This window comes from Panthera leo, chromosome C2 (genome assembly GCF_018350215.1).
Source record: "Panthera leo isolate Ple1 chromosome C2, P.leo_Ple1_pat1.1, whole genome shotgun sequence".
NCBI classification, from domain to species: domain Eukaryota; kingdom Metazoa; phylum Chordata; class Mammalia; order Carnivora; family Felidae; genus Panthera; species Panthera leo.
The window spans coordinates 99,561,627-99,705,805 of record NC_056687.1 but is presented as its reverse complement, the minus strand read 5'-3'; the positions used below and the strand labels follow the sequence as shown (position 1 = coordinate 99,705,805).

General features: G+C 35.5%; 1 protein-coding gene across 1 annotated transcript; it reads right to left on the bottom strand.

The window, feature by feature from the left end:
• Nucleotides 1-38,265: 38,265 nt before the first annotated feature.
• Nucleotides 38,266-102,829, bottom strand: BCHE (butyrylcholinesterase). Its single transcript, XM_042903362.1, has 4 exons — nucleotides 102,732-102,829; nucleotides 95,189-96,713; nucleotides 45,151-45,317; nucleotides 38,266-38,654 (listed from the first exon to the last, which is right to left on the bottom strand). The coding sequence occupies exons 1-4, from the start codon at nucleotides 102,778-102,780 to the stop codon at nucleotides 38,530-38,532; spliced, it is 1,866 nt and encodes a 621-aa protein (XP_042759296.1). The 5' UTR covers nucleotides 102,781-102,829; the 3' UTR covers nucleotides 38,266-38,529.
• Nucleotides 102,830-144,179: the final 41,350 nt, after the last annotated feature.

Below are 144,179 nucleotides of genomic sequence, written 5' to 3'. Positions count from 1 at the left end.
AAGAACTAATCCTGCTGAACAACTTACAACTCATACATTTCCTGCTACATGTATAATCTTATATAATCATTTTAAGATACTTGGAAGGTAGGCATTAAACTGAGGGAACACACGACTGGAGACAAGGCATTTCTTTGACATTATATGACCGCTAAGTGGTGAGCACAATGTTCAAATCCAAGTGTCTGTCTGGTTTCACACTTGATTTCATTGTTACTGGATTTGTCTTTATTTCAAGAAGAATTTGAGCTATTTGTAGTGGAAGTTAGATGTAATTTAGACAAAAGAAAATTTATTTCATTTTATAAAATATCTTCTAGTAGCATTCAGGTATCATCAGAAATTCTTTAGGAAAATAAAATGATATGTATTGGAAATACATGACATACATATCCATAGACCTCGTAGTAAATGCAACAGAAATTAAGAAAGTTGCAAATGATATTTTTAGAAGCGCACTTCAGATTCCTGAAGACTAGAAAGTGGTTGTCATAACACACTTATTGGAAAGGCATTACATGATGACAAGTACAGGAACAGAAAATTGGTTAGCTTAACATAAATTATAGAAGAAACTATATTAGAAAACCAAGTACAGAGAATAAATACTCACAAAAACATGCCACATTCTAAAGAAACAAAATTGCTTCAGTATTGCTTCAATAACTTATTGTGGTTATTCATTTTAAGACACAGCTTTTGATCACTTGTGAAGTATACACTGACATTTATATTTATACTAGTTTTCTACCTCTAAAACCATGCATTTATTTCCAATACAGCAAATATCGTAATGATTCAAAATCAGAAGTGTATATAGATATCAATACTGATCTTCAAATTAAATACATTAGTATGACTTTGTGCTTGGTCTTCTCACAAATATGTTTGGCCATCCAATTATCTTACAGGGAAATGCAAGATGCATAGGTTAAATATTGCTGTACATACAACCACCCCAAATTCAATGACCTAACATATAAATTACTTATTTTCATGCCTTCGTGGATTTTCAGAGTTTGTTGATACAGGCTATGCTCTGCTTAAAACTGTCAGCCTGGTTACGCTTAGCTAGGATAGGTCTACTTTAGGTGAATTCATCTTGGGGTCTAGGTTGTGGAGGTAACAGCTCCAGGTGTGCTGGATAATTTTAGGTAAACCTGACTGGGCCACAGGGTACCCAGATATTTGGTCAATATTATTATGGGTGTGTCTGTGAGGATGTTTTCAGATAAGATCAATATTTGAATTGACTAGCTAAAGCAAATTGTCTTCCCTAATGTGAATGATTTTCATCCAATCAGCCGGAGGTCTGAACAAAAATATCACTGGTAGATCAGCAGAAACTCCTCTTCCTGACTGCCTTGAGCTGAGTCTTAGCTCTTTTCCTGTCTTTGGATTCTAACTGAAACATTGTCTCTTCTTGAATCTCAGGGCTGCAGGCTTCCTGATTGTAGATCTCAGGATTTCTCAGCCTTTATAATCATATGAGCCTATATATATATATATATATATATATATATATATATATATATATATATATTCTATATATCCATCCCCCTATTGGTTGTGTTTCTCTGTAGAGCCCTTATTAATATACCTGGGAGATCTCTTATCAAGAAAACATAAATTTTCTTAAGGTCTCACCTCAGAACTGGCTCACTGCTACTTTCATCTGGATTCTATTAGCCAGAACAATCACATGTCTAAGCCTGAAGTCAGAGGGGAGAAAAGGACACCATGTTCATTATGTGGTCATGGCAAGGTATTTAGCACCCTCGGCAGATTCTAGGCCAAGGGTGGCTGATGGCTCACCAAGACAGAAGAAATGACCTGGAGACAACAATCAAGACATAGATTTACTCGGGGAACTTCTGTACAGTCAGTCCAGGAGCAGCAGACTGGACAAAGCATCCACTGCTGGGGTCTACATGCAGCAAGCTTTTATAGTGTAGCAACTAGCCTAGCAACTATCTGTAATCTTTTCCCTCCTTGCATGACAAGTGTTCTAAGGAGATCAAGGCCTGCCATTTGGACATTCTTTATTACAAAGGACATGCTCTGGGTTGGCAACCCTGGAGTCTCTGACCTTGAATGCTGAACAACATGTTACTCTACATATCCTGCTTGATTGGAATATAGAGGGAGGATGAGATCTGTATATTCTCAAGATAGTGATTAACACGGGCATTCAGGGTTTGACTGCACAAACCAGCCACGCGCCACATATCATACACAAGGGTAAAGATTTGGGGCCATTTATTCATTATACTTCGGTAGAAGTAACATGAGAATCCTCATGAGCTTTGATTTAATATCTTTTTGTTAGTTACTTTGCTAATGAAGATAATAAAACTGATCACCTGTGGAGTACATTTTCTTTACATAAAATTTAAGGATCAGACATACAATTTAGGAAATTACATTGTAAATGTCATTTCTCTCCAGGATTAGAAGCCATTCTAAAAATTGCTCTGATAAAGATATAACTGTAAAATTAAGAGATATTAGCTGCTTTAGAGAATTAGAATCCCTTACATTTGGTTTTGGTTTTAGTAGATATAGTCATTAGACCTGGAGAATTAAATTTTGCACTAACGTTCACTCACTCCAAAACCCTCAAATATACATGAAGGAAAAGCTCCAATATGAAAGGTAAAGACAATGAGAGAGAGAAAGCAGGAGAGAGAGAGAGACATTGAAAAGGCAAATTTTTTTTAAAATTATAGCTTATATTCTTAAAGAGAGCAAATATACTGCATGTGGAAACAAAGATCATAATATTACATACAATAAATCACAATAAAAATAAAGGAACAAAAAAGAATAAGAAAGAGATCCTAGGAGTTAAAATATCATGGAGAAATATATAAAATTCAGTATAAGACTAGGAAGATAATTTGAGCAAAATTTCTGAAAATCCAGAAAGTAGGACAACCAAAAAGAGATGAAAAGTAGAAAGTGAGAAAAATTAAGCCATTGATTCAAAATGTCCGATATCCAATATCCAGCTACTAAGATTTGCAGAAGGCAGGAACATAGAAAACAGAAAGGAAGTTACTGTTTAATGAATTATACAAAAATACTGCCTCTCCTCTCCCCCAAATCCCCAAAACAAAAGAATGTGAAATATATATATATATGTGTGTGTGTGTGTGTGTGTGTGTATATGTATATATATATATGTGTATATATATACATATATATATACATATATATATATATATGTATGAGGAGGAAAGAGACAGAGCGTTGAGTGGGGAAGAGGGGCACAGGGGGAGAGAGAGAGTCTTAAGAGGTTCCACACTCAGCATGTAACCTGATGCGGGGCTTGATCCCAGGACCCTGATGCTCAGGGTCTGGTTGAGTCTGATGCTCAAGCAACTGAGCCACCCAGGAGGCCCAATAAGGGAATTTTATCAAACTGTAAAAATAATAACCTCTTATGATATTTAAAATGTTTCACAATGTAGAAAATAAAAGAAAAATATTTTGAATAATTTTTATTAAAATAAACCCACATACACCTAACCATGATAAAAAAAAAAAAAACATTGATTTGCAATTGGTATAATTATTATGAGTTAATTGGGCTGAAGTTTGTGTGGAAGAAGAGAATGTTAAAAGGCTCTGAGATGAAAGGAAGAAAGTATTATAGTATACTTTAAAAAATGACCATGTTAATGTAGTGAAGACAGTAAAGGTAGATAACTGATGTGAAAAAAAATTGGAAAAGTAGGCAGAGATTGGAAAGGGCAAAGTCTTCTGGGCTTGGTGAGGAGGTTGTCATTAAGTACAGTAGGATGGCATTGGACACTTCTGAGCACTGGGAGGAAATGGTCATATGTGTTAATTATGAAATATGTTTGATTATGATGATTTCCTCAATTTGCACTCTTAGAAAATATTTTTGGTATCTAATTACGGGTCACTGAGAAAATGTATATTTGCTCATGAATCTGATAATGTATCATGAGATTTATGTTACATGTAGATCGAACAGGTGGTAATCTACATCATATAATTTCACAGACAAATAGAAACTTCTAAACTAAAATACATGACTTCATTTATTTATCTATGCCTATAATGTATGTAGCGGGACATGCATATTAATGATATCTTCTTATTCCTCCAATCCCTCCACCCCAATATGACTTAGAAGAGACAATACATTGTTTTCAGTTTACACGAAAGGGCAAAAGAGTATAAAAAGGTTTTAGACTGCTTTATCATGGTCACTTTTGAAAATTAGTTTCTCAAACCCTTCATTTAAAGATCTGTTTCTTGTTTACTTTTCCAGGCTTATCCTCTGCCCTTTTGTCCCTTATACAACAAGGTCTCTAGCTGTGGAGATTCTGTTGTTTTTTTTTTTTTCTCTTTCACTAGAATTTGCATGCCAATTACTCTTTTTATATGGTGAGTAGTGGGGTCAGAAATGAAACATTCTTATTCTATGATTATTTTAGAAATACATGCATATTTTTTGTCAGATACTACGCAATACACCAGGAACAAAAAGATATTAAGGTACAGTTTTGTGTTGGGGAGCCTGGGTTGCTCAGTCAGTTAAGCAATAGACTCTTGATTTATCACCTCAGGTCATGATCCACAGTTCATGGGTTCGAGCCCTGTGTCGGGCTCTGCACTGACAGTGCAGAGCCTGCTTGGGATTCTCTCTTCCATCTCTCTGCTCCTACCCTTCTCACACACACACTCTCTCTCTCTCGAAATAAATAAATTAAAAAAAAATTTAAGACATTAAAAAATATGATATAGTTTTGTCTTGATTCTAACAGTACTGGTCTATAGCACATGATATGTATTTCTTGACTATTTCTTACTATGCACCAAATAAATACTTTTTGAATAAATTTTAACCTGTTTTCTCTTTAACATTTAAAGTTTAATTTTAAGTAGATAGAACTTTATTCCCAGACAAAAATGCATTAGCTATCTCTTTCTTATCAGAAGATATCTCTATATTAGAAACCACCTTTCTCCCTAGTGTCATACCAACAGCTATGTTACAATACATGGCAAAAAAGACTTTGCAGATGTAATAAAGGTTACTAATCAGTTGACTTTAAGATAGAAAGATTATTTTAGATTATCTAGTAGGCACAGTACAATCACATGAGCCCTTAAAAGCAGAAGAGGAAGTTAGAGTGATGCTGATAAAAGATAAATCAGAGATTTGAAGCACAGAAGGACTCCATCTGCTATTGCTGGCTTGAGTATGGAGGATACTATGTGGAAAGCATGAGGAAATGAATTCTGCCAATAACTAGTCATGTTGGAAAAGGACCTGAAGCACTAGATTGAATTGCAGACCTGCTGACACTCTAATTTCAACCTTGTAATACACTGAGCTATGTATCTACCTATGCTATGCCTGACTTTTGACCTGCTAACACTGTGAGATAATAAATGAGTGTAGTTGTAAGCTGCTATATTTGTAATGTGTTATGCAGTAATAGAAATCTAACAGGGTGTCCAACGCAATGTCCATTACTATTGTGGTTTAGTTACTGAGACAACACTACAATGTTTCTATTTTTCAATATTTCCATTTGTAATTTAAGTTTTAGTTAGTTAACATAAAATATAATGTTAGTTTCAGGAATATAATTTAGTGATTCATCACTTACAATACCTAGCACTCATCACAAGTGCCCTCTTTGGGGAGTGCCTGGGTGGTGCAGTTGGTTAAGCGACCGACTTTGGCTCAGGTCATGATCTCACAGTTCGTGAGTTCAAGCCCCACATTGGGTTCTGTGCTGACAGCTCAGATCCTGGAGCCTGCTTTGGATTCTGTGTCTCCCTCTCTCTCTGCCCCTCCCCAACTTGCGTTCTGTCTCTCTCTCAAAATAAATACACATTAAACTGTTTTTTTAAAAAAGAAAGGGTCAGACTTTATGACCCTTAAAAAAAAAACAAACAAGTGTCCTCCTTAATACTCTTCACCCATTCATCCCATCCCCTATCCACCTTCCTCCATCAATCCTCAGTTTGTTCTCTATGATTAAGAGTCTCTTATGGCTTGCTTCCCCCTCTTCTCTTTTTTCCTTTCCCCTATGTCCATCTGTTTTGTTTCTTAAATTCCACTTATGAATGAAATAAGCTGGTATTTGTCTTTCTCTGACTGACTTATTTCACTTATCATAATATATTCTAGTTCCACACACCTCATTGCAAATGGCAAGATTTCATTCTTTTTGATGACTGAGTAATGTTCCATTGTATATTTGTACATCTTCTTTATCCATTCATTAGTCAATGGACATTTGGGTTCATTTCATAATTTGACTATTGTTGATAACACTGCTGTAAACATTGGGATGCATGTACTCCTTCAAATCAGCATTTTTGTATCCTTTGGATAAATACCTAGTAGTGCAATTGATGGGTCATAGGGTAGTTCTGTCTTTACCATTTTGAGGAACCTCCATACTGTTTTCCAGAGTGGCTGCACCAGTTTGAATTCCCACCAGAACTGTAATTAAATTTAATTGTATGTTTAATTTAAGGAATTATAATGATGACACTGTATTTACTATTAGTGAAAACATAATTAATGTAAGGGCAGTACACAAATTTGCATCAGTTTCCAAAGAGCCTTTGTGTTCTAATGGAAAAAAACACTGGAAGAGCAACCAAAATATCTGACTTCCAAGTCCAATACTAGCCACGTGGCAATGAGCGAATCTTTTGTTTCTTCTGCAGTTGATCTTTCTTGTATTTCAAATGGGTGTCATACTAGCTCTCTTCTCCTCTCACAGGAATGTGAAATTCTAACGAGATAATATATATACATGTACTTTATAAAGTATAAAACATAACGCAAATGTGACAAAATTATTACTAGATTGCTACTAAGTGAAATACTAATATTTCTTAGTTAATTCTGAATAGTTTCCGTAATTCCAGAGTAATTAGGTTTCAGAGGTGGTGTAGCTTCCTCAAAAAGGTAAATAGATTGATGGATGGGTAGGTGGATAGGTAGTTAAAAGTATATGTATTCAGATTTTTCTTAAAAATATTATTTTCTAAGGAAAATTCAAAATGTATTTAGAAAACTCCTCTTTCTGAATAAATGATTTTAGAGCGTTAATATCATTGCAAATGTCTCAACTCACTAAATACCACTGTGTAATTTATATACTTTTTTTAAAAGCAAAGTTGCTCAAGCAGCAAATTCAAAGTGGCAGGACTCTTTATATCATATATGCAGCATTATTAATTTTGCAGCATCTCCAGGAGATGCTAAAAATAGCATCCCGTTAAATCACAAATGTACACAGAGTTCTCTAAGGTCTAGGTATTCACAAGTAAAGATGAAGGCATTAAAAAGCTCATTAATATAAATAATAGTGTGAGCAAAACAGATATTGCCTTAAGCAGTACAATTACTAGTCAATAACTCCTTATCAGTTTTCCATTATAATCTCTTTATTGTACTACTTCACTTCTTATCCTTTGATCTAGTAATTCTGTTTCTACACCTTTAGGCCCTTTTGTTATTTTCTGGCAAGAAAACTGATCTAGTAAAGATTGGAAACAATCAATCTACATTTAAGAGTTTTCACTAAATCTTTATTAATACTGAATTTAAAAAGTTTAAGGTTTCTTTTTCTTTTTCAGTGGTTATCAAGATATGACTATGATGTGCATTGGTACTCTTTTCTATATTCTGATTGGACTTGTTGAACTTTTATCTGTGGGTTCATAGTTTTCATCTAATTAGGATAGTCATTGGCCATTATTTCTTTAAATAATTTTTCTTCCCTCTTCTGGCCATATGCTCTTTGTGCTTCATTCTATTACCATGTCTTCAAGCACACTGATCTTTTCTTTCACAGTATCTAATCTTAATACCATCTAGGGTACGATTTATTTGAAATACTGCTTTACACCCAAAAGTGCTTGGTCTTATTTATTTATTTTTTTTACAAATTTTCATCCCATTGCTATCTTCTAGTCCATTCCTCATAATAGTAATATTGTTTATATTCTTGCATATCTGGGGCATACACATTTATAGCTATTTTAAGATACTTATCTGGTAATTCCCTTATCCCTAATCATTTTTGCATCTCTTTCATTTGATTCATTTTTTTCTGCTGCCATGAAAAGCCACATTTTTTTCATGCTTTTTTGCATACCTAGTAATTTTGTATTGGATCCTGGACCTTATGAATTTTACATTGTTGGGTGATTCATTTTGTCTTATTTCATTCAAGAGGTTTGGACTTTTCTGGGGCATACTTGCATTCTTGCAGTCAATTTGATCTTTTTGGGACAGCTATTAAACATGATGAAGGTGGTTTCAAAGAAGTCTTTAGTCTACAGCTGAGTTGGCTCAACTTCTGAAGTGATACTATCACCATATGTGAACTATCCCTGAGGCCCCATAAATTTAAATGTATTTCTGCTTTGATATTTTTTCAAATCTAGGATTTGTTTAGATTGCTTGTACTCTAACCACCTCATGGAATTTCACCCCTTCCGCTTACAGACCACTAATAAGGTAAATATTCTAAGAGACCCCTCTTTAGTTCTCTGAAGCGCACTCTCTCTCTCTCTCTCTCTCTCTCTCTCTCTCTATGCTCTTGACTCCTCTCCAGGATTCTTTCCAGCACAGGTGAGCTTTATCTCCTTTGACTCTGATGTCTGGCTCTTCATCTCACTGAGATTGCTTGTTTGTTTGTTTTGGTTTCTCTTTTCCTGGATGACAACCTGGAAACTGCCTTCAGAAAATAACCTATGTTAATCATAAGGTTGATTTATTTGTTTCCTTTCTCTCAGGGATCACAGTCCTGTTCTGGTTGTTGTCTAATGTCTGAAACCTGTAGATATATAGACGATAGATGGTAGATAGATAGATAGATAGATAGATAGATAGATAGATAGAAGCAGGGTCATTCTCATAGCACTGCATTGACAGAAGTGAAAATGCCCTTGAAGCTATGGAAAAAAAAAAATGTCCTATTTCTTTTCACTGAAAGAGTCCAGAAATAATGACATATCATGAACATAAGGATATCCAGTACCTAGATCTTTGTTTTAAAATATTATGAATCACCAAAATGAGCCAGTACTCCTTAGAGCATATTTTAAATATGGAAGAGAGAAAGTAGAAAAGATGAACCTGGAAATTCTTGTTACATGAGAAAGTAAAAAATGCTAAAAAATTGATGGAAATATGTCAAATTCTTATAGGTGCCTGAACAGGTCATACGGACATTTGGCAAATACTTTAGGAGTTCAAACGAAACACAGATAAGCCAATGTTTTAGGAGTAAGGGTCTTTCTGAAAATAAAGAGATACGTTATTGGAATAATAAAATAAATATAGATTCATCCTAACAAAAACCAAAACAAAACCTTTATAGGATAAAAAAGATCCACCAACAATTTAACTGTCATGTAGAAAAATTGAACACTCAGTGAAGATAACAAAATCAAGATTCCCTACAACTTTTCATCTATAATGTTTTGCATATAATTCAATATTTGTTTTAATGTGTGTTCACTTTTGAGAGAGAGAGAGAGAATGCATGGAAGCAAGGGAGGAGAGAGAGAGGAGGACACAGGATCCAAAGCGGGCTCTGTGCTGACAGCAGAAGTCCAATGCGGGACTTGAACTCATGAACCATGAGACCATGACTTGAGAGGAAGTTGGAAGTTTAACTGATTGAGCCACCTTAGGTGCCCCAATAATTAAATCTTAATAGACATGTGAAGAAGCAGGGAAGTGTGATCCATAATCAAAAGAGACAATAAGTGAATAGAAAAAAAAAATACTCAGATGGTGGATTTGTTGGAATTAGCAGACAAAGACTTCAAGATAACTACTAGAAATATGTTAAATAATTTACAGTAAATGATGAATAGAATGGTAAATAGGGAATTTCAGGAGAGATATGAAATCTCTTTAAAATGCACCCAGGGTCACCTAGGTGGCTTAGTCAGTTAAGCATCCGACTTCAGCTCAGGTCATGATCTCACAGTCTGTAGGTTCGAGCCCCACGTCAGGCTCTGTGCTGACAGCTCAGAGCCTGGAGCCTGCTTTAGATTCTGTGGCTCCCTCTCTCTCTGCCCCTCCTCTGCTTGTGCTCTGTCTCTCTCTCTCTCTCAAAAAATAAATAAACATTTAGAAAAAATTTAAATGCAGCCAAAGAAAATCTCAGAACTAAAAAGATTCAATATATAAAGTAATTTATTTTTTATTATATTGTTTAATTTTTAGTTATATTTACTTTTTTGTTTATTTATTTATTTTAGAGAGAGGGAGGGAGGGAGAGAGAGGATGTGCTTGCAGCTTAGGAGCAGAGGGAGAGAGACTCTTAAGCAGGTTCCATGTTCAGCATATAGCCTGATGCAGGGCTCAATCTCACAATCCTGGGATCATGACCTGAACTGAAATCAAGAGTTGGATGCTCAAACAACTGAGCCACCCAGGCACCCCAAAATAAAATTATTGAATGGGACTGATGGCAGATAGAACACTGCGGAGGAAAGAATCAGTATACTTGGAGACCAGTAAAGAGAAACTAAACTGAAGCACAAATTATCTTATCTAATCTGAAGCACAGATAGAAAGAAAAGATTGAAAGAAATAAACAGAACCACAATGACCTAGGGGATAATAAGAAGCCATCTATAATGTGTAATTGGTGTCCTAGAAGGCAGAGAAAAAGTGATAATATATATATATATATAATGTTATATATATATATAAGCATATATATATGCATATATATATGCATATATATAATATTATCTATAATATATATATTATATATAATAATATATATAATTATATATATATATTATATTTATATTATATTATAAATATATTATTTTAAAATTATATTATTTTAAATTTATATTTATATTTATATTAAAATTTAAATTTAATTTAAATTAATTAAATTTAAATTTAAATTAATTAAAATAATTAAATTTAAAATTATATTATTTTAAAATTATATTTGTATTATATATATTATATATATAATATATATATTATTATATATATGCATATATATATATGCATATATTATATATATGCATATATATATATATATATATATATATATATATATATATAAGCACTGCCCTCAAAAAACTCTTTAAAGTATCAACCCACACAGCCAAGAAGAAAGGAAATCCAAAGGTAAACATAGTGAAAACCACTCAGGGTCACAAATAACCAAACTACTCAGTCTAAGATATAAAGAAAACATCTTGAAAGCAACCAGTAAAAAAAAAAGAAGAAAGAGAGAAAAAAGGAAAGAAAAAGAGAAAGAGTGATATATACCATGGAGAAACAATAGGCAGGATAACTAATCTATCAGGAGTAACGGAGGACATAAGGCAATAAAATGACATCTTAAAAGGCTTTAAAAAACAAACTTACTTAGAATTTTAAGGATAATGAATGTATACTTCAAAAAGGAAGGCAAAATAAAGACACGTTCATATGAACAAAACTCAAGAGAATGGGCATTACTGCAAGAACCACCATAGGAAGTGAATCAGGCTGAAGAAAATTGAGTGGGAATAATTCTTACATTATATGTGGAGATGTATGATATTAATTCAAGGTAGATGAAAAGTTAAGAAAGCATATTTTACTTCCTAAAATAACCACCATGAAGCTAATTGAAGGAGTTAATAATAACATTCCATATAGAAGATAAAATGGAATACTGAAAACAGTGATTTCAAAAGAAAGCTGCAGGGGGATGGAAACGGGGATTCCCAGCTCAGTGCTTTGCTTTTTTAAGGTGAACTGAACCCTGCTGACCCTGCAGCAGAAAATTACTAAAGAAATAGATGGCTTTTTACAAAAACTGAGGGAGAAGATGAAAATTGGAATGCTAGGCAGGTAGGACTTTGAGAAAGTGTAGGAGCAACTGGGAAATGATGTGTTGAGGAATATGACTATATTTTTCAAGAAAATGGCTTGGTCGCATACAAAGATGGGAAACTCTGTGTAAACAGAATATTCAAGGTCAGCTGGGTGAGGCATTCAACTACTGTGTGAGCTACGTTGCAGAAATTAAACTTCCAAAGAGGGGGTACTTTCACTGCAATTCTAAATGGGATGTTAAATGTGTCCTCCTTTGGAGACAGTAACTTGGGATGTTGAATGTCACTGAAAGATCTTTCTTTGAATTGGATGTGGTAGGGCTTCCCAAAGGCATTATTCAACTCTAGCTTCTCAGGGACCAGGTAAGAGCCTGAAAATTAATAAGAAATAGAGCTGCACTTTATTTCTCTGAAAATCTATTAACAGAGGTGTCCACCCAGGCCCTCACACAGACTTTGACTTAAGGTGTGGGAGCAGCAGTTGTGGGGACCCTCATTCCCCTCTTTCACATTTGGCAAGTTCTTTGTGAAACTGGAAGTAACCTCGAGGTCCCAGTCTAGAACATCGTGAAAGAGAGTTTTCCAACAAAAGGGTTCACGGGTCACTTTTCAGTAGATGGAAATATTGGGACCCACAAACCTTCCACCGGTTGGTTCTGGGGCTGGGTTCAGTCCACAGGTGGTCTCTACTAAAGGCTCACCTACCTGAATATTCAGCCTAGGGGAACCCTGTGGTCTGCATCCCGGCCCCAACCAGGTGCTTTCAACACAGATAACCCTAGTTTCTTCCAAACCTTCAGGCCACTCAGCCTTGTCTCGCTCAGGATTGGGCTGGAAGAAAACAAGAAGAAATGCCAATTTGTGGAGTTTTCCCCCCTCACACATGTCAATTTATCTCCCACAGGATGGATGTATCCCAGTGATTCCCAGGACACAGCATCCAGTGACTCTTTTCCTCACTGAATTTTGCAAATGACATTGAACTGACCATTCAAAATGAAAAATAACAAAGTGATTTCATTGTTTCCTTAAAAAAAAAAAAAAAAAAGAAGTCATTAGGAACAACGGGACAGAGAATGAAAAATGAAAATGATAATGAAAAATAGAAGACAAATAGAACACAAATAGATCAACAATTATGTCAAATAAATGTGGACTAAATGCTCCAAGTAAGAGTCAGAGATTGATGGGGTGCCTGGGTGGCTCGGTTGGTTAAGCATCCGACTTTGGCTCAGGTCATGATCTCACAGTCTGTGGGTTCAAGCCCCACATCGGGCTATGTGCTGACAGCTCAGAGCCTGGAGCCTGCCTTGGATTCTGTGCCTCCCTCTCTCTGCCCCTCCCCCACTCTTGCTCTCTCTCTCTCTCTCTCTCTCTGTCTCTCTCTGTCTCCGTCAAAAATAAACATTAAAAAATTAAAAAAAAAAAAGAGTCTGAGATTGTCAAACTAGATAAATAAGCAAGACTCATCTATATGCAAGTTATAAGAGATTAATTTTAGGGAGCCTGGGTAGCTCAGTCAGGTTGAGCATCAGACTCTTGATTTTGGGTCAGGTCATAAACCTAGGGTCATGGGATCAAGCCCCACATCAGGCTCAGCATTGAGCATGGACCCTGCTTAGTATTTTCTCCCTCCCTCCCTTCCTCTCTCTCTCTCTCTCTCTCTCCCTCCCTCTATACCTCTCCCCCTCTCTTCTGCTCATGCATGCTCTCTCTCTCAAAACAAAAACAAAAAAAAAAAAAAAAGAGAGAGAGAGAGAGAAATGATTTTTCAACATAAGAAAGTTGAAAGCAAAAACATGGAAAAGTACACTATGTGAAAATAGTATAGTAAAGCTGATATGACTATACTAATATCAGATAAAGACTTCTGGACATAGGGTATTACCAGATATAAGAAATATTCATAATGATAAAAAAGTCAATTTAACAAGAGGATCTAAAATATTAAACCTGTATTCACCCACTAACAGATCTCAACAAAGCACAAAGTAATAACTGTCAGAGCAAAAGGGAAAGCTAGAGAAATCCATCATTATTATTGGACATGCTGTATGTTCTTATTTACATATATTTCTAGAACCCAAAATACTGATCTCATCTGAGGAAAATCTCAATAATGGTTGGTTTTGTTGGGGGTTTGTCTGTAAAGAGCAAGATGTATTGTCTCAGTATGATAAAAAATACTTTTTTTCTTGATTGGGATGGGAGTTTTACAGAAGTACACATTTGCCAAACTCCTTTAGCTATCTACTTAAATCTTTGCACTTTATTGCTTTTAAATTCTATCATAACAAAACCTCAAAGTACTGTCCAGTATTCTACATAATGCCCTTTTGTCATTTACATTTAATATTGGATATTTATATGTATTATTTCCCTGTTAGAGTTCTGCTTATAACACTTTGCCCAATTTTGATCATTAATCAGTATCAATTGAACAAATAAAAATGAACTGTAACTATTGAATCCAACATTTTATTTATTTTTATTTTTTATTTTTTTTTAAGCTTGGATTTTCACTTGCTTTATCTTTTTTTTTCAATATATGAAGTTTATTGTCAAATTGGTTTCCATACAACACCCAGTGCTCATCGCAAAAGGTGCTCCTCAATACCCATCACCCACCCTCCCCTCCCCCCCCCCCCATCAACCCTCAGTTTGTTCTCAGTTTTTCAGAGTCTCTTATGCTTTGGCTCTCTTCCACTCTAACCTCTTTTTTTTTTTTTTTTCCTTCCCCTCCCCTATGGGTTTCTGTTAAGTTTCTCAGAATCCACATAAGAGTGAAACCATATAGTATCTGTCTTTCTCTGTATGGCTTATTTCACTTAGCATCACACTCTCCAGTTCCATCCATGTTGCTAAAAAGGGCCATATTTCATTCTTTCTCATTGCCACGTAGTACTCCATTGTGTATATAAACCACAATTTCTTTATCCATTCATCAGTTGATGGACATTTAGGCTCTTTCCATAATTTGGCTATTGTTGAGAGTGCTGCTATAAACATTGGGGTACAAGTGCCCCTATGCATCAGTACTCCTGTATCCCTTGGGTAAATTCCTAGCAGTGCTATTGCTGCGTCATAGGGTAGGTCTATTTTTAATTTTCTGAGGAACCTCCCCACTGCTTTCCAGAGTGGCTGCACCAATTTGCATTCCCACCAACAGTGCAAGAGGGTTCCCGTGTCTCCACATCCTCGCCAGCATCTATAGTCTCCTGATTTGTTCATTTTGGCCACTCTGACTGGTGTGAGGTGATATCTGAGTGTGGTTTTGATTTGTATTTCCCTGATGAGGAGTGACATTGGGCATCTTTTCATGTGCCTGTTGGCCATCCGGATGTCTTCTTTTTCTTTCTTTTTTTTTTTTTTAACGTTTATTTATTTTTGAGACAGAGAGAGACAGAGCATGAACGGGGGAGGGGCAGAGAGAGAGGGAGACACAGAATCTGAAACAGGCTCCAGGCTCTGAGCCATCAGCCCAGAGCCCGACGCGGGGCTCGAACTCACGGACCACGAGATCGTGACCTGAGCTGAAGTCTGACGCTTAACCGACTGAGCCACCCAGGCTCCCCCGGATGTCTTCTTTAGAGAAGTGTCTATTCATGTTTTCTGCCCATTTCTTCACTGGGTTATTTGTTTTTTGGGTGTGGAGTTTGGTGAGCTCTTTATAGATTTTGGATACTAGCCCTTTGTCCAATATGTCATTTGCAAATATCTTTTCCCATTCTGTTGGTTGCCTTTTAGTTTTGTTGGTTGTTTCCTTTGCTGTGCAGAAGCTTTTTATCTTCATAAGGTCCCAGTAGTTCATTTTTGCTTTTAATTCCCTTGCCTTTGGTGAATCCAACATTTTAAATAGGATTAACTTTACTGTGTATTGTAGAGTAGGTGTTGGTAACAGTTAGTCAACATAGCCCCTAGCCTAAATTTGGCCCACTTCTTGTGTTGTATGATCCAAAGCTAAGATTAGTTTTTGTATTGTACATGGTAGGAAAAAAAATCAAAAGAAGAAAATATTGTGTGACGAGTTAAAATTATATAAAATTCCACTTCAGAAAACATTAAGTTTTATTGTAACACAGGAAAGTAAAAGGATGAGAAAAGATCTGTGGTTCCTCGATACCTCAGTTAGTTAAATGTCCGACTCTAGGTTTCTGCTCAGGTCATGATCTCCTGGTTCATGAGTTCCCAGCTCTGTGCTGAGGACACAGAGCCTGCTTGGGATTCTTTTTCTCTCTTCCTCTCTCTCTCTCTGCCTTTCTTCCTCTCTGTCTCTGTGTCAAAATAAATAAATAAACTTAAAAAAAAAAAAAAAAAAGGATGAGAAAAGATCGATCATGCAAACACTTAGCATGATACGGCTAATAGGATTTTCCTGGTATCAAATAAACGAGGCTTTAGGTTGAGAGGTTTTGTCAGATACAAATAAGGAGAATTCAAAAAGGCAAAAGTTGAAAGAGTTGCAGGCGCTGCTGAGATAGAGCCCAGGAATCTGGACTGCAGTAAGCCTTCAGGCCCTCTGTAACAAAACCTGCTGTGGAGTAATGGCAATAACAAAATATTTCTTAATCATGAGCCATGCAAATAATCAGCTGTTTCACAAGATACAAAGTGGCAGATGGGGTCATGCAGCAGATTTGGTAAGAGTATAAGTGATTATGTAGGCTACAGGAGTGGATACAATTTGGAAGGATGGGAGATAAGGAGATAACTGGTTTCTGCCTACACAGTTTCAGCAGCTTTGCAAAGATGAGATTTATAAATACTTTATAAATTAAAGAAATTAACTACAGCATCACTAAACTGAAAGTACCACCTACACCACTTGCACAGTGTTCTATTAATAGTGAGTGAAGCATTAGCTGCCAAGGCCTTGGAATAAATTATTATGGAATTAGACCTCGCAGAGATGAGTTATTGCCTCTCATATGCACATTACTTGTAGCAAGAAAATACCATATTTGGAGTCAATCTCTTGTAGAGTCCAAAAGCTACACACAGTTACAATGACATAAGAGCTTAGACTTACAGCCTTATTAATGTTTTATAGAAATGAGGTGGAGAAGATAAAACGGATAATAATTTAAATGAAGATGAGATGGCTCTTCAATACTTTTTGGTCCTTTTTTGGTCTCTCAGCTACTTCTAAGAGTACAAGCAGGCATTCCTTGTTTTAAGAAAAACTCGTTATTCTATGGCACTACTTATTAAGGAGAGAATAAATTCAGTATTAATTACATTATTATTACAAAGATTATAGTTAGAAAAATGCTGAGGTCCACGTTTAATTAATTGTGGTCGATCCCTGCAATGTGAGTGAAAGGAGGTGTCAGAACAGGATCATCTGCCTATAATTAATATAATGGTTATCATTCTTCCTACAAATAAAAACCCTGTTGAGAATTTCTTGGTCAAAATGGGAAATGTATGACTAGGATGGAATATAAGGGTAATTTGCAGTTCAAGGGTCTCATGTGGCCAGGCCTTAGGAAAGAAACTGGAACCACCACATCATTGCTGTTAGGGCTTTCTCTCAATTATCATTCTGGGCTATTTCCTTGTTCAGTCTTTCTACTGACCAACCTCTTGTAGCTGAAAATGGCTGCCATTACCGCTCATTTAGAATTTTCCCTTGAAGAGAGGTGCCATAATAGAGATTAAATGTTTACATTCCTGGGGTGCCTAAGTGGCTCCGTAAGTTAAGTGGTTGACTCTTGATTTCAGCTCAGGTCATGATCTTGCAGTTCGTGGGATGGAGGCCAGTGTTTGGTTCTGAGCTGACAGCGCGGAGCCTGCTTGGGATGCTCTTGTCTCCCTCTCTCTCTGCCTCTCTCCCAGTCATGCGCTCTTTCTGTTTCTCTCTCAAAATAAATAAACATTAAACAAAAAAAAATGTCTAGATTCCTTGCTAAGGAACTCTTCAGCCCAGCTGGTGTCAATAGATCACCACTCCTAGTCTGACCACAATGGATCTTGTGGTTCTATTACTGTGTTCAGAGAAAGAGATCTCATTGTTTTTGTTTTTTTTTTTTTTTTTTAATTTTGTTTATTTTGAGAGAGATAGAGACACTGCAAGCAGGGGAGGGGCAAAGAAAGAGGGAGAATCCCAAGCAGGCTCTACCTGGTCAGTACAGAGCACAACAAGGGCCTCAAACTCATGAACTGTGAGGTCATGACCTGACTCTTACCCCACTGAGCCACCCAGGTGCCCCATCTGTTCTTTTTTTCTTTATTCTTCTTATTTTTTTAACATTATTATTTTTTTTTTTACCATTTTTTTTCTTTTCTTTTCTTTTGGTTATAGTTCTTAGTCTTCTAATCTGACCAGTACTCACTAGTCAAACCAGAGACTATAATAATAAGGCTGAGCTAATAATGTATCAGTTGTCTCAAAAACGGTCTCATCCATAAAACAAAAATGGTTTGCTTGCCCTGGTTATGACTTTATAGAATTGATTAGTAGAAAAATGAAATTATGTATGTTAATAATATTTGCAATTTTTTGGCACCAATCATATAAATTTGTTCACTATATTTAAAGAATTTCTTTCTTTGTGGTTCTTTTTGGAAAGCTAAGCTCCCTGCTCACACTATAGAAGTTAAAAATGCTAGATTCTCACATTCCAAGTCTCCCTAATACCTCAAGCATGAACATGTGACCTACATGGGCTACTCAGGGGCATTCATAAGGGACTGCATGTGGCACAACATAGAATTGCCATGAGTAGGATATTGTGTTGGGCCATGGCAACAACACTGACCAGATCTGATGACCCTACTTAATACCTTGACCCCGTGTTTCCTTTAGTTTCAAAGCCTGGCTCTTCTAGCCTGCTAGTGCTTTTTCTATGCTTTTAATTAAAATAAATAAACTCAATAGATTTTCAATAAATTTATTTTCTATTTAGGCATAAAAGATCCAGATCTACTTGAGTTGGTTTTTGTTGCTTGCAACTTAAAACTCTAATAAATAGTGAAAGTACTCATAAAATACAATTCATTAATGTTGTATATTTGATTTCCATTTGTAGCCCTCAATCCACGAATCTGGAAAGTTATTGAGAAAATAATAACAAGAAGATAAGCTTACCATGAGTCAATGCCCTTTAAAAATAGACATCTAAATGTATTTTTCAGATTTCATTGAAAGGGCATTAGGACTTCTGCATTTAATCATAAATAAATTTCACCTCAAAAACAACAAAAAAGCACTAGAAACAAATTTAGAGCTTTGGTTAATAATATGCACATTGAAGTTTTTGTGGGAATATACTGATTCTATAACTTTGCTTGAAATGCATCAAGAAATAAGATAGATGAGTCAATGGCCAGAGGGATGTGTATATGAATATGGATGAATAGATATGTGATAAAGCAAATATAATAAAATGTTGATTTCAGCCCTGACATAGTGTATACGTGAATTTTTACTCTGAAATTCTTTCTGCTTTTCTGTGTGTTTAAAATTATCATAATGAAATGTTGGAAAAAATAAACATCTAGTGATTTGACACCTCATAATATAAAAAATTCATTCTCAATATTTCTATGCATTTGAGAATCTAGAAAAATCTCTATTCACAATGCTCTTTTACGTTGCTTTAAACCCACTTACCTTTGAAGTTTCTAAGTCCAGTGTGAACCATACTTGCTGTTTACAATGGGTCATCTTAGTTATTCCTTTCAAGTTTTAATTCCACGATGAATAATTATGTCTTTCAGAAATCCACAAGAGCAAAATCTGAAAATATAAATTATCTGTTTCCTCACTACTCAGAGATATTTGGTGTACATTTCTCTAGAATTTGCTTTACTAAATGCCCTTTAAAAAGTTGGAGAGACTAAAGCAAATGTATGGGAAGTATGTATTATCTTTGTCATTTAATAGATCGGGCCAGAAACTCGGCTTCTTAAAATCCAAATTTATCATTTCCCACTTGCACCTTATCATGACAAATATTTGTTTTTATCCTTCAGATTTCTCATTGACCTATTCCATGGGTATTTTATGTTCTATTGATTTTCTCAGCTACTACAATATTGTACATGTATTTCATAATACAATATTATTGGATTGTACTCTCTCAGTAGTTTGGGGACTGAGGTGTTTATCAAGTACTGCCTAATAGGCATCACCATGAATAGTGCCATAAAAATCATATAAAGGAAATAAAACTCATCTTAAGAAATATTAAACAGGTCATTTTGTTGAATGGTTAAGATAGGCAACATCTCTGAGCCTTAGTACTTAAACCTGAACAGCTTTAAAAGAAGTAACATAACACGCTCGTAGCACCTCATCCAGTATATGCCATATGCCCAGTCAGCGTAAGAGATAATTTCTATTAGTATGTTACTTTTGGTTTGTACACTGCCAGCATATTTACAGAGCAAACTGCAAAAATCATTTATACTCAAAAGAAGTTTCAACATTTTCCCTTGAATAATTTTTAACATTATCGTTATTTTTATTATGCCCTTTTTCACTGATAATGCAATCCTATCTTTAGCTTAGACAGGTTCTGACACCACAAAGTCTGGATTTTTTGAGACTTGGTAAATGAGATTTTGTTATTTAAGAATCTAAGATAATGAACCTTACCTGGTGCTTTATAGTCTTTGGTAAGACATCATTCTTTTACCTCTATTCTGGACTAACAACTCTGGTACTCCATTTGTGTGCAGTGAGTCATTAGAGAAAGTAAAGACTTTCTTCCTAAAATTATATAATATTTTTTTTTTCTTTTTGAATTAAAGGTTTCCCATTTGTCATGTAATAGCCATTACTAATCTGTTCAAATCATTTACAAAATTCTCACTTTCCATCATGCTTGCTACATTTTTCCAATCATAAAGAAGAACAGATGATATATTAATTTTGCTGTCTTCCTTATCTAATGGAATTTCTCTTCCAACCCACCTTATGTGAGTCAACTGACATGTGGCAAGTACCAGCCTCACAGATGGATCAGTAATGACAATCACACAATTGCTGCATTTTGCAACACAGGTGCTTGGATTGGCTTTGCCTGCTGGCCAGCAATTTACAGATTTTTGGCAGACCCCCACGGTTGTAAAAAGAAGCAAAGAGAGAGCACATACTCATTCAACTGGCACTCATCCTTCTCTGCAATGGGTCCTATGGTGAGCCAGACTCACTGCTATCATTGCTTCTTAGTCCCTGAATCACTGTCAGGTTCTTAACCCCTATCTGCAACTTGTAAGGAAACCATTTTGGTTTAATTATAAATGTGTCAATTTAGTATGGAAATAATGTGTTCCTTTATGCAATATTTACTACCAAAAAAAAAAAAAAAGTAGAAATTAAGACACTTTTTCTTCCGAATCCAAAATGAAATGTTTTTACAGCAAACATAAAAATACATTTAAAAAGAGATTGTCTTTTAAAAAAGGTCATATTTTTGCTATTAATTTTTCAAGTTTAACCTTTGATTTTCCAAATATTCCTTTGTCCTTCAAACTTGAAGATGTATCTGGAGAGAGTGATTGCTATTTATATGTATGTGGGTGAGTATGAAAATGCTGCCCATGAGCCATTTTTCAGCATGAGTGCATATGAAAATTTGTCTTTAGTGAGAATTTATGCACTTGGCTGGTTTCCAGGAATCTTAATATGAATTGGAGATAGACTCACCCTTGAGGAACTCATGGTAGAGTTGACGAGAATGTCAGTGTGACACCTTCCACTAAAAAGTATGAATAAAGGAAGTAGTACTGCTGGGGGAGAGGCTTGAAAAGGGTCAAGGAAAACAATAGAAAGAAACTGACGTATGTACTTAAGGCTTACAGGATGTGTACTTCATTAGGAAAGTACACAGATGTAGTCAGTTTGAACAAAGGGAAATGGTTTGTTTTGGAAAACGGGATTTATTGTGTTTGTTGGGAATAACTAAAGATATGGTTGGAGAGATAGTCTTGAATCAGACAGGAAGATCCAGTGATTTATCCTAAGGAGTATGGGGCTGATTTGAATATAGGCCATGTCCAGAACAGAACATTACACTAGTTAACTCGTTCCACTTCCTGAGCTTCCCCATCTCACTGCACCATAGTAAACCCAGTGAATCTACCTGAAATCTTAGAGTCATTCTCCAGTCTTTCTTTTCTTTCACACCCCATATCAAAACATTAAAAAGCTTTAATTTCATCTTCAAAGCGTATTCCGTCTTCTTATCTGTACCGTCACCAATATTCTTCACTTTCAAGCCACAGTCATTTACTGGGTGGACTATTATAATAGACTCGTTATTGGTCGTCCTGCTTCTGTTTGGACTACCTTTCCCCCGAATCCATTTGCCACACAACAGAATGATCTTTTAAAATCGAAATAAAGTCACATTATTCTGCCTTTTTCCCTCCTAAAAAGCTGTCCACTGAAGATTCTAGAATAAAATGCAAAGTCCTAACATTCAGGAGACCTTGCATGGTTCAACTTCATCTCTTGTGGCAGGTGCTATCTTTTCTAAACTCCAATCTTTTCCTCAAACACAATAAGCTTATTTTTTGCCCTGAGGTCTTTGCACTAGCCTAGAATGTTCTTTCTCAGATATTGGCATGACAGTCCCATTCTTGTTATTTTCATCTCAGGTGTAGGTATCACTGACTTGCCAGGGCGGGGGGGCATTTCTGACCATGGAACCTACCTCATCCAGAAGTACATTATCACTGCTCTTCTAAGTAAAACCCCTGAGTGGTTGGAAATGGGAATAAGAAAATTGCAACAGAATGTGAGACAATGTACTGCTTTCTTTATCAAGAAAGTTGTGTAACAAAAAAAATGTGAACTATAATATCTTATGTGTATGAGTCATATTTGCTTTATTCAGAAATTACAGAAGGCAGTATGGTGGAAATTCTGGGAAGAATGAGCTTTATCTCAATCGGAAAACAGACCTGATTATCTGACAAAGCACCTATCTGGGCACGTATTTTTCCCTTTGTTGCCTTCCTTTTATTTGTCAACAGAAATGGGATGAAGGGAGCACGTATGCATAACATGAATATCAAGGGAATTCTGTCTGGTTACTATGCCAAAATGTTGGCGTTACTTTTCCTCCGTCTTATCAGAGAAGGAAACGGCTTGGGGTAGGCAGGCCTCACAACCATTTTATCTATTCCAACAACATAGGATATAGATACATTCTGGTATTGATTGAAGCAAACTGTAAGTGCCCATTTGAACATTGCATTATGGAAATTAAAACTATAAATTGTATTTTTATTTAAGGAGTTTGGGGACTTTTTTTTTTTTTTTTTTTTTTTTTTGTAAAAGAATCAATGCCTTGATTGAAATCCCAGAGTTCTGTGCCACAGGGCATGGAAGAGTCATTTTTGGCATGGAAATGTTAAAGGCAGCTGTTACTGGTTATTTGCAGATATTGAGGAACTTTAGTAAATCTCTTGCCCAGTGTAGAATTTTGACTAGCACTGCCTTCAGGAGTCCTCCAGGATTAGTCCATAGCAAGATGATGCTCTAAGTAGTAGAAGGTATTAACAGGTCAGATGGAATTATTTAACATCATTCCATAATATTGCTGAACAATGTCTGCCCAAAGGAACAGTATGGGTATTTATTGTGGTTGCATTTTGTTCCCCCTGACAATAATTAAACAACAGACTGGCTACCTTTTTAAAAGTACATGCTATTATTTGTTTTGAATAGATAATACATGCACATGATGCAAGGTATAAAAGTCACTCAAAGAACATACAAAATAATTCTCAGTCCCACATTTTTAAAAAAATTTATTTGCTTTGAGGGGAGGGTAAGGGGCAGAGAGATAAGGGGAGAGAGAGAGAGAGAGAGAGAGAGAGAGAGAAAGAGAGAGAATCCCAAGCAGGCCCCATACTGTTAGCACAGAGCTCTATGTGGGGCTTGAACTTACCAACCAAAAGATCATGACCTGAGCCGAAACAAACAGTCAGATGCTTAACCAACTGAGCCACCCAGGTGCCACCCCAGTCCCACATTTTTATCACAGCCATCTAGTTCCTTAGAGGCATTCACTGTTACTCTTCTTAGATGTGCTTCCAGAGATCATCTAAGTACATCCAAGCAGATATCCCATGCATATTGTCTTTAAATAGAAATCATAATCCATCTATAATATTATGCACATTGATTTATTCCAAAATATCTTGGAGATTTTTCCATATTCACACATAAATTTCCTATCTAACTGCTGCATGGTATTCCATTTTATGGATAAACCAAATTACCTTCAATACTTTCCTGTTATTGGACATTTAAATTGTGCTTTTAACTATCTAATAAAAACGAACATTTTAAAAAAAGTCTTGTGGAATTCCTAGGATATGTGTAGTACTCTCCCCCACCCCCACCCCCACCCCCGCTGAGAAATTGTATCCTTTCTCAATCTATAGACAAAAAGTTGTACTTAACAAATTTCTTGATTATGTGAATTCTCTTTCTTCTCCTATTTTAGTTCTCAAGCTTAGCAAGCTGATTGTATTAGATCTCTTTTTAAATTTTTTTCCTATTAACCTTTGTCTTTTTTTTTACTCCTTCATTCCTTTTTTTTTTTTTTTTTTTTTTTTTTCACTTCCTTTTCAATCCTATCATGTTTTCAGTGGGGATAGTTTTTGTGTTGCTCCTAATGTGGGCTTTATAGCTGAGATTTTATTTTTTTCTCTTACTTCTTTCCTGTGCTTTGCTAACTCACGTGCTGTCTTTCTCTGTTATCTACCATATCTGTCTTGGATTCTTGCACCTCTGCTTTGAACTTGAGGTCATATAATTTTTTGCTTTATCATTAAGATTTTTTTTAAATCTAATGGCAATATATTTGATCACAATTTTTATCTGGCCCATGAAATCTCTTCTTCCTTAGCGTTTTTTGTCCATTTTTCCATTTTCTTCCCTTTTATTCTAGCATTTTCCTGTAAACGCTGTTCTTGTTTCTTAATTTCAATGAACTCAGTTCTGGGACCAATAATTTGCCAAAATTTTATTGTGAGGCAGGAATTTTTCTTAGGACGTTATTTTTTTTTAATTTTTTTAAACATTTATTTATTTTTGAGAGACAGAGAGAGACAGAGTATGAATGGGGGAGGGGCAGAGAGAGAGGGAGCCACAGAATCTGAAGCAGGCTCTAGGCTCTGAGCTGTCAGCACAGAGCCCCACGTGGGGCTTGAACCCATGAACCGTGAGATCATGACCTGAGCTGAAGTCAGATGCTTAACTGACTGAGTCACCCAGGTGCCCCAGGACATTATTAAATTAAAGCAGTATTTCCTTAGTTTATCACTGAAATAAATTATTATATTCAAAATAAATTTTGCTATTAATGATGGCATTTAACACCTTTTGGCTTAATGGTCCCCAAATGTTCATCTTGGCCTTTATTGACAAAGGCTATCTTAAAATATTGAAAAGAAGAATTGGGTGATTTAATATGTCTGGGCAATAAGAGTTGATTTATTCCAACTCAAGGTTAGCAGCACCAGGCCTCTTGACTCTTAATTGAAAAGGACACCTCAATGAAAAATAACGGGAGTCCTCAAGTGCTATTGAACATATAAGCATATTATATAATATATTCTGAGAGCTATGGAACCTACTGCAGAGAAATAAAATCGTTAGTAGACGTGCTACTCAAACTGAAAATTGCTGTGTTCAGTAAAAATAATCTTATATTCCTATGTGATGGTGTTGACATACATTTTTGTTTTGTTTTTTACAGAACAATTAATATCAATATTGTGATCACCAGCTGATATCACTATTTCACCTACTTTTCTTGGGCTATATACCTCCTTGCGATTCTGATGAAAGATTTTGACACACTGGTCTACCTACAGTTTTTGAGGATATAATTTTGTTCTTCTTTTTCTAGCACAGGAATTTCTGCCCTGGTGTCACACATAATTCCATCCTATCTATTGCTTTACATTTTCAGGATTTTTTTAAACTTTACCTCTACAGGTCGGCAGCATTTGGACTCTATCATTTAAACTAATCATATTTCAAGTTCTAAAAACTGAGCCAGGCAAAGAGTAAACAGTTCTCTGAAGGAAAATGCTCATGCAATCCCAGGGCCATGGAAGGCGGAAATAATGAAAAATAAGACAAATAAGTAAAATGAAAAGTAAACTGGAGTGGGACATTGCTGAGGCAATTTCTGTCTATCACATCTTAGAGAAGAAACTCTCTGGAACCCAGATAAATATCCCTTTTGTGGCAGGACCCACCACAAGAATTGCTCCATAGACCCTACCAGATGTCAGATTTCCGCATGTTAAATTAAAGTTCTATTAAAGATAATTTGTCTCCTTTTGTTTGTGTCTGAAGGAGTAGACTAGAAATACTTACCTATTTCTGCCCAAATCTCAACATTTGTATCACATAATACTGTGTTGGCATAGACTTATGGAAAAATAATTCATCTAAAAATGACTATATCCAAAAACAACCTGCTTTTGAAATTCTGTTAGGAAATAAATAAGGAATTTTTAGAATACTTATGAATATAAAAGAATCTGTTTTTAAAAGACCAAAGGGAGTTTTGCATTTATGAAATTATAACAATAAATCATGAAGAAAGAAAAAGGTGAAATAAGAAAAACTGCATGGTGCAAAACACGTGTTATAAAATTTAATGAAAATAATGGTGGTGATAAAAATAATGGATTAGCTATAGAAGACAAATCTTGGAGAAGAAAAAGGCACTGGAGGGAAAGTGTTCAAATCAGAGTATTTCTGAGGAGAGGAATAAAATAAAGTGAAAGTAGGTCTGAAGTGGGGCAGATCCAGGTAATCAGACCCATGTATCACATACCATGCTGGTGAGGACAGAGTGGACAGAATAAAAATAACGAAGACGTATGTCTGAAAACTTTCATCAGAAAAAGACATATTTCAACTGGCAGGTTGCAAATACCTTTGAAAACCTAGGGAAAATTATGTTAGATAAATAATATTTATCATGGTGAACTTTGATGGCTATGTATTTGTTTCCTGTGGCTGCTGTAATCCATTAATACTGACTTGATGGCTTAAACGATGCAAATTTATTCTGTCACAGTTCAAGAGGTAGGAAATTTGAGATCAGTTTCACTGTGTCAAAATCAAGGTGACAGCAAGGCCACCTGCCCCATGGGCTCTAGGGAAGAATTTGTTCTTTGTCTCTTTTGGCTTCTGGTGGCTGCTGGCATTCTTTGGCTTGTGGCTGAATCACTCCAGCCTCTGCCTCTGTGGTCACACTGCCTTCTCTTCTCAGTGTCAGCGTTCCCTCCTCTTACAATGATACATGCATGTGATTACATTTACCACTCTCCTAGATTATCCAGTGTTCTCTCTCTCTCTCTCTCTCGATCTCCAATTTAATCATTTTTGCAAAATTCCTTAATGCAATATAAGGCAACATTTATAAGTACTGGGGATTAGGAAGTGGACGTCTTTTGGGGGGCCATTATTTAGCCTGTGATTTAGATGTATGTATGCATGTATGCATGTATGTATAAATTTTGCAAGCCTCCAAGCACAAGACACAGATTACATACATGGAAACAAAATTCTAGTTGTTCTTAGACTATCATTCTGTAGAGAATTCTACAGCGTTGAGTAAAAATGGTGGTATTACAAATTCAACCAAATACTCATTTATTTGCAAAGGCAACCAGAAGATTTTCTCAGCTCTAAAAAAGCTCAATTTAGTTTTCCTGAAGATAAAATTTTGTTGCATTACAGATGGATGGGAGATGATTCAAGGTTAGAAAGTTAAAAAGAGGGAAGTTTTTTATAAAAGTCTGGCAATAAGCACTGTAGCTTAACAGAGACTTAAACATCAAATTAAATCTCCATGCTGGAGTGCTTCTCTGCTCAGGCCAGATTTACACTCAGTCTCTAGGTATTCTCCTTCAGTCCTGTGACTTTGCATACCATCTGTATGCTGGAGACAACCTGATTTATATTTCTAATCTAGGCATCTCCTCTCAAGTCAACTCTCACTTAACCATGTTTTTTTTTTCTTTTTCTTATATACCTGATAGGCATCTGAAAGTTAACACACCCTGAACCAAACTCTTGTGTCTCTATTTAGACCTGGTGAACCTTTAGCTTTCCCTGTCTCAGAATATGGCAAATCTATTTAACCAATTATTTACGCAGAAGATCTTTTATCCATTGTTTATTTTTCCCTGTCTTTTGGCAAATCCCATTGGCGGTTGTTTAGAGATATAAGAACTATCACACCTCTCACTCTGTGGCTCCTACCTAGCTGGAGCCATTCTCCTCTCTTGCCTCAAATAATTAAACATCTTGCTCTGCACCCACACTTGCCTTTGTATAGTCCAGCCTCCAAGGAACCAGAGTGACCTGAACTAAAGTATGATCATGACTGCATTACTTAGCTGCTCAGAGCCCTGCAATGGCTTGCAAGCTGTCCCTGTCACTTCCTGACTTCATCTCCTACCACCCTCTCTTATTTCCTCCAAGAGTTAGGCCTCCTGGCTGTTTCCTTAACACATGAGTTAGGGGAAGGTCTTCCCAGGGCCTTATGTTTGTCCCTTTTCACTGAATTGTTCGCCCAGATACTTGCATGGCTGGCTGCCTCAGTTCTTTCAGGATTGGCTCACATATCCCCTGTTGTCCAGGCCCCACCATAAATCTCTATTTCCTCACTCTGCCAAAAATTTGTTCATGGGTCTGACATTACACAACTGTATACATTTCATTTACAGTTTCATTGTATATCTCACACCACTAGAATGTGAGTTTCATAAGAGCAGAGGCTTTTTCTTTTTTGATCATTGCTATATCCCCAGGGCTTAAAAGTATATATAACAACTAATAACAGCTGTTAATATTTTTCAATAAACACATTAAATGAAAAAATAGTGAAAAAAATTTATCCCAGTATATTCTGAAACACATTTTGAAATATATATGTCATGTAAGCATATATATTTTTATGTATGTAATATATAATAATTCATGAATATATGCGTATGGAATGCCCTCTCCCCACAAAATAAAGATTCTCTTTGGTCAGTATGAGTATAGTTTTTTTTTTTACTTTTTCATATTTTCTAAGTTTTTTCAATAAACATATATTTTTAGTTTTTAATTTTTTTAAGAAACAGACTTTTTTTTTCTTTTTTTTTTTTTTTTAAGAGACAGAGAGCATGAAAGAGGGAGAGGGGCAAAAGCAGAGAGAGAGAGAGTTGTAAGCAGGCTCCACACTCAGCATGGAGTCTAATGAGGGGCTTGATCCCACAACCCTAGGATCATGATTTGAGCTGAAATCAAGGATCGAGGGCTCAACAGACTGAATCACCCAGGCACCCCCAACAAATATTTTTAAAATTAGGACTTGTGCTATTAACATTTTTTACAGATGAATAAGACAGAAGAGGAGAGAATAATTAATTGGTGTATGGATATGCAATCATCAAGTTGTTTTTGAAGATGAAGGTAGCTGCCATTTTATATGGCAAGGAGTCCTCTTCTAAAGCTACCTTTAAAATTTGTTTAGGGGTGCCTGGGCGACTCCATTGGTTAAGCCTCTGACTTTAGCTTTCTGTTCAGGTCATGATCTCACAATTTTGTGAGATCAGGCCCTGCACTGGGCTCTGCACTGGCAGTGAGCAGCTGCTAGGGATTTTCTCTCCCCCTTTCTCTCTCTGCCCTTCCCCCACTCATACTGTCTCTGTCTCTCTCAAAATAAATAAACTTAAAAAATAAAATAAAACAAGATAAAACAAAACAAAAATAAAATAAAATAAAATTTGTTTAGTAGGAGTACCTTAAATGGGAAAATGTCCCAAGACATTCCACTACAAAATTTCTTTACATGGATCCAAGCCAGACTCACTTAAATTGACAATGATGATAGTAATGTGATAAATCAAACACTTCTTGTTAGGACATCCATATATAATAGTTTGAATTTTGTTCTTCTAAAAGATAGTCACAGTTTAAAAGAGTTAAAAGATGATCAAAGGATATCCTTAGAGGCGTGTGTAGGTGGCTCAGTTGGTTGAGCATCTGACTCTTGATTTCTACTCAGGTTATGAACATAGGGTGGTGGGATTGCTCCGAGCTCAATATGGAGCCTGTTTAAGATTCTGTCTCTCCTTCCCACTGCCTGTCTCCCCAACCTGTGCTCTCTCTATCTCAAAAAAAAAAAAAAAAAAAAAGAAAAAGAAAAAGAAAAGAAAAGAAAAGAAGAGAAAAGAAAAAGAATGTTTTCCAGGTGATATAAAATTTATATGGAATAGTGGAATTCTATGTAGCAGTGCCAACCATTGGTCAAGAAGTTTAGGTGCTCTGGAATTTGATGCATTCCTTGGTAGCCTTCAATCTACTCCAAGATAAATAAATTGTTGCCTCTGTAACTGACTGTAATACCAGGTAAGCAGACAGGGGACATGGTACTCACCCTCTGTCTTTGAAAGCTTCAAAAGTCTTAAAGAAGGAATGGTGTTCTGTTAGAATTCTAACTTAATATTTTGCACATGACTTCAAAGGGACAACTCCAAGGGAGGTTATTAAAATTTTATCTTTCACGGTTTTGTGAAAATGTTAATTCACTTACCAAAGAGAATATTACACACACATTTGGTTTAAAATTGAAATACCACAGCAGATGTTAGCATTTGAGTTTTTCACTTACTTATTACCTTGCACAAAGATAGTAACTCCAAAATTAGCATATTACAATGTTGTAAAACAAAGATAACACATTGAAGCTAAAGAAAACCAGGGAAATATCTTTAAGAACAGTGGGAGAAGAATCCTTTTGGATTAAAAATGTTGTTTTCTGCGTGGAACTATAAACTAAAGATTCATTTCTGTTGGTGGTGAAAAACCAAAGCTAACCCAAGTTGTGTTCCTCTCAAAAACTCATATCTTTCTAGTAAACCTGTTTAAAAAAATAATATGAAATTACAAATACAAAATTACATATAGTGCCTTCAGAGGAGTCCTTGCAAGTGAAGATTCCTTAAGTTATATTAACTTCATGATAAATCTTTCTCTGTGAAAATGTTATTTTTCATCTGTTCCCAAAGGCCTAGCAGTATAATGGAAATATGCATTACAGATGTAAATGTAATCCTTTATATCACTAGTGGCTTCTAGACAACAGCACAAAGATCTATAGTTATTCCTTTGCATTAATAAAAAGGAAAAAGAAAGAGTAAAGGAGAGAAGAAAAAAATAAAAGAAACCATATATGCAAAATGAGAGAATCCATTTGCTCATGGCCACTCTAATAGGAAAACAGTATGAACATGAAAACTTAAATTTGATATAGAAGGGGAAAAAATGCTAGAATATTAAGAAATGCTAAAAATGAAAGACACCAAAGACTTGAGATTAACACAGAAATGCAAATTATTATCTGCTTAAAAAATTGGTAGAAATGTGACTGTGCCCCAGGCACTTTATTATTATTTTTTTTAACGTTTTATTTATTTTTGAGACAGAGAGAGACACAGCATGAACGGGGGAGGGGCAGAGAGAGAGGGAGACACAGAATCGGAAGCAGGCTCCAGGCTCTGAGCCATCAGCCCAGAGCCTGACGCGGGGCTCGAACTCACCGCGAGATCGTGACCTGAGCTGAAGTCGGCCGCTTAACCGACTGAGCCACCCAGGCGCCCCGACACTTTAAAAAAGTGTTGGATTTTAGTTTAGACTGTTAAAGTAAAAATTGCATTGGACAAAATAAACAGGCAAGGGAGACTTTATTCAAGACTATTACAGTCGTAGAGAGAGACTGAACTCAACTCTGTGAAACTAAAGAAGTAAGAGTATTTAACTGCTGAGGTGAGTTGGCAGAAAAGTACGAGGGGACTTTGGGGAAGGGTTGACTGATGGTAGGCATTCAGCACGCTAAGTTATTCTTGAGTCTGCAAATGTTTTTATCTCTGGTTAGGGCATCTGTGTTTGGTACTTGGCTCTCAGTGAAGTTGGAGGGACTGGGAGACAGAGCCACTCTATCTTTTACTGTTTAATTTTGAAGCCCTAGTATATAGGTCCTTCAAAAAGCCATTTCCTAGTACTAACACTGGCAAAAGGCTGGGATATTTGCATACATTTCAAAAAGGCAGAGAAAAAACTTAGAATTGCAAGAATTTTAATATAGATGCTCTAAGGAACAGGAGATTAAAAGGGTATAGACAGCAAGAAGTCTGTCTAAATTTTAGATGAGCCGAGGGGACCATTAAGGCCATCTTCCTCTAAACAAGGACTTTGTATATTTCAAGTTAGATGAGATTTATTAGTTACATTCCACTGGTCACCACTGCCCATGTTTGCTAAAATTGGGAGTGGCAATTTTAGAGAGATGATACAAATAGATGATAGATAGATAATAGATATCATTTTCTGGCATATTCATTTTTAAGGATTTTAGAATGCTTAACATTATTAAATACATTTTTATAGTTTATTCTCCAGAGACATTTTTAATAAGTTCCCCCCCTTCTCCCTAAATTATTAACGGAAATCAAAATAATTAGAATGGAAGGTCTCGCTTCAGAGAAACAAGGTAATACAGTAATTGCCTCAAGCAAGAGGCTTCTGCTAATTCTTCTGAGATGAAAAACAACTCTTAATACTCACCTACCTAGTTTAATAATCATTAAGCATTTAATCCTAACAACATCTCTTTATGAGTCTGGCAAGAATGAAAACCTACTTGCATTTTTGAGAATTCTCAAGACTGTCAAAACACTTTTTAAGTGAAAAGGACACTAGAAAATGAGAATTAGAATTCTGATTCCTTATCTTTAATCTAAATTATTATATTCAATTATTATCAAGTGAGCCAATGTGGGTTGCCTCAGTGCAAACAATGATCTTCTGTAATAACTGCTGTTACACACCACCATAAAATATTATATATTTCAATTACCCATCTTATTTTTCAAACATATCTCTACCCAATCCTATATTTATTGGTAAACATGATTTCTAGTGTAGAGGAAGAAAGTATGCACCCCAAACCTGAAACGCTCAAGTGATAGATCATTTGGATAAAGTTGGTTACAAATGGAAGCTGTCATACTCCTCCTTCTCTTCTTCCATTTTTTAAAAAATATTTATTTATTTATTTATTTATTTATTTATTTATTTTACTCTCTTTTTTTTTAATGTTTATTTATTTTTGAGAGTGAGCGATAGAGCATGAGCAAGGGAGAGGCAGAGAGAGAAGGAGACACAGAATTCAAAGCAAGCTCCAGGCTTGGAGCTGTCAGCACAGAGCCGGACTTGGGGCTCGAACTCACAAACTGAGAGATCATGACCTGAGCGGAAGTGGGGATGTTCAACTGACTGGGCCACCCAGACGCTCCTTAAAAAATTAATTTATTCATTTTGAGGGGCACCTGGGTGGCTCAGTCAGTTAAGTGGCCGACTTCGGCTCAGGTCAGGATCTCGTAGTTCGTGAGTTTGAGCCCTATGTTAGGCTCTGTGCTGACAGCTTGGAGCCTTGAGCCTGCTTGAGGTTCTGTGTCTCCGTCTCTCTCTGCCCCTCTCCTGCTCATACTCTGCCTCTCTCTCCTTCAAAAATAAATAAATATTAATTTTTTTATGTAACAGAAATTAACTTGTTTTTAGAGTGAAAGAGCACAAGTGAGGGAGGGATAGAGAGAGAGGTAGAGAGTGAGAATCTCAAGCAGGCTTCATACTGTCTGCCTGATGATGCAGGCTTCGATCCCATTAATCGTGAGATTATGATCTGAACAGAAATCAAGAGTTGGACGTTTAACCATCCGAGCCACCCAGGGACCCATCACCTCCACTGTTTCTTATCCTTTCATTTATCCACTGAGTCAACAAGCACCACACAGTGTGGCAGCATTGTGCATGCAGTTCCTAGTTGGGAATCCAGTGATGAATCTCATAACATCAAGACATTGGCAGTTAATTGCCTTGGGAATTCAGGTTTTCCAACTTTCAGGGTAATTGTAAAGAGTTAAAGTAGGTTTGTAAATTGTAAAGTCCTATGAAAATGGACAATGCATAGAGAAGAAACCAGACTTCTTTGGTGAGGTAAGTAAGTTTTGTGTTAGGTGTGTATGGCTATTGGTGTTAAAATTCACCTCTAATATAACTATACCACTTCTATTGCTTTATTATCTCATTGATTGGTAACTCTAATGGTGAGATTTTGGACCAAGGATAAGACAGAACAAGGTAAGCTGAACTCATGGAAGCTATGGCCTAATTGAGGAATTCCTTCCTTTTTCTCCTTCCTTCTTTCCTTCCTTTTTTCCTTCCTTCTTTCCTTCCTTCCTTCCTTCCTGCCTGCCTGCCTGCCTTCCTGCCTTCCTGCCTTCCTGCCTTCCTGCTTTCCTGCCTTCCTGCTTTCCTGCCTTCCTAACCTCCTTCCTTCCTTGTTCCTTCCTTTTCTTTCTTTCTTTTCAGGAAAATTGTAATTTTAGATGTTGTTCACATTGGGATATAGAATTAGATTTGTGGCTTGGCTATATAAAAGTTTTACTTTTTCTATGCCCTACAACCTGTAATGCCCTTCCTGCATTTTGATTGACAACATCCTTCACAAAGTATTTGACAATATAATTGGTCTGTTATGAGTCTCTTCAATAAATTTATAAGTATAATATTTTACAATTACAGTAGCTCTTGTCAATGGTATGTCAAAGTGACTATTGTGTTTCATCAGAATTGGTCCTAATATAAGATATATTGTCTATTATATAATTTCATAATATTTTTATAATTGTATATTAATACACAATAAATATGTATTAACAAAATATACATTTCGCATTAGTGTCTAATGCATAATTAGATGGCCATCATATGACCACCATGCACTCTTCTTTTCTAACACTGATCTTCCATGACTTATCATGCATGGGGTTACATCCCAGTAAACCCATTTTAAGTTGAAAATATCATAAGTCAAAAATGTATTTAAAACACTTAATTTATTGAAGTTCATAGCTTAGTCTAGGTCATCTTAAATGTGCTCAGAGCATTTACATTGGCCTACAGTTGACTATAATTGTCTAACAGAAAGCTTATTTTTTGTGTGTATTTATTTATTTATTTTGAGAGGGGAGGGGGAGGAGCAGGGGAGGGGCACAGAAAGGAAGAGAGAGAATCCCAAGGAAGCCCTGTGCCACCAGCACAGATCCCAATGTGGGGCTCAAACCCATGAGACCATGACTTGAGCCGAAATCAAGAGTCAGTCACTGACTGAGCCACCCATGCACTCCATAACAGAAAGCTTATTTTATAATAAAGTGTTGAATATCTCATGTAATTTATTGAATACTGTACTACAAGTGAAAAACAGAATGACTTTCTGGGTACAGAATTTTTATAAATGTTCACCCTCCTGATTGTGGGGCTGACTGGGACCTGCGGGTCACTGCCACTGTCCAGTGTCACAAAACAGCATTGTACCAGATACTGCTAGCCTGGGAAAATATATCAAAATTCAAAATTTGAGGTACAGTTTCTCCTTAATTCCTATTGGTTTCATACCATTGTAAAGTCAAAATATTGTAAGTCAAACCATCATAAGTAGGGGACTGTCTGTATTCCAAACCTCCTGTTTTTCCCCTATCTTGGGACTGTTCAGGGAATTCTTCAATGTGACCACCTGCTGGACATGAATAGAATAGTCCTGTATGTGTGTATGTGTGTACCTACCTGTGTGTGTGTATTTTAAAATCTGGTGTTTACTTTGTTCTTTAACAGTCTCAAGTTTCTACCGAGATTGTATTGATAAATAGCATTGCTGGTTTACATTTACATTAAGTATGTTTGGTTTAAAAATACATATGCCTTATTTTTCTTACAATCCTCATTTAAAAATTTTTTAAATGTTTATTTTTGAGAGAGACAGAGAAAGAGTGTGAGTGGTACTGGGGCAGAGAGAGAGGGAGACACAGAATCCAAAGCAGGCTCCAGGCTCTGAGCTGCCAGCACAGAGCCCGACAAGGAGCTCGAACTCACGATCCATGAGATCATGACCCGAGCCAAAGTTGGACACTTAACCAACTGAGACACCCAAGCGCCGCTCTTACCATCCTCATTTTAAAACAAACTCTTTGTAAAGAGAATACTTTTGCTCAATTCAGTAAGGCTACAGGCACAACAAGAATTTTACTAGCTGATGAGTCTGTCCTCTTTCTTTAGCAATGTCAGGAAGGTCCCATTTATTTGAATATTCTGCTAAAAATGTCACAGCTGCAACTATGTTAAGATTTATCCATGAAATTTAATTTCTGATTGGTCAGAAGCTAATTACCTTGCCTTCATGCTAATAATGTTCAGCAGCCAACTTACTTGAGAAACAAAATCAGTTATAATGGTATTTTTTTAAGGTATGTGACTTGTTACCTTAATCCTTATACGTATTACATGGATACCAAACCATAAATGATGATCAATTTGCAATAAACCTTATAATGCAAAATCTTGTGGAGAGTTCCACACCACAAGAAATAATAATGTTTTCACTTAAATAATTGATCAAGCTGAGTCTCGTGATACTGGTTGGAATAATTCCAGTTGTTCAGTTGTGACCTTAGACATAATTTTCCCTCATACTTTTGAAAAATGTACCTTAAAGTTTTACCAGAATTAGGTGATAACCTCCATGGCTTTGTGAATTTATGCTAATATCTCCCCATACTCTGCTTCTGGGAAGGGTTTATGCCATTTTGAGGTTTTAATACTTCTGTACTGTTAGTATTTGAGACAATCAAAACTTTTTGCATCTATGAGCCTGCTGAAATGTAAATCTGCAAGATCTATTCAGAAGTATTAGTTTCCATTATTTTATGCAGAAGTTTCTCCCTTGGCTTGGGGTCCCTGGATTAAAATACTGCACTGAGGGGTGCCTGGGTGGCTCAGTCGGTTAAGCGTCCGACTTCGGCTCAGGTCATGATCTCACGGTCCGTGAGTTCGAGCCCCGCGTCGGGCTCTGTGCTGACAGCTCAGAGCCTGGAGCCCGTTTCAGATTCTGTGCCTCCCTCTCTCTCTGACCCTCCCCCATTCATGCTCTGTCTCTCTCTGTCTCAAAAATAAATAAACGTTAAAAAAAAATTTAAAAAAAAATACTGCACTGAAACTGCCTTTTAAATGGCATTCATAGTAAGAGAAATTGTATAGACGCTGCTACACAGTGTTTTCTCCAAAAGCCTTAACCTAACTTCCGGCAATGGTGCTAGACACAGTGGATTCATAATAGTTTATTTACAGAGCAAACACGAAGGAGTTTATGTGCTGGTTGACTCTCCTTGTTGCATTTAGGTAAAATTTTCAGAGTAAGTCAAGGCTTGTGTCAATAAAATTCAAGAACAAATCAATTGATTGTCCAAGGTAGGGCAAAGTGATCCACGTGATCTTTTCAGATGACTGGAGCATGTCATTTAAGGCAGGACAGGTATTCTATAAACATAATCATGTTTTCCTAATTATTGGTCTCATCAAGAGTATCTTTAAAGGGTCTTTAATGATGTTGAACAGGCATCATCTCATTTCATATCTCAGAGGGTTCTACATCAAAAGGAGGCTCAAATGATTCAGAAAAACATAATGGATCCTGGAAGAATGGCACCCAAAACAAAGATGGTGGTGTGGAATAAATGCCTGCTCATTCACCTATTATTTGTGGTATTTTTTTTTTTCCTTCCTTGCTTTCCTTTCCTTCCTTCCATCACAGGATGAAGGAAGAACTATAAAGCAAAAATATCCATTTACAGCAGCACTGAAGTGATTATCAAAACTGACTTGAGTTGTATAATAACTCCCTCTAACCAGCTGAAGATGATAAGGTAGCCTGAACTCTGAATGACCTTGAGTGAGGATGGCAAAACCACACTGTCTCTAACTATGAACATCCTTGTGGCCAATGAACAATGGGACATGCTTTAATCAACAGTCTACAGATCTACGAACTCACTTTGTCCTATCCTGGGTGTCAGTTTTCAATGCTTAATTAACACAATCAACTTGCACTGCCTCTTCTGGAACTTAAAGTCTCTGACTTCTCCTCTTTACTGAACTACTCAATTAATTTATTCATGGATGTCTTTAGTTGCCATGCCAGTTAGTAAATGCAGTTTTGTAATTTTTTAAATTATAATAATACTATCATTTGTCTACAGAAAGTACAACAATTTCTTTCCTGGAATTAAACAATTTCCTTTTGAAAATCCTAATATTTCTGGGTCCAGGCAAGAATTCTCCTAACCCAGATGCTTAACTGACTGAGCCACTTAGGTGCCCCTCAAGACCTAGTTCATTTTAAAAAGATACCTTTTTTATGAGTGGTCATAAACATACATATGCAACTAAAAATAGAATACAGGTATTTTTTGAGAGAATAAATTCTTAAGGTTATTCAGGAAAGAGAGTTTGAAGCTACAAATCATTTTAATATGCATAAAATTAATTGTCAAACTTTATATTGTGGAATTTAATTAAACATATTCTAGCCATTTGGGTTTTGAAATGCTAGGTATAATACTAAGTGAAAGATGTGAGGAATCGATATTATCCTTCTGGCATTTTTGTTTCAGCAGTATAATAGCTTTCTTACATGGTGTGTAAGAGAGCTAGTGATATTTTTACCTTGATCTATAGGAAAATGAACATTCTATAAAGGGTAAATCTATTAATTAGAGACCTGCACAGCTTTCTTTCTTGCTAGTATAATCATTAAATTGATTTTTCCAGTCCATCATGTAATTGTTCCAGCGATAGAATCCTGCTCTCCATTCTCGTTCTGCTTCATCAATATTTCCTGTAAAACATGGAATAAGTTGTATTAATCTAAATTTTAATCTGTTTACATTAATTGAAAAATAATTTTGATTATAGATGCTATTTTCTCCAAGTACACTGTGCAGTAATTTTTTACTTTTCATTATTTATTATCAGCTTCTTTCGCTACCTGAAAAGTTTTAATAAAATTTTATACTTTACATGGAAATGCAAATAATATATATGTGTAAATTGAATATATCATAAAAATGTGAACATGAATTGATATATTATGTCAAATTATATTACATAACATATATTTAGTTTCTAAGAAGATATATAGATATTATCTTTTTTGAACCCCTCTGCATAACAGAAATCTCATTTAATGCATTTCACTTATATATGATACAACAGACTATTATTTCTGATGAAAATATTTATATATATTTATTAATGCATAAGGGTAACTTTGTAATTGACATTCCATGAAGATTTTATACTCACCCTATATGAGTTATTTTAATTCCAAACAATGCCTACTCATTGAAAGCAGCTTATTGAAACTACTACATGAAAGTAGTTTATTAATTGCTTTACAAATTAGAAAGATGACTAAGAAAATCTCTGCTTTTCAGTAGCTTGCAAAGTGTATGCATGTGTCAGGAGAAAGGAGTGTTTATGTCAGAAATAATGTGAGGCAATGAACCAAAAATAGTCTATGTGTACTACAGGCACCTTGAAACCTTGATTTATTTGAAAATCTATTACATTAAAGAATAAAGTTTGTGAGCAATAGAAACTCTTGAACACAAACTTCTGAAATTATGTATATATGTTCCTAATATTAAAATTTTTTAATGTTTATTTATTTTTGAGAGAGAGAGAGAAGGAGTGTGAGTGGGTGAGGGGCAGAGAGAGACGGAGACACAGAATCTGAAGCAGGCTCAAGGCTCAGAGCTGTCAACACAGAGCCTGATGCGGGGCTCAAACTCATGAACCTTGAGATATGACCTGAGCCAAAGTCAGATGCCTAACCTACTGAGCCACCCAGAAGCCCCTCCTAATATTAATATATATGATAAAGCTAGAAGATGGTTTAAGTTATTTAAATCTATAAGTATTTTACACATTTGTTGTTTTACTTTTTAAACTCTTAGAATGCTGTGCTATAGTCATTGAATTAAAAACAGCATTTTGAGTTATTTCAGTTACCTTGAGAATAAAGACTGACAGTGTTTTAATTATATACTTTTCAGTTAGGAATTTTTGAAATTAATTATAACTTTGTAAGATATTAATTTGGAGAAGGCAGTTCATATGATCTCACTACATTATACATGAAAATGTGTCTTTGTTTCATTCATACTGTTAACAATGGAGCACATTCAGTGATTTATTTTTAGTTTATATGAAAATCAAAATATTTAAAACATTTACACAGCTATTAAAATATCCCCTGTAATTTAAGATATATTTAAGTTTGAAATGTTCATAATGCTTGGACTTTGGATAAATATTTGAGAATATATACAAAAATTTCCCATTTTAAAAATGGCTTTTAAAAGGTCAATGACTGTAATTATTTTGTGAATAATAGAACTTTTCTAAAAAAACATTAGATGTGAAAGACATTAAATATCATGCCAAATGATCCACTCCTATGATATTTTTTATAATTAAATGCTGTTTTAAGTGTTATGCAAAATAAGGGCTCTAAAGTTCAGAAAGAACAAAATTTTTGTTATAAGAAATAAATGAAAAAAAAAGAAATAAATGATTGGTAATCTAGCACTCACACCATGAATTTTAATACTCAGAAAAAAAGTCTTAGATTTAATTTTTTTTCTTGTACATAGAATGATGCCAAATCCATTAATTCATATAAATGTAAACTTATTTCCTTATGTATCATAATCAAACACTATACTTTGCTCTTTAGTGCACAAATGCATTGTAAACCTTAATAATTTTTTTCTTTAATAATACTGAACATTGACTGAGACAATAAAATATGAAACATTTGATTGTTTTCTAATACAACTCAGAAGAACTGAATACACCTTAGTAAAAAGATAACAAAAATTTTGAATCCATGACATAAATCAAACCAAAATTAGTTCTTTTTCTTCCTCTTCCTCCAAACTGGAATACTACTTAAGTGGCTATAGATTGATTATCTATGAGATGTAGATCTATCATCTTGTAGTTAACAAGGTACTATAATGTGAAATAAAATACATTATTTAGGCTTTGGACTGATGTGGGTTAAATTCCAGCTTGACCACTTATTATATTTCTGACATAGAAAGAATTCTTAACTTTTCAAATTAGTTTTCCAACTGTAAATGGGGTTGGTGTTCACTATTGTGCAGTGTTACTGTGAAGGATAAATCAGCTGGTATGTACATTATAAAATCAAGCTCGATACAGCTATTGGGAGCTCCAAAAATGAATTTACTGCCCTATTACAAAAATTTATTCTTAACTTTGCTCTTTATTGAATCCATGTACAGCTAGATCAATACCAGTAGTTCATAAATATATTGACACAACTTTTTCAGGACTTTCATGCTCTTTGATTTGTCCACATTGTTGTCTCACTTGGAAAAAGAAAGAGTCAGGCTTTCTTCCTTACAGAAAGAGTAATACTAATAAAGCTACTTTTTGTCTTGACAATTAAAAAAAGAGTGAGCATATTTCACCAGAGTGGAGTCTATTTAATCAAGTTGAAGGAGGTAAGAAAGAATACATGGGAGGTGAGTTGACTCAAAATTATAAATGGAGGTAAAGTTAGAAGAAAAGATTAAAATGGATATTGAATTGTTCTGATCATTATAATTAAAAAAAAGTGATTCATGTACTTTGAGATTTCATTGAAAATCTCTCTTGTCCCCATTACTTATTTTCCTATTTGTTAATCAATTACTAAAATTACCAAGGAATGCATAATTCTTTATGAGACAGATCAGAAACACATTTATTGTCCTGTTATAATTCTGAGTGTGGGACTAGAGTGAACTATATCTATACTAATACTACAGAGTGAATTACCATAAGCTCAGGCTAGGCTTTATGAAGACATCACTTACAGGCATACCTATTTTATTGCACTTTACTTTATTGTGCTTTGCAGATACTGCGTTTTTACAAATTGAAAGTTTATGGCAACCTTGTATCAAGTTAGTCTATCCACACAATTTTCCCAACAGTATTTGCTCACTTCATGTCTCTATGTCATGTTTTGGTTCTTCTTGCAATAGTTCAAACTTTTCATTATTATTCTATTTGAATTGCTGCAATCTCATGATAAAACTGTAAAGGATGGGGAGTTGCTTCTTATGGATGAGCAAAGAAGGTCATTTCCTGAACTGGAATCTACTCCTGATGAAGATGCTGTGAAGATTGTTGAAATGACAACAAAGAATTTAGACATTACATAAATTTAGTTGACAAAGCAGCAGCAGGGTTTGAGAGGATTGACCCCAATTTTGAAACTTCTACTGTGGGTCAAATGCTATCAAGTAGCTCAGATGATAGTGTTTTTAGCAATAAGGTATTTTTATTTCAATTTTTTAAATGTTTATTTATATTTGAGAGAGAGAAAGAGAAAGAGAGAGAGAGAGCACCAGCAGAGGAGGGGCAGAGAGAGAGGTGGAGACAGAATCCTGAAGTCGGACGCTTAACTGACTGAGCCACCCAGACACCCCAGCAATAAAGTATTTTTAAATTAAGATGTGTTCACTATTTTTTTAGACACAATGCTACTATGTCTACTACTTAATGGACTTCAGTATAGTGTAAATATAACTTTTATATGCACTTGGAAACCAAAAATTCGTTGACTTGCTTTATTGTGATATTCACTTTATGGTGGTGGTCTGAAACCAAATGGCAATATCTTCCATGTATGTCTGTATTTTTAAAATGCAACAAAGGAAAACAACACTAGATCTAATGCTTTTCTTCATTGGGAAGATTTGAAGGTCAAAGTGGTTTTTCCTTTAGGTAAATTTACTCTTTCACTTTCAGTGAAAAAATATTGGTATCTTATTGACATTGAATGGATCATTTCTCTACTTCCTTTTCTTTCTTTTTCAAACAATTATCAAGTACTGTGCAGTTACATTTTGAGTGAAAATTGTTGATAACATCTGAAACAAATACTGCACATTTTATTTCTTGCAGGTGCATGCAATAATAGCACAGGCATATGCTGAAGTATAGTCTGAAAGTTAAGTGCTAGAATTCATGTGTTTAAACAAATCTTAAGGATCATTTTATTTGAGAACATTTATTGCTCAAAAGTAAACTACTGCTCAAGTGGTACTTATAAAGCTCATTGGGTTTCCATCTTGAGTGAGGTAAATATTTCTCCTTTTAAGAAATCCAGTTAGTGTTTTTTTTTCCTTTATGTGTAGAGCTGTTTTGTGTGTGTGTGTGTGTGTGTGTGTGTGTGTGTGTGTGTGCATGCGTGCGTGCGTATGTGTGTGTGTGTGCATTTAATAATATTGCCATAGAAACTTCAGCACAGGTCATCTGAATAACCCCAATTTTCAAAATATCAAAGACTGAAATGTATGAGGTTTTGCAACTTGAAATACACAAAATATGGTAAGAACATGTTTTCTTAATCTTTTTAATCCCCCTACATTATTTATTTATAAAACCTAAAAACATGTAACTTCAAACTGGTTTTGTTTAAATGTAAAAAAGTTGTTGATTGTTAATGAAGACATTGATTTTACAACAATCATATCATGCATTTACTTTAAATTTTATAAAATATATTGAATATAACTTTTGGGGGACAATTATCTGAAAAATGCTAAAGTATAAAATTGTGTTTTTTAAAGACACTTTGGAACTATTCCAAAGCACCGTACAAACCCAGAGCAGGGTATGGTATTTCCAAACAGCTCAGTGTTGCTCAACTAGGGAGTGGTTCAGCACTGGATAGGAAGGAGTGGCAGCTAGCCAAAAACTTAACAGTGTGTTTATTCAACCTGCTTTATGACAATTCACTATTTAAAGATAGAGATTTTGAAGTACATCTTCAAAAATTGTTGATACTGAAGTTTTATTTTGTCAACAAATAAATTACAATAGGCTGCACAAGCTCAAACCAGAACAAGTCAATTTGGCTTATGATAAGTTAGTCATTGAAAATCCTCCCCACTCCCCTTTCATTGTCCCTCAAGTACAACCTTCTCATTTAAAAATATTTTAAGTAAAGATTAAGAATGTGCCATCTGTGATATGTTAAATGGTACCTCTTTTGGTCTCTTGGCAGTTTAAACATGTTACCTCATTGTTATTCACACCCGGAGGACACAAGGGCAGCACTGTAGGTTTGCCAAGGGATGCAGAAACCCATCTCTGGATATATATTATGTCACAGAACATTTGGTAATACACAGAGCACGGGTATATCAGAAACATCTCCCAAACAGATGGAGTACATAATTATAATTTTGGTGAGTAATGTCTGATGATTAAAACACATATTAAACAATCAAATATAGCTCTGAGATGCCCATATTTGCCTGAAACTCACCCCCAACCTCTCTAAACATTAAACCAAAACAGCTACTATATTGCGGTATCTAACACAGCCTGAAAATTGCAGAGTATTATGATGAACAGAGTGGTAAAGTCTAAAGGAATGGGGCAGCAATATGTCTGATGGTTGAAAGTCAATTACTTTTACTTGAAAAATAAAGACCTGAGGAGTCACATGGGTTAGAAACAGCTGGGCATTTTAAAACCAGCAAGTGAGTGAGATACACATGTCATTTTCCTCACAGAAGAGGCGATCATTCAAGCTGATTGCTCAAGTTGATTTAAATATTTTCTTACTAATGAATTTTGAAATAACATAATAATGTGAACCAGTTTTCCTAGCACTTCCTTGTATAAGCTTATGGAATCCTTTCTTAAAGATTAGTTAACTAAATTGTTGTCTGTTTATTGTATTATGGAATACATGTATGTGTTCAAGATAAATATCTCTAACCTGAGAATATTTAGAAATTTTTGGAGTCTGCTTTTAAACATTTAATTCTGGAGGGTTTTTCCCCCCCTTAGAAATCAAGAGTTCTGTTTATCAATAAATTTGTTTTTACCTCTCTTTGAGTATAAATTATATTTCATTCTATATTTTATTAATTATATTTTTAGTTCTATACATTGCTTACTTTATTTATTTGTTCATTTATCCATTAATTAGTTACACATAGACTAACTAATGTGTTAGCAAGCAGTGCCCTATTTTAGTTCCACTACCACGTTTTATGTTCCTCTACGGGACAATTTCTATTTTAGTTTTCTTTACTACTAAAGTGCTCCTCATATAGTAAGACCTCAAAACACATCTAAACTTGCTGGAAGAAAGTTGTTAAAATTATCTACTCACTGGAATCAAGTAATTGTAAAATCACAAGTTAATACCATCACTGTGCCTTGGATAGTCTACCTTTTCTCCCTTTTACATAATCCACAATCAATTACTTGACCAACTACTAAAAAGCACATACCTGTCATTTCCAAGACTTTGGGAAAAAATAGTGTCCAGAATCGGCATTGTTGAGCATGTAGTTTAGTGTATACTTTTGGTGACTCTGCATTCAAGGTTAAATATTTTTGATCGGTGCTTCTGAAGGCAGGCCATCGTGTGCTGTTGTTCTGGGTTCCATTTGGATTTCTAAAAAATTAAAGAGACACAGTATAGTTCTACTAAAATCATTGTTAGAATATTGTTCTCAAAAACCAACAAGAGCTTTTAAAAAGTCAGAAAAAATGTGGATTTGTTTTGATGAGGTCAAGTAAAAATGAACTGGGTAGAACGTTTTCAGTAACTTGAAGCATTAAATTAGTTAAAAGTGTAGGAATTAAAATTTAAAGAAAAACTTTTTCCATGCATTTTGGCTTAACATACAAGGAAGAAAAAAATTTTTTTCTATTTCAGGAATGCTAATGTTTTCTTCACACTTAAACAAGCTTGAAGGGTCAGTATTCTTTTTGTTTCCTTTTATTCCTTTACCTCAGATCCAATCTTTTCACAATGAAGATTAATACCATTTTCTCAATATCTTGCATCTATGTTGTTCTATTTGTTCCTGTCATTACTGTCTGAGTTTGTGACTGATTACACATCTTATTATGCAATAACTTCGTTACTATAGGAAACTGCCTTCAGTCTCACTTTTAAAGATAAAGGTTCATTTATTTCTTTTGAGAGAGAGAGAGGCGGGGGGAGAGGCAGAGAAAGAGAGAGACAGAGAATCCCATGTAGGTTTTGCACTGTCAGTGCAGAGTCCCTGATGAGGGATTCAAACCCATGAACCCTGAGATCATGACCTGAGCCAAAATCAAGAGTCAAATGCTTAACTGACTGAGCCACCAAGGTGCCCCAGTCTCACTTTTAAGTTGATCTTACATTCTTATAGATCTGCTCACTGATTAAAAATTGTTTCAGTGATTCACTGTGGGTTCAGATAAATTTAATTAATATGGTGCCACCCATATTTCCAAGCTTATTTTCAGATAGTCTCTGCATAAGGCAACCAACAGGAATTAGGGACAGTTCCTTAGTAATTCCCTCCTCTAATTCACTTCCTTGCCCTTGTCACAGCTACTCTGCTTGGAATCCCTTCATTTCCTAATAGCATGGGTCTAGGTCAATTCCAATTCTCTTTTTTATATTCTCTTTTTGTGCTGATATTTCCTATATCTTTCATTGTGATTTTTAAATCAATAACACTTGTCTCTATTTTTTAGAAAAAAATTTTAAATGTTTTTTAACATTCATTTTTGAGAGACAGAGCGTGAGTGGGGGAGGGGCAGAGAGAGAGGGAGACACAGAATCTGAAGCAGGCTCCAGGCTCTGAGCTGTCAGCACAGAGCCCAATGCAGGGCTCAAACCCACGAACCATGAGATCATGACCTGAGCTGAAGTGGGGCACTCAACGGAATGAGCCACACAGGCACCCCTCTATTTTTTAGAAATTTATAGTTTGGGGTTTATTTGCACCTTTGTAGCACTCAATAATATGTTCTTACCTAGATCACACAAACACAAATTCAAAGAGTAAACATTTTGAGACTCCAAATAGCCACTGGTGAGTCCCTAGATTTCCCTTTAATGAACTTTTGTGCTATGATTATGAATTAGACTCTGCTCTAAGATCTAGAAATACAAACAAATATGGGAAACATATGTACATATGTGCAAGGAAGAACATTCGTGAAAACAAAGAATCAATATATGGTAGCCTAAACCAAACATAAACAAAGGGACACAAATTGTCAGAAGAGGGAACAATCACTACATGTTTGCAAGAAAATTGTCTGAAGGAAGGAGATTCTAACTGACATAAGAAGAGCAAATAAAGAACTGATCCAGGAAGAGAAGTTGGGAAAACTAGAGAAGGAGAAAACAATTAACATAAGTATAAATAATGAGTGTTCATCTTAGGTCAAATAACAATGAAAAAACTAGTTTTCTTGGAATATAGGATAAAGGACATCCTATTAGAGTTACAGTTTCAGGATATCAGTGTTATTGCATTAACATCTGACAGCCTAGGAAAATGGTTTGAAGTACAACTGCAGGCATTTATTATTCTTAAGGGACTTTTGACTAAATGGCTTATTTTGAACATAACATTTTAGAAATACTGACCTGGAAGTCATCCAGAATAATCAAGAACCTATAGTCACAGGTATTTCTATCATAAACAGAAGACTAAAGTGATAAGGGTAAGTAATTCATTCCTTCCTCCTAGAGTCTACCTTAAGTAAAATTATGTAAGAAAAACTCTAGTTGAACTTTTCTAAAAATTCAATGCACAAATTTCTTTGTCATTCTAATAGTTCTGTAGATTGGTATGGATAGAAAGTTCGGAGTAGTGACAGCAGATACAAGGGTTTTTTTTTGTTGTTTTGTTTTGTTTTGTTTTCCAAAAGCCTGTGAACTCAGTAGATTTTGGAAAGAGAAGCAGGCATTCATTCAGCGTGGTTATCTACAGGCACATTTTGCCATCAAGAACTTGTATCGAATAAGCACCATAAATTCATATTTTATCATAAAAGTAGACATATTCAACCATGAATTCAGGAGCTTTGGAGATAAATAGCTTCTTGATGGACTAGTTGATTTTATGTAGGAATTGGATGGTTAAAAAGAATTATTAATAACCAGAGCTATTCAAGCTAAACCAATATCATAACAGGATTGAAACCTCCTGCTTTAGGGTATTATTTGAGAGAGGTCATGAAGAAAATTTCTCTGGATCACAGATGGCACACTTGTCTAGGTGAATTATGTAGTCTTTTCCCTTTCTTTTAAAGCTTTAGAAGCTAACAAGTACAGCTGCTGGAGGCTGGATATTAAACCAGGAGAACCATTGGTCTGATTCGGTACAGCAATTCTTATGTTCCTAAATTGCCCACTTTCCTTCTAATTCCACTCTAATTAACTTATGGCACGATTTTAACTGCTCATTCATTTCTGGCTGCTGCAAATGGTGACTTAAAGTGAGCTGACTCGTACTTGAGTTCAAGAGCAAAGCACTATTGGCACTGCCCGTGTTCATTTGACAAACTTTGTTCTATGAAATAACTCATGAAATTCCAAAATGCAATTCAGAGATAATAAAATTCCTTTGCCTATGGATGCAGATATAGTTTTCAAAAAGTGATTGAAATAGCTATTGAAGCGATCGAGCATTTTACTGTATAATTTGAAGAAATCTTCAAAGAATTTAAAACTTAACAAGAGATATAATTCACTTTCTATCCGCATCAATTAAAGACTTTATGAAATACAACGTATTTTCCAGATACACAATTCTGAAACACTATATAATTTTAGTCTCAAAACTATAAGATATATTTAAACATCTTGGCTTTGCTGTTTTTTAAAAATATTTCCTGTTCTTGTCACAAAATAGAGACTTCAAAGTGCTAATACCTAAATTTTTTTTTTTATAAAATAGAGAAATCTCTGCTCTGTTTTTACTATGAGATTTTTTTTCCCTACTTTGTGGTATACAGAAGCGGTCTAAATATCATTCATTACACTTTTCCTCTTATGTAGGTTTGAAAAGTTTTAAGACACAGCTTGTTTAACCAAAAAGGCAGAGTATTTTCCTAACATCTGTATTTCAGGAAATTACCTGCTTGTCATTGATATTTGAGCAAAGATTTGATGTCTTATTTTATGAATAGACTTATAAAAAAGACTTTAATTGACTCAGGATGCCTGATATGAAGAAAAAGTATGCATTCGGCTCTGTGCATCAAGTTTTCTTGGGATTATAAATCCCAGGATTGCCTATCAATCTTAACATAAGAATTAAGATTCTTTTTGATTAAGAATTTTGAGACAATGGTATCTAAGAAAGCTATACAATGATTTTAAAGTGAATATATTTCTAGTAAGATAAAGGCATGATTAGTAGCTGTAAATTGAAAGGCCATCTGAAATATTCCACTCCTGTGAGAGGGCTACAGATGACACTGGATAATTTCTTAAATATGAAAATGTTTATAGATTTATATTCTATGTTAAGTCACACTTGAATAAAATTGTATATTAATTTAAAGAGTAGAAGGGCTATTAGAGAATCTGAATTTAGCAAAAAAATTCATCTATTCATTCAACAAATACTGAATGCATATGATTTCAGGTTTATTTAAGTCACAGAAAATCAACAAAGACAAAAATAAAAACTCTTGCCCCTTGCAGTATTCATTCTTTGAGGAAGATAGACAATAAACAAGATAAATAAGGAAAATACAATATGTTGGGTAGTAATAGTTCTAGAGAGGGGGCAGTGGTGAAGGAATATGCAATAATGAATTTGATTGGCCTTGGTCCATAGTTCCTATGAGGTAACCTCTGAATGTTTGTAATTTTGCACCATACCGAACTGTTTATGCTAACACGGCGACTCATGATGGGCATCAATGGCTTTTGCTAAAGGCTTGACTCAGGATGGGGCTATTCACACTGATATCTTATGGAAGGAACCAGCCATTCCAGAAGGACCAACCATGTGATTAGAGGGTTGGGACTTTGAGCTAGGTAATATCAACCTGACCTCCAGGAAGAGGAAGAGGGCTGAAGATTGAGTTCAAACACAGTGGCTAATAATTTAATCAACTATGCCTATATAATGAAATTACAATAACACTCTGAACCTTAAGCTCAGGTGAGCTTCCTGGGCTCGTGATACTCCATGTACACATTTTCACAATTAATGCCATGAAGGTAATGCATCTATGAGGTCCCAGAAGCTTTGCCTTTGGAATCCTGTCAGTACCAGATCCTGTTTTATGTATCTCTTCTTTTGACTGGTTCTGATATATATCCTTTTATTATATAAAAACTGCAATTGTGAAGCGTCTTGGTGGCTCAGTCGGTTAAGTTTTCTACTCTTGATTCCGGCTCAGGTCATGATCTCACAGTTGGTGAAATTGAGTCCCTCATCTGCACTGAGAGCACAAAGCCTGCTTGGGATTCTCTCTCTCTCTCTCTCTCTCTCTCTCTCTCTCTCTGCCCCTCCCCTGCTCTCTCTCAAAATAAATAAATCTTTTAAAAAAGATTGCTCTCTCTGTCTCTCTCAAATAAATATTGAAGAAAAAAAAAACTTCAATTGTAATTATAGCACTCTCCTGAGTTCTGTGAGTCATTCTGGGGCATGATTAAATCTGAGGAAGTTCACAGAGACTTCAAATTTAAAGCCCACTATTCTGAAGTGAGGGTGGATCTGGTGGCTTTGAACTTGGAACTAGTGTCAGAAATCTTGGGCTAACTTGGAAGTCTGAAGGCCTGAGCCATTAACCTTGATTTGGCTACCTCAGGGTAGGGAAGCTGCAATATTTGATAGGAAAGGAACTTTTAAGTAAAGACTTGAAGAAGGAGAGGACTGAGATATGCAGTTTTTTGGAGGAAGAACATTTCAACAGAAGGGCTAGAAAGCAAAGGCTACAAGACAGATAAGCATCTGGAGTTTTCCATGAAAAGTGAGTAAGAGAGTGGGGCTAGAGTAGAGCCAGCCAGGGAGGGAGTAGTCTGAGGGGAAGTTGGAGAGGTAACAGGAGACCACATTAATTAGTGAACTATAGGTCCTTGTAAGCTTTTTACGTCTACTCTCAGTGGGAGAAGTAATTGGAGGGTTTGCACAAAGAAGAGACAAGATCCACTTATATTTTTCAAAAGATTATCTGGCTGAAATTCTGGGAATAGACTGCAGAGAATCCAAAGCCAGAATCAGAGAGAGCACCTAGGAGACCACTGTATAATTTAGGTGAGAGATGATGGTTATTTGAACCAGGTAGGTAGTAGAAGTTGAGAGAATTGGTCATATCTTGAGTGTATTGAAGGTAGAGAGCACCCTTGCAATTTGCCAATGGAGTAGAGATAAAGAGTAGTCAAGGATGACACCAAGGATTTTGGCCTGAAAAATTGGAAGGATGAATGGAGTTGCCATTACTGAGATAGAAACTGCTGCAAGAAAAACATATTTGGAGGAAAATATTGAGAATTCAGCTCTTTGCATGTTAAATTTGAGATCCAAATACAGAATGGAAGTAGACAGTTGGAATTTAGTGGTTAATCTTTATTTTACTGAGGGAATCTCTGTCTTACAAATGGATTCACAAGCTCTTGAAGGTACTATTCCCCAGGAACACCAATATTCTGACTCAGTTTCCAAATTTCAATGCAGAAATGACATTTAAAAATATACACCTTGCAGTAAATGAATTCATAGGACACACAGCACCTGTCCCTTCCTATATTGTAGCTCCTTGGTCTAATGTTCCTCTTTACCATCTTGTCAGACAGGCCTTCCTTGATGACTCCATTAAAATGGCCAGTCTCGATTTCCTCACACTTCAAAATTTACTTTTTAAGTTTTTATTTAAATTCTGGTTACTTAACATACAGTGTAATATTAGTTTCAGGAGTACAATATAGTGACTTAACACTCTCATACAACACTTGATCCTCATCACAGGAAGTGTATGCCTTAATCCTCATCACCTATTTTACCCATTCCCACACCCACCTCCCTTCTGGTAACCATCAGTTTGTTCTCTACAGTTAAGAGTCTGTTTCTTGATTCGTCCCTCTTTTCCCTCTTTGTTCGTTTGTTTTGTTTCTTAAATTCCACATATGAGTGAAATCCTATGGTATTTGTCTTTCTCTGACTTATTCCACTTTTTATAATACTCTCTAGCTCCATCCATGCCATTGCAAATAGCAAGATTTCATTCTTTTTTATGGCTGAATAATTCTCAAAATTTATTTTAACTGCACATTTTCCTCTTTCCTCATCACAGAGTGCTATGGTCTGAATGTTTGCATGCTCTCAAAATAAGGTGATGGTCTTAGAAGCTGGAGCCTTTGGGAAGTGCTTCAGCCATAAAGGCAGGCCCTCATGAATGGGACTGGTGTCTTTATACAAAAAGTTTCATAGAGATCCTTTGACCCTTCCAACATGTGAGGACACAACTAGAAGGAGCTGACTATCAGTTAGGAAGAGAGTCTTCGGCAGAAGCTGACCATGCTGGTAACTTAATCTTTAGCTTCTATTCTCCAAAAGTGTAAGCTGTTGTTTATAAGCTACCACATCTGTGGTATCTTGGTATTGCAAGAATGGGCTAAGACACAGGGTAAGCTCCATGCAAACCATCATTTATTTACAACCTAAAACTGTGCTGAATCATAGTATTTAGGAAATAAATATGAAGAAAAAAATAAGAAACATCACAACATCATGGTAGTTTATCTCATTTGTCTTTAACTATAGTAAATATTCACATTTAAAAACCACCACCACATGGGAAATTATATTTCAAAGATGACTTATATGACTATAAGAGTCTATGGGATAGTTTTAACATATGCCTTACATGTAAACTATTTTTTACCATGACAGTTTAACATTTAAATAAACATAATTGATAACATAGTATAAATTTGTACCTAGGAGATCTCATTTAAAAAGTGAGATGTGCAGATTTATTATTCTTAGAAAAAAATTAGGAACCAATTGAGCAAAACTGATCAAAAAGAAACTAAAAAGCAGATAATATCATGATTAGTAGTGGTAGCAGAAAATGAAAAGTTTCACAAGTTGCTTCTATTTTGACATTTATGTAAAGAGCAAACAAAGCAATTTAACATAGTAAACAAATTTTCTCTTCATATATAAGTATATGATGATGAACATGAATTCATAATCTAATCTGTTTTAGAAAAATATGAAGACAGGTAAAACAGTGATGCTAGTACATAGCAAGGGATAAATAAAATCCTGTTTCTCTCAAGATCATATTCTTTACTTCATTTTGTATACAGGCAACTCCTTACGATAAATGTAGACATTAAATACATTTTGAAGTAGTTTTATTCCTTCTAGAGACATTTTCTGTGACTATATTTATAAATTTGACAAAGTGCCATTATTGATTTCATTTAAGTGTGCTAAAAACTATTCAATCTTTAAAACTGACTAAACAATAGCTTTTTTAATTAAATTAATGGTAACATTTATTCTTTAAAAAAATTTTTTTAACGTTTATTTATTTTTGAGAGACAGAGAGAGGCAGAGCATGAGCAGGGGAGGGGGAGAGAGAGATACAGAATCCGAAGCAGGCTCCAGGCTCTGAGCTGTCAGCACAGAGCCCAACGCGGGGACGCGGGGCTCAAACTCATGAACTGAAAGACCATGACCTGAGCTGAAGTTGGACGCTCAACCAACTGAGCCACCCAGGTGCCACAATTGTAACATATATTCTTAATCATATAACCAACTCAATATCCACTGAATTCTCTTAAATCAACTTAGTATTAATTTGTGAATGCATTCCCAATAATTCAAACATACTGCCTCCATTTTAACCTATAAGGCTGTATCCTAGGTTGATCAATTAATTTTATAGAACTTATACTGAACTTGATCGTTTCCTACAAGTTTCCAAGATGAATCTTTAAAGACAAATGGAATAATTTAAATACTTTTTCTTTGCATACAAACACACAAACATGCATATTTCTATGTATCTGACTCCTGACTCTGTGTGTGTGTGTGTGTTTGTGTGTGTGTGTGTGTGTGTGTGTATGTATTCTGCAACTCGAATATTAGAGGTACCAAAAACAATTGAACAAATATCACTTATATACAAATGTAATTTATATCATACTATTGAAACTCACTGTAAAAGTACCAGTACCAGATTATATAGATAACAACTATATTTTGAGCTTTAGAGTAAATAACATCTTACTTATTTTTGCATATTCAGCATGTATCATAAGCCTGCACAGAAACTATACGTTCAATAAATCCTTGCTTAAATGAGAACTAAGTGACTAGCCTTCAGAACTTTGGATGTATTTTAGATGAATTTAATATCAGTTATAAAATATTAATTTTCACAGTATTAGAAGAGAGGAATTAACTTTATTCTCATGTGTTAAGATGACAAAAAGTCTTGTAAATAATACTCTTCTCAGGTTAAAAACTTGAAAACTCACATTAGCTCTTTAAGTGTCTAAAGTAATAATGCATTTAATGTCCAAGTCCTACATCAGCTGATGAGGAGTCACAATATGCACGACTTTCTGAGTTTCTCATAAGCCCTGTTCACAAACTGAAACTCAGCTCTTTTCCAAGGTTCATTTTAGATTCACTGTAGTTTGTTAGGAAGGTTTTTATGGTCATACTGTTCTCCCTTTGTAGGCAATAAGGGCAAAAATATTAGTTACTAAAGCAATATGTAGTGTATAATAATGTAGTTGTGCATAGAGAGTTTTTTATAAATAGATTATTTGCAATTTAAATTATATTTAATGCAAATATCTAAACCTAGTTCACTTTTGTTGTTGGCTTCCTTCCATCTCTTGACATTTCCAGTGCAAACTGTGGAGATGAGAGAAGTAATTATGGACGAACAAGTCTCTAGATTCATTGGTTTGTTAAGTTTCCTCCTTACTCCAACAGGTTCGTTATTCTAGGCAAGAGTCTGGGTACCCAGAAGGGCAGGACTGTATTAGTACAACACAGAAGTTGTCAGTAATTCAGAAATTCTTTAACAATGACTTCTTGCATCTAAATCTACTGTGTGGATACAGTCCATGGTCAAGTTGGTTATTAAATTTTTATTATTTATCATTCCTAACTAGTGGATTGGAATACATTCTTAACCTCACAGAAAAATAGGAATACAGATATTTATGAGAGAAAGAGAGATCAGAGGAAGAGGAAAAGAAAAGAAGGGAAGAAAAGAGAAGAATCCTAAAGGCCATGTAAAAAACTGTATGATCCTGTTACCAAATTTGCTCAAAAGACAAACCATATCAATAGGCTAAACCACCTATGGAAGAAAAAAAGAGAGGGAGGTTTATTGTCACTCACCATTAATAAAAAGGAACAGATTACATTTCAGTTAAATAAATACCATTAGTTAAATGAGATATGTTTAGCCGCAGATCATCTTCTAACTTTGAGAATAATTAGTAACTGTAGTAACTGAAGGTAGGCAGCATATGGGCTGAGGTTTCAGCACTAGCAATAAGCAAAGGCCCATTATGATATAATATAGCTAGATATGTGCTATGAAAGTGGATGCCTGGTAAGAAAGAAACATCTAGTCTAAAGGATGATCATAAAAAGTAAAACTGTGGAATATTGAAGGTAAGATTTTTTTTAAGTGTATTTACTTATTTTGAGAGAGAGAGAGAGAGAGACATAATAGGAGGGCTAGAAAAAGGAGAGAATCCCAAGTGGGCTCTGGGCTGGCAGCACAAAGCCCCAGAAGGGACTCAAACCCACGAATTGTGAAATCATGACCTGAGCTGAAATCAAGAGTTGGACACTTAACCGACTGAGCCACCCAAAGTGCCCCATGAGGTGAGAGTTCTTCAGGAAACTTGTCTAAACAACTACTACTACTACTACTACTACTTCTTCTTCTTCTTCTTCTTCTTCTTCTTCTTCTTCTTCTTCTTCTTCTTCTTCTTCTTCTTCTCCTTCTTCTCCTTCTTCTCCTTCTTCTTCTTCTCCTCCTCCTCCTCCTCCTCCTCCTCCTCCTCCTCCTCCTCCTCCTTCTCCTTCTTCTTCTTCTTTTTCTTCTTCTTCTCCTCCTCCTCCTCCTCCTCCTCCTTCTCCTCCTCCTCCCCCATCTTCCTCTTCCTCTCCTCCTCCTCCTCCTCCTCCTCCTTCTTCTTCTTCTTCTTTTTCTTCTTCTTCTTCTTCTTCTTCTTCTTCTTCTTCTTCTTCTTCTTCTTCTTCTCCTCCTCCTCCTCCTCCTCCTCCTCCTCCTCCTCCTCCTCCTTCTCCTCCTCCTCCCCCATCTTCCTCTTCCTCTCCTCCTCCTCCTCCTCCTCCTCCTCCTTCTTCTTCTTCTTCTTCTTCTTCTTCTTCTTCTTCTTCTTCTTCTTCTCCTCCTCCTCCTCCTCCTCCTCCTCTTCCTTCTCCTCCTCCTCCCCATCTTCCTCTTCCTCTCCTCCTCCTTCTTCTTCTTCTTCTTCTTCTTCTTCTTCTTCTTCCCCTTCTTTCTTTCTTCTTTCTTTCTTCTTTCTTCCTTCTTTCTTCCTCTTCTTCCTCTTTTTAACTAGTGCCTAACAGAGAACCTGGCACTGGTTATCAATGTTGCTGAACCTAATCATATTTAAGAAAAAAAAGGGGGGGGGGAGGAAAATGTTTCAAATACACACAAACATGTTTCTCCTTTTAATCCAAATCTAAGTCCTCCTACACATATTCACCTTTGCTGAGATGTAGTATTTTGTTTTCCTTAAATTTATAACTAAGAAAAAGTTACCCAACTTAAAACACATTTCTGTTTTGTAAGAACTTTTAAATCTTAATTACTATTTAAATGTGGCCACTGTACTTAACCCACTCTCCTAAATACTGCACTGCAATAGTTGGATAGAGTCATGCAAACAAGTTGATTTCCAAGACGCAGTTCCCATTTAGCAATTGGTTTGCACTGCACATCTTCAGTTGTTTATCAGCTGAAAGAGCAAAAGGTTGCCAAACAAAAGATCTCTAAGATCTTTACTATCCTGGTAAAGTATGGTATGACGGATGACCAAAGCTTTCTTGGTCTGGTAAATTATTCTTTCTTCTTTCCTCTGCATTGTTTGGACAGAATGATTTGTTTAATTATCTGGAGAGTTAAACAGGAATACCAGGCAATGTTTGGCTCCTCCAGCTCTCCAGAAAATGAACTGGGTTGAACACTAGAGTGATTTATTTATTTATTTAGTGCTTTTTAAAGTTTTTATTTAAATTCCAATTAGTTAACATACAGTGTGGTATTAGTTTCAGGAGTAAAATATAGTGATTCAATACCTGCATACACCTGGTGCTTATCACAGCAAGTGCGCTCCTTAATCCCGATCACCTATTTTTACCCATCCCCCACATACCTCCCCACTGGTAACCATCAGTTTGTTCTCTATAGTTAAGGTCTGTTTTACCTTCCCCTATCTCTTTTTTCCCTTTGTTTGTTTGCTTTGTTTTTAAAATTCCACATACAAATGAAATCATATGGTATTTTTCTTTCTCTGTCTGACTTCTTTCCCTTAGCATAATACTTTTTAGATCTATCCATGTCATTGCAAATGGCCAGATTTCATTTTTTTATGACTAATATTCCATTGTGTATATATACCACTTCTTTATCCATTATCTGTTGATGGACACTTGGGCTGTTTCCATAATTTGGCTATCATAGATAATGCTCTATGAACATTGAGGTGCATGTATTCTTTTGAATTAGTATTTTTGTATTCTTTGGGTAAATACCTAGCAGTATTTACAATTGCTGGATAATAGGGTAGTTTTTTTTGTGGGGGGAGGAGCATCTATATTGTTTTCCAGAGTGCCTGTACCTGTGCACATTCCCACCAACAGTGCGAAAGCTTTCCTCTTTCTCCACATCCATGCCAACACCTGTTATTTCTTGTACTGTTGATTTTAGCCATTCTGACAGGTCTGAAGTGATATCTCATTGTAGTTTTGAATTGTATTTCCCTAATGATCAGTGATGTTGAGCACCTTTTCATGTGTCTGTTGGCCATCTGTATGTCTTCTTTGGAGAAATGTCTGTTCTTGTCTTCTGCCCATTTTTTAATTGGATTATTTGTGCTTTGGGTGTTGAGTTTTAGAAGTTCTTTGTATATTTGTATAGTGACCCTTTATCACATAAATCATTTTCAAATATCTTCTCCCATTCCATAAGTTGCTTTTTAGTTTCATTTATCACTTCCTCTGCTGTGCAGAAGCTTAGAGAGAAGCAGAAACTTATTCTCCCTCCCTTCCTCCCTTTCTTCCTTCTCCTTTCCTTCTTTTCTTTCTTCTTTTCTCTTTGTTAGCTTGGCAAGAGCATCCATATATCTTGCCTAATTTCCAAGTGTCCAAATGCATTATATTTGCATTATCATTTTGTTTCTAGTGGCAATAGATCAACCACTATCATTTCTATATGATCACATGAATTCCCAGAGACACTACAGTCCAAGGGTCTGTAGAAATTCCAGAAGCACTTTTACATAACAACACTAGAGCTCTTATTTTTTTTTTTTTTTTTTTTTAACGTTTTATTTATTTTTGAGACAGGGAGAGACAGAGCATGAACGGGGGAGGGTCAGAGAGAGGGAAACACAGAATCTGAAACAGGTAGAGCTCTTATTTTAATAAAAGGCAAACTTAACATTAATTATGGATAAGAAAATGATCCCAAACTGGAAACAAATTTGTTTCTCTTTTGAGTCTTCCAAATTCTATCAGTTTTATACTTCATGTTGGTTTGCTGTAGTCTCTGCCATAAAGATAATGGCAGCAAGCCCACAGTTTCAGGAATAAGCCTAGGAAATGCCAAGAAAAAGTCCTGGAAACTTAGTTTTGTAGTAGCATATATATCTTAAAATAGTTTGATTTTAAAGGAACACTTGAACATTAGAAGAGACTTGGGAAATCAAATGCTCTAAGAAAATTATACAAAATCTCAATTATTGCAATTTTTTTTCTTTAATGGGTAGTTTGAGCATATCAAATAATTCTCCTTGAATTAAAAGTTATTTTCTTTATATAACTATTCACTGGAGGTCCCTATATTTGAGTAATCACTTCCATTAGACTGAAAAGCTCCATGAGAGCAGAGAACATGACTGTGTGCTCATTCCCATAGCCTAGTATAGTCAGTGCTCAGTAAAGGCACGGGGTAGCCTACTAGACCTTGCTGAAGTAAGTAAACCATTAAATTGATTATATTTCAACTTATTATAATTTTATGTATAAATATATAAATAGAATTTTTTCTAATGTGCAAAGAAAGATTTAGCTAATTAATATATTACAAAATATAAATTTTCAACTATCTATATATGATTTTATTTGTATATTTACAGGGCATTGTTTTTAGGGAAAGTAAAGTAATGGAAACAAGTGTGCCACATTAAGGTACATGGATAGCAATAATATCATTTTTGGAGAAACTGTCAGCATAACAAATAATTTAAGTAGTAACTTTTATGGCAATGCACATACATACAGAGCTTCAAATTATACTCAATGAATTTTCCAAAGTGAGCACTCAAGCATATTTAATTTCTAATCATTAAAATAGTTATACATACAAACCAATCTTATTTCATTTTAATGAGAGGTAAAAACATTTGATCTAAGTGATATTAAGTCTATATGAACATTGGAGAGATAACAGTAAATTATATATTTTCTATCTACAATATAAAATAGGATGCTGTTTTTCAATAATTCTATTACATTACTTGAACAATAATTAATAGATTAGAAATTATCCTATCCATATTTTTAAAATATTATTTAAAATTTTTATGATGTCCTATCCCAGCCTCAATCATTTCTCATTAAAGAATTATATTTATTTATTAACATGGAGTTGGAAATGTTTTATAATCAATGATTTTCTGTTCTTAACTCTTTTCTGGATATTTTTCTAGCTTTTCTATTACTTAAATTTTTTTTTAAATATTTTTACTCAATAATAAATAAAGGTTTCCTGAAGTAATGTTGTCCAATCTCCTATGCAGTATTTTATTCCCTGTAAAATATCTACATAAAGCTATTCCAGCTTCTGTTCATTCACTTTCCATAATGGGATGTGTGTCACATTCTGGACCAGGTCATTCCAATCCCTGACAACTTCATTCATTACTAATTCTACTTGATAAAACAGACCTGTATTCAGGCCCTGCTAGGATTCCAGGCACTGTGGATATTTTTTATTCTTTCTCAAAAAGAAATATGTTTTTTTTTTCTTTTTTTATACTGTTAAAAATGGTCTCTATATGAATTTTACCCAAAGGTTCTCTGCTTTGTGCCCACATAGAATATATCTAAACTCTCTTTTATGACATAATTTTTTTTCTTGAAACCAGCTACACTCACTGCCACAACAAACACCTTTTTTTCCCCTCCAGACTAAATGTAACCTCTTCACTTGTGAGACAGTGAGGTTATTCTTAATCGGAGATGTATCACATAATAGACAGTGTTTTGTTGAATTTTTTAATCCACAATAAAATATCAAGCTAATTTTTTTTTCAGGAAGTTGTTTGTTATTTCTTCATTGAATTTTATCACCTAGTGTGTGCCAGGAACTCCTCTCTGGACAATGGATATAACGGTGAATAGGACTGATCAGAGATCCATTATTTTAATTTGTGGAGATAGACAATATATAAACAAAGTAATAGATATAAAAAATTCAGATAGTAATATTGTTGATGAAGAAAGACAAATAGTATAGCCAAACATCTTTAACAAGCATGTACTAATTCATAACTGGCTATTGATTCATGGAAAAGTTTGAGATGAGCTGACAGGTGTTGAAAGCAAACCTTACTTTTTGTGCTGCTTCTTGGCTACAGTTTTCTGGCTTTTCCTTAGAAAAGGAAATTTAAGATGAACAGAGTGGACTTTGCAGTTCTCATAGATGCTAAGTACAGCTCAAGCAGTCCCTCCTGGACTTCCTTAGAGACAATGACGAGTGTATTTCTGAATGACTTGCAAATTGCGGCTAAGTCAGTCATAGGGTTTTACTTCTTATATACGAAGCAGATGTATCATAATAAAAACCAAAAAGATAATCATTTTACATTGGCTAGTAAGATTTAATAACTTGTGAATTTAAAGACAGTGTTCCTTGGACACTTTTTCATGAATTTTATGTAAAACTATCTGAAGTAATGCTAAAGAATTACAAATATTTGTTTCTGGGGCACCTGAGTGGCTCAGTCGGTTAAGCGTCTCTGAATTTTGGCTCAGGTCACGATCTCATGCTGATGTAGTTTAAGCCCTGCATCAGGCTCTGTGCTGACAGTGTGGAGCCTGCTTGAGATTCTCTCTGTCCCTCTCTCTCTACCCCTCCCCACTCATGCTGTCTCTGTCTCTCTCAAAATACATAAATTTAAAAAATATATTATTTTCTGTTAAATTGTATGTTGTTTTATTATTATAGCTATAGAAATAATTATCTTCCTATGATCAGATATATTTTTGACATTTTATATGAATATATAATTATGAAGTAAATATAAATTATGAAATATAATATATAAAATTAAATATATACTTGAAATTAGAAATTTTAAAACTTTCTTAATCTGAGAGGTGAGAAAAATTTATTTTCTACATAGAAATAGTAGCTATATAAAGAAGAAGAGGAACAAGTGATCTTGGTTACAATGTATCTATCTCACAGTTTAAATTTCTAAACTATTATTTCAGGTACCATAATTTAGAAACAACTTTAATATCAAGAAACAAGGTGGAAAAGGTATTTACTAAAAATACTATTGCAGGGCACCTAGGTGACTCAATTAGTTAAGCATCCAACTCTGGATTTCAGCTCAGGTCATGATCTCATGGTGTGAGATCAAGCCCAGCATGAGGCTCCATGCTGGGCGTGGAACCTGCTTAAGATTCTCTTTCCCCCTACCCTCCCTCCCAAAAAAGATTCTCTCTCTCCCTCTTCCTCTGCCCCTCCCCCACTCACATTCTTGTGCACAATTTCTTTCTCTCTCTCTCAGAAAAACAATGTTATTGGCTGTGTGATCTTGGGCAATTTGCCTAAGCTCCCCAATCATCAATTTATTTGTAGAATAGGAATATTAATGCATTTTACACACATTCATTGTAAAGAATGCATGAAATATCTATATAGAATGTTTAGAATCATAATAGAATATTTAATAGTAAACATTAATAAAGTATTTAACAAATGGGTCTTAGTCTTAATAAAACATTTAATAAGTGGAAAGTGTGATGAATAAGTAGATGACAACAGCAATGGTAAAGGTGATAACAGCACTGTCCTATAACCACCAAAGCCACTCTGGCTGTTGACTACAGGCTTTCCACAGTAGAATTCATATTACTTACTGGACATGTTTTCCCAATAAAGATGTAAGGTAGGTTTTATTAGGGAAATAGAGACATGGTAGAATTAATCACCTTGGAAACTATATGGCAAGGATCAAGTGTATCTTCCTATAATGGCCATGTTCTTTCTGATCCGTTATAGTTGGAAGTTCAACAAAAAAGTAAGGCTATTTTTGTTGGATGAAAGAAGAACCAAGAAATCAGTTCAGTGTGTGTTAGATTTTCAACTTTCAATGTGATTTATTTCAATCTTTTTGGAATTAAAAAGTAATGAAAATAAAACAGTGTTTTATCTTTTAAATATACTTGTAATTAAGAAAAAAATCTTCATGGGACCTCATCAAAATAAAAAGCTTCTGCACAGCAAAGGAAACAATCAGCAAAACTAAAAGGCAACCAATGGAATGGGAGAAAATATTTGCAAACAATATCAGATAAAGTGTTAGTATTCAAAATCTATAAAAACTTATCAAACTCAACAGCCAAAAAACAAATAATCCAGTGAAGAAATGGGCAAAAGACATGAATAGACACTTCTCCAAAGAAGACATTCAGATGGCCATCCGACACATGAAAAAATGCTCCACATCACTTATCATCAGGGAAATACAAATAAAAACCACAATGAGATACCACCTATCAGAATGGCTAACATGAACAACTCAGGCAACAACAGATGTTGGCAAGGATGAGAAGAAAGAGGATCTTATTTGCATTGCTGGTGGAAATGCAAACTGGTGCAGCCACTCTGGAAAATAGTATGGAGGTTCCTCAAAAATTAAAAAGAGAACTACCCTACCACCCAGCAATTGCACTACTTGATATTTTCCAAGGGATACAGGTGTGCTGTTTTGAAGGGGCACATGCACCCACCCCAATGTTTATAGCAGCACTATTAACAATAGCCAAAGTATGAAAAGAGGCCAAATATCCATTGATGGATGAATGGGTAAAGAAGATGTGGTATACACACACACACACACACACACACACACACACACACACACACTATGGAGTATTACTCAGCAATCAAAAAGAATGAAATCTTGCCCTTTGCAGCTAGGTGGATGGAACTAGAGGGTATTATGCTAAGCAAAATTAGTCAGAGAAAGACAAATATCATATGACTTCACTCATATGAGGAGTTTAAGATACAAAACAGATGAACATAAGGGAAAGGAAGCAAAAATAATATAAAAACAGGAGGGGGACCAAAACATAAGAGACTTTTAAAGATAGAGAACAAACTGAGGGTTGCTGGAAGGGTTGTGAGAGAGGGAATGAGCTAAATGGGTAAGGGGCATTAAGGAATCTATTCCTGAAATCATTGTTGTTCTATATGCTAACTAACTTGGATATAAATTAAAAAAATAAATTAAATAAAAATTTAATAAATAAATAAATCATAAATAAAAAGAAAAAATCTTCATCCCAACACTTTTTTAGAAAACCTATTCCTTCAGACATGAATTTACCACAATTTATCTTATTTGCACATCGATGAGAATATTATGCATGAAATAGCTTTTAATTTAATACACATTTTTAAGTTATATCTCTGTTGCTACCACCATTATTTTCTCTTATATTAACCTGCTTTTTGTCTGTGTAGTTGAAAAAAATATTTTAAGTATGTTTCTGTTTCTTATGCTATAAAGCAGTGATTCTTAATGTGAAGAGAAATAAGAGAGGAGAAACGGTGGTGATAAGGAGACACATCTATTTAGGGGTTATTCAGAATTATTTGCAGGACCTTTTAAAATTGCATCCGCTCACCTAGAGTTTTTGATAAAGGTGTAAGTCCTTTTCTTTATCTTTACAATCACCGTCATTGTGACCCAATATTCTGGAGGCAAGTAAAGACCTTGTTATTCAAATGTTTGTAATAAATTAAAAATCAAGGGGCACCTGGGTGGCTCAGTTGGTTAAGCATCCGACTTTGGCTCAGGTCATGATCTCACAGTCCGTGAGTTCAAGCCCCGTGTCAGGCTCTGTGCTGACAGCTCAGAGCCTGGAGTCTGCTTCAGATTCTATGTCTCCCTCCCTCTGACCCTCCCTCTTTCATGCTCTGTCTCTGTCTGTCTCAAAAATAAGTAAACATTAAAAAAATTAAATTAAAAATCAAACTGCTATTCAGATTCTGGGTTCACAAGTGTTAACTTTCACTCAAATTTGCTTCTTGCCTCTGTCCCCTTTCTTGACAAACGTATCCATTTTCAGTTTTAACTATTCTTGTACATGATGAACTCACATGTCTCTGTCCACATTCTTTCATCCATAACACCTTGCTGGACTCAAGTCATAAAATCCCAGCCACTGCATATACACCTACATTTATTGTTCTGCTTTTCCTTCAACTCTATGAGACTACACCATATTTAACCTCCATGAAAGCACTCTCTGTGTTCTCAGATTCAATTAATGTCTTCAACTTGCTCCCAGTATCACATTACACCCTGAGGGGCTGCATAAAACGTGGTTTGGAATCACAAGCTTTGAAACTATACTCTCCTACTAAAAACTGGCTGAACTCGCATGACGTTATTCAACTTCTCAGAGCCTGTTTATCCATACATTTTTAATAAGTGATCTCAAGAGGACCACAAGGTTGGCTGGAGCATTGTAAGCAGGGACAGAATCTTAATAGAAGTAGACAAAGAACATCTCATAGAGGCCCTTTTAGATAATGATAAGAAATTTAGATTTTATTCTAGATAAAATAAGAAATCACTAGAGAGCTATTATCTAGGCAGTGACAAGATTTGGCTAACATTTTGAAGAGATAACTGCAGCTATAAAGAATGAGAATAAACTATAAAGCGACAAAGGAGGGACCAGGGAGACTGGCTATTGCAGTAAACCAGAACAGGTACGTTGGTGGTGTAGAATAGGCTTGTATCTGAAAACAGTGAGACCTAAATTATTTTTGGATCTATTTTAAAGGTTGAGTTGATAGAACTGGCTGATGTAGAATGGAGAAAGTAAGGATTTAAAGATAGGGAAGGTTTAAGTTTTGAGTAACTTGAAATGTAGGAGACATTTACAGATGGAATTAATTAATTAATATATATATGTTAAAGACTATATATGTTTATATATTAAACACTATATATATATAGTGCTTAACTAATGTTTATATATATATATGTATTATATAATATATATTAAACACTATATATATATATATATATATATATATACACACACACACACACACACACACACATATATAGTAAGTAATCTCATCTATTTCTAACACAATAGAAATAGATGAGATTACTTAGGGAAGAGTATAGAAAAAGAAAAAAGGGAAGACATCTAAGAACTAAGCTCTCTTAGGTAGAAAACTTGAGAAGAATCCATTTAATTATTCATTTACTCACTTACTGAAAAATTATTCGTTGACTACCTATTATGTGCCTAACAATGTTACAGGTACTGGATATACAGTTTTAAATAAAAGCCTTATTTTTCTGGATCTTATATTTTGGTGGGAGAGTGAGATGGTGAGTAAGACCAATCTGCTCAATAATATGTGTTAAGAGGACAAAAATATGCAGAGAAGGAAAATGTTAAATGTATAGAAAATTGGGCAGCCTGGAAAATTGGGCAGAATTTTGGGCTGAAGAAAATGAAGGGTATATTCATGAAATATCTGAAGAAGGAGGCAGAGATCAGTGAGGAAGACTCTGCAAAAGTTCTGAGTATAAACAGCATCAAGTGTGCCCTGTAAGTTCAAGAAACATTAAGGAAACAGAAAGGTGTGGAACAGAGATGCTGTGTTGACAACAGATGAAGGTTGAGCAAACACAAGAAAGTTAACACCAGGCACAAAGCTAGTGAAAAAATATATATGGGACACGATGGTGGTTTGAACCTAAGTAGTAGGAGCAGAAGTAGTCAAGAGTTATTAAACTCCTTTCATCCATTCATTTGTTTTATGCTGTAATACAGACACCACAGTCTGCACCTAAGCAATTTAGTTTTCATCTTCCTCTCCCTAAAATGGATATATTCCTACTTAGCCAAAACCAACGTGTCCTACCAAATAAATTTAACAATAATTTCCAAATATCACTGAATGTCCAGACTATATTTATGACTATTTTAGATGAAAAGATATGTAATGGGCATTAATAACTATAAGTAGTATGTAACCTTAAGAGAATTCTTGCTTGCTTATTTTTGTAAAGGTCAAGTTGACAGAATTTACTGATAAACTGGATATGGGGAATGATAAAAAAAGGGAGGCAGCAACATTTATCCTGAGATTTTTGGCATATGCAAATGGAAGAATGGAGTTGTTTTTAACTGAGATAAGAAAGCCTAAGAGGAGAATATTAAAAGAAAATTATGACTATTTAGTTTATGATAGTAAGTATCTAAACAAATACACACATAAGGTCCAGGGCAATCAGGGAGGGGTCTGGGCTGCAGATACAACTTTGGAAGTCATTATTATGTTGATGGTAGTTAAAGGGAGGAAGCTGGTTGGGATCACCTATGGGATGAAAATGTACAGAAAAGAGAACATATTCAAGGACTAAGTTTTGGAACACTACAACATGCAGAGGTGAGCTGAAGAGGAGAAACCCCAAAGGAGACTAAAATAGTTTTGGAAAGGTTAGACAAAACTTGGTGATGGCTGGGTTTGCAGGACCCAACTGAAGGAGATGCTTCAAGAAGGAGAGAATGCACCAAGTTCAAACACTGGTAAAAGGTTAAGTAAGAAGACTGAGGAAGGATTATATAATTTGGTAATGTAGAAGCAACTGCTGACCATTACGAGACTAGTCAATTTGAGGTGGCTGGGAAAATGGAATAGTCTAAATACAGAATGAGAGAAGAAAAGTAGGCAATTGGTAAAGATATTTTGCTATCAAAGAGAGTAGGAAATGAGAAAGTAGCTATTGAACAATGTGATGTCTTTTTTAAGATGTTATACATTAATAAAAATAGGAATGATATATAAAGAAAAATGATGAAAGAGAGAAGGAAAATAATTTTTTTCATGTTTATTTATTTTTGAGACCGAGAGAAAGAGTGCAAGCAGAGGAGGGGCAGTGAGAGAGGGAGATAGAGAATCCCAAGCAGGCTCCACGCTGTCAGCCCAGAGCTCCACGCAGGGCTCAATCTCACGAACCATGAGATTATGAACTGAGTCAAAATCGAGAGTTGGACGCTCAACTGAGTGGGTCACCCATGCATCCCTAAAGAGAAGGAAAATAATTTTAAAAGCTACATTCTTGCATAGTCATGAGTGGATGGGCTCCACGCATCCCACCTGCGGTGGGCACAGGAGACAGAAACTTAGCTACAGAAGGAGGAAGGTAGGGTACTTAGGCGTGAATTCTGATAAGATGATTGATTTGGTGAGCTAATAGAGTCAGGGTTTGTGTGTATGCGTGTGTGCGTGCACACGTGTGTGTGTGTGTAAAATGCAGGTTTATAACTGAAAGTGTGACTGGCAGAGGAATGTTTAGGCTTTGAAGAGTGAGTAAATAATAATATTCTCTAGAAAAGTTGGAGAAATAAATAAATTCGCTAGCAACATTTAATAGCAAGAAACATTAAAGATCTTGAGTGTAAGGTCTTAAAGTCATTAGTACTGTGTGTGTGTGTGTGTGTGTGTGTACAGCCACATTAAACTGTTTGGTTGCAATTGTATATTTAGACATAAAGAAGGTTGTGATTTCTGCAGGTGAGAAAGATTAAAAAGGTCATTGGATGGATTATTGTTATGAACACTGAAATAATTAAAAATGCTTACAAGATTTATGGTAGAAAGAGGACAAGGAAGCTAGATGTTCAAAATTGGTGAATGAGTAGGATTCACTAGGATTTAAGCAGACTCCTACAGCAAGAACGGGGAGTGTGTAGCGTTGTCTGACATTGTTCAATAGAATTTGCCTCAGAGTGGAATGAGGGAGGTGGGTGGAATGATGTTTTGGAAATGGTGATGAGCACTGAGGTAGACAGTTGTACGACTCTGGTACATGAATACTGAAATAAAAACAGTCATCCCTTGAATGGGCTGAAGGGAAAATAGAATCTTCAGGACCAAAGAATGAAGGAAATGCTTAAAAACTGAAACTGCAGTGAATTTTGTTGACAGACCGGGAATCCCAGAAGGGACAGTGGGAGGGGTTTGGAAGCTTGACAAAAGTGGAAATTTGATTAGGGTGTCTTTCAGTATAGGTTACTGAAGACACACAAATACATTTCCAAAGGGATTCTTAAATACAAGCTTATGTTTCATAGTGGTATAAGATGTTTTGTTACATATTTTGATTATTTAAATTGATGTGTGCACACTCATATGTATAGCGGGAGAAGAAGAGACGTTTTTCTCTCTTCATATGATTCTGGAAGATCTGAGATATAGCACCAGGAGCGTCTGGGTGGCTCAGTCAGTTGAGCATCCCATTTCAGCTCGGGTCATGATCTCACAGTCCATGGGTTTGAGCCCGAAGTCAGGCGCCGTGCTGACAGTTCGGAGCCTGGAGTCGGCTTCGAATTCTTTGTCTCCCTCTCTCTCTGCCCTTCCCCCCCCCCGCCCCATGCTCTGTCTCTCTCCATCTCTCAAAAATGAATAAACATTAAAAAAAATTAAGATACAGCACAGATGGATGACACCAATGACCTAGATCATTAAATATAAAGGTCATTGTTTTGGTGCTTATTTTGCTGATTTTTTACCTTTCTTTTCCAGAAATTTACTTGCAATGCCTTCAGAAACAGCACAAATTTATTTTCTTTTTTCTTTTTTTTCTTAATATATGGCCACTCCTTCTTACTCTGAATTTTAGGCAGCTTGTCCTTTTCTTCCTCCCTAACGTTGGATATTGTGAAGTATCATAGTCCTGTTAGGTTTCCCATTGTACATAAAGTATCTAAGTGATCACACCCAGTTTGGCTGATTACATTACTATTTATATCCAAGTACCTAACAATGAAAACTCATGGCTGTTTCACAGACACTAACTCAATGTGTGAAGGACTGAACTCCTCAATTTATTATTTCTGTCATTCACATGTATCTCACTCAGTAAGAGATCCTGACCAGTCGGGGCACCTGGTGGCTCAGTCGGTTAAGTGTCCGATTTGGGAGCTCGAGCTGGGAGTCCGACTCTGTGTGGACAGCTCAGAGTCTGGAGTCTGCTTTGGATTCTGTGTCTCCCTCTTTCCCTGCCCCTCCCCGGCTCGTGCTCTGTCTCTGTCTCTCTCTCAAAAATAAATAAACATTAAAAAGAAAAATTTGTTTTTTAAAAAAAGAGATACTGAGTCAAGTCAGAAAACTGTGTAAACTTCATTGATTTCCCCTTCTCAAATACCCTTTATAACTATCTAAGTAATCATCAAACCGTCTTATGTCATCATCAAATCATCAAACTGACATATCCACTGAACCTATCAAATCGATCATCTGACTGGTCTTTTGTTTTTTTACTTAATTTTTTTAAGTTTGTTTATTTTAATCTTTTTTTAAGTTTATTTATTTTTGAGAGGCAGAGAGAGACAGAGAGACAGAGAGAGAGACAGAGCATGAGCAGGGGAGGAGCAGAGAGAGAGGGAGACACAGAATCTGAAGCAGGCTGGAGGTACTGAGGTGTCAGCACAGAGCCCGATGCGGGGCTGGGAGATCATGAGCTGGGTTGAAGTTGGAAGCTTAACCGACTGAGTCACCCAGGTGCCCCTATTTATTTATTTTTAAGAGAGAGAGAGAGGGAGGAAGGGGCAGAGATAGAAGGAGATGAGAGAGAGAGAGAGAGAGAGAGAGAGAGAGAGAGAGAGAGAATCCCAAGCAAGTTCCACACAGCACAGAAACTGATGCGCGGCTCAAACTCACAAACCAGGAGATCACGACCTGAACTGAACTCAAGAATTGGACCCTCAACTGACTGAGCCACCCAGGTGCCCGCTGCCAGGTCTTTTCATTCTCAACATAACCCTTCTAATCTAGGATTATTATTGCTGCCCTGGGCCATTGAAACACATCTCTAAATCATATTCTGTCACCTTTCTTGCTCACCTCTAGGCCATCTTTCCCCTGCAGACAGGATGATCTTACTAAAATGCAAATTTAATAGCATTCTGCCCTGACTGAAACAAACAAGGAAGCAACAAAACAAGATATTTCCACATGGTGCCCTTCCGATATAATCCTAAAACTAGTAGAGTTGACACATTTATGAACTGGTTTCTGCAAAACTCTTCAGACTCATGTCTCCCCACTCCTGCCTTCTTGCTTTCTCTTGCTCTCTTTATCAGCTTTGGGTTTTTGCAAACACTATTTTATCTTCCCAAAGGGCTCTCTCCTTGAGAAAGGTTTCCATAAGACTCTAGGACTGACTTGAGGTTCTTCGATGCTTTATTCCACAGAAGCCTATTTTTACTCATGGTGTAGCCCTTGTCACTGTGCATGGAAAATTGTTATTTGCTGCTATCTTTCAGCAGTAAGTGGTACCTCTTAGGTGGCAGGTCTGCATTTTATTCTGAAGTATATTTCTACTAACTCTACAACATTCACCACAGTGTCTGGCTTATAATTGGAGCTCAGAATTTTTTTTTTCAATGAATAAAATTATAAAATATCATAGACATGTAGGATACAATTTAATATAAAATATTTGATTTTGTATAATCAAGATTTTTTGTTCATAATATTGGATAATATTAGAACCAGATGCCCAAATAATGGTATAATCATATCTTTACAATAATGACTATGTAGTTTATTTTGATCTGCCTGAATAATAGCAAAATAGATCAAATATTGTTCTGATTGTTTTAATGACCAAACTGGGTTCTTTCCCATGGCCGTGTTGATTGAGAATGCAAAATTGTGTTAAATTAGAAAAGAATAGCGTTACTAGAACACTGTGATCTTCTAGAAACAACTATTATTTTATGTGGGCTATTTGGGGAGTTGGAAGGACAGCATTAAGCCAGTATAACTGAAAATACTGAAGTTCAGGTATAAAATATAGCTAGACCCAATTTCCATGTGGTTTCAATTAAAAAACTGATTTTTTTTTCAACTTTTAGGTCAAGACTACACTCTTGCTAAATTGGAATATTCATGGATCTCTTGTGCAGCATACTAAATACATCTTAAATACAGGACACTTTTCAACTTTTTAAAATTGTTATATAATAAGAACATAGAACGAATGAGTAGATTTTAAAATTTTTTTGAGATTCGAGATGATTTAAAACATGTTACTTCCCATTCTATATAATCACATATGCATAACTGTTTAGATCCAATGTTCATATTTAGCATAAGTTTAGCAGGGGTACACAAGGCAAATATTTGTTAGGTATATTTCCTTCTAACTATCTCATCCATTTTAGCATGCATTTTATAATCCAAGCATAGTATAATTTCATTTTACATTATTTTCCACATTAAAGTGCATAATATGATAACGTTAGGTTCTCTAAGAAAAGTGACAAAGTTTTTATATTTATTAAAACTTTAATATTAAAAGTTGACTTTAAGCATGTCTAGTGGAGCATGGTCCTTAGTTAAATTTCTGTAACTGTTAAGCTTTAAAAACAAAAAGTGTTACCAAGCTAAGTATTCTTTCATTATTATAATTTATTGGAAAATACCCCTATTTCTTTGGTATTTTATAGAAGTCAGCAGAGTTTTACACATTCCTAGGATGGTGTCTATATTTATGATTATTCATAATATTAAAATTACTGTTTTTAATAATGCTTACCATATGGCATACATTGTATTAGGTGATTAGATTTTTGAAAATCTCTATTTTCACATGAGTTACAAGAAATTGATATTTATTTTGGAGACAAAAATAGTAAGCTTCAGGCAGGCTATATTCTTGCATGCTGAATTTTTAGAAAAATAGGTCTTTGATAATAACAAGTTTTATTGTCTATAGTTATACTCAGTATGAGTTAAGGATAATGTTTTTCTGTTCAAGTTGTGATTTTTCTAGCAGCAGATTCCAATTCACAGAGAAAAATTTATGAGGGTTTTCCATATTGTTCCTATCAGGAAGATTATGCCCTCTCAAAATATCTTAATATACATTGTATACAGTGTCTTGGAAGGTGTATAGATTCCCAGTACTTAACACTTCCTTCATTTGTGTGCTCACATTGTATTTTGGGAGAGTCTCTGTATACTTGTCACAGCTTTATCACTTTATAACATTTGTTTCTATTTTGTCCTTGGGTGTGTTATTTTGTTGGCAGTTTTTCAGTTTTTAGTCTGGCTATGATTTGGGGATAAACAGCTCTAGCCACTGGGATTGAGGATGCATTGTCATCAGCTCTGCCCTCTGGCCATTCAGAGAATCAAGTTCCTCCGTTTGAAATTAAGAGTAAGCAGTTAGACATTGGTTTCCTTGGCAGTATTTTTTTTGAATGTGTATTTATTTGTTTTATTTATTTATTCATTTATTTATTTATTTATTTATTTATTTATTTATTTATTTATTTATTTATTTTAGACAGAGACAGAGAGAGACAGAGTACGAGCCAGAGAAGGGCAGAGAGAAGGAGACACAGAATCTGAAGCAGGCTCCAGGCTCTGAGCTGTCGAAACAGCGCCAGATGCCTGTTGTATCTCACAAACCAAGAGATCATGACTAGAGTGGAAGTTGGACTCCTAAGGGACTGAGCACCCATAAGCCCCTCCTTAGCAGTATTTGAAGCAAGCTGTTATTCCTTTTATCTCTTTTGAAAAGTTTTGTTCTTTAGTATACCATTAAATGAAGAACTGGTGTGGAACTTTTAAAGCACAGACTGTGGCCAGATTAGAAGATAAAACTAGGGGTAACTTTTGGAAGAAGAGAAACGTCTAACTCAGTGTTAATACATTAAAACACGCAGGGAGTACTCCCTTTAAAAACAAAACAAAACAAAACATTTTACTTAAGAGTTAGAAATTAAACTTTTCGGACTAAAATTTATTTCGTAGTGATGATAAAAATAAAATTGCACAATTGATAACTAAAATACATACAATAAATCATTAATTTAAAAAGTCACTCATTGTAACACGGCAGCAATGTTGAATGTTAATTAGTAGAATATGACAACCCAATGAATGAAATGTTCTTGCTCACAAGTGGAAGACCCAAATTGCAAATGAATCTAAACTTGAGAGATTTAGATCTCCATTTAGCATGAAGTTATGATACCCACAGAAGAAGTGAAATTAGAAATGACTCTGCATATGCAAGTGGAGGTCTAATTCTTTTTTTAACTAAATTTTCATTAGACAAAGGACAATAGTCTGAAATAAAAGTGAAGGCATATATACCTATATATTCATTTATAGATGCCCCATCTTGTGCAAACATTCTTAACAGAGTGTGTAATTGTATGGAGGAGAGGCAGGAATGTGGGATAAGTGAAAAGAACAATAAAATAATTTTACTGACATGAGAGAAGTCTTGCATGAACAATGATAATGTTTTAGGAATAACTGAATTTTCTGCATCTACCAAAAAACAAACAAACCAACAAAAAAACAGAAAAATCAAACCTCAACTGACCAAAAATTAATTTGATTTTCTCCTCAAAAATTCCCTTTTTGGATTTGTTTTTAGCATTAAAATTTTAATTTGTACATTTGAAATAAAGACAATTTAATCTGATAATTTGGACATTATTTCCTCAGCAAGATGGGAGGGTACATGGATAACCATTGTTTTACCTTCCTACTGTAAAGAGTGCCAATCTAAGCCCAGAATTATAAGTACTGAGCAGAATGGGGATTATATAATAATAGATAAAATGGTAAAATCTAGAGTGACAAGAGGGTTAGGTGACCTAGTGGAAAGAAGTGGGCTTTGGTGTCATAACAACTTCCTTACGTATCTCATTTCAAATCACCTCCAGCCATCTGACTTTGCCCAACTTAACTCACCCTACCTCTTCATTTAATTAGCAGAGATAATAATTTCTTAGCAAATTTGTTATGGAAATTAAGTGGGTTAATATTGTGAAAGCACTTAGTCCAAAGCTAGAAACTTGATAAACTTTCCTCTTTTCATTTATTTCCTTTTTTCTCTTTCTCATTGATTCTCTATTGACTCTTTTTACTATAGATTGGTTCAACAGTTCAGAGGATCTTCAGGTCAGATCCTAAAGACTCTGTGAATACTGTGACTTTCAAGAACAGATAAGTGACCACATCAATTCTATCAGGAACTAACAGAAATTTATATAAATAAATAATCTGGTCTTTATCCGTTCTCAACATTTTGGTACCACATCTGAAATATATAATTTTATAATAGTTAGACAGTTTGAAAAGAAAAGAAAGAAAATACTATCATATCCTTATCTAAAGATTTGTTAGATATGAATCCATAACTGGATAAAAGTTGGATCTCATAAGTTTTTTACCTTTTTGTGCTTCTATGACAAGACAAAATACAAACATATTTATCACTATTTATATTCTATGTTTAAGTTTTAGTTATTAATTTGCTTTTCTTGGCATGATAATCTAGCCATGCTTACTTCACATGCTAGATAAAAGAAAACGGTAAAACTACTATAGTTTCAAATAAACAGCATGCTCAAACTTTAAAATGTGTTTAGATAGGCACATTGTGGATTATAATATCTTTATTTCTTTTTAATTCGCCGCTTGCATTATTTTTATAACTACTCTAAAGCACTAGAGAAATAAAAGAAAATTAAGTATTTTACATATTTCCATATGTATTTATTTACTAGTTACTGGTAATACAATTGTTATTTAATTGCACTGTCTTTAATGTGGTATTTTCCAATGATGAAAAATATTTAACTAATATTCCATAGAAAGAAACATAATACTGTGAATAAGCATGCACTCTAATAGCATGTGATGTGGGAGGGTATGCCTTTTAAATACGGATGTATAGTCCAGTCATTAGCAGACTGTGCTCCAAAACATTGAACATTGGCATTAGTTACTCCAGATTTTGTCTAGAACCCTTTCTCTGTTGTCTATCATTTCTAGTTACTAAAAATGTTCAGATGTCCTTCATAATGTCATAAGATTCCACAATTCTCTAATTGCTAGACCATCTTTACTTTCATTTACAACTATTCAGTGAGGGTCCTCTGCATACATGTTTTGTCAGAGTTTTGGTTCAAAACTTTTTTTTTACCAGGAAAAAAAAAAATGATAAAAAGAGAAGCTGCCATGAATTAAATAAACAATACAAACTGCAAAATTGTAATAAATCAGTGCTCTATGGCATGTTGATAAACAAGAAGTAAGTTCACTTTGATGATTTACCAATATAATTTAAAAGATACTTTGTAGGTAGAATCTTTTTGATGTTGAAATAACTTTATATTCTTTTAGGTATTGAATTATTAAATATTATTTTTGGTCATTTTACTACAATCGTCTTTTATCTCTTCTGGTTTTCTTCCTTATGAAGTAAATAATTTTCAGTTCCTAATCACTAAAGATTGAACATCAATTCTGATTTTTCATCTTATTTTCCATTTGTAGATACCTGATTATGCTTATATCAAGAGTAGGTTCCAATCAGAGAACTTAAATATGTATACCAATACTTTGTAAAGTCAATACTGTTTTATAAAGTAAATATAATTGATCTTTAACTTAATCCCATTGAAAAGTTGGTTGAGAGAATATTCTGTTTAAACCATAATGGATCCACCATTTAGATTTGCTTATTTACACCAAAATCTTACCCTAGTCCTAAAAATGAAAAAGAAAGGAAATTCAAAACACAAGGCTGAAATAAATTTCCAGGCCCAAAATGGGAGTTGTTTCTGCTTGGGGTGATAGGTCAGCAAACCAAACTTAGATAACTTTTGTATCCCTGTAAATTTTCCACTTGATCAGAAACACCCAGTCAGCTGATCCCCAAATGCCAAGTCAACTCATGACTCTCTACTTATTTGTTTCTTGATATTTGTACATAAAATCAGATATGCAAACCCAGCTAGTAAAGTCCTGCCTTCCCATTACTGCTTCTAAAGCTCTATAAAATTTGCTCTCATCCAAACATCCCCGGGGGTAGAATGTTCTACTGCTTGATAAGCACTGTATACTCCCCCAATCCATGCACTGCTATTACTTAAACAAAGGACATCAAACTTATTACTAAATTGTTTCATTTTTGTCATGTGACAGCAATAAATATAAATTTGTAAATTTTAAGCCAATTTTCTGTAAATGTTTTAACAAAAGAAAGGCCAATTATAAAGATGATGCTCAATTAAAGGTTTAAAGATTAATAATTTTTCTCACTTTAATATTATTTATTCATTACATATAAATGATCTCCATTGTACTAATGGTAGAAAAAGAATGTGATGAGGTTTTGGGTGACGGTGGGGTTCGTGGGGTTCAGAGCTAACAAGCCAATAAAGAATTCTTGAAGATGTCTTTGATACAAAAAGATGATTTTGTTAAAGCACGAGGACAGGACCAGTAGGCAGAGAGAGCTGCACTGGAGTTGTGAAGAGTGGCTCCTTATATAGACGGGACTGGGGAAGGTAAAGTCAAAAGAGAAGTTTCCAAAGAGATTTTCATATGCTAAAGACTCACAGATTACTGGAGGCCAAGATATTGTCAAGTTAAGGTTTCTCCCTCTAGAAGAGCATTAACATTAAGATAGTAGCGAGTTCCTGGACTTTAGGCCATTGATGGCATTGCCTTTTTCTTATAAGCTGGTGGACACTCTTCTCAGTTTAACCTTTTTTTTTTTTTTTTTTGTCCTTTGCTTTTTTGGGTAGGCAGAAGTGTCCAAGGAATATCACACATATCCCACCTGGGGCGAAGGTGGTGGGGGGAGAGTGGGAGGGAAGTGCTAGCTTGTACTTTGTCCTCAGACTGCCTGTGCTCCCTCATCAGAATGTAATTAAATACAAGAGATATAAAGTAATCAATTTGGCTTTATGCAATAATTTAGGTAGAGATCAAAGGCCAATCTTAATTTACACACAGTCAATTACAGGCCTAAGTAACAGAATATCTGAATCCAAAGTTGATGGAGAAGACAAGATTAGGATTTGTACTTCCTTGAATTTTAATCATTTTTGTAACTGTTAGGTTTCTTTGACTACCACAATGTTTACCTTGTAATAAAACCCTTTATATAATTACAAGGTCTGAATAATTTATTTTCTAATGATTCAAATTTATAAGTAAACAGAGCATTGCAAATAGTTTTTAGTAATAAATGATTTGAAAATTAAATTTGAGATTGCAAAGTCTAGTGTTATAAATAGAATTAGATTAAAAATCCTGAAAATAATGTTCCTGGTTTATCTTATTTTTCTCTTATTCTTTATTTCAGGGTTCATTAATATAATTCAAAAGTCTTCATAAATACATTTTATGAAACACTCATTTCCCAGAGGTTATCTTTTCTTAGGTGGAAAAGGAAAAAAAAAAGATTCAAAAACAAACAATAAAATAAACTTAAATGCATATTCAGAGCTTTAGAGATTCAGGCTGAGGGAGAAGGAAACCTTATTTCTGTTATAATGTTAATATTTAGATCAACTTTTTTTGTAATGTTTACATTTATTTATTTATTTTTTAATTTACATCCAAGTTAGCTAGCATATATTGCAACAATGATTTCCTGAGTAAGTTCCTTAATGCCCCTTACCCATTTAGCCCATTCCCCCTCCCACAACCCTTCCAGCAACCCTCAGTTTGTTCTCTATATTTAAGAGTCTCTTATGTTTTGTCCCCCCTCACTGTTTTTATATTATTTTTTGTTTTCCTTCCCTTATGTTCATCTGTTTTGTATCTTAAAGTCCTCATATGAGTGAAGTCATATGATATTTGTCTTTCTCTGACTAATTTTGCTTAGCATAATACCCTCTAGTTCCATCCACCTAGTTGCAAAGGGCAGGATTTCATTCTTTTCCATTGCCAAGTAATACTCCATTGTATATACCCCACATTTTCTTCTTCCATTCATCCATCAATGGACATTTGGGCTCTTTCCATACTTTGGCTATTGTTGATGGTGCTGCTATAAACATTCGAAACAGCACAACTGTGTGCCTTGGATAAATGCCTAGTAGCACAATTGCTGGGTTGTAGGGTAGTTCTAATTTTAATGTTTTTGAGGAAACTCCAAACTGTTTTCTAGAGTGGCTGCGGCAGTTTACATTCCCACCAGCTGTGTAAAAGAGATCCTCTTTTTCCACATCCTTGACAACATCTGTTGTTACCTGAGCTGTTAATGTTAGCCATTCCAACAGGTGTGAGGTGCTATCTCATTGTGGTTTTGATTTTTATTGCCCTGATGAGGAGTGATGTTGGGCATTTTTCATGTGTCTGTTGGACGTCTTCTTTGGAGAAGTGTCTCTTCATGTCTTTTGCCTATTTCTTCACTGGATTATTTGGTTCTTGGGTGGTGAGTTTGATAAGTTCTTTATTGATTTTGCATATTAACCCTTTATCTGATACATCATTTGCAAATATCTTCTCCCATTCTGTCAGTTGCCTTATAGTTTTGTTAATAGATTCCTGTGCTGTGCAGAAGCTTTTTATTTTGATGAGGTCCCAATAGTGCATTTTTGCTTTTGTTTTCCTTGCCTCTGGAGACTTGTTGAGTAAGAAGTTGCTGTGGCTGAGGTCAAAGTGGTTTCTGCCTGCTTTCTTCTCCAGGATTTTGATGGCTTCCTGTCTTATGTTTAGGTCTTTCATCCATTTTGAGTTTATTTTTGTGTGTGTTGTAAGAAAGTGGTCCAGGTTCATTTTTCTGCATGTTACTGTCCAGCTTTCCCAGCACTTTGCTGAAGAGACTGCCTTTATTCCATTGGATATTTTTTCCTGCTTTGTCAAAGATTAATTGGCCATACGTTTGTGGGTCCATTTATGGGTTCTGTATTCTGTTCCATTGATCTGAGTGTCTGTTTTTGTGCCAGTACCATACTGTCTTGATGATTACAGCTTTGTAATACAGCTTGAAGTCCAGGATTGTGATGCCTCCATCTTTTGTTTTCTTTTTCAAGATTGCTTTGACTATTGGGGTCTTTTCTGGTACAAATTTTAGGATTGTTTGTTCTAGCTCTGTGAAGAATGCTGGTGTTATTTTGATAAGGATTGCTATTTAGATCAACTTTTGTCTTTATGATGTTAATCTTTACTTACCTCAGCTCACAATACTTAATGTATAATAATGTAAACTTGCAAACTGAGCTCTGACTAGCCCTAGAACTAATCTTGATAAATGTAGCCAGGACTTTAGAAATGCAGGGTGTCCCTTGAGAGTCCCATTCTCCAGTCCCTTTTGGTTTCATACAGATGTGAGAGCCAGCTCTCACTACAGTGCCCTGTATTTCCTTCTGTTTCCCTTACCTACTCAATGGGGCCTTTACCAAACTTCCCTCTGACACCTTTCTCAGCTTTTGCCAAACTCTGCTCCAACTCAGAATATTTTCTGTAAGCCATCTGACTTGCAGTTAGAGTTACCAGATTTGGCAAAAATAAAACGAACAACAACCACAAACGGAACTCCCAGCTACATTTGAATTTTAGCTAAACAACATGTGATTTTCTTTACTTTTTAGTATAATATGCCCATGCAGATTTATGGGACATACTAAACACTAAGGAAAATTACTTGTTGTTTAGCTAAAATTCACATTTAACTAGGCATCCTGTACTTTATCTGGCAACACTACCTGTAATATGTTTCTGAAAATACGTCAGCTATTTTCCATAAAGTTGTGGGTTTTTTTTCACATTTCCATGCCAACCCAGGAGATAGGTATTAGGATGATATGGAAAGATAGAATTAAATAGGCAGAGAAGGAAAGTTTAGGACCTGAGGTCCCTGGGTAGGAAAAAATACGTATTTTAAAACAATGCTGGAAGCATCTGACCGGAGCAAACTCCTTCAGGCATAAGATCCTCTTAAGAATGTAAGACACCACCTATGGTCTTTCAGGTTTCCCTTAGGAATTTGACAAACAAAAAACCTGACTAAAAATAAGTAAACCTTAAAATTTATGCTATACTGGGACAGTGTGACCGTAGTCTGACTCTTCATACAATGGAATTGAGCCAATCAGGAATGGACAACCCAGAACATAGAGTTATCCTGCCAATTAGGGTAAACCTGAGAAGGGACAAGGGGGAAGGGTGATGTTGGAGGATTCTTTAACTGAAAGCCTGGGGTTCCTTGTCTCACCACTTCAAAGAATGAAGAAGTGGACACAAAATGAGCAGCAGGCAAAAGTTTATTAGAGTATAAGATCAGAAAGGAAGAATCATTGTATGAAAGCTCTCTTTACAGAAAGGGAGCATTTGAAAGTGATTGCCTGGGACTATCATCAAGAGTCCTTGTGTTATAAGGTTCTGGTCAGTCTTCCCTTCCCTTCCCCCTCCCTTGTTTCTTCTTAGGTTCTACCCTTATTGGCTAGGTCACTCTAAATGCCTAGTCATTACTTTTTGATTGGCTTGTTTCTATTGTATGAAGAGTGGTCTATGGCCATATCCCTCCTTGTGAGTCATATATTTTATGGATGGTCTACTACTTATTTTTAGTTAGGTCTTTTGTCAAATTCCTGAGGGAAACCTGAGGGGGACTAGGTGGTGTCTGTTACATTCTTAAGTGGAACCTTAAGACTGAGGGGGTTTGATGTGGTCAGACACTCCCATCATTGTTCCAAAATAGGTGTTTTTCCACACCCAGAGACCTCAGGTCCTAACCTTTTCCTCTAGGCCTACTGAATCTTATCTTTTCCTATCATACTGAGACCCTCCCCGCCCCCACCCCATGTATTGAGGTAAAACATCCTTCAACATTAGCACTCCCATATTAAAGATAAGGAAACTAAGGGTAAACAGGATTCAGTTACTTGCTCTTTCCCTTTCCCAGTGGCACACAAAAATTCTAATAGGGATCAAAGTATAGGGAAGAGGTACCTGTGTTCCTCCATGAGACAACAGGATTCAAATTGGAGCTCTGGTTTTTATTAATACCTGTAGAATTTTGAGAAGCTTAAGCTCTTTAAGCTTCAGTGTCCTATCACACTACCTGTTGACGATGACCATACTTCCTTAGAGAGCTGCATAATGAAAGTGAAGTCCTGAGAAGACAGCGCATGTTAGCATTTGATTTATTTTAATTGATGCTATTAATATAAACAACACTATATAGGCTTACAATTATTAATCCAAGGCCATTTAGTTATTACTTTCTTTTTTAAAAATGATTTTAATGTTTATTTATTTTTAGAGAGAGAGAGAGAGAGCTCACAAGTGGGCCGAAACCAAAAGTTGGATGCTTAACTCACTGAGCCTGCCAGGTGCCCCATAGTCAGTACTTCCTTCAGAAGATTCTGGCCACACAGTAAGGCTTAATTATTATTAATTATAGGTCCTGTGCAAAGCATATTCCTTAAGGGTTCAGTTATTTTAATTATAACCACATTAATTTTATTTTAACAAATTAATTTTCCTAACAGGGCTGCACAATATTTCCCCGAATGTTAAAGGACACCTAGAAGGCACTACATAACATGTTAGGTGATCTGCAGTCAATATTTTATTATCACTTATACTAGCTCTCATATCAGAGGTTATTTCCCCCTCCAGCTCCTTGTCTTGCTGTTCCTATGACCTTTCAGACTGTTGTAAAGTTGCTTACTTCCTGCCTTAATTCTCAGGAAACTGCTGCTTCTGATTTGTCTCTTCTTAAAAAATAAAGGAATGGTTCTTTCAGAATTTAGGGTACATTAGAAACCAAAAGATTCCAAGTGATGAAATACCACCTTTTCTGTGGAATAAATATCAAAGAAATATTTCATGATAGGTTTTTTGATGTTCATAATATCTGGGTGGTGGTTTTATTTATTTTCCCTTTGATTTCCATCTCTTGATTCCCTTAGTGTGTGCTCTGCAAAATCCAAGTTACTGATGGCCTGACTTCTAACCAAGTGGTTTGCATTATATTGAGATGCATTGTTTTCCAACATAGAAAATAAATAAATGAGTAAAATTAGGTAGATGATTATGATGCTGACACAAAACCAAAGTAGTCACACTAATCACTGTACTGGTCCCATCAGCACACAAACATGTTGCGATGGCTCTCATAATAAAGCAGAAACAATTGTGAAAAAAATCGACACGACTGGAGCCATTTTAAAATAGAGCCCGAGCAGCCACTGCAGAGACACTGCTTTACCTGCCTTTGTTTGCACTGGGTCAAAACCGTTGTACTGGGCAAAAGAGCAACTGTTTTAGGAATCAGTGGGAGAACAGATACCCAATCACAAGAGTGACTGCTGTGGACTCTCAGTCCACAATTGATAACTGAAGAGAAAATAATCCAGAGTGGTTTGCAACTTAACACACATGGAAAGCTTGTTAACACCCACAGAAAACCTTTTGCTTTCCTTCAACTCATGTAATTGCCTCTTGCGTTTTCCTCATAAATCAGCCCTGGTTTCACCTACAAGTCAAACACTGGTTGGGTCTCTACCTGAATCTGTGCTCCCCAAATTGCAATTCTTTTATACCAAATAAACATTCCTTTTTCTCTCATCCTGGCTTTTCATTTTAAGCTAACATAATCAGAAAGGCTCTTGCTCTCTCTTGTCCCTACATCTCCTGATTCTGATTTGGCTTCCCTGCCACACTTCAGAGTAAGCCTTTTGCAAAAACTGATTCAAATTGAAATTTCTAATTCCTCTTCTCCCTTTCTCTTTGGCATCTCCATTAAGGTTGTACTTCCCACCATTGCATCAAAACATCATGTCTTTGCCACCAATAACCCATAGGCCTTTGTATAAGTTTCATGCAGTTTTCATTACACTCATTCTATATTTGATACTGGTATCACTCCCTCCTTGCAATGTTTTCTTCATTTGCTCTGGGGAGATACTTTGTTCTTGTAGTTGCTTTTCTAACTCATTGGCTAGTCATTGTCTCTGCTGGTTGCTCTTCTTCCCGACCTCTAGTCTAGGAGCGCTCAGATATCTGCTCCCTCTAAAGCCTGTATGAGTAAGACAATCCTGTCTCATGGCTTTAAATACCATCCTCATGCTGTTAGATACCAAATTTATATCTCTAACCCCTACCTTTCCCTGGAGTTTTAGACTTCAGTGTCCGAATTGTTATTTTATTGATACAAGTGTCTGAAAAATAGGCACCTTAAACTTAAAAATATTTAAAATATCACATTTGGTTACAAAATCCCAACCACCTCCTCCCATAGGTATCCTTATCTCAGAAAATGGATGGGGCGCCTGGGTGGCTCAGTCGGTTGAGCCTCCGACTTCGGCTCAGGTCATGATCTCACGGCTAGTGAGTTCAAGCTCCGCATCGGACTCTGTGCTGACAGCTCAGAGCCTGGAGCCTGTTTCAGATTCTGTGTCTCGCTCTCTCTCTCTCTCTCTGACCCTCCCCCGTTCATGCTCTGTCCCTCTCTGTCTCAAAAGTAAATAAACGTTAAAAAAAATTAAAAGAAAAAAAAAAGAAAAGGCACCTCTGGTGGCTTGGGTCAAAAACCTCGGAGCATCCTTGCCTTGCCATTACTTTTTCTCACATATCCCACACCCGATTTATCAGCAAATCCTGTCCGATCTTCCTTCAGAGTACAGGCATATCTTGTTTCATTGTGCTTGTCTTTAGTGCACTTCACAGATAATTGCATTTTTTTATACATTGCGGGTTTGTGGCAACTCTGCCTCCAACAAGGCCATTGGTGCCATTTTTCCAACAGCATTTGCTCATTTTCTGTCACTGTGTCACATTTTGGTAATTCTTGCAATATGCAAACTTCTTCAGTATTATCATATTTGTTGTGGTGAACTGAGATCAGTGATCTTTGATGTTATTGCCATAACTGCTTTGGGCCACCACAAACCTTGCCTGTGTAAGACAGACAACTTAATTGACAAATGTATGTGTTCTGACTGCTCTGCCCACCTGCTGTTCCTCCCTCTCTTTCCCTCTATTCAGGCCTGCATAATATATGACCCAACCATACAAAAAAGGTTAACTTGTGACTAATAGCGCTCTATAAAAAATGCAGATTTTTATATCAAGGAGTTTTACAAAATGTCTAAGTTTCATACTTCCAGAAGCATTATGAAACCAGTAAAACCATGATTGGAATTATAGCTTTTTTTTTTAATTTTTTTTCAACATTTTTTTATTTATTTTTGGGACAGAGAGAGACAGAGCATGAACGGGGGAGGGGCAGAGAGAGAGGGAGACAGAATCGGAAACAGGCTCCAGGCTCCGAGCCATCAGCCCAGAGCCTGACGCGGGGCTCGAACTCACGGACCGCTAGATCGTGACCTGGCTGAAGTCGGACGCTTAACCGACTGCGCCACCCAGGCGCCCCTGGAATTATAGCTTTTAAGCAAAACATGGAATTCTAACATTTATGACCTCCTTGGATTATTATGGTGGTTTGCGAAGGTTTATCAGATCGAATATATTTTTGTAGTTGATATTTTAACTCTTGTCTTAAAACAAATATTACTTTGATATCAATCCTTACAGATACATCAAAAATAATGTAATTTGTATAAGATACTCAATGTATATAATAGAGGTCTGTGAACAAGTTAGTATTAGCATCTCATTCACAATAAATCTACATATCATCCTTTCGGGTTAATAGTACCTATTAAGCTAATAGGAAGGAATCTAGACAAAACATTAACATATAAAAATAAAAATAGGGTGCAGTTGTGCTTTTTAGTACTCAGAATGTTATTGACTAGGAAGGAAAATTGGAGCAAGAATAATTTCTTGGAACTCACAAACCTGACCAAATACATTTTAGTTATATCTGATTGTGAAACAGTCTGAAAAATAGTATTTTATACAGTAAAATATTTAAAATCACACTATGGTTACTGCATTTTGTTACTTAGTGAAATATTATGTATTATTTTGTATGTGACAAGTCTTTTGAAGTATTGAATTTATATGTTACTGAAATTATGACTTTGTTTTTTTAAAAAACAATTGATTAATCTAATTTCAGATTGAATTTAAGATTTACAAGTTAAAGAAAAACGTAATTTTTCCAAATACAGAAAGTATGTGGAAAAAAATACAGAATTAATCACATTGTTATTTCCAAGTAAATGGATCATATCAATGTGATTTTCCATGTTTTAATGAGCCCCTTATACTCTAAAAGCATTAGCTTTCTCCTACTTCACTGTGATAAAGTATTCCAAAACACTTAGTCAAACATATTTTAGTTTTGGGGCGCCTGGGTGGCGCAGTCGGTTAAGCGTCCGACTTCAGCCAGGTCACGATCTCGCAGTCTGTGAGTTCGAGCCCCGCGTCAGGCTCTGGGCTGATGGCTCGGAGCCTGGAGCCTGTTTCCGATTCTGTGTCTCCCTCTCTCTCTGCCCCTCCCCCGTTCATGCTCTGTCTCTCTCTCTGTCCCAAAAATAAATTAAAAAAAAAAAAAAAAAAAAAAAAAAAAAAAAAAACATATTTTAGTTTTATAGCTATCTTCATAGATGTAGCCCTTTGGGAGATCTGGTTTTTCTTCATTCCACTGTCACTGATGGTAAAATATTGCTGCACTTTGAAATGGTTTTGCAAGTGATCTTATATACACGTTAAACTGTCCCATAATGTAATTCCTCCTTTTCAAATAAGTTACACTAATGCATGTATGTTTTTTTTAACATACATTTATATTCTATCTGCTAAATTTAAGGTACTTTACAGGAACACTGCCGCTAAGATGCACTGTTTTATTCCTTACTGAGTAACTCCTCACCTAATTCCTAAAGTGTTGGGGGAGGGGCACACAGAACTTCAAGTACTAGAACACTGATGCTGTCATGATAGCCATAAAATAAATCCAAGGGGACTGGAACCGTGACCCTTTTGCAAAGTCATCAAAATGTTTCAGTTAGGTTAATTATGATAATGTACCACAAATAATTATAGAATCAGAGGGTAAGGATTTTTTCTTCACTCTGGAAACCACATGAACTATTATCTGTCAGAAAATCTAATTATAAGCCTGATAATAATTGCAGTAGATGACCAGATGACAGTCTTTCACAAACTTAAACTTGTCTCTATATCTCATGATGTCTAATTTTAGCCTGTTCTCTGCCCTTACCCTTGTAACGTTAACCAGGTAGGTATCAGCGTGCTAACATGTTAAAATTATTAGTTTGTCACCAAATTCATTTCCTAAAAATGTTTAATGACTGCTTTCAATAATTCATGGTGATGGCAGCCTGGTGAATGAATAGTACAAGGAAATGAAGTTAATGGTCTTGAGTCATAGTCAATCTTTGTTCTGTCACCTATTAGCTCCAATTCACTTTTCTTCTGTGGACCACACTTTTCCCATCTGAAATGTTAGATAGTGTCATCATTTCATCATTTTTTTCATCCTAATAATAGAATCCCTATACTTCCTACCTTGTCAGTGCAATGGTATCATTCACATTAAAACAATCTTTTACTGCTCTCGTTTTGCTACTTAAGGCATCTCTTATTAAGAAATGGGTTGTAATGAAGTCCTAGGATATTTACTTTGTTGAGTTAAAACATAATAAAAATAATTTCAAGTGTAATTTGAAAATTAATTTCTTGATGAAGGGGTTTGTATAAACTTTACATAATGAAAAGGGACACACACTAAATTCCTATGGAGAGATTAAGAATGAAGAAGCACTGCTTCTTTACTTACACATACTTTGATTTCCTTAGGTTTTTCTATTATCTTTTGAAAACACAAAATGACTGCAGGAGAGGAAGAAAAAGAACACACAAAGAAAATACACTCATTTGAAAAATAAGTGGGGTTGAATGTTGTTCTTTCAATTACTTTATTTCCTGTGTCATATATAAGGAAACAAGATATAAACATACCTATTAAACAATAATATTATTAAATCCACTTCACATTATAAATATCAGAATATATATTATTATAGACTGTGTTCCTAGTAGTGTAGTGAGATTATAATAATGTATATGAAACACACATCCCATGGTGCATGATGTGTGTGTGTGCATGTGTGTGTTTGTATAAATGAACTTTATTTCTGATTTGGAATATTTGGGATATAGCTATATACATGTATATATACACACATATATACATTTGGAATATTTGTATACATACGCATACATATACATAATATATGTACGTATGTATATGTATACATGTATACGTACATATGTATATATACATTCCAAATATTCTAAATATATATTTATATATCCCAAATATTCCAAATATATATGTATATGTGTGTGTATATATATGTGTGTGTATGTATGCATATATCTGTACATGTGTGTATGTGTGTGTGTCTATATACATATATATATCCCAAATATTCCAGATGAGAAACAAATGTCATTGCTTTAGAAATCTGGCAAATCTGTAATTGTACACATTATAATTAGAATTTAGAACATGGAAGCATACTTATTTTTAAATTGTCTCAATTATTAAAAAAAATTGTTGTGCACTAAGAAATTATGGCTTAGCATTTAATTTAATCACACCTACTTCCCAGTAGAGAAATCAAGAACAGTTCTTATTTATTTTTAATAGATAAGTGAATCATGCGATTGAAAGTTTAGTATTACATTTTTGTTCCCATATAATTAATTGTTCATGTGCGATAAAGTTTCTTATGGTGTAAAGGACTAAATAATAAATAAATAAAATATATGAGAGTAGCAGTGGATAAGCTTATGTGAAGTTACAAATATTTTGTTAAGTAATTTTTTTTTTTTTGTTTCACGATATCAAAATAGTACAAAGGAAAAGTGTTTTGTGCCATAATATTTATCTCTGGCAAAAGTGTGTTAGGAAACATTAACCACTTCAGAGGGATTCTGAATAAATGAATTATCAACAAAAAGACAGAAGGAAGTTAGCGGCCTTGATTTTGCAGTGTATTTGTTTGAAAACTGAACTGATTAGTTAATGTGGAACTGGGATGTCAAACAATTGTACACTTTGGGGGGAAGGCAAGTTTGATTTTAGATAAGAATAGATTGGGGTAGTTTATGACTGGTGGGGAATGGGGGATTAACTTTTTTAGTGGGAAGGAGGAATGCAATTCCCTGCAAATGAGAAGGTAATATTTAAATATGTCAGTGAAGGAGGTATATTTATATGCCCATTTTATCTATAAGGAGAAGTAAGGAATTTTAAGTAATTTGCCTAAAGTGATAGAAACACAAGATCTGTAGAAAGATTACCACTGGACACATCAGACCTGTCACATACAATTGGGAAGACTGTGTAACTACACTGTGAATGTCTCCCCTTGAAGTTGCACACTGGAGGTGCTCTGGATGTAGCACCTGGGAGCCTACAGTAAACAAAAGATGTTCTGAAACAGTAGGAAACAACTGGAGGGGTCCTGGAATGATGATCCTACTCTATCTTACATCATGCTGCTAATTACGTTTTGGCTATTTACTCTCTTTAGCTGTTCTGGCCTCCCTGGTAAATTAAGTTTGATTTCACCAGTTTCCTGCATAATTGGGATAGTGCTGAATGGATGTCATTAAGTGCTGCTTAATTTAATTCCTTGACCATCAAGTTATTACATGGATGAATGATTGATGGATAAATATGTGAATTGATATTTCAACATATATTAGCACAGAATATTGGATGTAATGCACATACGGACCCGTGTGCTATTTGGGTACAGTTTTAAATTCATTTTCAGAGATCGGACTGAGGGAAAAGCAGGAGCAAGCAAAGTACATATAAGTGGTTAACAAAGTCTTACATGATATTGTGGCTTTTGTTTTATAAGGAATTTAAAATGCTACAACTAAGGATACCATATTTGAATACAATTTAGTGCTACCAAAGAATGTTTTCTTATTTTTGCCAAGAAGTAAGTGACAAAAGCTTTCATATGTATTGGAAATTGATAAATATTCTAAAGTAACTGCAAAAAATGCACTTCATATAAGGGAATGAAAAATATAAAGGTTAGAGTACCCTCAAAATACAAATGGGAGTAGTTTGGGCTTTCATCTTCATCCATGATGGAGTGATTTAAACTGAATTAGCCTTCCCACCATAAACAACTTTAATACTATATAAAAAATGAACAAAAACAAACAAACAAACAAACAAAAAATGGCAACGAGTTTCAGGAACCAGGTAATAGGCAGTAGAAGTCTGTGTTATATGAGAGAAGGGAACTCCAAGGTGAGCCCACGTTTACCGTGGTTACTCACAAGAGCATAATTTCTTTTTTTTTTTTTTACTGTTTATTTATTTTTGAGACAGAGACAGAGCATAAATGGGGGAGGGTCAGAGAGAGAGGGAGACACAGTCCAAAGCAGGCTCCAGGCTCCGAGCTGTCAGCACAGAGCCCGACACGGGGCTCGAACTCACGGACTGTGAGATCATGACCTGAGCTGAAGTTGGATGCTTAACTGACTGAGCCACCCAGGCACCCCACAAGAGCATAATTTCTTATCCAAGATGCAGGGAGCTTAAGCCTAAGCAGTAGAGCGGCTTCACTAAGGTCAAGAGACAGAAATAAGAGTTCCTGGATATAGAAGGAGCTAGAATCTGTGGAGCAGGACTCCAGAAAGAAGGAAGGAAGGCTCAAATTTTCTTCAGGGGTTCTCTACAGATCTTTGATTCAGGCCTGGACTAAATATATATAGGATGAGAGTATAAAGGGGCTGACCAGAGACAAGATGCTGCAGGGCTAAGAGCAGGAAAGAGATAGAAAAGTTGGAAAGTGAATAACTATCGTCAAGTTGTCAGTACTTAATTTACATCTCATTAATACCTCTTTAATGTTCAATGTCCAGCTGGACGGATGGTCATGCCTTAGAAGTACAGAATACAATAAGACCTAGTGTATCCCCACCCTGACAGACTATTAAACCAACTACCCCCAAAGCCCTCAGTGAACACAGACTTTCGAGTTTAAGTCCTGCCAAGTTGGAGGATCTATAAAATATCTTGGACCTTCCCTGGATCCATTTGAACAAAATATAAAACCATGCTGATTACACATTTGAGAAAAATTCAATTCTATATACATCCTTTAATTGAATGGCCTGGTAAAATAGAAAAAAAACATTCTTCAGTGGAAGCATACATTCTTCGGAGAAGGTTAAAATAATATAGAATTTTTGCTGCATATAATCCACAAAGTCTAGTATAAACTTGAAAATTACTAAGCATGTAAAGACATAGAAAAATAGAAACTGAACCCTGATATTAGATGAACAAACAAAACCTTAAGTTATTTTAAGTATGTTCAAGAACTTAAAAAATAATATGTTTTATATAGGAGACAGGGAGGGACTCTTGGCAAAGAAAGTATTTTTAAAAAAGGAAATTTTTATCTGAAAACTAAAGTAAAATAAAAAATTCATGGGATTCATTCAGCTACAAATCGGAGAAGGCAGAAAGGTCAGTGAGCTTGCAGAAAAATCAATAAAAATTATTTAATTTGAAAAACAGAAGCAAAATTGAAGAAAAGAAACAAATTTAGTCACCTGTGGAATAATATTAAACAACCTAGTGTATGTATAAATGGAGTTTGAGAAGGAGATGAGAATGAGGAGACAAAAAGAATATTTGATGAAATACTGACCCAAAAAATCTCAAATATGACATTAAAAGTCAACAAGAAGAATCTTAGTAAACTCGAGATAAAAAAAAAATTCATACTTGGAAACGTCATGAATGAACTATTGAAAACCAAAGATAAAGAGAAAATTTTGAAATCGACCAGAGGGGTGAAAAAGCAGATATTGCATACAGGGAGAAAATCATATGAGTAAAAGCTTCACATAAGAACTAGAGAGATAAAAACATTACGGAACACATCTTTAAACTGATGAAAGAGAAAGAAAAAAAGATCAACTCAGAATTCTATATTCCTAAAAAAAATCCTTCAATTCAGGTAAAATAAAGACATTTTCATATAAAAGAAAACAGACAAAATTTGTAACTAGCCAATGTACACAATGAGAAATCCTAAAGTATGTTCTTCACCATGAAGGGAAATGATACCAGATGAAAACTAGAATCCACAGGTAAGAAGAAAGAACATTGGAAATGACAAGTCTGTGGGTAAATACAAAATATTGTTTTCTGTTTTTCCCATAAATTTACATAAATATAACTTATGGTTAAAGTGAATAAGATTTTAGGAGAGATTTTATATTACACATTGCCTAAACATGTGGCAGCAATATTGAAAAACATCAAGAATGCATGAAATGATATTGTTGGTCTCCTGACTTTGTGAGGTAGTAAGGGTGAAATAGAAAATGGGAAGCATGAATTGTGAAGAAAGTGGGAAATGCCAGTTGCAAAATGAAAAATGTTTCGATATTAACTCTAAGTTGACTTTCATAAGTTAAAGACACAATTGTTAGCCCTAAAGCAACCACTGGAAAACATATTAAAGGCAAATTAAAATGTCTATATAAAAACTAAATTGAAAAAAAAAACTTTCAATTAGGGTAAAAAAATTGGTGGATTAATCACACCAATTGTAAGGAAGATTTCTTAAAAAATGTAAGTGGAAGAAAAGGATAGAACAAAACATGCAAACATAAGTATAGGAACCTTGACCTGTCTATCTTAATATTAGGCAAAGCCAACTTCAGGATGAAGAGACATTTCATAATGGTAAAACAGCCAATTAATCAGGACTACATAATTCTAACTATGCATAGAAATTAATAGCATAGCTTTAAAATACTAAAAGTAATTAGGAGGGCAAAATGGAGAAATGAGTAACACCACAATTACAATTGAAGATGCTAATACCCCTCTCTCAGCATTTGAAGCAAGTAGACAGACAAAATTATTAGGAAGAGTATTAGAAGACCTGAGCAATTGTGAACTAATTAATTTATGGAACGAATCATACCAAGTAAACTAAAGAGCACATAAGATAATCACCCATATGGATCATATACTGGGTCCTAAAATAGTTCTTAATATATTTCACAGGGAAAAATCTTAGAGTATTGTCTCTCACTAGAATGGAACTAAATTGGAAATCAACAACGAAATATATAGAAATTATCCAAATACTTGGAGGTTAAGTAACAGTCTAGTAAATGACCCATTGGCAACATAAAAAATCACATAGAACAATTCAAAATTATTTTGAATTTAATTATAACAAACAGTACAATATGTACTAGACATTATTTGTTAAATTTGTTAAAACATTTTCTGAGCCATGAACTTGATACCTTGTTTTTCTGAAGAATTATTACAACTCCTACTTCTACTTTTTTTTTATTTTCTTAATGCATTGTTTTTGGGTTATGAAGAAGTAGAAACCTGTAGTTTCTCAATCTTGGAAGTATTCACTTTGGGAATGAATAGTTAATTCTTTGTTGTGGGAGCTGTTCTGTGCTTTGCTGGAAGTGTAGGAGCATCCCTGGCCTCTTCCTTGCCAGCGTTACCCCCACTCCCAGTTGTGACACTCAAATACAGTTCCAGACATTATTGAATGTTCCCAAGTGTGGGGTGGGGGGGAGGCGGTGAGAGCATGAGAGGGTAGAGGATTAATCTCCCAGCATTGAAAACCAGAGTTAGAACATCATGTTTGTGGTAAGATAGATGTGGATGGATTTATAAACTGTGTATTTGCCAACTTTGTTTCCTTTGGAGTTTACTTAACTATTTTAAACTTTTATATTTATTCATAGATATACTTTGAAAAAAGACAATTTGTACCAGGAGATTAACATCATGTTTGCCATCAAGTTAACTGTCAGCATGTATGAAGTATTATTATTTCTGTTCAACTGTGTGAATATGAACTGTAAAGACACTCCCTAACTGAAATGACATCATGTGATAGCTAAACTACACTGAAAAGTTTACTTTAATCTTTATGGCTTAAAATCTTACTTATATGAACTTGTCTTTATGATTGAAATGTGTTAACCTTCATATATTTCTCATTAAAATATATTAATAATAGAAGTAGATTGGGATTAAACAATATATTCTATTAAGTGGCAAAGATTCTCTTCTTGGAACTCTTGCTATCTGTGTGTCAGGATATATTCCACATCCGATTCTCAGTGTTCTCCATTGTGACATGAGAAAATATAAATTTTCTGGTAATTTCAATATGCAAAATATAAAGTCCTTTAAAAATTACAGGCCCATCAATAATCTTAAGAAATATATCTCCTTAAATTCTTTACAATCTCTAGAATTATAAGAAAGAATTTAAAACATATTAAAATGATTTAATATGGGCATAGCCTTTAGGCAGAGAACAAAATGAGATAGAAATAATTCTAATGCTTCTCCAGTAATGATGATCCTTCTTCAGCAGAAATTTGATGTTGAGAAGGCAAAAGATATTGCACAACTACAGGTAAATTAATAGCCCACAAATCTTAAATATATATATATATATACACACACACACATACATATATATATATGTGTGTGTGTGTGTGTGTATATATATATATATATATATATATATATATATATATATATATATTTACTCATTCTAGCCTGTACCTATTTTTGCTCAATCATTGGATAACATTGGATAGCCAAATATTTGATAAATATGTTATATACCAATGGCAGTAACTCTAATGAGTGGGCATCCAGTAAAACCAGTTTCTCTTTTCAGAAGCCTGTTTAGTTTAGGTTAGGAGGCTCAGCATATGATGATAAATAACACAGAGACAAATTACAGTCAATCACTTCTGTGGAGAGTGAAAAGAGGTCCGAAGCAATTATAACTTTAAGAATTAAAGATATGCTTGGTGAAACATGTGGGTGCTCAGGATCTTCAAAAAAAGTGGGACGTGTGTCATTAAAAAGAAAGGTAGACATTTTAAACAGGGTGCAAAGCAAGAGCAAGGCTCTAAGGTGTATTAAGCTTGAAATCTTTGGCATTCATGAGATAACTGCCCTGCCATGAAGCCAGATATTGTTGGGGAATATGGGTTGCTGTGAGATTATAAAAGCCTCTTAATGAAAGATAGAATTTTAGCTTTAGACACACTGGCTAAGCATTAAAAAGTTTTGAGAAGAATTATATTATACAAGTCCTTTGTAGAAAGATATATATATATATATAGTGACATGAAGTACAATGAATTTCAAATGGAGGTTGGAAAAGAAAACCAGAATGCAATAATACTAGTATCAACATTTTTTCAGTTATAAAAGATATTATGACAGATTGGATTAGCACATCCATCAATTTGTGTGTCTATAACTATTTCTTTTAAACATAGGTGCTCAAATTTCTATTTGTTTTGTTCTTCCCATGGATACAAGGTATCCCAATATAGAAAATTCTTTTTAGGATTACAAAAAAACCCTTATATCAATGCACATGCATTTATATATTTGAGAAATACACAAATTAGAAAATACATGTGAACAGATTATTTTCTTCTGATTCTTGAGGATATAATATCACAATATTTATAACAGATGAGGAAAAATGGGTTCTTTTGTCATATGTCTGATTATCTAATGTTAGCTATATGACTGCTCAAATGCAAAACAGCTTAGCTAAACATGGGGACCCTTGTAGACGCCCTTGTCCAATACAGATCACTTGAAAACTCTGAACGAACCTAGTAGGGGAAAAATTGATAAAATGCCAAACTCTGCATTTGTATTTGGAGTAATCTGAGGGCCAACTCCATCACCATCTTGCCCTTTGATTTTCCTAATCAGGAATGTGTTTTTTCACTACCTCTGCTTAGAAGCATGAAGAGAAGATATATTCCTGCTCTTCCCTAAACCTGTAAACATTATACATTTCAGGTTCAAGAGTATGGTCACAATAGCTTTAGTTTTCAAGGTAAACATCCACTTCCATACAAACTTTGGCTAATATTACTGAAGTACTTCACAGTATTTTGGGAATGAAATCAGAAAATGTTTTTTTTTTTTTTTTTGTAAAGTCATTTGATGATTTATGTTAAGCACCCTGATGCAAGAAATTGAAATTCATTACATAATAAAAACCAAAACTAGCTTATGGTACAGAAAGAATAAAAAACTAAAACATGTCTGTGCCTTTAATGAAGTCTACACCACAGAGCAAGCAGAGTTAAGCAAAAGCAATCACAATCAAAACAATTCCAAAAATCAACACTTACCCATATTTTGCAAAATTTGCCCAGTAGTTCATGATGGATCTGCTCAAAATTTCCTCAGCTCTTGTGTAGTTAACTCTTCTTTCCAGAGGCAAACCAAAGACAAACTCAATTTCATAACCATGCATCACTCCCATCCATTCTGGCCAAGGAAGTTGGGAAGATCGGTGTTCAAAATAGTAGAAAAAGGCATTATTTCCCAATTCTGAGAATTTTGTGGTGAACTCCAAAGCAGGGCATATGATATTGTAATCCCCAAGAACATCATCCAAGGCCTCACGGTACTTTTCAGCTCTCTGATCATCTAACAAGTCCACATAATAAAAAAGAATCGCTTCCCTTCCAAATTCACTCACTCCTGGAAAATATATTTTTAAACCTTCTTGAAATTCTTTTCTAGTTATGATACTGTCATTATCTTTGCTGAAACCAGGAGCACCATATACTAAAAATGCTGTCCCTTCATCTTTATTAACACCCACCAAGATTTGGGTTTTTTTGAACTGTCCAAGTTGGAGCAGTGTGTCTGGCATATCAGTGAGAAAATCACCATCCACGACTGGACCAAAGTTTACAGATAAAAGAGTATCAGAGGGGACAACCAATAGTTCATTCAGTAGAATTTCCTGGGGATCTTTGTTTCGAAGGCATTTGATGATCTCTGTGTCATTTTCTTTAGAGCAACCAATAAATTTAGCTAAGGTCAGTGTTCTGTTCTTGGCTTCATCCAGAGACATTACTGCCCAAGGGGCATTAGAGGATCCACTTTGCAGAATGGCTCTGGTAAACAATGGCTGGCTTCTAGAAGAAAGTAAATGAAGGCTAACTGAACCCGCCCCTGCACTTTCTCCAAAGAGAGTTACGCTTTTAGGATTTCCACCAAAGGCTGCTATATTTTTTTGGACCCACTGTAGTGCCAACTGTTGATCAAATAAGCCCATATTCCCTGGTATCTCAGGATTTCCTGGTAAAGCTAAGAATCCTAGGGCACCCACCCTATAGTTCATTGAAACTACAATAACTCTTTCAACCCGAGCCAGAAACTTGCCATCATAAACAGGTAAAGATGATGTTCCGGTTTGAAAACCACCTCCATAAATCCATATCATTACAGTAGCATTTTTTGGTTTAGGTGTTGGAATCCACACATTCAGGTATAAACAGTCTTCACTGAGATCAGTGTTTGGGTTCCACATCTCTGATCCAGGGAAGCCTGGGAAACTTTGATCTGCATTCTGATAGCAAGAATTTGCATATTTTGTGGCATTCCAAATATCGGACCACTTGGTCAAGAATTGTGGCTTTTTGAATCGAAGTCTACCAAGAGGTGGCTGTGCATAGGGAATTCCCAGAAAGGCTGTCACCGTGCCATCAAGAACTGGCAAGTTCGTCCCTCTGACTTTTCCATTCTTGGTTGTAATTATGATGTCTTCCTCCGTGTGTGACTTCCCAATGAGCACCCAGAGCAGAAGAAACCGCAAGAGAAATTGGATGCTTATGATTGTACCCTTGCTCTGCATATTGATTTCTGAAAGAGAGGTGATTAGGAAGTTTTAAAAGCCTCATGCATCAAGTATTATATTTTATTTATGATAATTAATTAAAGCACAGTAGTTCTTATTAACCCTGCCAATTATGAAAACTAATAAATCTGCTACCACTATAAAGGTTTTATCAAAAAAAAAAACCCAGAAAATGCTTGAAGATATTTCAGTTTTCAATTTAGAATAGAAATAAGTGGAATGGAAAAGCAGAAATCATTTCACTTTGGAAAGATTCATTATCAAGTGTCGGCAAAGAATATTTAGTATTTAAATGTTTTTAGTGTTTGTTTAGTTTTGAGAGAGAGAGAGGCAGAGAGAAATAGAGCATTAGTGGGGGAGGGGTAGAGACAGAAGGAGACACAGAATCCAAAGCAGTCTCTGGGTCTGTCAGCACAGGGGCCTGACGTGGGGCTTGAACTCAAGAAACGTGAGGTCATGACCTGAGCCAGAGTCGGAGGCTTAACTGACTGAGCCACCCGGGCACCCTAGAAGATTTAATATTTTCAAGAGGAAGTTTGTCCCAGGCATATATATATATATATTTCTCCACCATACACAGACCCACCAAAAGTGGAATTAAGTAGTAGTCAATTTATGACAGATATAATTTCCTCCTTGATTAGAGGAGGAAATACAAGCTTGTGTATTTTCTGAAATACACACTGTTCTATTCATGGCCAGCTTAGACTTCTGTTATTGTATTTTTCTGTTTCCATGGTCCCTTCTGTGGTCCTTTCTGCCTCATGGTTTCTTCCTCTACACAATTCAGAAGAGAATTTGAACAATCTGTTCATAGAATACTAAGTAACAAAAATACAGCAGTTGTCATTTATCTTAAAAATTGTGAAAACGAACACATCTGTGACCCCTATAAAGAACTATGGGAAAAACTGGAAGAGAAGGCTGCAGACATATAACACACAAGTTCTGGAAAGTGAATAACGAAGAAATTCCTTCTCTATACCTGAATTGCAATGTCAATAGAGAGAACCAGTAGCTGATAATATATCGTGTGGGAGAAGATAGTTTGAAGGAATTTAACACTCAGGTATTACTCAATGCACATCTATTATTTGTTAATTGATTAACAACTTGTGATGATAAATATGTTGACATGATCAGATTAGTTGCATTTTGATAGTGGACAAAATTAGTGAAATTAAGAGAACTAATGCTGAGAAATTACTGGAAAAGGTAGAAGAAAAAGCAATATTTGACATTTAAAAAATATTTATTGATGACATGAAGAGATTGCTTATGGAAATCAAAGTTTTATTAAAATTTCATAATTCACACTCGAATTTCTTTGAAATTAATAAAATTTAAAACTCAGATTCTGAAACTCCAAATGACAAAGAGGGACACAAAAATGTAATGCCCATATCAATAAAAAAAACTACCATCTTTATATAATTGAAAGAAGACCTGATTAAAACGGTCAAATACAAACACTGACTCCATCCACACAATAATAACAAAGGTCCATAAATGTGCAAAATTTTTTTCTTTATTATTTTTGGTATTATAATTGTAAAACAATCTATGTGTCTAAGAAGCTAATCATGTGAGCATTGAGAAATTGTATTAGCGTGTGTGTGTGTGTGTGTGTGTGTGTGTTTAATTTAGATTATCTCGAAGGCAGAGAAGAACGCATCATCCTGAAAACTGTGCCAGAGTTACAATTTTCACATTTTAAATCAATCTCATTTACCACTGCTAATAGTGCAGCTAGTGATCAAAAAGTATTTCTTGAGCCCCGCAAAAGATCTAAATAAATTGATCAATTGTATACAGTATTTTGTTCAGTGTACTTATAGATCTCTTTATCTCTGCTTCTGTCTATATCTATATAGCTATACATGTAGATCTTATTCTTTCAATGTCCATAAGTATATGCATATTTTTACATATATGTCTATATATAATGATTATTATGGTAATCAAGTTTTAAAAAATCAAAATGTGAAATTATTTTATGTTCTCAAATTTGATACAATTGAATCTGTGTTAAGACCATTGAAATATATTATTGAAGTATATAATATCTTAATACTATTTCTATATTATTATATTATTTCTATACTATGATATATTTATATTATTTATGATTATATTATATTATAATCTCACACTATTATGATAATGTAATAATAATGTAAAGTTTCCTGTAGACTTGACACTTACTAATGAGATTTTATATTTCTGACAGTTTAGGAGTTTTAGAGGCATGGCTACCACAGTCTTTTTTTTTTTTTTCCTTTTGATAATTTCTAAGCCCTTTCTTTTAAATAAATTTCAGTGACATTTGGAGAACAAAATGCTGCAATGGATTTTTTTTTTTTCTTTTTTAAAAACCTGTTTGGGAAGGAAAAAAAGAATTAAGATACCAAGTGGGTTTACTTTAAGCTGCATTTCAATAGATTAATTGCAGCATCTCTGGTTGGCCTCATTCCTCCCTGTGGCTTGGCTCAAGCTATGTTCTTCTGAGTCTGAAGCAGAGATTGTCTGGGCTTTTTTCTTGGTTTTATATAAATATTATTTTGCCTTTATTAACAAAACACCTAATGCTAATAATAATTTTTGGTCTCTGATACTTTTCAATCATTTGCTGTACAGTTTATTAATTTTATTGCATAGCAAGTATACCACCGAAATGTTTTGTTTTTGCATGTAATTAATATATGCAATAATCTTCCTTGACTATTTAAAAAAATATCTACTATAACAATTAAAAGGTTGTCATATCATTCCCATGCCACTTAGCTTGATTTACATAACTGTTTCTTATATGGTTTTATTTATATTTGTGCTGAATAGGTGTTAATGTTGTATAGTATGATTCATCCAAATAATAACTAAGCTTGCTTTTTCAACCATGATCTGTGAGTCATCATCTTATAAATAATGTAATTAGGAACATTCAAAAAATTCATTGTAAGCATGTGTTCACTGCAAGAATGGCAATATAATTCCAACTCACTATCATGCTGCCTGTTGGAATGTTTATACACCATATTATGAAATCTAGACTTTAATACAAAAATACTCATGTGCTCACATACTCATTGTTAGTGTAGGCTAATATTTTTATATTTAGCCGCAGCACTTATCTAAATAAGCATTTTCATAATCTGGTATTCTCTAGTCTAACAGGTTTCTCTGTAGTTTTACTACTAAGAGATATTTGTATTTTTAGTATATGCTATCACATGATTAAATAATCAAAAGATAAATAAAGGAGACTAAGAAAATTTTATTAGTTTGTATGTCTAAATCTTTATTTTTTAACCAAATTGATGTTTATTCATTTTTGATAGAGAGGGGTGGGGAGGGGCAGAAAGAGACAGGCACAGAATCTGAAACAGGTTCCAGGCTCCAAGAGTCAGCACAGAGCCCCACGTGGGGTTCGAACCCACAGTCTGACTGTGGTTAAGATCATGACTTGAGCCGAAGTTGGTCACTTAACCAGCTGAGCCACCCAGTCACCCCATATATATCTAAATCTTTATTAATAACTAAACCATTTTATTCAATAAATTCTAGTGCAAATTGGCTAATGTCACATTAAATAAACAATTTAAACTCTGAGAATACATAACACGTTTACTATAAAGAATAGGGAAAATTTTCATACCAAGAACAACTGACTATCTAAATTTAGATCACTTAACTTACTGTCATAGTTTTTGAAAGAAAGGCAGGAGTTTTTGTTTGGAATTGCAAAAGAAATTGAATGATGGAAGTGGGAAGAGGAAAAAGCTGAAAGATATTTAAGACTATAGTATTCTAAGGATATCAGGTGCTCTAGGATATCAAAATCTACTGGCCATCTTTGGAAAATATTCTAAACTTTGAATAGTAAAACTTTGAAAAATAAAAAAAAGGCAAAAAATACATTTTTTGGATTTTTGATTTAATTTTGAAAGCATCAATTTTAAGAAATATGTTATGCTATAAGATATGGGTGTAAAACGATTAATAGAAAGAGCTATTTCTTTGCCATAAATATTCCATAGTTGATTATCAAACACATTTTCAAAATAATTGGCCACCCACGGTCAAGCAAATATTGATAACAGTTTTCTCTGAGTGTAATTTCCGTTTTTAAAAACAGTATAATATGTATTTCTATATAAAAATAAAGCTTCTTAAAATAGTCGGGCAAGAGACATCTAGACGATATGATCTAGAACAAGCATCTCTAAGATGTATTTGGCCAAAGTAAGACAGTTAAACCTTTATACCAAACCTAAAAAGCTTGTTTTGTTGCAGGCTATCTGAAGTGGGCAATTGAGGAAGTCTGTTTACAATAGACTCTACCACTGCCTTTCAGGGATCGTTCTGATATCTTTTAGGCAATAAAAGAATGTGTACAGATAGAAGACACGATGTTAGGTATTAGAAATGTAAGATCTGTATCTCTCCTCAACTCGGAAGAATATTCACAAAGTCTTCCTTGGGTGAATAAATCAAACATTTAATATTAGAGAGATAACTTGGGTCTTCTTTGAAAGTTGAGTCTGGTCTTTGGTTGACATCTATTCAACTATAATTCTCTAACATCCTGTACAGTTCAGTTTCTAAGAATAAGCAGATTTTGGCATGAAAGCATCAGTATGAAGACAACATGTAATTTAAACATGTTATTAATTTTTATCAAAAAACGACTCAAAGCAGAAACTAAATTTATAAACAAGATGTGACTTGCTAAGATATTATTAACTTGTATTTCAAAAACTGAAATGTGGAATAGATCTCAAGCAGTTTCTTAAGGTTAAAGAAGCAGAGCATTAAAAACAAAAAACAACGAAAGAACAACAAATCTAGGAGAATAAAACAACTTTGCAAATCCAATTAGAAATTTTATTTGTCATTCAAAGATAATGTCATTTCAAAATCACAGAGAATTCCTGAAGATCTTCATTTAAAGTATAAAGACATTTAAAAACTCATGTTCATCCTTAAGAAAGTTCCTATTTACATAAATGAAATATAATTAAGCTTACCATCAGTATGAGATAGTTTCTATTATGGAAGATATTACACAGACTAGGGATAGAAACTTCTGGTTGAGTGTATTACTATGTTATACACTCATAAAGATTGGGAAGGCCTACTCTTGAAATAAAAGGAAATTATATATGGAAATCATAAACAATTAAATAATTTTATTCACATTTCAGTTTACTTTTATCATTCATACATATTACACTCAATGTTCAATCCTCTGATTAAATAAGTACTGATATCATCAAAATAAGAGTAGATTTGCCAGACGACAGGATGAATAGAAAATCTATATTTCTAATTGTTTCCATAATAATAGTAATAATAGAAAATTTCCAATATTTTGCTATACTTTAAATGCGCATATTAAAAAAAAAAAGAGGACAAACAGGACAAAGGTGGGGGGAGTTCGTAAATGAAATTAGAAAACAGAATTTTCTTTTAGATACAAGAAACTTACACCTCATTCTTTGCCAGTTTGATACTGGTAAAGTTTCAGATGACAAAATGTTGATTAAGAAAAGTACCCTGTCAAGCCAGACAATAAGAGGACTATTCATTTCATTCCACTTAAAAAAGAAGAAAAGAAAAAAAATAGACTAAGACAGGTCAAAGACCACTTTTATTATCCTTTTCAGGAGAGATTCACTAAATCGTGCTTTTAAGGGCAAAATAGAGCATAAAAATATTTCCTTCAGAGAGTGCCCTGAGAACATACATCACAGTGACTCCACAAGTGCTGCGGTCCTTTACACAAAGTTGAATAAATTCACTATTTTCTCAGCAGTTAAATGGACTCAGTTTGCTTTCCTTGAATAATAGGCAGATTTGATGCATGTGTCTGCTGGCTCGCTTCATCTGTCCCATTTGCAATAACTGTCCTCCACAGAGCACCAAAGGGGCACAGCAGACAAGTGAAGGGATAGCAATCCTACAGAATGAGCTTCACCGCAAGTTGCATCTCTACACGAACACGTAAATTCTGAGCAGCTTACCTGACTCACTGCAACAAAGATGATAAAGTTTGCAAGGAGTGGAAGTCATGGAATACTTCAGGGAAATGCAGAATGCAGCTGCTGCTCCAGCCTGTAAATTGGACTGCACTGACATTACAATCAACTGTTACTGACAAAGCTCGCGAGAGTTGGCAGCAGCAACTTGATCTAGAGGCAGCCAATCTTTACACTCTGACATCTGTTCAGAGGCTAATGGTACGAATGCAATAGTGATTCATTTACAAAAGTATCACTAGATTTCTTTACGAATTGCAGGCGCTAGTTTCAGAGTGAGGGGAAAAAAAGAGAAGCTTCTTTAACAGAAGCTGATATTGAACAGAAAATGCACGTGTTTTCCTTTTTAAACACTACCAGAACTTTTAAGTGTTTTTCCTCTTTTATAGAATATGAAATTTTTGTGCTTATTTTAAGATTTAAAGACGTGCACATTGTCCTAAAGAAGTGTGGTATTGAAATTCTTTGTACCTTCAATCTGTGCCTTGCATGTAGTTATAAAGGAGTGCAAAAGAGGAAATAGGAAACAAAATAATTACTCTGTAGATAAAACTATGCAAATCAAAAGATTGCTTATACTAACTGAATGTATGTCTCTATTAGTTATGTCCTTCCAAGCACTGTGCCCCGATACTTTCTTTAAGTTATACAAATCTCAGCATTGGTAATTTCCTATTCAGGGGCCCTGCAAGCAGTCAAGCGTGATGAGAAGCAACAATTTTCTCATCAAAACAAAAATACAATGAACAATCTTCACCAAACTCTTAAAAAGACACATTTATCAGCTGGAAGAGTATGAATTCCCAAGGATGTATTTATAACTTTCGGGCTTTTATCTTCTTTGAAATATATATTTAGGAAAATGAAAAAAATAAACTTTAATGCCTCTTTCTCAGTGCAGTTATTTCTTTATCTGTTGCAAATGAGTTTTCACTTTTAAATTTCTCACTATTGGGCTCACTGAGGACTAATCAGTAGGCATGTACTTATAGATAAACCCATTTTTGTTTTTAATATTGTGCTGAAATATCAAACATGCAAACATAAGAGCTGTCATTTGTTATGCATACTATCTTGTTCCAGTCATTATAATAGACAGTTACATAAATTATTTTATTTTATTCCAAAAAATATATAAGTTAAATATCACTAGTCATATTTCTCAATGAAGAAGCTAAGGCTTACAAAGATAAGAAACTTGTTATATATCCTACCGCTAGTAGTTGTTGGAATCAAAATTTTAACTTTGATTTGCCTGATGTCATGTCACGGTAACCGTTTCTAAGGTAACAGCAATTTTGGTCTTAAAAATGATCTTTTATGCAAAAATTGCTACCCAGGAGGTATTTATGACATAAAAAATTCCCAATCACAATGATCCCTAATGCATTTAGAATGTAGTTTATATAATGACCACCTAGTCACATAAAAGTTACAAAATACACGGTCTATCTAAAAGGAAGGAGGGCTTTTTAAAAGGGAGTACACTGACAATTAAGCAATGCTTTGTAAAGTGATGGCATTTCTGTTTAAAATGTAGTCATTCTGGCGAAAGAGCATTCATTGGTTTAATAAATGTGATTTGGTATGCAAATGTCAAAACTCTCTCCAACACAGCTCTGTTGCACTGTTTTCTGGACCAGCATGACTTATTCTCAAATCCTGCAATTGTCAAGGGATGTTTTTGATATTAGCGAATTCAGCAGAGCATTTTGCACACTCCTACTATCCATTCACCACCAGGTAAAATATATCACATGGATACACATATTTCATTTTCATCTGGTAAACAAGAAGCCAAACAATAAAATAATCTGTTGCAAGCAGATTTTTATTTTGAACACATGTTTGCGTTGGCTGACTAGCAGCATCAGCTGACTACAAAACCTGGCAATTTTTCCTCAGTTCAGTATTTTCACTTCAGTGAAGCATCTTTAGCCACTGCCCCTTTAGTTTGTTTTCTTTGATTTCTCAGCTATGCTACATTATCTGATGCATTATTTCAGTGCATTTCTTCCTCCTGTTTTATTTGAAGGTTTCTTCCATTGTGGCTCAACATACAATGTAGCAGGAATCTCCGACGGAGTCCTCACACAGAGACTTTTCTTTCCAGGAAGCAACTTTATTCCTGTCAGCACTGCTCAGTTGGGTTCATACCAGAAGAACTGAGCCCCGAAGGAACATCCCCGTGGCATAGTTTTTTTTTGTTTTTTTTAAATACATTTTCTATTTCTTTGTCTCCCATATATGGTAACACACACAAAATTAAGTAGTCTCAGTTTACAAGGTCATGAGGGTTGTTGTGAAGTAGGCACATAGCCAGGTTACCTTGAATTTTTTTTTTTCTTTTCTCTCTCTTTTTTCTCTCCTTAGGGAGGGCACCCTACCACATTACCCCCTTTGATGCTCAAAACCCTCTATTTTGGGTCAAAGAGCATCATCTTGGTTTAGAGGTTTATATTTTTATAACATTATTACATGAATGGCCATCCTTTTTAAATCATGGCCTCAGTGAGACTGGAGACAGACTGTACAATCCAAGGGAGCTAAGCAGGGTAAGATTAAGCACCCTCCCAAAATTAGAAGGGTAATTCCCATGAAGGTTTTGAATCCCCTGAGAGTTGAAAACCATCCTCTAAATAACTCCCTGGGTTTCCAACCATTCCAAGTCTGGACTGGGACTTGAGCAACCTTTCCCATTTGATCTGTGATATCCTCTGTGACTTTTCCCTCATCATCTCTCTGTAGGCAGCATTGCTCAGGTTAAGTTTTCCACAAACACCTCCCTCAGAAGCAAAGCAGGTAATCTAAGGCCAAGCGATTTTGATAGATGGCCTTGTGTACTTTGGTTTGCCGCGTGGCTAGTAAGTTAAGAGCTCTGGCAGTTTCATTGGTTATAATTTCTACAACTGCTTGCAGTCTGATTATGTGGTTTAGCATGTAAATGGGAGTGCAGCAGCCCCAGGACCCATCCTCTGCCCAGCTGACAGGGCCATAATACTGGATTATATGCTCAGGAGGCCATTTATCATCTTTTTAATTGCCAATTTGTAAGGCACACTGCTTCCTTTGAGTCTCCCTGTCCCTATACACTCGGACTCCCAAATATTTCCCTCTGGCAAGTGGGAGCAGGAAGAAAGTTGGACAAATAGTTTCCAGCACATATGACCCTGACCAGACTGAGGGAAGTACTATATAGGATGTCCTTCCACAGATCTAGTATAGTCCACCTGGACCTGCCATTTGACGGCTGTGACATTGTCTCAGGCCTCTCAGAGATGAGACAAGTTAGACAAGGGTGGGGATCTGGCTCAAGGTGATCTGGGGTCCCCCCCGACAATTGGGTTTTTCAGGTAGTTGAGTTACAAAATCTTTGGCGTAGGCATGTTAAGTTTTTAACAGAGACAACAATGAACTTTTTCCCCACTACTAAAGACAGTTTTTCCCAATAATTGAGCTCTTGAGAAGCCAAACCCCAGTAGTAGGACTGGGGTATTTTGTTTTACTATAAGGTTTGTGGGGATCTAATTTTCTAGTCTCTAATGGCCATTGTTGCCCCATGTCAGTGCCAATGAAGTATCCTTTCCACAAAAGGAAGGTGAGTGTCAACAGAAACTTCTCACCACATTTCCAGCTGGCCAGGCAGCCTCGGCCAATCTTATGGCAAAGAGTAGAGGAAGAATCACAATAATAGTGAGAACTAAAGCGTGACAGTGCACAGAGTAAGGAAACCGATATAGAAAATAAGGACAGTCTTTCGTTTCACCAGATCGTGGGTTCCTCAAGCTTTTGCCGTACGTAGATTAGCAGGATTCCAGTCTGTTGGAGCCTGGGGAGTTGCAGATTGCTTCTTCCTATGGTCAGCTTGCACAGCGTTGATGAATCAGGAATACACTCCCAGTTTCGAGAGGGCAGCTTCACTCTGCTGTAGTGAATCCAGGGACCCACTTTGGCCACCTTGACTGCAGTAGGGGTGGACAAAATGGCAGTGAACGGGCCCCTCCAGAGGGGTTTCAGGGTTTGGTTATTTCACTCCTTTATCCATATTGCATCTCCTGGTTTAAAGGGGTGAGTGTCTGTGGTCAGATTCATATGTTATCGCTCCCTGACTCAGTGGTGTAAGGTGGTTAAGATAAAGCCAAGGGTCCGCATCTGTTGTCTTAGGGTTAGATTGCCTGTCTCACTTAGATCCCCCTGCCTTATGCCCTTGGTGCCCATAAAGGCTTTTATAAGGGGAGAACCCCATCTGCTTTAGCCTCCCACCTGCAGTTGCAGTCTGCCTCCCTGAAGGTCCCTTATCTCTCCCTGCCTAATGTTAACCCTTTCCCTATGTATTTCTCCTCTGAAATAGGGCCTGTAACTGCTGTTAGGAAAAAGGGATGATGACCGCTCTGGTTTCTTCAAGCTGATAAGGGGCGGTGTAGGGTACAGCAGTTAGAGTCTTCCCAAGGGTCAGTCAAGTGGCCCACAGTATGGTTTTATAGGAAGGCTGGCAGGCATAAGAGAGCATAAACGTTAGGAGACACAAAGAGGAAAACAAAGTAAAGATTATATTGACCAACAAGATGGCATCTTAAGATAATGTATATAGCTTCCAAACCTGTCCAGCAATCTAGGAGAGACCCTGGCTATGTAACCATATGTCAGGGAATCTCTCATAACCCAGGTGATGGAGAAGCAGGAGCAGTAAGTAATTAATGGTGGTTCTATTTTTAAGAGTTTGGTCCTAACTTAATTTAAAAAAAATTTAAAGCATCTAATGCTTGTGAGGTGTTATTTAGAGATTTCCTGAGTATGGGCTGACAGTTTGCTTTATTTTGAGGTGTAAAACTTCTCCAAGAGCAAGGCGTTCTCCTAGAGAAAGAGTCGAGGCAGCTATTTACCATTATTAATTGGTAAATTTTTAGGTAAGCCAAACCTGGGCATTATTTTATAAAGCAGGATTTTTATTACTTTTTGTGCCTTTTCTGTCTTGAAGGGGAAGGTCTTTACCCAATTAGTAAAAGTATTGAAACCTAATTGTCAGTCTTTTCTGGAGAGCCTCCAGTTTCTTGATTGCCCGGGAGAGAAAGTTTGTGGTTGACCTCACAAGCTGATACTACTTTCAGTAAACATCCTTTGGGCCATTTGGTAAGTTTTGTCTCTCCCTAAATGAAAGGCTCGATGCTGTGTTTTAATGATCTTTTAGCCCTGTGAGCTTGGTAATAATAATTGCCCTGCTATGTTTGTAACCATTCTAAGGGCTGGAGACAGTGTCTAGGAGTCAAACTCCAGTTTTTTGGTGTTTTTTGGGGGGAGGGGTGGGGAGAGTAGGTCGGATTGAGTCTCATTTAATAATTGATATAGCAGGCAAACTATTTTCCTGAACCCTGGTATCTACAGCCTCAAATATCTAGTAATTTCCCAAAACTCATATCATTGTTTATTCTGTCCTGGAATTAGTAGCAATGTCCATTTCTAGCAAGGGAGTAAGGCTCTCTGGCATTATCAGGAAAGAATGAGAAAAAAAAAAAAAAACACAAAAAACTAGGTTTTCCCATATACCCAGGGGCTGAGAGAAAAATTTAGTTAGAAGTTTTCCAGAGATGCCTCTAATCGTTATGCTGCATTTGGATAGCTGGCCTGGAGTGGAAAGGAGGACAGAAAGGGTAGCTCTGGTGTTAAGAAGGAAATCAACCAGTTTTCCTTCTGTATTTAGAGTTACCTGAGGTTCTGGGTTTCTGATAGACAGTTGGTTTAGGGGAGCCACAGTGAAGAGCCCTAGGCCCCAGTTAGTCCCTTTCCAGGGACATTGGTTATCGGAACCCTCACAGATAGAGGTCCCCGAGGGCATTCAGATATCCAGTGATTGTCTCCACATAAGGGACATGGCTTATGGGGTTTTCATTTTGGTTGTCCCCTCTGAGGACATTCTCATTTTAGTGCTCCGAACGGCCATATAAATGGCATCTGGTGCCAGGACCTTGGGAAGTCTGGTCTGACATAGTACATAAGGCCACAACTAAGGCCTCAGATTTTTTTTTTTTTAAGCCTCCTTTTCTGTATTTTTTTTTTTTCCTCCTCTTGATCTTGGTTGTAATATACCCAACTGGCAGCTCATAAGAGCTCCTCTAGGGTCCCTTCAAGGCCAACAGCCAATTTTTGCATTTTCTCTGAATATCTAGGGCTGATTGAGTGACAAATTTGTCCTTTAAAATCATCTCAGCTTTAGGGGTGTCAGGGAAGATAGCCATATATTTAATGACAGCCTCCCACAACCTCTCCAGGAAGGCCCTTGGGCTCTCACTTTGTGTTTGTAAAATAGTGGCTAATTTAGCATAATTTAAGGGTTAAATCTTAGATTTCCTTATTTATTTATTTATTTATTTATTTATTTATTTATTTATTTTTTCAAAACATCTGTCTCATTAAGAGTCTGATTTAACAAAAGCATTGTATCTTTCCAGGTCAACTCAAAAACATACATAATATTCTGAAAAGCATTTATATACTTGTCTGATCAGAAAATTTACCTAGATCTTCTTTTATCTGTCTTAAACCCTGTAATGTAAAGGGTTTTTCTTCTGGCATTTTAGCTTATTGTAAGGGAAACATGTTTGTTACATTATGGGGATGGTCAGGATAAGGTGGGTGGCAGGGCGCAGAATTGTGTTTTGTTTTTAAATATAGACCCAGGACCTGAGGAGGAGGAGGTTGAGGTGGAAGACTTCCCTTCCCTTCCCTTCCCTTCCTCCTTCTCTAGGTCTGGTTTGGATACAGGTAAGGGGTCCTTAATTGTTTCCCCTCCTGATTGCTGGACTTCAGAAAGGGTTGCCATTAAATCAGGATCCACCTTACATTGCTTACATGTATCTTGATTTCTTTTATTAAGGCCCCCAAACCATGAACATGGGGGAATTCTCCCCATTTCCCTTCACATTTGCAAAACAAGTCCAATTGTAGAACAGTATTGTCAGTGAAATTTCCCCCTGGCAGCCAGGTCCCCTATTCCAATATGTATTGGGGCCAAGCCTTTGTGCAAAAGAAAATGAGTCATAATGCATTCCAAAGGAATAATGGCCTTGGTTGGGGAATTACCCATCTATAGGAAAAAGGAAGAAAGCTGGCTCTTCTCTCAGTTTCCTATAGCTGGCCAGGAGATGAGGTTTCTGGCTGGCTATGCGACTGGCAGCCAAAAGCCCTGTCAGTCTCCCGAGGTGCTGGGAGTAGTCATTCTTAACCTGGCTTGACCCTATCTCGGAGAGCTGATCTGGTCTTTCCTATTTTTCTCTTACCCCTCCGTTTCCTGCCTGCAGGATCTTGGGGGAATGGACTGTGATCAAGCAAGACTTTCCTGGCTGTTGTAGGATGCACTAATTTTACTTTGACCCAACAGTAACTTACATATTGCTCACTGGCCATTGAGGAAGGAGGTTAAGGGGCCAACATCAAGGTCTATTTCACTTCTTTTTTCAACAATGCCCGCATAAATATGTTTCAGCCATGTGGATATCCATTTTTGGCATACAGCGGGCTAACTTTAGTAAAATGACTCCTATGTATCTTAGCAAAAGCCCTTCATTTATCACTCATCACTCATATGGCAGAGGCATCCATTACTCTGCTAAACAGGAACAACACAAACGTGGAGGCTTTGGAGGCTGGCACCAAGGGTGTTACCATCATTTTCCCAGCCTTTGGATCAAATCAGGAGGAATTTTAATCTTAACCCAGTGTACTTTTAAAATCCATTTATTTTAACCTTAATCTGTCCTGACCACACATAAAACTTCTTTTTAAAGATTTTCCTTCATGAACCTTCTACAGCTTTTCTTTGCATTTAGATTTTGTCCCAAGCCATTTCTCTCCAAATAACCAGTCTCATTTAGGACAAAATTACTTTCTTTTACCTTCAACAGAAATATATTTCCATTTCTTATTTCTTTCATATCTCCTACATTTCTACACACAGAGTTGCTTTTTTTAAATTTTTATCAGTTTTAACTACATTTTAACTACATTTAGCAGAATTTTAACTCTTATAAACCTAAGTCTCCAGTGAAAACTAAGTAGCAACCAATAGTGAACTCTATGTTACATCAGAATTTTTTTAGATGGCAAACTTATAAATCCATTAAGCATAAAATATGTTTTCCCATAGATCCATATATCATTAGTTTCTCTGCAGCAAGTCAGAAGCACAAACCTACATCTAGTAATCAGTGCTTTAGCCTCTTATCTCGTTAGATATCCAATGAATTCAGTCTTAATTTATCATGCAAGGAAACATTTAACATTTTGGGTTACCAAAGACTTTGAAAGCTGTCTTAACAATTACCCATGAAAACTTTGAGACAGACAAAATTAACCATCATTTTAAGTCACCTTTTTGCTAACAGATTACAACAGAGTTAACAAGAGCTTTTTTGACCTTTAGAAAACCTTAGGTAGAAAAAAGTTTTATATATTTAATGCTGATAACTCTAAAGATATATAAAGACCAACAAACTTAACTCCACTTAAATACCAAATATGTTCTATCTGCGTCCATTTAAAAGTTAATCAATTGGTTCCCCATTGTCTATTTTTACCTGGGGCATCAGTGGGGAAATCTGAAGTGTGTGGTCTTTGCTCCCCGACCTCTAGGGTGGGAGGAGGAGTTGACAGTGCCTGAGGCATTGAGGAGGCAGTTATGCAGGCTGCTCCCCCAGGTGGTGCAGTAAAGGAGCAGGGGAAGGGAGGGCAGAAGAGGAGAGGTGCCAACAGAAGGTAGAGGAAGAGAATCCCCTGTTTTAAATCTTGTCAACTCAGACAGAGGAGCAGACTCCAGGTTTCTTTTGTTTTGGTTTGTTTTCCATTAGTGGAATTAGGCAGTCCATGTCAGCCCAGAGAAGATAGGGAATTTCCCCAAAACAAAGGGAGTTTTGGCAGCTGCTTAGGAATATTCCTTAAAGTGCCCTTTCTAAGGTTGTATAACCAGAGACAGTTGGCTCTAATTATAATTGTCATTGACCCAGGAAATGAAGGAGAGACAAGTCCCCACACACAGTCACAAGGCGACTCCAACCTGCTACCCAGTGCCCAGTGCCTTAGAGTTGCAGCTTCATTCCTCGTCCCTTGTGGGACTACTAGGGCAACTCTGGGAGGTGATCAGGCTCCCCTTCTGTCTCTTAGGGACAGGTCTTCCAAAACAAACCCTGATTCTTACCAGTCTGACAGGCAGTGCTCCTTAAGCTGGTTCCTGGGCCTCACAGTTTCTGTTGGTGCACACGGGGTCCTCACCCCAGTGTGCCAGGAGGGATAGTCACCTGCAGATCACATGGTCCACTGGCGCCAGGTGAGCTGCCTCTCCCGGTGCCCTGAGGTCATATCCTCTGTGGCAAAGGAGGTGGACACACACCATCTTGAATCCTGGACGCGAGCCCCCAGGTAATGTAGCAGGATTCTCGCACAGAGAGTCGTGACACCGAGGCCTTTCTTTCCAGGAAGCAACTTTATTCGTTTCATTACTGCTTAGTTAGGTTCACACCTGAAGAACTGAGCCCTGAACGTCCCAGGGCATAGTTTTTTTTTTAATACATTTTCTGTTTCTTTGTCTCCCATACATAGTAACACACACAAACATGTAGGCTGATTAAGTAGTCGCAGTTTACAAGGTCATGAGGGATGTTGTCACGCAGGCGCATAGCCAGGTTACCTTGAAGTTTTTTTCTTTTTTTCTTTTCTCTCCTCTCTTTTCTCTCCTTAGGGAGGGGACCCTACTGCAACAACAGCTCAACAGCTGTTTTACTTCTGTGATGTCATTATTTTTTTTTTCTTTTACATATATCCAGCCGACCATGTAGGTCAAAGGCAGTGAGTTGTGTTTTGTTGTTGTTGTTGTTGTTTTGCTTTTGTTTTGTTTTGTTTTTGAGACAGAGAGGGCACAAGTGAGTGAGGGACAGAGAGAGGGAGAGAATCCCAGGAGGAGCAGAGAGAGACAGAGAGAGAGAGAGAGAGAAGCAGGGCTCACCTGAAGCAGAGCTTGTATTCACCCCATGCAGAGCTCCCGTTCACCCAAAGTGGGCTGAGCTCACCCTAAGCGGGGCTCATGCTGTTATCTGTTGAGTATGCCTTGTAAGTGATGCTGCTGAAATATCATAGGACACTGCTCAGATTTGGCACACATATGCTGAAGCTCAGGCAAGACAACCATTGTGGTCTTGACTCTGTGCTCATTTTCAGTTAGTCTATCATGGTGGCTTTTTGCTTTTAAGTTTTCATTGTAACTTCGGTACCACTGAGCTGGTTGTTTTCTAGAGAGCAGCATTCAAGGGGATTTGAAAGAGTGGGGAATCCTAATCCCATATTACGTGTTAGTCTTCCTTAGGCATACTGATGCCACAAAATGCCCTAATCTTTTATTAATACTTTGTTTTTTTGACAAGAATAATGCCTTCTCTAAAGAAAATATGGATTACAGAAAGGATATTTTTACATTTTACATATCACAGAGATGGAAAAAATCATGTGATGTATTTTATTCTAAAAAATGTATACATAATTATAGAGTTATATATAGCAGTAGTCAAATAGGTTATCATAATTTGTTTCCTTTTAAAAATTTATCATGATATTATTTTTATTAAAATATGTTAATGACCGAGTGATATATTATAGTGAATGTACCATAATTTATTGCACATTTGTTATATTTATTATAATAATATTAGCTAATAACTACTGCTTGCAAACATGGTTCCAAGAACTTTAAATATATTAACTCATTTAAAATTTAAAAACACCTTTTAAATAAGACAGTTATTATCCCTATTTTACAGTTGTGGAAATTTAGCCATGAAAGTTTTAAGAAACTTGACAAAAATCATACAGGTAATAAAACTATTTTCTAGTATTTTTTATGTAAACACTATTACAATTGACATATTTGTATATGGATATTTAGATGTAACTTTTGCTTATTTTCTTAATTTATTTTCCCAGAATTGGAATAACTGAATATGACTAGTACAAAATAAATTATTTTTTTTGCAATCTTCTGAGAGCCTCCACAGACTTTTAAATAAGAATAAGTTTCCAGGGGCTCCTGGGTGGCTCAGTCCCTTAAGTGTCTGACTCTTGATTTCAGCTCAGGTCATGATCTTAGAGTCATGATCTCAGAGTCATGATCTCACAGGGCTGAGATGGAGACTGCTCTGGGCATGGAACCTGGTTAAGATTTCTTCTGTCCCTTGCCCACTGGTGCTCTCTCTCTCTCTCTTTCTCTCAAAAAAAAAAAAAAAGTTCCCACCTTCTGGCAAAAAGAAGGGAAATCTTCTTAATCAGAATAAATCTGAGCAAGTCTCTGGAGCCAAGAGACAGTACATTCAAATACCTGGGTGTGGAAGGTGCTTAAAAGTGGATTTTTGGACAAATTTTAGAAGTGAGCCTAGCCCTGCAAACAATAAAATTATTTAAGAGTGTGGAGGTGGCAAATATGGAAGTGCCTGCAGGCAGTGGCAACAATTAGAGCTACAACAGAGATCTTTTGGAGTTAAGGAAGACTGGATGAAGGGGAGTCTGAAGGAACCCTGTGCTATTTATATGGGTATACAGGTAGTTTGTATAGAGGAGTTCTGGAAAGAGATTTGTAGGCACCAACAATGTGGTTAGAGTCTAGAACACTAGACTCTAAGGAAAAACACTCTGCAACTAAATCACACAGGGCTTAAACAAAGAAAGAAAGAGAAACTCATTGTTCTAAACATGAAAAAAGGGAAAAGAAGCAGCACCTTTCCTTGTTTATCATCTAAGTTATTGAACTGGCTTCAATATACTCTTGCCAAACATTTGATTCATCTTGGAGTTCTACTTTCAGAAAAACTGCACATTAACATGCCACAGAATCAAGCCAAGTGCTCTTTGAAGATCCAGATTCCTGGACCACATCCTTGGGCTTTGGCTTTAGAAGATCAGCAGTGGGATCTTCTAAACTAGCCTAGCTCCTCTGTGGGGTTGACTAGGGAAGTTCACAGACCACACTGTAAGAGGCAGGGTTCCAGGGTTGGGTTCCTCAGGAAATTGTTAGTCTATCATATGTACAGTTTATCTTTTCCTCCTATCTACTCATGTGCAATTATATCTTTAACTTTATGCTAACTTGGAAATAGGTCAAATATAATATTTTGTAGTAGGCTTTCATATAACTGCTATCATATATTTCTTTTCAGCTTAATTTTATTGCCTGTATTTTAACTGGTTTTATGGTTTTACTATAATGTTACTAACTCATTTTCATTGTAAAGGTAGATTGTTTTAAATTTATCATGGATAGTAGTATAAAAATGGACATAATAATTGCAAATATCTTTATACATCTATTTTCTCATGGAATAATTACCTAAATCCAAATTGTTCAAAAGTAATTTACAGTTCATGGCTAAGACATATATGACCAACTATCTTTACAAAGTATTATCAATTTAAATTTCCAATGCACATTAAGAAAATGTTTCTTTTCTAATGCTCAAAGAAAATGGATTGTTATTTATTTTCCCATTTCACTTCATAAAATATTATTATGTTTAATTCATTTGCTTATTGCTACGCCTTTCTTGTGTTTATTAGTTTTCTGAAATGTAACTTTTACTTAGATGTAATTTCAAATGAATGAAAAAGTTTCAGAACTGTTTAAAGAAGTCTCAGATACCTTTACCCAGATTCACATGTTAATATTTTGACCCATTTCAATATCATTCTTTCTTCACATATATGTATATGATAATATATGTGCATGTATACATATGTGCCTCATTTTTTTCTGAGTTATTTCAGTGTTATTTGCAACTAACAAACAAATAAAAGGATATCCTTTACCCTAAACTGTCCTATAAAATCTATGAAAATCCTCTGGCTGTTGATATAAGTGAATTCAATCAGCAGTGTGATAAATAGAACACAACTGAATAGCTCTGTTATCGAGGGGCAAGGCTAACTTTAAAAAAGACAACGAATAAACATAGAAGGAATAATATGCTAGAAGCAAAAATTTGACAAACCCTGGTGAAAATATTGAGTCAGGCAACAATTAACAATTGATATTAAAATCATTAGGTATATGATTGATGGAGAACTGGATGTTTGATATTCCCAAGAAACCTGAATTATGTTCAGAATTTCATTATTTAAGCAGGGGGTCAAATTTAGCATCATGGATAGTGGGATCAATGGAACATCTGGCATAGAACAGCATCTAGTGTACCTAAAAATTTTTAAATTATATATTTTATCACCAAGCTTTAAGATATGACTTATACTTTATATGAAATAAAGAAAATAATGAGAAAATAAATTATATCGCAATGAAATAACCAGACAACTCCAGAAAGTGGAATATTTGGGCCTGGTAATTTCAACCAAACAGTGAAGAAGGGTTCTGTTATGTAAGATTGGACAACACATAAAGGACATAATCAGATGCAGTGTGTGGCACAGAATAGAAATGGGTTTGAATATCATTTTTGAAAATCTGAATAATTATTGGGTGTTACATTAGATGAGAAAAACTGTGGTGAAAATTCTTGATTAAAAGAAGTGGGTCACAAAATATTATGAAATGCATCCCATTGTGGTAGTGCACACACACGTACATATACAGAGAAAGATTTGAAAGGATGTGCATTAAGATATTAATGGTGGTTGCAGCTGTGTAGTGAGTATATATAATATTTACTTCTAAATGTTTGTTTCTCTATGTTTTCCAGTTTTCTGTAATGCAAAATTATTGTTCCTATAATCCTATAATCATTATGTATATATACCCAGATAGTCAAATTTAAATAAATAGCGGTGAAACAATTCCGCCATGGACCTCACGCTCAGGTGATCTAATGAGATCTTAGCGCGTGTTAACTGGTTTAGGGAATTTGAAAGAGGAAAAGCTACCCAGCTGATATTTTTTAAATGATACAAACTTCATGGCAAAATAAGTTAAGAGCAAAAAAAGAAAAACAAAACAAGAAGTTGCAGTTTAAAGAAGCTGAAGCAAGGAGATTTTAGGGTGGGTGAGGTGAACAAGCTAAGGAGAGGGAAGTGATTTGGGGAACTGCCCTAAAGAGTGCAATTGTTGGGGAATTACATGCATAAGAAAAACTTTCAGGAAGGGAAGATACTTGTAGTGAGGTGTAAATCCCTCCTGAGAATCCTCAAGGTTGAGTTTGGTAGTATAGACTAACATTGTTTTTCAATGATTCTGGAACAAATGTATGTGTGAGTGTGCGCGCGCACGTGTGTGTGTGTGTGTGTGTGTGTGTGTGTGTGTGTGTGTAAGTACTCAGAGACACTGGCTGCAAAAATACGCAGAGAGAGCTACGATGGAAAAAGGAGAGAGATTTATGTGGTATAAAATAAAATAGTTACGCTACTATATTTCTGAGGTGGGAAATTGTAACCTTTTGCTTTCTTCACTTCTGTAATTGAAAACTTTCCTAATTTACACATAATATGTTTAATTAAAAATAAGATTCTTATAAAATAATTTTAATCCTTACAGGAGCACATTTTGGAGTCATACAGCGACTTCTGAGACAAGAGTTAAAAAAGAGCAACGGTGGCCCCTCCCCAGGAAGATCCTGCCTTCATTCCAGGGTAATATCTCCTCAGTTCCCCCCACCCCCAACTTCTGTCTCCTGTATCTTTTTTCCCTTCATCCTCTCGCAATATTTCCATAGATCTCTTTCTGCCTTTTTTTTAAGAGCAACTATTTTTATCACCTCAGGATGACTTTTCAAATGCCAGTATTTAAATCTTATTATTTTTGGAGAGAGTAAGGAGAAATAGAGTCAAAGCCACAATGCAGAAATTGTAAACTGCTGAGACTCACCTTTGCTGTGCAGCTGGAGTGTGCACGTGTTGCCGAAAGAGTCTGACTTTAGCGAGGGCTGGATTGCTGGGGCATGACTGCAGTTACTAAATATAATCAGGCAACTAATAATTAATCTTACCATGTCTGAGTACCGTCTGCATCTTAATATTGTTTTTCGGTCTGTTCATATTTGGTGATTACATTCACAGGATCATTTAACCATATAAAGGAAATTCATTCAGAGTACAGTCTTAAACATGGAGAAGCTTATTTTGGGGGCCGCGAGAAAACTTAAGATAATTTACTGCCTCCAAGCTATGGTTCTACCTTTGATTTCTTCCTTAAACCCATCAGATGGCACTTTACTTCTCTGTGTCATCAATCATTCCTCTGATGTCAAATTTCTGGCTCTGTTTAAATAAGCAACGTGACATAAAGCATGAATTAGTACTACAAATACCAAGAAATATAATATGAAAGGGTGACCTACTTGTCAACCTTGCAAAGTGTTCTTCTACAAGTAGATTATACATATCTAGCTTATTTTTATGCAGTAGTTATTAACTTATGGATGTGTAATTTTATTACTAGATATAGATAAGACATGAAGAGCCCTCAGTAGAGAACATGTACTTCTGTTTTGTCTATTTTATTCAATTTTGTGAAAAATCACATGAGGTAATGTAAGGAAGGGATGTGGTGAATTATCATTCTCAACTTTATAGTTTATACATATAAATGACCAGAAAATATTTTTATGTCTGTTGCTAATCATACTCTGTCTCCAGAAGCACAACAGCATTGCAGTGCTAGTAAGGATCAGTGCCGCTCTTTGCACTTGGTCTTACAAAAGCGAGAAATGCCCATTTCTGTTATGACACCAGTCCCTGGAGGATTTCCAGAAGTAGCCACGTCAAAATACAAGAGCAAACATAAGCACATTTATGGGCAGTCACAATGATCTTGAGGAAGGATGGCCATATTGCAAGAATATATCACTTTTGAAGCGAGGATGTGAAAATAGAAGGACAGGTGCTTACTCCTATTTCTATTTCTTCTCCCTTTGATACCACTCGAATAAACAGTAGCCTTGAAGTGAATATTGTACTCACTGATTGCTTCAGTTAAAACATCTGAACAGGCCAGCATGAGTGAGAGCATCAGAGAAAAAAAGAGGGGGCATGCTTTTAGAGTAAATACTTTATTGTAGTTTAAGTTGATTTTCTTGTGTCACCCTTTGCATTTGGATTTATAAAATGGGCATAATTTTGTTTATGTTTGTATTTGTATTCTCAGCACCTTGCAAATTCCTTGGTATATACTAAGTACCGCATAAAAACTTGGTAGTTGTTTGAATGTATAAAGGAATGTATAAAACATATAGAACAATTTACTCAAAACCATTTAAATATGCAATGTGCCTATCTCTCTAAGAGTTTCATTGTTAGAAGGAGAAAATACATTTTTTTTTAAACAAGAAATGTTTCCCATCACTGGGGATTTCTTTGAAACCATTCAACTGTTATAGGTGGTTATCTACTATAGGAATTTCTCAGTATCTTTCCCAAAGGTGTTTTCTGAACACCTTCCATTCCAGCTGGATACACTCAATGAAGTGATTTATTTGAAGGTTAGTCTTGTGCCTTTTGTCTAAAGAATGCAATAGGAGATTTGGAGTATAAAATTCAAGATGTTCTTGATCTAGTCACACATATTTCTAAGGTGGTAGGGATGCTGATTGTGATCATGAAACATAACTGCAAAGAGAGACTTCATGGAATGGATAGGTACACCACAACTCTTGATCTTATGCATTAGTAATTATTACTGAAATCAACACCTTACCATTATTACTTTAAGGAAGATTTGTATAAAATTTTACCACCCCAAGCTTAACGACAGCTGATTATTTATGAAGTTCTGGAAACAAACCATCAGTATTTTGAAAACATTTTGATAAGAACTTAAGTTTTTACTTGAACGTTACAATATTTAATGGATTCCATTTTCCCAAATTGTAGACTTGTATTATATTTGTCTAGGTCACTCCTGGTATATGCCTGTTTTCTCTGCATGCTGCCTTCCACTCTCAGAAATTGAAAAACAAATTATAAAGGCCCCTACTGATAGTTAAAAATGAGTCACTGAGAAATATTATACATATAGCCAACGGTAAAGAGCAAATATGAACTCAGATTTTTTAGTAAATGTCCTTTTATGTAGTGATTTAGACGTTAATATGTAAAAAACAGTATCCTTTCTTGAGGTCACTCTATAAACAAAGCAAAAGATCTTCAGAATCTCACTGGAGCAATTACTTTTCATCATATTTTCTTCAATGCATCGCCAAGGCATTTCTTCCCTTGGTAGGATAAGCCTGGCATACCAAGGATTTATTGACTGTGTAGTCTGGACTGTGACATCGTGATGAACACAAACCTTGCTTCTTGCCACTCACACTTCACCGTACAGTGTTGCAGCTGTGCTTAGCAACAAAATGCCAGATGGCACGGAGACATCAATTGATTAGTACTCAAGAACAATGTCACCTACCAGAATGGACTACAGACAAATTGACAAAGACAATGCTATGTTTGCAGGCCTGAATGAAGAAGCCCTTTAAATAGATTTATGGCTGCATTTTTAAATGTGTGCTCTTTGGAAAGTTTTGTTTGTAGGATAAGGCTACAGTCTTAATTATATAACCATGCGTGCTTTGCTGGAATCCATTTTTTTAGTGCTTAATCCTCTTGTCTACACATCTAGAAGGATAATATAACATGTTAAAGGTCTCCGTTGTCTGCCACCGCAAATCCAAAATTATCCACACTCTTCTTAAAATGCATTCTTAGTCACCTTTTTGTGATAATCAGTCAACATTGTAAACTTGGCCCAAAGAGAATAGCCAATAGAAGCATTGCCTGAAGAATTCTGGAGTTCACAAGCTGTCAGCATGAGTTATCTGTCCACAAAGAATGTCTTTTATGAGTAAGTCTTGTTTTTATAGAAGGCATTTATTATTGTATTTGGCATCATTTTATATAGCATATCTTGAATTGTTTGCACTCAAACTTTGGCTATAAGCTTTATCTGATGGCCTTAGAATGGATGCCAATATTTGAAAAATACACATGTCAGGTTACTCAGCTTAGTTTTGGTAAATAAATCATTCTGATTTTTCAAAAATATTCCTGGGAAACTCGTCAATTGTTGTAGCTTCTCAAATTTATTTTCAGAGATTCTGGTATGTTAGTGAAAATTCTGCTTCAACAAATACAACTTATTGCTATTATTTGAAATGCATGGATGACGTGTAACTGTTTTTTGTTTTTGTTTTTTAAGATAGTGTGCATTTACTTGGGTGCAATATAATATCACTTTGGACATAGAATTGATCTATTTATCTGAGAAGTTAACAAAATGCCTCACTTGCTGCAAGGGCAGGGTTTACTTGGAAGATCGGAGAAGTTTATTAGGGAAGATAAGTCCATGAGTCCTACTGCTTCTGGTTTTGTTATACATTTTAACTCTGAAAACATGACTTTATTATCTGTAATTCACCTCATTGTCTCTTGGAGCATATTTTCCTGCTGATGGTGTTGACAGAGGAGTGGACCTTTCATTGGCTTATTAAGTATAATTTGATCTCTTTTGGTTTAATATAGTTGTTTTCCTTAAATATTTAGTCCATATAAAGTTTAAGCATACTATCAGGATATTTTCTGTTTCAAAGTTCTCTTCGTATCATGACTCTCCATTTTGATACCTTGGTTCAGAGTGAAACTTTTTAATCTCTGTGGAAGGCATTGTCTATGCACATCTTCCTGTCCTCCCTGATCTCTGAGCTGACGGTCACTCTTGAACTGATGTCCGCCCCGGTGTAGCAAGTTTGGTCTGGTTTTAAACCATCAGGCTGGTACTTGTTGATGAGACGGGGTAGCTCCACTGCCTCACATCACAAGGTTACCAGATTCTGCTACTCCCTTATTTCAACTTGAGGCACCTTGCAGGTCACAAGTTCTCTGGGTTACCTCGTGTTCGCATGCTCAGAGAGTAATTGAAGAGCTCTGTAGCTCTTGCGTGCTTTAAGCAAGCTGTGAGATAGATCCCAGTGGCACCATCTCCAGTTCTCCTTCTGCTTGTGAATGTCAAGCTGCTAGTTCTATTCTTCTGTGGTTGCAATGAGCGTCAGGTTCCAGATCTTCTCTTTCAGCTTGCTCCAGCTTTTCCTCATCCCCGATGGGGCCTTTGATCCCTTATCAGAGACCTACTCAATAACTTAACAAGCCTTCTATTGTATATATTTATATTTCTGTCACTGTTACGTACACTTATTTCCTTTCTAAGTCACAGTAAAGCTGTCCTGATATCATTTATATACTGTGTTCTCTCTATACGTTGGTGTTGGCAAAATGTCATGCTCAGACCTCTAAATTTCATCTCGATATTTAAAAATAAGCTCTTAAAAAGCACGAAAAAATAATGATCATGTTTATTATCTTCTGGTAGATTAAAAAATATCTAACTTGAAATTCAAAATTAATCAATGCATACTTTATTTAGGCTGAATTTAAACTTCTTCTGAAACTAATGCACAATCAATGGGTATGGAAGCCAAGGTACAACTGAGATATTGGGAATAGAATTCTATTATATTACCTCAATTTCATCCTACTCCAGTAAAACAATATTTTCTTGAAAAAGACCCTTAATCTTATGCAAGGAGTAAAATACTTAGTCTTATGCCATCTTGTACTAGACGTTGAGGGCTAAGTATTGTCAAACTTGATTTTTCTATCACTTGCCATTTCTCCAACATCTGAACACTAGAGGACATTAGTCTTATCCTAGAACAGTGATTTTCAAATTACATCAGAATCATTTTCAGGGCTTGGTGGATCAAATCCCTAGGAACTAGTCTCAGAGTTTCTGATTCAGTAGGTCTGCAGTGGGCCTAAGAATGTTCATTTCCTTCACTAGTAGCTATGCCACCAGCACAGGCAAAACTTTCTTTGAGTAGTTATGCAGCGTTTTTTCAGTTATGAGTCACAATTGCATCTGATTCAAGAGGAATGCAAGTGACCTTACATCCTAAATAATGACAAGACTCTTCACTGACTTCCCAAGACATCTCCAGAGGGACTTAGTGTCTGCCCTACCAATAGCACATTTTCTTTCTAAGCTGATTATGAATACCAATATTTTCCTACATATTCTAACCTCTTCACATATTCTTTAGGCCAAAACACTAAGGGATTGAGCTGTGGAAACTTGTATTCTGTATTTAAAAAGAGGTACCATATTTTGAAAGTTCTAATTCCAAGAACCAAGTTTAAAGGTTGTTTTCTATGCCCTTTATTTTTCTTTTCTCCTTTTTTTCTTTGTCCTTCCACTCCCACCCACCCATGAATAACCTGATTTTTCCTTGGCATAATACTTTTATTCCTTAAAAGGTCATGACCTTGGGTTCAAATGACTAGGCTTCTATTTTCTTTCCCGGGGATTAGTAATACCTCTGTGGTGCCAACATAAATCCCCATGAGTAACAAGTCTGGGATGTTTACACCTCTATAGTCCAGTAGCTAAGGTCTTTCCCTTCATATCATTCTAACTTCATAAATTCTCTGTGTTATTCAAAAGGCTTACAAAAAGTCCAGAAATAAATATTGGAGCACTGTGTTGGTTGTTTTGGATGGAGTTCTGAAAAATCTTGCAGCACAGATGAGAATCATTTTCCTGAGATGACTCACGAGCAACCTGCAGGAAATTGTTGATGAAAGCCCTTATCAGGTGATGATGAGAAGTATAGCCTACATGATTCCTCAGCCCAGCACACATGAAGCACGTGCTCATGTGGGAACAGATAATGCTTCATGCATTGGTGAGAATCCCATGTAACTCTGATGGTGGTGTGACCCATGCTGGCCAGGCTTATGATGCTGTATTTGTTTCTCCATACATGGCCTCCATTAAGTCTCATCTCTTATAGCAGTGTGTTATTCTAAACCCCATTCCATGCCAGATAAGGTACATCTTCCTGGGTCTAAGTAATATGTCTTTCTTTATCATCTCTTCAAATTTTATTGTGACATAAGCTTATGTTCTTCTATGCTAAGTGCCTTCAATTTAGCTTTTCAAGAATACTGTGTTTTCTTAACAAAGCCCATCCCTTATAATCAAAAGCTTTGACTTATATTATATTATATTATATTATATTATATTATATTTTATATTATATTATTATAGTATATTTTAGAAAAAGAGAGAGCACAAGTGTGGGAGAGGGGCAGAGGGAGAGAAGGGATCCCAAGCAGGTTCCACACTCAGCACAGATCATGACCTGAGCCAAAATCAAGAGTCAACTGTCTGAGCCATCCAGATGCCCCAAAAGCTTTGACTTTAAAATAGGCTCCCCAAAGCCTATATTGTAAGGATATTTTCCTTTACTTCTTTTTCTATTTCTGCCATAATAACATTTCTCAAGTCAGTATGCATAGCCCCAGTGTGGCCTGGAACTTCTGTAACTAAGGCAACATGACATTAGGTGCAGAAAGGCAGTCACCTTGATTCATTGCTATAATTCCAGTTAAATAATAGCTAAGGCATAATAATTAATATAAAAATGCAAAAAGCAGGATTCAGTAAACAATGCTTCTTATCAGATACATGCTTCAATTTCACAAGAGGATACCTCTTAGTTGTAAGAACATGATAATGCAGGACAGCTTCCTTCAATGATAGACATAAGGTCTTGTTGAACATTCTACACCCAGTAATTAGCACAGTGATTTTAAAATGATAAATTTCAATTTTTTAATTAAATAAATTAACAGAAGAGGTAGATGTGTATACTAGGCATTCCTGGCCACTTTAGTTTTTATGGAAAATGGCAATAATCTCAGGTACTGAAGATTAACTTATGGTAGAGTTTCTTAAAGTTTTTGAATTTTGGATTCTTCTATATATTTAAAAATCATTGAGAATTTCAAATAGCTTTTTGATGTGATTTGTATATATTAATATTCACAGTATTAGAATTTAAGATAGAGAAATGTTTAAAATGTATTAATTCATTTAAAATAGTAATAAACCCATCACATTTTCATCTAAATCCATTTTAAACAAAATAACTCGGCTTTCTAGATCACAAAACAGTTTAGTCAGAAAAGCAGTGTTGATATTTTTGAAAATATTTTTAATGTCTGTCTTAACAGATGGTAGGATTTCCACATTTGTTTCAACATTCAATCCACTGTGATATCACATGTCATGTAGCTTCTGGAAAACTCCACTGTACACTCATAAGCTAAAGAGTGTGAAAAAGGCAAATAAAGTCTCCATGTCATGAAAATAGTTTTGACATTATAGAACCCCTGAAAAAGTCTCCTTGAAACCCAGGGATCCTCAGACCATATTTTTTAAATGTTGACTTGGTTATTTCTTGACAGTTTTCTTGTTTTGTTATAGCAACTAAACACAATACCTCAACATGAGAAAAATAAGTAAAAGTAAAGAGTGAAGAGAGGAAAATTAATAAAAATACAATAAATTCAAGGAATTAAAAATAGCTCCTACATTTTTTTATTGACTAAGTAAGGGATTATTATATTTTTCTTAATCAGAAAATGATAACTTATGGTCCACATAAATTAAATCAAAATATTATAGAGTTTAAGTTCCAGTTTTCAATACTATCACAGTTTGTCTCCATGAAAGTCACTGATAACATTTAAAATTTGTATAATAGAGACATAGAAGTTATTATATGTCAATCAAGTTTATACCTTGTTCAAGCAACTCTCAAGTGTGCCTAGGTAACAAGTGTTCGTAATTCACTTTAGAAATATAAAACCGAAAGACAGGTGGCACATAATTTAGTTTGCAATTCATCACTATTGATTTGCAGACGTAAAGTTCAATAATGACTGCCAATATGATATATATATGGACAGATGAGAATTTCTCATGTGTAACTTAGAAATATCAAGTTTAAAATGAAGTTAAAATAATTAGTAATATTTGTGTATGTTCCTTATGGTCCCATGTCTGCTTCACTGAATTTTTAGAAAGCATGTTTGTATGTACATGTGCTACGTGTATGAGAGACAAAGACAGAAAGGCAAAGAGACATATAGTAAATATAAGTAAATTAGGGCCTAGAATATACTAGGATTCATGTGTTTTTCTCCATATATAAATCAGAGAAACTAATAATTGTGTTTGGAGCTAAGATTCATATGCCAGAATGTTAGATTCTTAAATATTTCAATAGCAAAGAACCAAGATATAGATTGTTATGATCCATGTTTCTGCCAGTTATTTGTATTCATATTATGTCAAGTGATTTATCTGCCTTTCTTGGGAATCATCACTCAACATTCTAAGTCACTAGCTCCCTATTAATATCATCTTAAAGTCTTTTACAACTCAAGTTGAGTGCCTCTGTGCTTTTGGAATAAAATATTTTTTCCAGAGTGGCCCAGTTAACCTGCTATTCTGTGACCTGTATTTCAAGGAGAATTAACATAGAACCATAATTCATATGTCTTGATATCAACATTTTATTTTTCACTTGAAACAACATTTTCTCCATATAACAAATTGAAGTTTTTCTCCTGACAGCCTGGAGAGCACTGTGGTTGAAAATGAAAATCTTATTGAGATCTGGAAAGCTAGTTTTGTAAATTCCTTGAAGCCTGAGTGTTTTCATCTCCTTTTATTAAAATGAATAAACTCTAAATTGATCTTTTCCATCAAAAACTTCTCTTAGAAATATTTTACCTGAATGACTGAGACCACTAAATATATTTACTTCCTAGGGAATGCATCACCCTTAAAGCAAGCAGCATCTCTAAACATTACTAAAGGGAATCTCACCCTTTAAGTGTTTTGCACAACAGAAGGCTCTGTCGTTTTCTGAATGTGCAAGTGGTATGTGATCATGAACATCTCATTATAAGCATCTGTGCAAAGTTTCCAGAGTCATGCCACGATTTCTACATACTGGGTAATTTATCATAGTGCCATCTGTTTAAAAAACATGGTTGCCAATATGGATGGATTATCAAGAAAATAAATTATTTTATGTCTTTATGTAAATGCTCTTGATGATATATGCATGTGAAGTCTCCATAGATCATTAGCTTCTAAAGGCCAAATAACATTGCAAAGATGGAGTAATCCTTGAAAATAAACATAATTCCAATCAAAGCAATGACTCTTAACGAAAATGATAACCAAGTATTAGTTGTTCTGGTCAGTTCATGAAGAAAAACAGTATGAAGAAAGGTAACAAAGTGACAATATTTGGGGGAAAAAGTCCTTGTATCTAGATTTTATTTTTGTCTCTTGCCATTTGTACTGGTATCATATGGACAAAACTTATTTCCTTAGAAACTGAGTCTATATACATAATTACTTAATTTGTATGTAATTACAACTTTTGCTCCCAAGCACATTGTGATCAACAATGAAAATAGAATGCAAGTCCTGCAAGATCTCATATCTCATATCTCATATCTCACCTTAAATTGTGGTTCATAGAAATTCTGGCTATAAGGAATTTTGAAGTCATCCAGTCTGGTTCTTTTATTGATGGGGAAATTAGTATTCAGTGTGATTAAGTATTCATGTGACAGAGATAGTTGTATTAGTCTGGGTTTTCCAAAGAAATGGAGAGAAACAGAGAAACAGATAGAATTCAAGGAATTGGCTCACCTAACTGTGAAGGTGCAAGTCTAAAATCTGTAGGGCAGGCCAGCATGCCAGAGACCCAGGGAAGAACTACAGCCTGAATCCAAAGGCAGTGCACTGACAGAATTCCTTCTTGCTTAAGACAGGTCAGTCTTTGCTCCTTTAAGGCCTTCAACTGATTGGATGAGGCTTACCCATATTATAAAGTAATCTGCTGTAGTCAAATTTAATGATTTAAATGTTAACCTCATCAAAAATACACCTTCACGGGGCGCCTGGGTGGCGCAGTCGGTTGAGCGTCCGACTTCGGCCAGGTCACGATCTCGCGGTCCGTGAGTTCGAGCCCCGCGTCAGGCTCTGGGCTGATATTTTCTTTTCTTTTTTTTTTATTTTTATTTTTTTATTTTAAAAACACTAAATAAATCAGATATACTATGGGATGGCTACTAAAAAGGTTTGGTTTTGGATTTCTACCAATGTTAACCATAATAAAATTACAAATTTGCTTTTCTATACCCTCAGCACTTTTTAACACCCACTTTGCCACCTATACATTTTTATATATGACTAAATTCAGGAGCCCCGTGCTATCTTTATTTCTTCCCATCAAAAAGATTCTGATTTAAGTATCTGTCATTAGCAAGTTTTTAATAATATAAATGCATTCATTACGTAATATTGTCAAAAAGATATCTAACATAGAAATACCAACACAAGTGGGCAGAGACAAATGTAAATTAATATTGATTGTAAAGGTTATATTTGATATTTATGTACCTTTTATTTTGAAAATTATAAGAATAAATTATCAATACCTCATATGTAGATAGAACTGCATATTGTAGTAAATACATTCATTATGATCTCAAACTTGATCTTCCTCCCAAAAATCTGTGACAATTTAAGGCGCTCTTTAGTGTTCACTGGGTGAAGAAAATCTAACTGGCATAGTTCAGTTTTCAAGCAAGATTACCAAAGTCATATCTTTTAGTTTATGAACTAGCAGTTGCCCAATCCTAGTATGGTAGAATGTGACTGGGAAAGTAGGAGAAATGGATTCCTTTGGTAAAAATCACTGTTGACGGTATCCTTTAAATGTTTTTACCATGGGCAAACCACCAAGGTTGGCAAACTCAGTGTATTAGTTAGCTACTGCTGTACAGCAAATTACTGCAAATTTAGAGGCTTAAAACAACACAGATTTGTTATCTTAAAGCTTCCACGGGTCAGGAGTCTGGGTGCAGCTTAGCCTCCTTATTTGCTTATAAGGTATAAACTATTTGCTTATAATGATATAATCATTAAAGATTACAGTCTCATAAGGCTGCCATACAGGTCAGCTGGTGATGCATTCTCATCTGGAGGCTTTATTGGGAAAGAATCTGTTTTCAAACACACTCAGGTTTTTGACAGACTTCATTTCTTCGCAGCTATAGGGTTGACTGCCTCTCTTAATGTAGCTGGCTAAAAGTTCGAGGTCATCCTCAGCTGCTAGGAGTTGCCCTGGTTCCTAGAGGTTGCCCAGTTGCTAGTCACAGTGGCTTTCCCAACATGTCATTTAACTTCATCAAGTCAACAAGGAGAGTCTAGAGCAAGTATACTAGTGAGACGGAGTTTTATTTAATGTAACATATCCACAGGAGTGATATCCATCATCTACCTTTGCCAGCTTCTGTTGGTTAGAAGCAAGTCTGTTGGTTAGAAGCAAGTGTGGTTCTATCCACACTCAGAGGGAGAGTTTTCCACAAAAGCATGGATCTCAGTTGGCTGGAATCACAGTGTGGGAACAGAGGGATCTTAGAGTATGTCAGCTGTGTTCAGTAGAGATAGGTTTTATCATCCCCAGATGAAAACAGCTGAACTAAAATTTTCTCTCAAGTCTTACACCACTAGCAAATAATGACACTAAGACTTAAAAATAAGTCTTTCTTGTTCCTGGAAGGAAAATCTTAGTACGGTGAAAAGTTTATATCTGGCTCTTTCTCTTGGTTCTGTGACTTTTATTGCACCTTTCAGCATCATAGGCCAGTTTCACCCTGGTTCCAACTCCCACTCCCGCTTCATCCCTGGCCTCCACTCAGTATTCACCCCTGTACCTTGTTGGTAGATGATGTGTTTCAGATGCCTGCACTCCACACCTGCTTCTGAAATTTAACATATAGAGACGCAAGCCATGGGAAATACGCCCCTAGGATACTTTCAAGGAAAAGAGACCCCGAGGCAAGCAGAAAATAAAATAACTCAATAGAGAGCAGAGGAAAATTGAAGAACAGAGAAAATAATATGATTAAAATGAAAAAAAAAAGTCTCTCCTCCTTATGTTCTGCATGTTATATCTGGGATTTTTAAAATTTCAGACATGGCTATGAGTACAAAATTGTAGGTGGCAAACTACTTCCCTGAGGGCTGCATATTTTAAAAATGTAAAAAGGAAGTACGCTGCTCTCTATTTCTCCCTCTTTGTGCAAGATGAGGGGTGACCCTGGATGGAGGTGAGCATGGATGCAATATAAAGATCTGGATGAAAGAGCAAAGAGCCCAACTAGAGCCCAAACAAATCATCGACATGAAGGGAACAGAGGCTGAGGTACAGGCCTGAAGTATGAAGCCAGGGACCAAAAAAGACAGGTTCAGAGAGCTGGCTAAGCACGAGGGCCTTTGAAGTGTTATCCTGGGAAAATACCCAACAACTGGGTTGTGTCTATGGATGATTTCTTGCTGCTCGATTAGCTTGCCGCATGTGTCAGGGGTATAACAGAGTATGGCTGACAGAAGGCATGTATCCTGCAGCACCAGGGAATCCTGAACGCCCTTTGCTTTTGTCATCTTATGTGTGACTACTCATTCATTCATCAGATATGGCAGTGAGTTAAAGAGACAAGAATGCCTTCTCTCCTGGAGTTTATATTCCAGTCAAGGGAATCCAACTCTAACATAATAAATATGTATATTATATGGTGATAGGTGATGAGTTCCTTGGGAAACAAGTAATAGGGCAAGGGTTTCCAGGAGTAGTGAGCTAATTATTAGTCTTCACTGAGACGGTGACATTAAAAAAAAAAAAAAAAAAATTCTTGAAGGAAGTGAGGGTATGAGCTGAACAGATACACTCTGAAATGGGATCATACCTGCTGTGTATGAGGAATAGCAAGGAGGCACGTGTGTCTGGGTGGAGTGAACAAGAGGGTAAGTAGTTGTAGATTAGGATAGAAGGTAATAGGAAGCCTTATCAGGTCGGATCTTGTAGGCCATTAATAGCGTTTGGGCTTTTACCCTGAGTAAATGAGAAGCCCCTGGAAAGTTTTGACAAACGACAAGAAGCCCAGAGATTTCATTAGTCCTATGTTACACCTACAATCAGGCTTCAGGGTCTTCCCTTGTCAGTGATTTCTGTCTCTATGCCTTTCTACCTGCGAGCAATAATAATCCTATCAGACATACAGAGGTCTCCTGACCTTGTATCTGCCCTCAACTTCAGCAGCAGATAGCCACATGCATTCTTTTAATATGGCTTGGAAAATAATACACAGGGATTGACAAATACCCTTTTAACCAAGCGTTACTGGATGAATGTCTTTTTACTTTATTTTTCACGTTGATGTTTTGGTATTGTAATAACATTTAAAAAATCTGTCGAAGTCTGCAAAGAACTCTTTTGATGAATTTGTATATCACCAAACTCCAGTGATAGTGATCTGTGTTACACAAGGTCCAAGACTGCAGCCAGTGATGCCTACAATTCATGTCCTGATTTCACATATTTTCTTCATATGCATTTTGCCTCTTTCGTAAATAGAGAAGGGCCTTCTTTTATGCTCCTGATTTCAATGTTCCCTGGACATGTCTTTCCTCTTCTTCCACCACTACTTTTACTCACACAGGCAGAACCAATTATCTGGTTGCTAGATAATAGGTATTATTATGAATTTTTTGGTTTTACCTGTGTATCAAAAATTACAAGCATTGGGAATTTTATCTCTTCTGCCACCTCCACGTCAAACCAGTATAAGACAGACAACAGAATAAGCATGTTTGCTCTACAGTCTTCAACCTTTTGCAAAAACCTGAACTGAGGGTTAATCCATTTGACTCTTGTTTTTAAACTGTATTCACCAAGGTAGCCTTGGAAAGCTGACATTTTGGACTTTTTTTTTTATCTTTTTCTCAATGCTAGGAATGTTGGGGGTGGTCAGAAATATTTATTAGGTCTCTTCAAGTCCTAGATACTCTTTATAGATTCAAATATTACATTGGTCTCAAGAAACAAAATATTTGGAACTATGGTAACTAAAAGATAAGATCCTTGAGAAGCCATGATTTGCCATTGTTTGCAACTATGTGCTGCAATTTTCCTTTTAAGTTTCATTTTTTTTTTTTTTTTGGAATGGTAATATGCTGCTACTAGATGATAATATTGCCACATAGTCTAGACTTCAAGGCTTCAACTCTTTTGATTGAGCTGGAATAAGTAAGCATATCATTTATGGCACAGAAAAATGACCAGTGTAAAACTCTATCTTAAAATCCAAACAAAAGACATCAGCATAGATCACTCTATTTTTTGACGACATTTATATATGAGGAATTTATGCATAGATCTCATTTGTGTAAATCAGTGAGCTATTACCAATGCATATACCCATAAAGCCAACAACCCAACTGATACAGATAACACTTCCATTACCTCGGAAACTTTCAGGTAACTTTTACATTATATGATTTTTTTTATATTACCTGTTCTTAATTGTAAGGGGATATGCTACACACAAAAGTGGGAAAAGACCTTATTTAGAAAACAAGAGGCTATCCAAGATTAAGTATAGTTCAAAAAATATGCCTCCCCATAAATCACAAGGAGGAGGTGGGAGTAGATATACTAGCTTGGCCTGTAGAGTGTTACTGATGAGACTGTGTTGTGCAAATGAATACTATTAATAAAAAAAAAAATTGGGGGGGGAATGTAGAACATTTAATGAAATAATAATAAGTCCCCATAAAGCAACATGATACTTCCTCAATGTCTCTCAACTAGTATCTCTTGTGGAAACATTAATCTTAAACACAAAAATAGACTTTATCTATTTGTTGGTTTCAAGGCAGAAGTCGTGAAACCTGAGACCTTTCTTGTTAGACCCAACTGAAAGATAGATGCAGTTTAGCTAAGTGACAGCACATCTCTCCATCTTATCAGTTGTCTCCCATGTGTGGTACAAGGGAGAAAAGAGCTATCTGTGTGGGTGGGTCCTCTCTGTAGAAGGGTTTCTACCACTCTTGGGATGTTTACTCCCCCCTCCCAGATTTATTGGGATATAATTGCTACATATCGTTGTGTAAGCAAAACGTGTATAAGGTGATGATTTGATACAAGTATATATTGTAAAATGATTACCACAGAATTAGTTAATACATTCTATCATATCATTACTGTTTGTGTGTGTGTGTGTGTGTGTGTGTGTGTGTGTGTGGTGAGAACATTTTAGTTGTATTCTCTTAGCAACTTTCATATCTATGATATAGTATTGTTAACTACAATCAGCATACTATATATTAGATCCCTAGATTTTACTCATCTTCTAATAGCAAGTTTGTACCCTCTGACCAATATCACCCCATTTCTCACAACCCCCATCCTCTGGTAACCATTCTGTTCTCTCTTTCTATGCATTTGTCTTTTTAGACTCCACATGTAAGTGATCTCATATAGTATTTGTCTTTCTCTGTATGAGTTATTTCACTGAGCGTAATGTGTGCTTTCATCAAAAGGAAGGAAATAAAAATTCACTCATGAAGATTAACAAATTACTCACTCTTTCTAGACATTTCAGCTGAAGTTTTCCAGCTAGACATATTTTGATATTTTATTTTTTGCTCCCCTAAAATGGCTTGGCAATTTGCAACATTTACAAAAATGCAAATTGCTGTCATAAAAATAGCTCTAAAGATATTATATGTTAAGAAAATTATCAACCAAGAAACAAAACTCAACTCAAACAGATTAAATGAAATTTTAAATAATATATTATCAAAAGAAATAGTAAGCATTAAGGGAAGCTGCTTCTAAATATCTTTAATATAGAGTGCTGTTCTATGCCCGTTAGATGGTGATGATGATGATAGCAGAACTTAATGGCTCCTTCCTAGTGCCAGACTCTTAGGTAAATGCTTTACATGAATCACCTCATTGCATCCTTACCTGGAAATAAGCATCATTATTATCCCTGGTTTGTGGTTAAATTAACTGAGACATCCGGGAGCCTGGGGGCTCAGTTGGTTGAGCATCTGACTCTCGATTTTGGCTCAGCTCATGATCTCCAGGTTTGTGACATCAAGCTCCATGTCGGGCGCTGCACTCGCAGCATGGAGCCTGTTTGGAATTCTCTCTCTCCCTCTCTTTCTGCCTCTTCTTTCTCTCTCTCTCTCTCTCTCTCTCTCTCTCTCTCTCTCAGAATAAACAAATAAACTTTAAAAAATTAACTGAGACTGAACTCTGTTAAATTATAGATACCTGTGGTGGCCCAATTGAAAAGCAGCAGAGCCAGTAATCAAAACTAAACAGTATGAGTCCAAAGACCTTCAACTCAACTCTCATGGCAATGCGCATGACCTATGAACCATTTGTATCAGCATTCATGAAACACGCACTCTTTGGCCTCACACCAACTCCTTTATGTGTTCATCTAAAGGTAATAATTAAAATTGGCTCAATTCACAGTAATTCTTAAAACAATTCCAGTGCATATGTTCTCATAAGAGCTAAAGACAAGGAATAAATATCATATCCGCAAAGACAAGGAATAAATAACAAGACCAATTTCTCTATTAAGTCAGATTTTGGAATGGGGTAGAAACAATTTATGTCTACTTTCATTATCTATGAAAATTGGCCAAATACTATGGCATTAGAAGAAGTGAGTTTGTTTTTACTAAATATGAAATTATTTTTAATGTATTAGAATCCAATGATTCTCAACTATTTGCCTGTCCCTCCACACACCTAAGTAATAGAATGCACTGTCAGTAAGAGTGGCTGACTAAAGCATCGTATAAGATGTGTATAAGAAGAACACTGTTGATGGGGAGCCTGCTTAATTAAAATGATCTCCTTACATCATTCTGATACAACCCCTGGTTTAGCTGAGAATCCTTGGTGTCATTTTTGTCAACCACTACTACTGCTAATTTCAATAGTGTGCTATTTTGAATCTTGGTAAAAAAAAATCACAGAATGATACTGGCAATATTCATATAAGTATTTATTTGTAAATCGAGCATCATCTGTCATAGTAACTGAACCACAAGATTTTCAGAAACTAGCCAAGAGAAGAGTCCATTTTATCTTGTTTCATTAGAGGAGGACCAAAACCAATTTGCTCTTCAGTGACAGGGAAAGTGTATTGTTTCCACACAAAATTATAGTTAATAAATTTTACTGGACAAATTATAATATTTATAAATAAAAAGTGATTTATAAAATATTGTCCTTTTTGACATAGAATATTCTGTTTGGTATGAATATATAATTTGTAATCAAAGTTCAATTATTTTGGAGATTATTTTGTACTTTATCACTTTACGTTCTAAATATTTTGATGCTGAAAAATCAATAGTCAGTTCTAGTTTAGACTGACAGATATCTCCAGATTACACTGTCAGATATTTGAGTTACTTATTCTGAATAAAACCACAATGCCAAATGTTGCTACAGAGTGTAAAGGAAAGTGTCATATCAATTAAGATGAAATCAGTAATGATCCATATGTTAAAAAGCCATAATTGTCAATGCTGAGTCATTACTCAGAAACCGGAGTGTTATATGTTCATGAATATATCAGTGACATATTAACTATTTTCCTCTTTTTAAATCTACAGAAAAGAGTGATATAAAAGAAAAAAAACTACTTTTTTTGTCATCAAATTTCAAGCACTGTTTGAATTAATTTTTTTTTATTGGTAAATGGATGCCCCTTAGACATGTGTCTATAATCATGGCTCTACCTTTCCACAACAATATAGGTACTATCACAAGAGAGTGTCAGAAACCATCATTTTCTTTGTAACTTTCACACAGCACATTGCCTCTTGAAATCTTGTCTGTGTGGCACGTCTCTGTGAACATCTTTTATCAATCCTACTGAAATATAAGCTCTTTGAAGGTAGAGTCGCAGTGTTATCTTTGTTTCCCTGTTTGTAGCATAGAGACTTGACAGTGGTAGATTTTGAGTAAAAATTGTACTTGCCCGTATTTGCTCTTCACATGAATGACCTGAGCAAAGAGGTTATGAAAACAAGCATTCCGCTTTCGTGATATAAACCATGGGAGAGCGAGGACCTGTGGTTTCCACGAGCCGTTATCACAGAACTGGGCTATTTATAGTTGTCATAAGCACTTGTCTCAAAAACACAAAAATTTAAAAAGCATTTTCTCATGGAGATGTGGCTGAATTACAATGTTTCAAGGTTCTTCTCTCTCATACATTGTGAGAATTATTTAATACACTTATTCACTATCTACTCTGCGCAAGGCACTGAATAGGCAAGAGAGGAAAATGTAAGCATGCTCCCAGACTTTACTGAGCATCTCAGAACTATAGCGATCAGGATTCAACCTTAGGTTACCCGGTGAGGAACACTGTAAGTTAGGATAGAGGGACTTAGAGGTAGCGTCTACACACTGTTCTGCGTGCCCCACTGTGCAGGGTTAAGACTCTCTTGAAACATAGTGCGTTGTTTCAAAATACATTTCCAACATAAGATTGTGGGTCATGCATTCAATATGAAGTCAGCTCTCTCCTTCTTGAACATTTTCAGAGTCTGAATGGGCTTTGATTCTTATTAAGGATCTTATAGTGGAGGTTTTATGATAGAGCTTTCTTGTTGATATTCAGGGTTATGTGGGATGGGAAGGAATTAGAGGCTGAAGTAGTTAAGTCTTCTAATATCTCACTTGACCATGTTTCTGTGTGTCTGGAATTAGATTGCCAAACCAAGTCAGAAAATCTGGGCAAGATTTTTTCTAAGCCTACATCACAGACAAAGGATATGGAAGTACAAAGATGGATTCAGTAAAATTCTATGTTAAATAAATATTCTCAAATGCTATTAATTGAGCCATATTACTTCATTTTTCAAACCCGAGTTAGACTAACATTTTTATATATTAGTGATATCAAATTATAATTGATAACACATAAATAATTAATATCTTCCTATATTACTTAGAAATGATGAATCAAAGTATATCTTATGTTTCTGTTAACATTAATGTTTTGCTTATTAAACCCCAATAGCTAGACCTTTCAGCTAAATACAATTTTCTTTCTTTTACCAAAAGAGAGCTGTGAAAAAAAATATAACAAAACTAACTGATTTTTAATTCTAAACTACGGAATATTTTTGCGTTTAGAATGTACTAAAAACAATACAGGGTGTGATCTTAACAGCCGTTCAAGAATGTGAACCTAAGATACTTACACAACATAAATTCTAAAATACAAATACATTGTATTAACTCTTACCTGCAAAAATGGAAATGTGGGCTGATGTAATTTACAAATATGTTCACTGAGAGCTGGAACAATAAAGAAAAAATCTATTTTAACATATGATGTTTCCAGATACAAAAGGAATGGGGATTATTTCGTTTATTAAGAAATAAATGAATTCAGAGAATTTTCTAGTGCTAGTCCTTAAGCAGGAACTCACCTCATTTGTACCAGTAGTTTTTTGTATTAGTTATTCCATTTGTTCTTTCTGAATACAAGATGAACAGACCATGAAATTTCTAAGTAAAATTATCACTGTTAAATTTTCCCGTATTCTTTAATTACAATTCATCTCTCTTTTTGCTACCATGGCCTCCTTAAATTATTTGACACTTCAGTTCTTTGTCTTTTACTGCAATAAATTGTCCTCAATATTAATACCTAAATATAATAATCAATGTAGCATCTAAAAGTCAGACTAAGAGTCTGTCTTATCTTCCTTTACCTTTTCCTACATAAACTATTTGGGGCTCACAAAGGACCTCATAATTGTTAATACTAATTGAGTGATTTCCCAAGAGTTGGCCAGTGTAGGAAAAAGTGTGAGAGGTAAAGAAAATAATGCTCTCGTGCACTGAATATTGTCATTATGTGAAATGATCCTCAATTTTCAAAGAATTAAGAATAGAATAGTTATTAATAAAAAGAATTGGATGTAATCTTTCCTTATACAGAGGCACACAACCTGAGAATCAACTAAACAGAATCTCCTGATTCTGTTAATCTTGCATTAATCAGCAGGATTGCTTTAAAGAGAAGTTTCTGTGACTCTAGTGGTAAATCAGACAATTTTACCAATAACGATGTAGTCCCTCTTTGGACTGTTTTAAAGTATTTGCATTGTAGATGGACTTATTCATTCCAGAGTTTCGCCACTATACACCCAATTGGCTATCATGAAGAAAATATGTTCAAGCTTTTAGTCACGTTAAAAAAAGGCTGATTTGAAATTTAGGTGATTGGGGTGCGTAGGTGGCTCCATCAGTTGAGCATCCAACTCTTGATTTAATCTCATGATCCCAGGTCATTATCCCAGAGTTGTGGAATTGAGCCCCTCATCAGGCTCCTTGCTGAGCATGGAGCCTGCTTAAGATTCTCTCCCTTTGTTTCCCTATCCCTGTCTCCTGCTCACACTCTGTCTGTCTCTCAATAAATAAATAAATAAATAAATAAATAAATAAATAAATAAACAAACATAAATAAAATAAAATTTAGGTGATAGAATCAGCTAATAACTGCCACAGGTGTTTTCCTAAATCTAGAAATTGAAAAAAAATTATCTCCTATAGTAAAATGATGGACTATAAATTTACAAAATCAAAACAGAGTTCTGAGTCATCTTAAAAGGGAAGGTGACACCAAGGTATGGTTGACCAGATTAAGCTTCAATAAAGTCTCTTTAATACAGAATGAAGTGAAACGTGGTTACTAAAGGAAGAACAAGATATCACCAAAGCAAGTAAATTAATTAGTCCACATATTCTATGGTCAAAGGTCTGTGCTAATTTTTGAGGATACAGAAGTAAATCCTATCGCCATGGTCTAAAATTGAATGAATAAACAAAAATTAAATAAACAAATAAACATCTAGTAAACAAAAATGTTTATAAGATTGTCATATATAAGTGTATATAATATGTGTTAATATATGCAAATATATCCCCATATGTATGTATGTATATTCAGATGTATGAATATACGAGCATATCTTGGAGATACTGCGGTTCAGTTCCAGACCTATGCTATAAAGCGAATATTGTAATAAAGTAAGTCAAATGAATTTTTGTGGTTTCCCAGTGCATATACAAGTGATGTTTACAGTACACTGAAGTCCATTAAGTGTGCAATAGCATTATGTTTTAAAAACTCGTGTATATACTGAGGCGCCTGGGTGGCTCAGTCGGTTGAGTGTCCAACTTCAGCTCAGGTCATGACCTCAGGGTTCATGAGTTCGAGACTTGCACCAGGCTCACTGCCGTCAGTGCAGAGCCCACTTGGGATCCTCTGTCTTCTCTCTCTCTCTGCCCCTCCCCAACTCATGCTCTCTCTTTCTCTCTCTCTCAAAAAATGAATAAACATTTATTTTAAAAAAACGCTGGGGCGCCTGGGTGGCTCAGTCGGTTAAGCGTCCGACTTCGGCTCAGGTCACAATCTCGCGGTATGTGAGTTTGAGCCCCGCGTTGGGCTCTGTGCTGACTGCTCAGAGCCTGGAGCCTGTTTCAGATTCTGTGTCTCCCTCTCTCTCTGACCCTCCCCCGTTCATGCTCTGTCTCTCTCTGTCTCAAAAATAAATAAATGTTAAAAAAAAAAAAATTTTTTTAAAAATTTAAAAAAACGCTGTGCATACCTACCCTACTTTAAAAATGCTTTATTGCTTAAAAGTGCTAGCCATCATCTGAACTTTTAGTGAGTTGTAATCTTTTTGCTGGTAGAGGGTCCTGCTTTGATGGTGATGGCCGCTGACTGATCAGGTGGTTGCTAAAGCATGGAGTGGCTGTGGCAATTTTTAAAAATAAAACAACAATAAAGTTTGCACAGCCATTAACTGTCCCTTTCATGAGTAATTTTTTTCTGTAGTAGGTGATGCTGTTTGATAGCATTTTACCCAAAGTAGAACTGCTTTCAAAATTGGAATCAATCTTGTCAAACCCTGCCAGTTCTTTATCAATTAAATGTATTGAATATTTTTAATACTTTGTTGTAATTTCAACAATCTTCATAGCATCTTTATTAAGAGTAAGGCCATCTTAAGAAACCACATTCTTTCTTCATCCCTAGAAACAACTCTTCATACATTCAAATTTAACATGAGATTGTGGCAATTCAGTCACATCTTCAGGCTTCACTTCTGATTCTAGTTCTCTTGCTATCCTCACCATAACTGCAATTACTTCCTCCACTGAAGTCTTGAACCCCTCAAGTCTTCTATGAAGTTTGAAATAAACTTCTTCCTAACTCCTGTTCATGTTGATATTTTGCCTTCTTGCATGAATCATGAATGTTCTTAATGGCATATAGAATATAAAGTGACATCCTAGAATATAGAATTTACTCTGCACAGATCCTTCAGAGGAATTACTATTTATGGCAGTCATAGCTCTACAAAATGTATTTCTTAATAACAAGACTTGAAAGTCAAAGTTATTCCTTGATCCATGGGCTACAGAATGGTTACTAAGTTAGTAGGCATGAAAACTACATTAATCTTATTGTACATCTCCATCAGAGCTCTTGGGTGATCAGGTGCATTGTCAATAAGCAGTCATATTTTGAAAGAAATCTTTTTTTTTTTTTTTTTTTTTTTAGCAGTAGTTCTCAACAATGGGGCTTAAAATATTTGGGAAACCATATTGTAAGTGGATATGCTGTCAGCCAGGTTTTGTTGTTCAGTTTATAGAACATAGGCAGAGTAGATTCAGCATAATTTTTAAGCACCCTAGGGTTTTCAAAATGGCCAAAGAGCATTAGCTTCAGCTTAAAGTCACCAACTTCATTAGCCTCTAACAAGAAGGTCAGCCTGTCACTTGGAGCTTTGAAGCCAGGAATTGACTTCTCTCTAACTATGAAAGTCCTAAATGGCATTGTCTTCCAATAGAAGGCTGTTTTGTCTACATTGAAAATCTGCTGTTTAGCTTAGCCACCCTCGTTAGTTATCTTAGCTAGATCTTGATAAGTTACTGTGGCTTCTACATCAGCACTTGCTGCTTCACCTTGCATTTTTATGTGATAGAGATGGCTTCTTTCTTTCAACCTCAGGAACCAATCTCTGTTAGCTTCCACCTTTCTGTCTGCAGCTTCCTCACCTCTCTCAGCCTTCATAGATTGAAGAGAGTTAGGCCTTGCTCTGGATTAGGTTTTGGCTTAAGGGAATGCTGCGGCTGGTTTGATCTTCTGTCCAGATAAGTCAAACTTCCTCCCTAGTAACAGTAAGGATGTTTCTTTTTCTTATCATTTGTGTGTGCATTGGAGTAGCATTTTTTTTTTCCTTCAAGAACTTTTCTTTTGCACTCACTGCTTGAATAACTGTTTGGTGCAAGGACCTTGCTTTCAGCTTACCTCAGCTTTTGACACGACTTCCTCACTAAGCTTAGTTATTTTTAGCTTTTGATTTAAAGTGAGAGACATGTGACTTTCCCTTTCACTTGAGGACTTAGAGGCCATTGTAGGGTTATTAATTCGTCCAATTTCAATATTGTTGGCTCTCTGGGAATAGGGATGTCTGAGCAGAGGGAGAAAGATGGGGAAATAGAACATGTACATTTATTGTGTAAGTTTGCCATCTTATATCATCAGCCTTTATTGTGGAGCCCCCAAACAATTCCAATGGTAACATCAAAGATCACTGATCACAGATCACCACAACAAATATAATAAGAAATTTTGGCATATTGTGAGAATTACCAAAATGTGACACAGATATATGAAGTGAACCGATTATTTTGGAAAAATGGTGCCAACAGACTTGCTGAACACAGCGTTGCCACAAACCTTCAATATAAAACACACACACACACACACACACACACACACACACACACACACACACAACACAGTATCTATGAAGTTCAATATAGCAAAGCACAATGAAATGATATGTGCCTGTACTATAAGGGAAGGTAGGTGAGTTAACAAATAACAGAATATTCTACTTCAGATTGTGCCATCAGGGAACCTGGCTCTTGGGAGTTAATATTCATGCTAACACCTGAAGGTTGAGCAAAAGCTAGTTAAAGAAAGAGGGGCAGGGGAGCCCTTCAAGCAATAGAACAGAAAGTTTGAAAGTCCTGAAGGGAGATAGAGATTTATCTGTTGGATAAAAGGAAAGTAGGTCAGTGTGACTGGAACCTAACAAGGGAGAGACCACTGAATGATAATTTTGTGATTTTAGTGAAAGCAATTTCATCCTTTCAATTATTTGGGGGCAAAAATAGTGTTATCTTTGGCTCTTCTCTCATATCCATAGAAGCTGTAAGTAATTCTTATAGGAGACACCTTCTAAACATTTCCAGTTTCTGCCCACTTCTATCACGTGTCCCAGCTATCATCATGCTTCATGTGGATGATTGCAAGAGCTTCTCAGTGATCTCCATTTCACACTTGTTCTGCTTCAGTCTATTTTCAATGCAGCGACCACTTCTCCAACCTTATCTCTCCCTCTGCTAGCTCTTCTCTTTGCTCACACAGCTCCAGTCACAGAAAAACACCATAAATGTACACAAAGTTTTCCAAGCTTTAGTTTCTCACATCTATTTTATGAAATTATTCAAAGAGTTTTATAAAAATATGCATGTAAAAGTTTCCTATCAGGATTCCTAAGTTCTAATTTAATATTCGCTATTAACATTATTATTGCCGATTACAAAATTGACCAGTCAAGAGAAACAAAACATGCCAGTCACAGAAACTCTTACCTTTCTTGTTCTATTTCTAGTTGTTGCCCTAAATTAATACAATGCCACTTGAATTTAAACAATGCATTTTCTTTTATAAGGAACCTGGTCAAAAGAGTTATTACTTTTGTATTAATTTTGCAGTAAATCTGGAACAAGTAGACAAACAATACTTTTTAACATTGGAATATGGTTGACATACAATATTACATTAGTTTCAGGTGTACAACATGTGATTCAACATCTCTATATGTTATGATGTGCTCACCAGGAATATAGCTACCATCTGTCACCACACAATGGCCATTCTAATATTGTTGACTGTATTCCCTATGTTGTACTTTTTATCCCTATGACTTACTCATTCTATGACTGGAAGCCTGTACTTTCCACCCCGCTTTACTCATTTTGCCCATCCCCTCAGTCCCTGCTCTCTGGCTGCCATCAGGCAGACAAATAATATTATCAAGACTCACTTTTTAGATTTTAGGTGACTGAAAAGGTACAAAAACATCACCCCTTATGGAAAGCTGCACTATAAGCTATGAGCACACGGACTTCTCAACAGTGTATGACTCCGAAATGTTATGGAGTGAGTGAAAGTGCCATGAGGTCTTTAACCTCCACAAAAAGTTGAAGGGTGTAATCAAGAGGATATTGCAACAAATCTATGATCTTCCTTTGTTACTCATTTGCAATTTTTCACTTTCATTTTCTTATCCTTGCATCAGGTATCTGAAAGGAAGTAAAAAACGGACTTGAAGAAAACAACTAACTCCAGAGTGAGTTATCTTCAGACTATTTGTTGCTCTTTAGATTTTTTAAATAGTAGTTTTATTGTTACTACTTAAAGAAGAGATAGAAAGCACTTCATGATAGGGACCAATCATGTTTAAAAAAAATAATGTTCTCTGTGCAATAGTGAGAACGCTATCAATTTCACTCTCTGCACTACTTACCAATTACTTGAAAGAAGCATTATGGGGTTCATTGGCTCATCTGTTTCATTTTAAAGCTGGTGAACTATCTAGTCTCTGTGCATAAAAAAAATGAGACATATGCTCTATATTCTAATTAATCACTTATTTATGAAATGATAGCACAAAAGAGAAATTTGCATACCAAGGTTCCTAAATCCCTTTCAGGAAGATTTTCCTACCAAGGGAGAATTTAACTGTATGTATAATATTATAAAATATGCTTTTCTGTAGTGGTATTTGAGCTCTATAAGAGGAAAGGTACATTCCTGATAAATAATAATAGAAACACATTATCATTTAAAACTCTTCATAATAAGACATTATTAACAGGTGCTTCATGTGAATTCATGCTCCTTTTCTGGCAAAAAATGTAATTTTCTAGACTCAATCTAAGCTTCATTATATATGAATATAAAATATGTCTATTGTAAAGCAAGTTATTTTTCTCTAGTGTGTTTCATGAAATTTATCCTGACAAAGTATGATTCTTAGTTTATCTTGGAGTCTGTTTCTCCTTTTTAAATAAAACTAATATTTAAGCATATAAATTAAACTAGCTATATTCATTGTTTAGGAAACTATGATTGTTTATTTTCTAGTTAAATGAGAGGCATCAGTAATGGGACCTAATATAACATGAGTAGAGTATCAAAATATAGAGCAAAATTAATCAATGTTTATATCTATATCAATGTTATCATGTCACATGACTTTCTGTAGTGTTACACATGGTCATTAATTTAAAAGAAATATGACCATAGGACAATGTGTAAACTTTATTTAGGGATAAAGTTCATATCTTCTAGTAACATGGATACTTTGAAGTTAAAATTCTTATGAAACAGTAACTGATTAGATATTTTAACTGGGAAGTCAATGAGAATTTACATATTTGTTCAACCTGCAACATTATAAACTATAGAACATGTTTCCAATGATATACATGTATATATATTTTTTCAGTTATGTACCTATATACATGTGTGTATGTGTGTATTTAATATATA

What these genes read in the sequence shown, in the direction of transcription:
- BCHE (XM_042903362.1), bottom strand. Translation starts at nt 102,780, where the DNA reads ATGACTTCCACTCCTTGCAAACTTTATCATCTTTGTTGCAGTGAGTCA. An exon ending in TCTTTGTTGCAGTGAGTCAG is followed by an intron (nt 96,714 to 102,731) that starts GTAAGCTGCTCA and finishes CCTCTCTTTCAG; the next exon opens with AAATCAATATGCAGAGCAAG. An exon ending in GCAAATTTTGCAAAATATGG is followed by an intron (nt 45,318 to 95,188) that starts GTAAGTGTTGAT and finishes TTAATTTTTTAG; the next exon opens with AAATCCAAATGGAACCCAGA.